This window comes from Neospora caninum, chromosome XI (assembly GCF_000208865.1).
Source record: "Neospora caninum Liverpool complete genome, chromosome XI".
Classification (NCBI taxonomy): domain Eukaryota; phylum Apicomplexa; class Conoidasida; order Eucoccidiorida; family Sarcocystidae; genus Neospora; species Neospora caninum.
In genome coordinates this window covers 421,412-537,106 of record NC_018397.1, presented here as the reverse complement: position 1 = coordinate 537,106, position 115,695 = coordinate 421,412, and the positions used below count along the sequence as shown (strand labels likewise).

The following is a 115,695-nucleotide window of genomic DNA, read 5'->3' as shown; positions in this document are numbered from 1 at the left end:
TGTTTGGCTCAAGCACATACATCATGATGTTTCGTAGTTGAAGTCTTAACTTGCCCTGTGTCCTTATTTGATCAGCGAGGATATTTGCCAATGGATTATACTCTTCTGGTGAGGCAAAATTGAGTAGATGGTAGAGCATCACATCGTGCATCACGTACCGGTCACTTATGTGGGGCCCTGTTGCGCCTGGCGTTCCTGGCTACTGTCTTCGAATGTGCTCCTCACTCTGACTGCCGAGGAGTCGCTTGTGTAGCAAACGCGAGGCCTGGATCTTACGAATCTAGCGGGTAGAACTATATGTGTAGAATGCCTGCGCAAAACAAGTGTGGCTTTTTGGAGGCAACTAGCTCATGCCGTTGATGCCGCTCTTGAGAAACACCGGACTGCACTTTCTTGCGTGCCCACATATGCTATGCTCATAGGGTCAAACTTTGCGGATGTGGACGCACGTAAGTGCTACAGAAAACCAGGGCAGTCACAAAATGAGCGATTATTAGTCCTGATCCCAGTTTCGCGAGGCGGCATCCACCCTTTGAACAGAGCTGTTTGGTGCCCGCAACAACATAGTTACACCTGTATTCACTGCATATCTTCCTCGCCATAAGCGTAGACCACCACTAACTGACTGTGACTGCAGAAATACACCAAAAACGCGGAGTGACCCGAGCGAGAGCAGTTCTCGCAACCAGGGATCACCCTATCGGCAGTTTCAGAAGGGCTACACATATATATGAAGGCTACAGATGCGCATTCACACTCTTGTAGCCGCAGAAGTTCAGCGTGCACGTTATTAAAATGCGGCGCGGCAAGAGGGTCACCAGTGCTACTGCTGCGGCAGCGTCACCCTACTGAACAGCATTGATACGCCATGATCACGGGGTCATTACTATGTTGGTCTGTCTCCTCAGCTACAGAACTAAGCGGATCTTCTGGTAAGAGCAATAGCCAATGCGGTCTCCGCTGCTGGTGCGAGCAATCAGCTGGCAACGTAACTCTTGTGCCTTAGCTGTTTGTGTCGTGGAGCAGGCCAAGACACTGGTCTGGGCACGGGGTTTCTTGAGAGGGGCATCCTGGTACGTTTGCGTGGAAACCATTGCGGAGGCGGCTGATGTCCTCACACAACTTTAACTTCTCGCATGTTGAGAGCGGCCACAAGCTGTACCAGGTGTTCACCCACCTCGAATTACGAAACCGCGGCTTCTTCTCGAAGTACCTGATAGTCTTCTGTGAACTGCAATTCAGATTATGCGTTTGATGGCTTCAAGTTCGTGAGGAAAGCGGACTTACCCACTGAGATCTTTTTCCGACTCGGTCGAATCTGGGTCACATTTAACGCTCTTAGGAGACTAGGATACCATGGACGTAAGAAGAGAAGGCGGGACCCGGGAGCTGGAAGACGCAATTGCTATCGTGGTACCCTTGGTGGCACCGATCTGTCGTCTTAAAAGTGCTTTTTGACAGTGGCGTTTGCAGTATCCTACATGTTTCACGTTCAGCTCGTGACACTCCTGCAAAAGGCAGAAGCATTACGAACACCAATAAGCGACTACCATCTGTGGCGTTACAATCGGGTGTGCAGCGCTGGTGGCCGAGAGCGACGGGACGTTTACTGCTCTAACTGATGTTTCAGACAAGAGAGACAAAGGTACGTTCGAGACTTGTATATGGTGTCCCAAGTCTTTATCCTGCTGAAGAACAGCCGTAAGAGCATTAAAAACAGGCAGCTTTTCTGGAAACAGAACCTTTTTCTGCCGCTGTCCGAGGTGTGCACGTTTTAGCGACAAGAGTCGCAAACTTGAGGTTTCGTTGCAACAGCGCTGCATTTAACTACAGCATCACAGGAAAGGCAGGTCCAAGCAGCTGAGCTATATCATGCCTAACCTTAATGACTCATGTTCGTTAAAGCTACCAAGTCCGTGCACCACCGCCTTTTTTGTCGGCTTTTCATATGCAGAAGCGCCCCCTGCATCCTCATCCGCTAGCGGAGGAGGCGGAGCGCAGGGCAGGTAAAACAAGAGGAGAGCCAGCACACAGATGAAGTCAAGAGAATTCATTGTCTTGAGTGAAGAAGCTGATGTTTCGCCGCTCGCGCCAAATGTCGGCACATAGTTTTCTGCGGCCGTCCAAAGATTCATTCCGTCTCATCAAAAGTTAGGGCCACCGCCCAGAAGCTTTTTCAAGGATGGTGTCACCCAAGACAAGAGTTCCCTTACATCATCAATGATATCTGAGACCAAGAAACGCAGACGAATACCGCATCTATTTGTGCTGAAAATCCCGTTATTCGTGGAGCATTTATCGCGACATATCCATCGGTTTCCAACCCAAAAGCACGCGGAGGACCTGCCCAGATGAAACACTCGCCAGTGCAACTAGTTCGTTTGCTCGAAATGCGAGAAGTTTGTCTGCTCGGCCAGTTGCGAAACCACAAAAATGTGCGCTCCCAGTGTCCACAAGATTGCGCTCCGAAAATGCTAACCTGGATAAGAATTCAAACACGGAAAAAACTTTTCAGCCAGTCGCATCACGATTTTGCTTTGTTTTGTGATTAACGTTTGCGTGTCTCGCTAGGGGAGCAGCATTAAGAGCAGCCCGTGTCATGAAGTGAAGGAAAAGACCCTTACGTGTCTTCATCTTCCCGTATTTTGCTGGGAGTGGAGTAAAACGTGACTTGTAGTAACATCATGAACTAACGCTGGAGCTTTCTGTGCTGTCGCGCGAGTCCGATGGCATTGTTTTCAACCGGTTGTTACGAAGCGAGTTTGCTCTGAAAGGCACGACGTGGTTGCCAGTGCCACTTGGTAGATCTCAATGACTACAACAGACCCAGCAGCAGTGCTGCCAGTCGGTTAAACCCTGGGGAACTTCGAAGCTCAGGATCCGCATTCACCTCAGTCGCAATAATTGCCCGTGACAGTGGCTTCGGCTGTTCGAAAAGAACAGTGTGGATTCACAACACGGCCGCACCCCACCCTACTCGAACATCCCGTACAGTGGCAACAGTGGAAGGCCCAGCGACGGTTGTTGTTTGCTGCGAACTGTAATATTTTCCATGCAGCTGACCGCATGCAGAGATACGTGTGTAGCAGCTTTACTGTTTCCATTTGGAGAACTCCGCTTTTATGTGTTCGCCCTGTCGGACTTTGCAAGTTGGAATGTGTCGCTGTTGCCTGCAAGTTGCTGTCTAGGCGTCACGCCCCATCCTGTAGTCGCCAGTATTGTGACCGTGCCGGCAGCTAAACAGTACATCCGGGTGCTGCTTATTTCGATCGCATACCACTTCTAGCTCACCTTGCCAAGCAACCGCGACACTGAACTTCAAAACGAACCAGCAGCTAATCGATGACAGCTTAGCACTGTACACCCCTTCAGCACTAGGGGTGTACACGCCTCTGCTTCTGAAAGCTGATCTTTACGCAAACGGTACCCTGGCAGTTACATCGACGAGACGGCGATGCCCTTTCAGAGGGAGAAATGCTCTTAGCCTGTTCACACAACCGCACCGTCGCTAACGAGCAGACAGGGCGGATGCACTGGGTCGAGCTCTACCACCACTCTTCTTTACGGCATAACTGAACACTCCAAACAAGATAATGGAAGGAAAAAGCAACGAGATACGGTTGCATCGCACCGCTGGGACACAGACTGTGCTGCACGATTTCTTTTCGTCTGACACGCTGCACATGCACCCAGCCCGACGTCCAGCGTTGACTCGGGTCCCCATCCAGATCGTACATCGTATTTTCTACCGCAACTTCTGAGCTTTTCTTTGCAGCGTTGTTCCGGTGAACGAAGCTTTAAGGGATTTACGAACTGAATGAACAGGGCACACGTTCCAAAGGCGTGGAACTTTTTCCGAATTTCCAACGGTCCCCTCCGAAACTTGAGAGAAAGTGTGTCTCGAACCCGGCCACCATTTCGAGCCTTCTGGAACGGGGCTTGGAACTTCCAGTTAGTTCTTTTGTGTTATTCCCCCCTGCATTTTGGGCCCCAGCCGGCTTTTTGCTTCTGCACGTCTTCATGAGGTCACTAGTACGCTAAGGAGGTTCTCGTTGTAGTGAGGGACTTGCGTTCTACTCAGCGTGTCCCTGATGTAATCTGCGAAACTGTTGCCTTCCCGTCGCCTCCAACATCGTTGGGGCCGCACTCGCCGCTGCACCATGGAGGGTGCCCAAAGTTACGCCAGCTAACTTCTGTGTCGTCTGGTGTATCCTAGGAGACCTGCATTTTCAGCTTTCGTCTTCTAATTTGTACGCTTCTTCGGCCCCCTTCGAGGAGAAGCTGCTTTTCTTTCCGTGCCTGTTTTCCTCTTCTCTGCATTTGAATCCGTGGTGGGTCACCTGCATGCTGATCCGGCTCGCTGGCGTGTCGAGCGCTTTTTTCTTTACAGATTTTCTCTGCACTTTGCGCTGGTCTTCTTCAGAGCTGGCCGTCTGCGGTGTACAGACAGCCCGATGGTGGTCCTTCGTTTCCGCTAATGTTAAAGAAGCCTTTGTCAACATGGCTTCGCCGGCCCCGCTAGTCCGGCCTCGGCGGGCGCAGCAGAGAGAATTACCGGGACTCTTGAAGTTTTTCTTCCTCTGCTTGCCCGTCTGCTTTTCCGCACTTTAAACTGCCCATCCATTTGTTGCATCGGCCCACCTCGTTTTTCCCGGCGCAGTTTCGTTGCACGGTTCCGCTCCTGTCTCCACGGCTTCTCTCGGGCCTGCCATTTCGAGTCTCTCGCTTGCCTTCTCGAGCGCCTGTTTCTCGTGCCGTTCTTCTTTCTTTCCTGTTTCCCGTTTTTCGTCATCTGCGCGTCTTTGTTTCCCCTCTCGCATTACGTAGCCTGTCTCTCCCTCGCTATTGTTCCCTCACCCTCGAGTTTTTTTCCAGTCCCTTTGCCTCCTGTCCCGCTTTCTTGTCGCTTCGGGTCCCTCTCTGCGTCTCACCTTTTCTTTCCGTCGTTTAGTTTGTTGTTTGCTCTGTTGCCTTTCTGTCGTCAGATCTTTTCTTTCTCCCCACCTTAGGACGCATGACTACGGGCGTCTCAGTGAATTTTCACTGCGCTTCACAGGGCCCTCTCTCCGCCCGCCTCTCTTGTGACAGGGAACTCGTTGGAGGCGTCCGCACGAATGTTGAACGACGAGTCCTAGCCTTTTGTAACCGTATTTCTCGTAGTTTTCTGTCTTCTGGATTTTTGTCACCGAAATGCCTTCACATTTGAAGGACCCCAAATGCTGAGTTTCTGCTGCTGCATCAGGGACAGATCATCCGTTCTTTTGTGTTCAACTCTACGAGCTCTCCGTTTTTTGTCTCTTGTCTCTTCGTGACAGTTCTCCTGCCGTCCGTGTGCGCTGTGGATGTTTCGGCAAGAACGCGCTCTGACGCAGTTTCTTGTTCTCCTTGACGCTCTCGTGCGCCTTTGTCCGCGACGATTTCGGCCTTTCCTGATACGTCTGTTGCGATTTCCCCTCTTCTCAGTCGGGTGGAAGGGAAACAAGGAGGGGGGGCGTGATGGGGAGGCATGCCTCGGACCTCCCCCTCCCCCCGGACAACCTCTTCTTTCAAACAGGAAGTGTGTCGGTTTTTTCACAAAACACCCAGTCTATTGTATTCCTGTCTCGGGCATGTGTCATGTGCTGCTCGGCTGTGGAACGTACCATCGACTTGTCTGTGACTCCCATCCTCCCCTCGCACCGGAGTAGCATCCGTCGCCCCATTTCGTCTCCGCGTGTCCGCCTACTTTCTCGTCTTTCATCTGCCTTCATCTCATCCTGATCCACGTCCTCCGCGGTGCTTCTTTCCTGTCTCATTCAATCCCCCTATTCACCTCGCATCTTATTTGCAGGCTCTCTTTGTTTTCAATCTGTGTCCGTCTCTCGTGTCGGCCTATATGTGGTTTCGCGAATCTCGCCGTAGTGCTCTGCCCAAGAGCCCTGCTTCGCCTTCGCCGTCGTGCGTCTGTCGACGTCGACCTTGACTTCTCACCCTCGCCTCTACTCCCTCTTCTCCTTTCTCTTCCCCTTCCTCTTCCTCTCTCTTTCTCTTTCTCTCTCTTTTCCTCGCTTTTTTGTTTCGTCTTCGTCTCCAGCAGTCTCTTTCTTTTTGGGTTTCCCTGTTCTTTTCTCGTTCTCCCGCGGCGTTTTTGGCAAGATGGCGGCGAAGGCTATTCAGTACAACATCAAGGTGGACTTGCACGAGGTGAAGGATTTGTCCTTCCGAGAGGCTGCGGGCGAGAAAGAGATTGTCCCGAATCCGTACATTGAGGTCACAGTGAACGGCGTGACCAAGTCCACCATCCAAAAGACGCAGGTGGTTTCGGCGACGTTCAACACCTCCTTCAACTTTACTGCCTACCTGACACCTGATGAATTCGCGAGGAGCTACGTCGAAGTGGCTGTGCTGCACAAATACATGCTTATCGGCGGCGTCGGCTTGCAAAGTGCGGTGATCGGAAAATATGTCTTTAGTTTCGCCTACATCTACACCAAGAGTCAGCACTGGATCTATCGCCAGTGGGTCACGCTGCGCAACTTGGAACAGCCTCAGGATGAGACGGTAAGACCCGCTCGCCAGTGTGTCGCTCCAAGTGGACGCACATCCCCACCCCATGGTTTGCTTCGCCCCTCTCTGATGCTGCGCGTCGGAGAGCATTCAACCCGGTGTGTTATGCGAAGCCCGTCTCCATGCTTGCTCTCCTTCCCTTCCGTGTCCCTTTTCCCCGCTCTGTCTCATCTCTCTGTCTCGTCTCTCTGTCTCCCTCCATCTCTGCGAAAGTGCTCCGCCTTCGCCTCGCGCGTCCATTTGGGCGTGTCGCCTCCGTCTCCGTTTCCCCCTCCGACAGGGACTCCTCCTCATCACAGTTGGCGTCTTCGGACCCGGCGACGCCATGCCCGTCGTCGACGAGACTGTGTGCGTTATCAACGAGGGCGAAAGAACGAGCACAGATGTCAACGTCAAGTTGACCCATTACAGTCTTTCAGTCAACATCTACAAAGGACAAGATATCCCTAGCGTCCAAGGACAGTTCTCCACTGTTCTTGAACCATACGTCAAGGTACAGGCCAACGGGACCAAAAAGCTACAACTTTACACGTATATGGATATGCGAATACACACATGCGGATGTGTCTATATAAATATACGTATATATCATATATATGTATATGTGTATAGCTTCATTTGCCTATATGGAATATGATGGTGTAAAGCCGGAAGAACGGGGCACCTACACGGTTCGGTTTGTGGCTGTATCGACGAGCCTCTTCCCGATCTGCATACGCGTTTGCTAAGGAGAGAGGCTGCGGTCCGTTAGATACGGTTCTTCGCAAACGTGCACATGAACTGGGCTGGCCCGAACTGCAGATGGGCACGTCTTAGAATCCAATCGCGGGGGAGCGGGACAAGAGGAATCGCGAGACCTGGGCATCCCTTTCCATATACATATATATGTATATGTATCTGCATGTATTTCATACCTAAATGCGTATGTATATGCTTGTCTGAGCGGATTGATCCAGCTGTCCCTGCATGCTGTGTGTGGGGTGTGTAGAGTTGTCTGAAGACCGGACGTCGAAGTACTTGTGTAGGTCCGGTGGCCCACGCTGCTTTTGCCAGGCTCCTTCCCCATTTTCGTGTCAGGTGAAGCACGGCGGAGCGGAGCTTCAGACGCGGCCTCTCCCGGATTCGAATCCCGACTGGCTCGCCTCCATTTCTATCCCTGCATGCGTTCCCTGCTTCGATGGCAACGTCCTCGTGGAGCTGTGGAACGGCCAAGCGTCGGCGACAGCCGCCGGGACGCTCATGGGGACGGTCGTTCTCGATTATTTCCAGCTGATCAAGAACGACTTGCCCCCGCGGTGGTTCAATTTCTACTGGAGACCGCCTGCCGACGGTAACTGCGAGTTGGCCGCGAAGCCAGGAGCAAAAACGGCCGAGAGACGCGGAAAGTCGAGAGAAAGAGCGCGTGCAACGTTGCCTGTCTGGTGGATGCCCCATTTGCCACTGCGATGCGGAGTTGTCAGGGTCTGGACACCTGAAGAAAACGCGGGGGCGAACATGCTTGTGGTTCGTGGACAAAATCCGTGTCTTTCAGCCCTAAGATTGTCCTTCAAACCAAATGCGCCGTGTGTCCTGTCTGGAGTCGGATCCGGACGCTTCGGGTTGCATTCTCGAGACTTCAGAAAGCGCCTGCATGCAGTTGTCTCTTGCTCGGCTGCCGCCCTAGGCGTCCCTTAGTTTCTTGTTTCCAGCCTTTCCAGGCGTTTCGTTTGTTTTTCACATTTGCGCAGGCCTCCTGGGAGCGGTGACGGATATGATGGCGAGCGCGGAACTGCGAGAACCCGTCGCGTACGGGGGGAGAATCTTGTTGAGCGCGTCGGCGGCCAAAGTGCAAACGCCACTTCCTCTCGGTGTTCGTTCGGCACGGCCCATCCCCGAACCCGTTACTCAGGTACGGAATACATGCACAATTCCATTGCCCTTTCTCCATGCAGAGAAGAAGAGTGTACCCCATTTGCCGAACAGGAGAGTCTATATATATATATATATGTGGAGGTGCTCATGTCGATACCTACGCGACTGGAGGTGATATCCGTATATATCTGTATATGCCTATATATGTCTATATCTGTATATCTATGTCTATGTGAATTGTGTCCTTGATGGAGATGTGAGGACACGTGTTGAGGCGAAAAGTGTTATTTGTTTTCCTTTTGTGTTTTCAGGAGTGTGTGTGGTGGCTGGACTTGTACGAAATGACAAGCGCCTCAGGGTACACGTCCCAGCTAATGATTGAGATCGCCTTTGGTCCTCATTTGATCAAGACTGCTCCTCTCGATGCGAATGCCCTGGGGACTTACGTGATTGGAGACACTTTCGGACGGCTGCCTGAGATGAAAATCTACGCTCCAGGTGAGACGCCGAGCCGGAAGCGAAAGACAGACAGGCTGTGTGGACCCTGCGAGAAGCGCGAAAGAGAGGAAGGCGCGACCGCGGTCGGCGGAGATCGAGGAACACGTGCAGGAAGATTGCACTTGGCTTCAACGCTTCCTCTCCGTACTGACACAAGACATCCTTCCATGCGGCAGTGTTCGTGTCTCTGCGCCTCTTCACGAGAGTATGTCCTCTGTCGCCGCGTTGCCTCTCCCCCCCACTCCCTTTTCCTCCGTTGCACTTGCGCACCTCGCCGTGCCTTGTTTCCCCCACCAAACCCTAACCGTCGCTAAAAAATAGCGCCCCCGTGTTTGTGGCCTTCTCTGCTGCTGCATCTGTTTGTCTTTTTCAGTGGACGAGGTCCAGGTTTGGGACGTGATGATGTACGTGTGTTCGCCACCGCCGACGAGCGTGGCGACAGGGATCGCCGACATCTCGAACTGGTTCACGGGGTGGGGCGGCCCCATGGCAGCTCCTAGCGCGTCTGAGCCTGTGGAGGTTCCGTGGACGCGCATCGCGTGGGTCCGCATCCCCTACGATTCGAAGCAGTTCCAAAACGGGAAACCGCAGTGGTACAGCCTGCGCTCCCTCGATGGATCCGGCACCGAAATGTTTTCTGTCCTGCTCGGCATGGAAATGTTCCCCCTCAAAGCTGGAAAGCAACGCTCACCCCGCCTCGAGTACAAGCTAGGCAGGTATTCAAAAAGCCAAGCCAACCCGCCAACCACCAGAAGACACACCATCCACAAATGCGTATTTGTAAACCTGTGTGTACCTACCGGTCGATCTGTATCTCAAGTGTAACCTATCTACATGTCTATCTCTGCCTGTCGACCTTTCTATCTGTTTTCTTATACATTTTGCGTTAGATGTATATAGTAGAGCATGTATATCTAATGATAAAAGACAGATAAGTGTGTGTGTTCAGATAGGTGCGTCTTGAGCGTTTTCGCGTTATTTATGATACAAAGTTGTATGACGCATAGAGGGGGAGCAAGGCAATGCGGCAAGAAAGGGTACAGAAAATCTGCAGAGAAGACTGGATTTTTTGTCTTCCGTCCTCTCTTCCTCGGCGCGTCTTTCCAGGTTCTACTTCCGCGCACTCATCTACGAGGGCCTGCATCTTCCAGCGGTCGGCTACAACAGTTTCCCGGATCCCTACATCCAGGTGAGGTTGCGTCCTGCGAGGTATCTTTCGCAAACTGGAAACGCCTGCTGTCCTGCGTTTCCGCTTCCATGGAAAGGCTCTTTGGAGGATGCCGGGCGATGTACACGTAGTCGCAAGGACGCAGAAAAGCGGTCGGCGCCGACAGAGACGGCTGCTTCTCGTGTTTGGTTCGCTCTTCGGGGCCTATTCGACCCCCCGAAAGCTCGCAAACGTGAAGAAAATCGCCTCGGTCCTCCTGTGGCCGCTTTGTGGCTGAGGCAGGAACGCAAGCAGCTGCCTCTCGCTTGTCTCAGGGCCGATGCGATAGATGTTTGAAGGCGACCCGTGAGGAAAAACGTATCCAAGGGGCCTCGACGTGATGCGCGTAAAGCAGAGACTGCATGCCAAGCACACCAGCAGTTTTAGGGGTTTCCAGGAAATCGCTTTGGAAGGGGGTAGCGTTCAACATTTGTATTATCTTTGCTTATCTTAGCGCGTTGTCTGAGCGGTTTTGGCTTCCAAAATCTCAAATTATCTGCCGAGATATCGTAGAGAAGGAATTCATAATCCTTGACGCGATCAAGTTTTTGCTCCGCATCTTCAGAGCACGCGAGAGAAAGAGACAGAAGCATCAACGAAAGTTTTTTGTACAAGCTTTTTCTGGGGAGTATATACTACGAGGTGGACAGAGGGGGCAGCCCCGCCGCCTCGAGATCAGGGCAGCTTCGCAGTCGCACTCCGCGGTTTCTAGCCCCGAAACCCCTGGATCCGCAACAACCCTGCTGGGGGGAAAAAGGAAGCACGAGAGGCTCTTTTCTCAGTCGACGGGGAAAATACGGCGATAAAAAACTGTCCGTACAGCGTAGAGCCGGTGTTGGCGCACAAAAAAGATGTGTGCATGCGTGGAGAGGCGGCTTTTTGGGGGGCAATCTGCAGCAGAGCTTGGGCGCTTTCTTGGGCCTCTGTGTGGCGTTGTTTCGAAGGAAAAAAAATGGGGAAGATAGGAGAAAGACTCCGACAGACGTGAAGTTGGTGTGCTGGCATCGCGTGTTCGTGGTTGTGCGGCCATGAACAGAGAGGATTGTGGTCTTTCTTTCATAAGGAACAACTTATCTTTCGGGGGGAACAAAGGCGAGGCGGGCATGCCGTCGGCAACTGCGTTTCCGCTTAGGTTGAACTCGCCAGCAAAACGCTACGGACCTCAACCATTCGGCAGACACTCAACCCGTCCTACTACGAAGCGTACGAGATCGAAATTCGCCTCCCAGAAAACATCAGTCTTGCCCCAGATATCAACGTAAGTTCCTGGGCCCGCTCCCAAATCAAAGGGTGCAAGCGCCTTTGCCAAGCAAAACTGTACTTCTCTATATTTATTCATGTACACAGGTATGCTTATTTATATAAATCCGCACTGGTGTATACATTTATATAATTGATATATATATATATATATATATTGTATGCCTTTGTATGTTATGTCTGTGGAGGGGCCGCTAGAGATGTAGGGATGCTTTTCCGCTACCGCATTCCCGAAGCCCCGAATGAGCATGACATCGCGAACGTCTGACTTTTCTTTTGCCTATGACAAACCTGAGGATTTCAGTGTTGTTGTTTGGTGTCTTTGTGTCTAGGTTGAGGTCATCTCCGAATCGAATTCAATCCTCTCTTCAGACGTCGTCCTCGGTTCCGTGCAGTAGGTTCCGTGCCGTAGGGTTCGCACACGTTGGATCGCCTGTGAACGCACATGCACATGTTCCTCCGTATCCGTATATCGAGCTATCCATCTCCAGGTCTCTCTCTCTCTCTCTATATATATATATATATATATATGCAGATATGTTTCTATGTGTGTGCCTCTATGCATGTATATATATGAAGAGTATGATGCTAAAAATCGTTTACAGGCGGTGAGATTTTTGACGTGGTCTCTGACTCGCTGCATGCGGCTCGCACTGTGCATGCGTCGATTCTCTTGGGTTTCCACGCCTGCACCCATCGGTATATCTTATTGGATCATTTTACGGTCGACGTCTCGTGCAAAAGGCGCTTATTCACCACTTGCGAGACACGCGTTCAAGCGGTTTTTTGTCCGCGCGCGCCGTTTTTGGTCTTTCCTTTTCCAGATAAAGGCGTCCCTTTGTGTGCGGCTGTTGCCGATCGAGACCAGTTCGACTCGGTCAAGAGAATTTCTCGGTTTTTCGCAACCGCGCGTTGTGTCTGCCTGTGCGTCGGCAGATACCCCATTCAAAAAGTTCCGAAAGAGTGGAAGAAAGCGCCTGTGTGGCTGCCGCTCCACTCGAAAGCGTACCCGCGGTGCAAGGCGCGCGTGCTTGTCGCCTTTGAGCTGGTCCCTGCTGAGAAGGCAGAGGACGACACTTACCCGTTCTTTGACGATATCCGGCCGTCGACCAAGGAAGGAAACATTCGTCTTTTCCTCGTCGGCGTCCGTCTCTTCAAGCCTCTGACACAGCCTTTTGTGACGGTGAGAAAAGAAAGGCGGGGCGGAAACAGAAGGGCGGGGCCAGAACAGAAGGGAGGCGAGAACAGAGGGGCGGGAATGGAAAACAGGGGGGACGGCGACTGCACATCGAAACAGAGACAGTGGCGTGCCGGCGCCGAAAACGCCTCGCGATCTGCAAGACAGATCGCCCAGCACTTTTTAGATCGCTGCACTCCGGGTACGAGACAGCCAGCGCGAAACGCGCTTTAAGAGGCATAAAACCGGAAAACGCCGAGACTGGTGGGGATTGAGGAGATACACACGCCAAGTGGTTGTCTATCGATAGATCCGAGGTGCGATAGGCTAGTATGTTGAATGAAACAAGGTAGAAGCATGTCATGCCACCGGCATGAATAGGCATTCATATATACTATATAGATATATATTCTCATTTGTAGAAGTGTATGGATATCTCTAGGTAGCGTTTCAACAAGTATATCTGGCTGATGTTGTCGATATATACAGAGTGAGGTTTCCTGAAGCGTATGACGTATGACTGTGTATTCGTCTCGTACGTACACGTGCACGCGCATGCTTGGCTAATAAAGCTTGGTAGCGGCCTTCTGCAGTGGAGAAGAGAGGTGCACTTTCGAAAGGCGGAGCGACAAATCGTCTGCCGATATTCTCCATTTTTCCCTTGTGGACTCACAGCCTCACAATCTCACCGCGTCTCTTTATTTCCGTACCCGTATTTGTAGAGGTGTGCATAAGTCTGTTCTACCGCATGCATCTAAATACAGACGGATGCAGAGCCCAATTCAGTTCCTGGCGCGCAGATGGAGATACGAGGGAGACTACGGAAACGTGGGGCCAGCTCGAGAGGTCGAAGGACGGCGATGGTGGTTTCTGGCTCCTCGGCGGGATACTGTGTTGAACGCGGCGGAGATCCGAGGAAAGCCAAACGGCCCACGCCTCCATCCTACTGATATACCGGTTCTTTTCTGGGCGATCCACGTTTTTTTGAGCCTTAGTCTCTTCTCTTCGCCCCTTTCCGCGCTCCACGTGGTGCCGTTCTCTCTTTTCTGTCTTTCCGTCCCTTTCTCCGTGCATGCAACAGGTCTGTTTTGGCCGCGATGTCGAGGACACGGCGCAGCCGCTCTGGTCTCAGCAGTCGTCTGCTCCCCGCACGGGCGAAGGCGGAAACTGGAACTTCTTGGAGGAGTTCACGGTGTCGGTGTCGTTGCCGAAGCGCATGCAGCACCACTCGTTTCTGGAAGTGAAGATCCAAGACAGGACGCAGGGAATTGGCGGCGAGTCCATGGTAGACGTCGGGATGGCGTACATCACGCTCAACCCACTTCTCCCTTGGTTGGAAGCTCGCGAGCGCACGGAGGTAAGCAGCCGTTGCGACTCACGTCTTTTCGCTCGCTGCGAAAAAGCCCGAAGTCTGGAGAACTGGATTGTCGCCGAAACCTGAAGCGCACATCGGCCAGCAAATTGAAAACCAAGGGAACAAATGAAGAATGAAATGAAGGCATGGGAGGGGATTGGAAGAAGAGGCGCGTCGGCCGCATCGGCTTCTTGCCCAGAGACACATTTCTGTATCATCTCTGTATCCGTCGAGGTCCATGTCGATGCGTGCATCTTTAGTGCCACTGCGGAACCTAGGACTCAAAGACCGTATATCCGTTCAAGTACCCGTACCGTATGCATATCTGTATATAGGTATACATGTATACATACATGTATATGTATATATATATATATATATGTAGGCAGCAGGTAGGTGTTTGGGTACGTAGACATATGGATATATGCAGATGCAGCAAACTCCGGATATGTTTTAGTAAATCGGGCCACCAATAGAGACGTCGGGAGGTGACCGCGTAGGAAGCTCCGCACGTGTGGATGGGCTACTCGACTGCCCGCGACGTGCATGCAAACCCAAGCAGCATTTCGCGTCGCGTAGTCCGATGTGTACGTCGACGCACATAGACACGGGGACATTTTCCTGTTTGAAGCCTTCCCTGTGTGTCTGCCACTGTGCATGCAGTGCCTGGAAACCTTCCGCCTTCAGATGCTCGAGGAGGTCCTCATTGAGGACGCAGAAAACGCCCGAGTACGTCGCCCCGTTGCTGTTCCCTCGTCCGACGTCGCGCGCGTGTTTTCCATGTCCTTCAGATTTGTGTGTGCGAAAACGAACAGAAGGGAGAAACCTATGTTTGTCGTGCTCTGTTTGCTTGCAGCGCTCAGCAGACGGGGGCTCGGCTCTGCGCACCGCGGGTGGTTCCTTTGACGAGGACACCACGAAAAAGAAAGAGATGCTTGCTGCGGTAAGGCCTTCACTTTGCGTCTTTCCGTCGACCAAAGTTCTTCTCTGCCTCGATGTCTGTTTTCTCTTCTCTTCTTCGGTTCGTTCCGGCGTTCGCGTGTCCGTTTGGCGCCTTCTGCACCAGTCGACCGATCTTCTTCCTCACTAGCTTTTTTCTCTGCGTTTAGACCACAAACGTTCCCCCCACCGGAATTGCGATTTCTTCGCGTCTCCCTCGCGCCGAATCTGCCTCCCGCTGCCTCTCGCCTTCGTCTTGTGCAGGAGAGAACGCGGAAACTGGCGATTCCGTACAACGATCCCGACATGGCAAACATGAAGATCGAAGAACCGGACGACTACGTCTCCTTCCAGGTAGCTCCGCGGATGCAGACTTCGCGACTCTCCCGCGACGCAGTGAGCAAAGACGAGCGAGGACGCGCACCAGGAAACTCGCCCGCGGGGTTCGGCGGGCCAGAGACGCCCGCGCCCCCCTCTGAGGGCGATGGGACTCCGCCGCCTGGAGAGGCACCTGACGCCAGTAAACTCGGAGACAGTGCAACAGGGGACAGGCCGGACGACGCTGCAGGCCTTCCGGGTCCCCCTCTTGGTGCGCACGGTGGCAACAGGCGAGACGCCCTCATTGCGAGTCCATTCGAAGAATCTTACGGATTCACTCCCGATCAACTGAACTTCGTGCTGACAAATGTGAGAAACGAGAAGGGACGAAAGGGATGAGACCAGAAACCACAGACGGGGACGGAGCAGACAGGAAGAGCGAGAGACGGAGAACCTGTGGGGCAGAGGATCCAGACGGAGACACGCAACGGGAGGGAAGGAAACAGGTGTTTCGACAGGAAATAGCAGATTCGAGGATACAATGTGTGGAAACCGGCGAACGTGCCCCTGGCTCTTTTTTTCCCGGCGACCTTCGTGGGAGACGTTTGGTGCCGAGAAGCGGGAAAAAGAAAGAGGAGACAGTAGGTCTGTGCAGCCCTGCAGGAAGGGTCGACAAGTGGAAGAGCAGCAGAGACAGTTTCGATTGCGAGGGAAAAAGGGAAAACACTTCCTCTTTTCGCATCCTGAATCTCGGCCCAGCACGTGCGCACACACGGCATCGGTGTACAGTCCTCGTGACAGACTCTGAGCCGCGACGCCTTCCCGTCTTTGCATACACCAAACAAAACGTGTGGTGTACAGAGTCGTCTGTTTCATGTCCTGCGCTGGATGGTTCCTGTTCTTCGACCCTAGAAGCCAGTTATCTTCATTCCGGAGCGCATGCAGAGTCTTGCCAGTCTCTGTCAAAGGTTCGTTTTCTCAGATGGACGAAGACGAGGTCGAGGAGATGACGCGGGACGAAGTGCCGTACGAACTGGAGGCGGATTTCACGGTCGACGACCTTCCCTATCTCCGAACGCCGATTTTTCGAGTGAGCGACATGTGCGCGCGCGGTCGTTATCCCGTGTATTTCTTCTCTGTTCACCGATGTGGAATGTGGAATAACTTTGATGCCTTAGGAAACTGAAATTCAATACGGTTAGCTGTTTTAAGCAGTTCAGGGGGGTGACTCCTGTTCTTCCTCCTTGTTTCTTTCTCGTCTGTGCCTCTCAGGCTCACTGAAGAATCTCCTTTCGCGCTGCCGATATGAATATCTGTATTCGCACGTAGCAGTATATATATGCATCCCCGTGGACACTTTGCATATCCATGTTTGCTGCAGAGCGTCCAAGCACGAGGAAAAGTATAGAGAAACCGTCTCAACTTTTCCGCGCTCAAGGCAGTGTTGTGTGACTTCTCGGGTCTCACGGGGATGCAGTGTGTCGATCTTTTCCCCCCCGGTTGCCTCTCTTCCTCTCGTTTTGAAGGAGCGGCGGAACTTTGCTGCACGGGATCTAGCAGGTTTCCTCGCTGGTTTTGCTGACGTGGCCGACTTCTGTCGCTCCCGGACTCCTCACGTGTCTCCTCTTGGCTCTCGCGTTCGACTGTTGTGCACAGCCCACTGATGCAGGAGTCCCAGAGACTGTGGGGTACCTCAAGTACGTCTGCCGGGTTTTTCAGTCGACAGACGAAGACGAAGAAGCCGAAATGGATGCTGTTTGCAAGAATCTGATCGAAACATACAACTGTGAGTTCGCCGCCGAAACGCTCCATGCCTACAGAGACACGCAGAAGCGGAGATGCGCAGAAACCCACGGGAAGCGCTATGTTTCAAAATCAATGCGCCCCATGTACCTCTCTACAAAATCTCTTTCGTCTGTTGGAGCTAGATACGCGCGTATCTGTGATATGGAGGCGCGTTGATACGTGATATATATATATATATATATATATGCATATGCGTATATATATATATATATATATATATATATGGCTAGATAGATAGAGACAGATAGATAGAAAGATAGATAGCTAGATAGATAGACATATACATAGCTGTATTTCTGGAGCTCGGTGGGTGATGTTTCACCTGCGATTTGTTGGTTTTTGCGGTTGGTGTCCGTTCGTCTGCGTGAGGGTATGTTTCTTTTCGCTGGTCCGGGGCATGCCCTATTTGTGTTCCCTGCTTCGTTCAGCGACGAGAGACTTGGTTGTCAGAGCCTACGTCCTGGCGGCGCGTGGTCTCGTCCCCCCGTCGGGCGCTTCAGACATCCAGACCTACGTGTGGATTCAAGACAGCGAGAACGCCACAACCTTGCCAGGAGGGCTCTCTTACAATATTCGCGACACCGGCTACACGAAGAAACAAGGCTTCAAACCCGAATTCAATCGATGCTACACTCTCGCCTGCTCTTTGCCAGAGAACTCGATTGTACAGGCAAGATCCCTTCCCCCGCACAGCTCACCGTCTCTCAGCACGCCGAGATAAGCTCATATTTGCATCGGTGGACATACACCTGGGCACGCAGAAGCACGCACACAGATGTATTCCTATTCGTAGCTATACTTATGTGAATTCTACTTCTAGACCTATATAGGTATGCGTATATATATATATATATGAATAGGCCGTTTTGTTTTACCGGGCTTGAGGCCGTCATTTTTGTTCTTAGGTGAAGATCACTCTCTCTGTCTCCTGTACATCCTTTGTAGATTGCCGTCATGAATATGGGGCGTCTCACCGATGAGTGCATTGGCCGGACGCACTTGGACGTTGAGGATCGATTTTTCAACAGAAAGGTGGAGCAGATGGTCATTGAGGAGTCGACGCCCATTGAGTTGAGGTACTCCGCGTAGAACAAAGCAGGAGAGGCTCATCGGTAGAGCGGGGGCGAGTCTCGTTTTTTTGTCGCCACAGGCCGAGACACACAACAGCGAAAGAAATGAAGAGCGGAAACCGGGGGGGGGGGGGGGGGAAAGGGGCCTACAGTGGAAACAGACGCAAGTCTGGGGGCAGGAAAACCCAGATACCTCACGTATCGGCCTCACGCTGGAGCGTACACTGAAGACGGGCAATCAGAGTATGAGGCAGAGTCCCAGGTAGACGCGGGTTTGGGTCTCTAAGGGCTGTCCCCAGGTGGGCGGGGGCGATGGAAGCCGCTCGCCGTTTTTACTGCAGGGCAAGCACAGAACAGATACACCGTGAAATTGGGAACAGATAGATGCCCGTGCGTCCAATTACATAATATATTTATATATAATGTATATATAATATACAGTATATCTAATATATAATATATATGTATATAGAATATTTATGTATGCTCCACGTGCTGTGTGTTGTTAGACTGGAGGGAAACGCTCGGTCAATTGACGCGTTTGGGCGTCCGCGTTTCCCCGGTTAGCCGCCCTCTGGCAACTGAGCACCTTCTGGTCTGATTGTCTGTTATAGGACTCTGAAAAACGAAGGAAGCACAGTATCCCACGGCACGCTGCGAGGATTCTTCGAAATCATGCGTGCCGAATACGCCCAGCTCCACCCGCCGTACACCCTGGCGAGTGCGGAAGCTGATGAATATCAACTTAGGGTAAGACGAAAGAGGGGAAACGATCAGAGAGAAGAGAGGAAAAGGAAAAGAAAACGACGTTAAGGCGATGTCCATCGAGGCAATTCGAGGCCTGTGTGGTATTTCTCTCGGGGCCTCCCCATGTTCATAGCAGGCTTTCGTGGCGATATGGTGTGCCGGGACGATGGACGATCGATTTTTAGCGGCGGAAACGGTAGTTGACGCGGCGGCCTCCAAAAAAAGACTCCACAGGGAGTGAACCGGACGTGTGTGTAGAGGCACCCGCGCGTTTCCAAGTTGGGTTGATCTGTTCTCGCTTTTGCTGGGTGTTGCCTTGTTTCCTGCGCTCCCGCCTTCTCAGGTTGTCATTTGGCGTGTGAAGGCGGTGCCTCTCGACGACAATTCGTCGATTTCCTTGTTTGTCCGCTCAATCTATCAACTCGAAGAGTCCTCGGAGATTATCAAGGACACGGACACACACTACAACAGCACAGATGGGACTGCGGTGTACAACTGGCGAATGGTGTTTGACGTCTTGATTCCAGCGCAAATTCCCGTGCTGAAGCTCCAGATTTGGAACTATGCCCTCCTGTCGTCCACAGAGCCAATTGGCGAGGCAAACTTTGACTTGACAGCCGACTTCTTCAGAGCCAGAAAGCGCCAACAACACTACAGGGTTCCCAGGTACAGCAAGCGATCGATGGGGCCTCACAGAGACACCGCCTGCGGCAGCAGCGGCTCGTATGCATTCAAGCACAATGTGACCACTTCCGTCCGTCCCCCGGCGCAGACAAATATGTACTATATATATAAGTATATACGTATATATCTGAAAACATATGTGCATGCGCCATGTTGACACTGTGCAGCAGAAGTTTGGTAAGAGGAATCAATTTGTGTGACTGGTCTGGAGCAAATGCCCTTAACAGACACACTCGCTTTGGTAGCGTTTTGTGAGTGGTTTTCGAAGACCCTTACGTTTCTGCTGTAACTTTTTCGGTGTGGATTATGCGCTTCAGAATGTGGGTGCGTTGTTCCCACCCAGCCCACAAAGGCAAGTTGCGGGGATCGATTGAGATTGAAGCCTCCATCCTCCCCCGAGAAGAAGCGGAATATACACCTGTGGGCAATGGGAGAGACGAGCCTAATCGGGATCCATTCTTGCCGGCTGTGACGACCAACCGAACCTACATCGACTGGCAGCAAATTGAAGAGACTGTTGGAGCCGCCAGCAGTGCCATTATGAGTGGCCTGAAATGGACGGGTGTCTGGATGACCGTAGCGGGGGTCATCGCGCTAGTTATCTTTGTCATGTTTCTCCTTAAATAAGAGACGACACACGCATGCAGCAGTTCGAAAGGCGAAGGGATTGCATGTATGAAGCGTCACTGTTTTTTGCTAGCGGATACGACACAAACTTTGAAGTCAGCATATATGCAGATAGCACTGGCTCCTGAAAAATGGAAATAACAAAGCTTGGGGCAACAGGTTGCTCCAGCTGTGTACTCAGGCTACAATGTCACTAGGCTGTGTAGCAAGCAGGTGAAAGCGAAGGGTGGAAAAGCGAAGGACGAGGGCGATTAACTCGCTTTTTGTCACTGTGAAACGAAAGGCAACGCTAGGTGAAAGGTTGGAGGAGCACGGCAAAAGAGAGGCAAGTCGAGCAGAAATCGAGACCGGCGTTTCACCAGATCCAAGTTCTAGTGTGCTTTTCATGGCCGGCATGCTAAGAGCACTTTACCAAGGAAGTGAATAGAAGGATTCATCGTGCCGCTCCTGAGTTGCTTGACGGTGTGTCACGATAATAAGTATCCGAAACAGTGCCGGCGTGGATCAAGGAAACTCTGTGTCCGTACCAGTTTTTGGAAGAGGAACTGATCCAGAGAGCCCGGGGGTGTTTCAGAAAGCCTCTGAGTGGTGCTTGGTAAGGCGTCGGTAGTGTCCTACCGCGAGTCTCACGGCGGCGCGGGATCCCCTCGCCGATGTGTTTTAGGTTTTACAGTTGCAGCGTATGCAACGCTCATCACAGAACTTTTTTCTGTGGCGGTGGACCGAGTGGTTGGCACAAAAGTTTTGTCACGGGGAGGCCGCCGGATTGGCCGTTTTCCTCTGTCGGTTTCTAAGCCACCTCTTTTCATGCTTGTGACAGTGCTATCCCGCCTTCCCAACAGGCCAAATTACTGGAAGAAAACCAACTTTTTCTCTGTGTACAATGCACATGACCTGCAGTGGAGAGAAAGGAGACACCGCATTCTGCTTTTTCACGTGTTCATTCCATGTGATCAGAGTTTTTTAGTCGGCTCCGCGTCATTGGTGAGCGCATACAGTGCTGGAGTCCCCTCAGAAGAACACTCAGCCTTCTCATTGCCTTTTTGTCAAAGCGCCGTACCGTGCAACTGTTCTGACTGTCGGGAAAAGGCGAAAGCCCTACGTTATTCCACTGCGTAGCTGCCGTTTTCCTGCGGTTACAAACGCTTTTTACGGGGAGATTCCCGTTTTCCGTGTCAAGCACTTCATTCGCACCGTCAAGTCTCAGATGCGTCAACTACCTTTCCCTTCCACGCACGCCCCATTTATATCGTGGGTGTCGCTGCTTCCCGCGTGGTTTAAGGAAAGAAGAACGGCGATTTCCTGGTTGCCTTCGTCAATCCTTGCTGACGCAAGAGTCGACACGCGAACTGACGGTTCAGGGAAGTGTAGGATAGACAGCCAGATGGATAAACCTGAACTGAGGGAAAAGAACTAGTTTTTCGAATGAGGATAGGTTCACAGACTCGCACTTTTGCACACCGCTGGAGCAATCCATTTAGGAACAGGCGAGAAAGATGCCTGAAGTCCGTCACAGTATAGTTCCATATTTGAATCCATACAGAGGGACGTGTTTCACGAACGAGAAATTTTGTAGACCGGGAACCAACACGCGTAACAAGGCAGTGAATTCACATGTATGTCAATGCACTTGAAACATGTTTCGAGATGCGCATACCTGATGCATAATATAGAGACACGGGGAAGGCAGCTGGGTGCACAAGCAAACCAAGAGGCGAGCGTCGGATCAGCCATCGTTTTCACTTCCCGTTGGGGATGGTAAGTTATCCTCTCAATGTAGTTCTTTGATGATAAAGATAGAGCGGCGAAATACTCCACTAACACAACTCGTACGTAGACAGCTATACATTCGGTAATCTTATTCGAGTCGTCTGGAGTTGCCGGGCGATCTGTGAGACCGGGCTGACAATAAGTAGGAACCCCTGGGGCAATTCGACACCATGTTACTTTGCATATTTCCCCTGCCAAACAAAGAGGCGACGCTTCAACTGGTGCCTGTCCTCAGGTGGACACGCGCCCCTTTCATCAATATCCGGGTTGCCTAGTGTCATCTCTGCAGCAGGTCAATCCTGATCTCGGAAATCAGGACTGGGGAAAAGAATTTATGTCACCTCAAGTACTTGCCTCCAGAATAGATCTCGCCTGACAGGAGCCCCGGAAGTCAAAAACACACATGTGATCGAGGAAGAGGAGGATCGATTATTTTTATGGAAAGACTTTTCACACAAGCACGCACACGAAGAAAGCACGAGGGCGGAGTCCAGGGTCTTTTTCCATAGAAGCACTATATGTTGACTTGTACGTTCCTCAGGGACTCATCCCCTCTTCGTTTTTTGCTTTAAGAATTTTATATCCCTTTTTTGGCACACGACTCCCCAGCAAGCACGCAGTTTGGCAAACGAATAACTGCCCTACTCCGGCTGGTGCGTCCTGCCACACCGACACGGACCTGTAAGCACGTCCATTACGATGGAATCTGTCCCAGATCCCGCAGCCCTATCTGCAGTTGTGAATACACATCGATACTATACAATTATACGCTAGAGCATAAATTTGCAACTGTGTCTCACTCTGTGCACACACATGGACACTGTCTTACAACATGACAAGCGCTTGTATAAGTAAACAGACATAACGTGTTGAGTCAGCACTCAACTTTCTGGACGAAACCCGCCGCACACAAGGTGAGAGCAGCCTTGGAACTGGAGGACGGCCGCGGCGACAACCCTATATGTACGCCAACGTTTCCACGGCAGGACACACCCAGCTTCACCTCTTCGTCCCCTGGAAACGCCTTAACATTGAAATAATGTGATATTTTGTTACGCGTCTCGTCATCGCCTACACGTACACGGTCGTGTCACAGAGGTGCTGAAAGAAGCAGCGGTCTCTAAATCCGCTCTTCACAAACCGAACTAGAACCATTTGCTATCTGAGAACCAGCTTCTTTCCCGGCTAAGCGCAGGCCACCAAGAGCACATATTGCACTCCTTCCATCCCCCAGTAAAATTCCACACACATACACGTTGACCATGTTTCTGGTGGAGACTCAGTGACGTGCACCGAGAGCCCCTTCATGGCGCAGATTCCTCCGACCTCGCTCTTTGGAAGCGCCGGCAAAGCCTTGGCTGTACCTAAGAACGATTTATGCAAACCTGAGCACTATAGGTAGTGTACATGGCAATAGCCGTCTCCGAAAACACACGGGGGGAAAAGGCTTGTGAATGCATCGTACCCGCTGCAAATCGTGTGGCGCGCCCTCGCCTCTTGCCCATTTCCAATGCTCCCCCGAAGCCGTCATACTAGGGCCAGTTGCGCAACACTGTATAGCCGTACTGCTTAGCCGTCCCCGTCGCTTGCGGTAGCCTGGCAACGAGGGCATCATACGGGCGCATCTCTACCCACGCCTGTCTACGGTTACAGGCATATGCAGCTATGCAGCAGTGTTGAAAGCAGGCTAAAATGCTTCTTTTTCTCGTGCCTCGCTCCTGCTCCTTTAGCACCACTCGAACTCCTGGCGGGGGACCGTCGGAAGCTTGCCTTGTAGATCACTCGGAACAGGATCATCCGGGCATTTGAACTGGTGGAGCTGGACAGCCAAGAACCTGGCTTCGTCCAGTCCAAACTTGGCGACTGGGAACCCGACAGTTTTGGCTTTGCCGTTCTCTTTCCAGCATGTTCTGACGAGATTTCTATGGGGGTCAAACCAGACGCCTCTCGCTTTCGGGTACTTATTGAACTGAGCAGGCGTTGGATTGAAGACCAGCCCTTCCTTGACTTGGGGCTCTGGAATCATATGGTGAACCCGAAATTGACGTCTCTGGAAAAGGGTTCCTTTTCCGGGAGCAGGCCTCGAGCTCGCGCCAAGCTGGCCTTCTTTCCAAGAATTCGGGAGTGAGTCTTTTAAGGCCGTTCCGCTGGGGTCACTTACCCCAGACAGACACTGGGTACCCTCTTTATGACCCAGAGCCTTTGCAGCCCGCTGTCGCACGAGTTCAGTTCCTTTCGGGTCGCGAGCCTCACGAACCGACAGACTCGCATTTTTACCATTTCCACGTAGAGACGAGGTGCGTGCCCTCTTGCTCTGAACGCCGTCATTCTGAAACTCCGCCGATTGACGTGCCCGCTTCCCCTGCCGAACCTCGCCAATTCCGTTTCTTGGTTCTCCCCCAGTTTTGCCACGCAACCTATTCGGCTCCTTGAAAGACGAAGCCTGTGCGCCTGGACGGAGACACGAAAGATCTGAAGACGACTCCGAAGAAATCGGTTGTCTCCTCGCGGTCCGCGAGCAGGCCGGCACATTCTTGAATCCAGTTGGATACGCTGCAGCCAATTTCGTCATACCTTCTTCTGGTCTCCTGTCCTGATGAAGCCCAGTGTGCCTTCTTCTCCCAGAGGCCGAGAAGCACGGGAGCGTATCCGGTTCCAGAAAGTTGAGCGTTCTTCCTGGTGGGGCCGTCGCTGACGCAACGCCCCTGTTGTGGCGCAGAGTAGTGCTGTGCTCATGGGAAGGCAGAGAGTAAACGCTTGACTCCTTTGCCGACGACGGGATCCCCTCGTCCTCGCTTCCGTCTTCTCCTTGACTGAGGGTGTTTGCTTCCCGGATACCGCATTCAGATGAATCTTTCGTTCGCCGCTGTTTCGGCGTTTGCGACCGCCGCGCCCACCCTTTCCAGCTTGCCCACGGTCCGCCGTTGGCTGTCTTTCCGTTTCCACCAGCCAGCGAAGGAGCTTCCGAGTGCAGACTGCCTTTTCCGCTTCCCATCCCATTTGCAGTGGCTAAGTTCCCACCGGAAGCGCCTGATGAGCAGCGAGTGTTGTAGACGTGGCACGTCGCTTTCTCTGTCTTCTTCTGAGGCCGTCCACCAGGTGCGCCTTTCACTTTCCCGGAAGCAGCCGCGCGCTCGGCGTTTTTCTTGTCGAACTCGCCTTCAAGTTGTCTCGCCCACGCCAACGAACCGGGGGGCGAAGTGAGCAGAAGCGTCGACACCCACGAGGGCTGACCTTCGCAGAACTTCGAGCACCCACACACTGTGCATCCGCACGCAAGACACGAAACGTAGCCTCCGTAGCGCGCAGCCTCCTGGCGGTGGAAAGCCATTTTCCGGGCTTCGTACAGCTCTTCTTCGAAGGGACGATGCTCCTCTTCTTCAGCGGGTGTTCGATGCACCGCCTGACGCACGGGAGTCAAGTCCGGCAGTAAGTTGAGCGCCGCCGAACTCGCACCGGCAGAGGCGTCGGCACACTGAACAGCTGAACGCAAGTGCCGTTCGAGTCCGGCTACATCGGCGCTCCAGCGATCGTTACGTGTCCGAGCAGACAAAAGGAAGTGCAGGCCTGGCGGCGAGTGAGGCCGCTCAGTCGGTCTTCCAGGAGGTTGAGCGTGGGCCCCGTCTCGAGGGTAGCGATCGTGAGACCCGAGGGCTGCGGGGCGATCTGGCCCCAGCAGTGCAGAGGCCTCGGAGAATCTGGCGGCGCCGGCAGTCCCTTCCGTCGACCTCAAAACTTTGGGCCCTGCCAGCTTCCGAACGTACCTTAGCAGCAGATTAAAATCTTCACGGGGCAGCTTTTTCAGCCAGGCGGCAATTTCGTCTTCGGATGCCCCTGCCTGTCGTTTGCGGGCTATTTCGCCGACGTACTGCTGGGCTTTCTCCCGAGCCCGCACGAGGCGAAGGGCCGCCTCGTATTCTGCGAGAAGCTTAGAAAAGGTGGTGCGGCCTGCGGAAGGCCGCGGCCGCTGGCTCGCCTCCTCTGGAGCGCCGTCATGCGTCGTTGGTCCAGTCGCCGAGGGAGGGGCAGCGGAGAGAGTGTGCTGGAATCTCTGTCCGTCAGCTTTTGGAACTGTCAGCAGCTGAGACGCCGCTGAGTCGGACTGGCTTAAATCGATGGGGCGTGACGCAGTGGCGTCTTTCGGCGCCGGCGCCGGAGGGAGTGGATACGGTGAGACGCGACGCGACGACGGCGCAACCAGCTGGACCGACGCAGGGATATTTGCAGGCAAGGAGGCAGAAGAGCCTTCGTGATTGGACGTGGGAGAGGAGCTGCAGGAAGACTCCTCAGCTGACTCAGGCGCGGATGAAGGCGGAGAGGAAGAAGGAAGAGACGTGGGTCCAGATGCCACCAGGGAAGCTCCGCGGAGGGGAAGGACCGGCGGAGAGAGTGGCCGGCCGCCGTGCGGTGCTCTTATCGGCGAAGAAACCAGACGCGGGGACGACGTCGACTGCTCTAGAGACCCGGGGAAAGGCGACGCCAGAGAAGGCAGCGCATGCACCTCGCTTCTCTCCGCTCCGCGTCCTTCTCTCAAGTCATCGGGTGAGGGCATACCGCCTTCTTTGCCCGCTACACCTAGTTTCTCCGCGCCTTGACTGCGACCGGTCTGCCATGTATTTTCTGCGGCTTCAAGGTGAAGCAAGGCGCGCTGTGAAGGATCTTCCTCACCGCCTGGCGGGCTCATCGGCACCTCCGTTTCAAATGTGCTCAAATTGGCTTCAGCCTTGATGTCCTCCGCCTCTAAGAGGGACGTTTTGGGGATTTCATCGTCTCGCACGTCAGCTCGCGAGCGAGGCGACCCCTGGTCACTGCTGCCGTCGCTGCTAAGGTCACCGCTGGTACTTGCGGAGCAGTGGGACGCGTGACAAGCTGCTGGGGCAGACGCACTATCGACGCTTTTCAGTGTGACGAGGTCATCAGTTTCTTCGCCACTGATTTCTGAAGGGTGTCCTGGTTCAGGCACCAGTGTGTCGCGGTGCCCGGCAGGCAGCGGTTCCGCTTGCGTCATTTTTTCGTCGTTTTTGTCAAGGGCTTATCTGGGTTAGCCCTTCAAACCTCGAAAAAAGGCCTCTCCTAGATTGGATAGAGGAGAGTTTCGTAACGGAGATGCAGGTAATAATGTTAATGGAGGAGGAGTGTGCCGCCTGGCAGACAGCGGCGCTGTGGAGGGAGGAAGCCGCCGTAAACGAGAACGCACAGACAGTGTGATTTGAAGAGAGAAAGGGTAGAAGACGTAGCTTCACGCGAAGAGTTATTGGACACAGAGGAAGGACGCTGGTGCGTCTCGTCCGCAAATGCCGAGAAATACGGTTCAAAGCCTCTACACGAGAGCGATACACTGCCACGGCAATGGACTATGCCCATATAGACGAGCAAGCGTGTGTGGCAACTGGCCGCACGAAGCCTTTTCGCGAACAGAGGAAAGAGTGGAGAGAAACCGAAGTGAGACACCACATCTCTGCTGCGACGGGACCCAACTTTTGAAAAACATTCGAAAAAGATGCTAGGAACTCTTTTGGTGTCGCTTCCTGATGTATGCGGGGAAGACGCAGCCGCAAGGGATCGCGTGCCTCATGTGTTACGCTCGTATATGCGCTCAATTGTGTGGAGGCGCGCGTGGCTGAAGAGTTGAGCCCCGCCGCCCTGCCAGAGGGAAATCTGGGGGAAATGGGCCAAGGCTGCCCCGAGCACAGAAAAAGGACGCCGTGGCGCACTCGCAACCTTTCTAGATGGCGTTCACGAACGAATCCGAAGGGGAAAAACGCGACTCCCCGTCCACGCCCGCAACGGGGGCGTATGGCGAGGCGAAATGCGCTTCTATGCACGGCTCGGACCCAACAAGCGTGTGCACCTCGGGGCACCGCCAAGGGAGATAAAACGAAAGAGCGGTCACACTCACATAACAGGAGTAAGCGGGAAGAAGGAAAATCTCGTCAGCAGAGACTCGAGATACCACCACACCACACAATTGTAAAAGGCAAACACGCGTCATCGTGGGTTCTCTCGCCCGTCTAACCCCTCGATTGCCGCGCGACGGGCCGACGGAACTCGCGCGTGCTGCGTGAGCGCAGGCGCATGTGGTGTGGTAGCCGTGGCGAGCCTAGACGCGTTCTCGACACACACTCGCTCGCCAAAGCGGCGGCCTTGTGTGTGATCCCTTGTGGGCCGTTTTTTGTTTAGAGCTTGCGGGCCTGGGAGAATCCGTGCAGCGGCCGAAATGCGCTGTGGTCGGATAGGTGCCGGAGAGAACCTCAGGAACAAGATACACCCGCAGAGCTGTCTCTCGTACCGCCAAGCACTTGACTTGGGGCTGCACGCCCGGAACCTTCTTCCGTAAGCCGACTACGAGAGTGTTCACACTGCGTTTTTGGTTCATTTGCATCAAATGTGTGGGGGTTCACCAGTCCTTGAGCGCGCGTCTCGGGCCTTTTTGACTGGATTGTGGAAGGCGCGTGCACCGATAAACGCAGAGGACTTCCTCGACGAGACGGAGGCGTGAAAACCACACGCGAATGACCTTAGAGGCAACGGTTCGAAGGGGGGTTTGTTCCTAGGCAAAGCCGTCGTGACTTAGCGAAGGAAAGAGGCAGTGGAATGTAACTGAACGTCCACAGCAACGGCCTACTCGCGACAACAATGCCAGCGGACTTGTTGGGACTGACACCATTGCAGTTCAACAGGAAAGCCTCTGGCGAGCAGCGGCACACACACGCAGCGTCAGTTCCGTTGCGTCTGCCACAAATCAAAACGCGCGTTCACTTCTTCAGAGGGGCGGGAGCCTCGACTAACGCCATGGTTCCTTTACGCACCGCGTGTCTGTCGGGCAAAATACGGAAGCCTTCTGCAGTCGTTAGTCTGCATTGAATTTTCAGTCGAGGTGGCTATGAATCCAGGAAGCAGCTACGAAGCCCTCCACAAATGGAATCAGAGACGAGCTCCTAAAGGCGAACGGTTCCCAGGGACCCCGGCTCCGGATCGCTAGTGCTCTGGAAACGCGAAAACGCATGTGATGTGGCAGATGGGACGTCCGTTCTTGGTTTCAACTGTACTTCTGGAAGCCATCCACCACAGGCGTCTTTGCCAGTTGTTGGCGACTGTCCACATTCAGAGCGTGTGCGGCGGTTTCCATCATCCAACTCGGATTTACTCTTGCACTTCTGTGAGAATGCCCTACCCCTACTGTGCGTCAGCGGGCCGCAGGCTGCACGACAACGGGATGCAGAGAACTGCGTGTGCCTGTCCATCTGAGTCCAATTGGAACGGGCGCCGAAAACCGGAGCAGAAGACCAGAGACCTCATCCTGGTTCACACACTCCTCCTATTGGCAATAATTTGAAGGCTCCCAGTCGGCAGGTGACACAGTTCGAAAGGGAGGAGCACGGCGGACACTGAGTTGGCCACAACGACCGGCTAAGGTTCCAGCCCTAACCTCCACGACAGGAACTTCTACGGTGCCTGAGGCTGTGCGCTTTCTTACAAGCGCCGGAAGCGGCAGCTAGGCTCCTGCCTCTGCTCCTTCCAACGAATCTTCGTGGGGGTGTACCATCGCGGGCCTCCCCCGGCATCGAGGCCGCAGGCACCGTGAAGCCGCCTAAATCAACTAGATGCGCCTTCTTGCTTGCGAGGTCTGTTGCTCCTATTCAGAAAACCCGTCATAGACAAAGACTTGTAACGCTTTCAGAGTCCTTGCAACGTGGAGCTACGATTCGTTTCACAGCCAGTCTACGCCCCTGGTTCTAATAACGGATCAGACAAACTGCGCGGCACTGTAACCAGTTTGCAAGATGTAGCTTGCTTTTTGCCAGTGGAGCATCTGGAAATCGGAGTGAGATTTCGTTGACTTCACACCGGCATAAGGCGCTGACGACACTGTGGCCCACTCAAAAAGGCTGAGATCCTCCACGCACTTGCTACGGGCTCCCGTAAGCGGGAGACTTTTTGAGGCTGTTATGTTTCCTTCATCGTGAACAACGACCGAGATAGTCGCGAGCAGACTCCTAACCCTGTTGCCGCCGTAGACCCCCGAGCCACGCAGATTCCTTTATGGACGAGTTCGGACCAGGACCTGCTCATGTTTTAGCAGAGTAAGAGACGGCTGTGGCCTCTGTGTACGCTTTTCCCCGCAAATGCTTTACGAGCAACCCGGTCACATCCTTTTTTTTCATTTGGAGGAGTCAAATGTCTCGCCACGCTGCCTGCGCTGGGGGAATTCTGCCTGCCGCTGGACCCCCGGAACGCGGCCTTGCGGCGGAAGTGACAAGTTACCGGCAGAGCCTGCCGAAGGCAGTGCGCACAGGAAAAGCTCCTTTTCAGGAGTTCCTGCGCGTTTTGTGCCACGAGAACGGGCGCGTAACCCCAAAAATTGTCCTTCTTCCAGAACATTCCGCGGCCTGCTGGGCGAGCCGGCAATTTAAGCTGCGGCGCGAGTGCGCTGGCAAGGCTGCCTCTCGTCCCAGCAAACTTTGCTGTGGTGCTCCAAGCTGTCGCGAAGAAAGTGGAAAAGACACGGAAAGAGATAACTGAGGATGCAGAGCCCGTTTTGCTACGACTCCTGCGGAATAGCGAAGTTTTGGTCTGCATGTGAAAGGGGGTCACGGCTCGTTAGCGTGTGCGTGTGTGCCTGCATGCACACGGCGTGCCGGTGTCTTGCACCGTTACATCTGTGTTGCGTTTGAGAAACGCGTTTTAGATCGTGTATTTTTTCTCCTTGCCACGGTTCTTTTACCAGCCCCCCGTCCCGAAATGGGAGTGTGGAGAAGAGTGGCAGCGGACGCCTTCTGTAACCCGAGTCCGACACACGGCTCTCGCCGTTCTAGGTTGGTAGGATTATCACGCCGCTTCTTCCAGCGAGATTTCACAGTTCTGCTGTGCTCTTCATGGCCATCACGATTAGATTCGCAGAGCCGACGAATGACGCGTTTTCTGAGCGTCGACTGCGTCTTCTCGCGTTCCGTTGGTCCACGCTTACCCGAAAATGGATGTGTCAGACACTCCGAACAGGCGAGAGTCCTCGTCTTCTCGGGCTTCCCGGCCAGCACCCAAGTCGCTGCCCCGCAGCAAGCGAGAGCCAGCGGATACCGAAGACGAGGCTGTAGCTTCACCGACCTCCACAGTTTCTTTCTACTCCGTGGAAGATGACTCGCCAGCAGGGGACGGAGGACCGTCCGATGCATCCCCCGTGCGTCACGCGCCTCCCTTGGTCCTTGAAGCAGACCCCGTCGACAGGGCGCCATCCTCTCTTTCGTTGACCTCAAGGCGCTTCCACAGTTCCCAGTCTGTTTCTGTCTCCTCTCTCACTGTTTCTGCTCCCTCTCACCAGGGGGATGCCCGGGTCGAAGTTCCCTCGCATGCAGCGCGGGAGGCCCCCGGACGGCAACGCACATCCGCTCCTTCCTCTACAGCCCCGACGCCACATCCTCTCGCTTCTTCGGCATCTTCTTCCTCTGTCTCCTCTCGTTCGTCTTCTCGCTTGCGTCAAACGGTCTCTGTTTATCGAGAGGATCAGGCGTGTGGGGAGTTACCGGACAGCTCGACGGCTGCTGGCTCTCCGCGCAGTGTCTCTGGAGCCGACGGGTCCGCTACGGAAGGTCGAAATGCGACGCGAAAAGGAAGAGGAGTCCAGCCTTCGGGTTCTGGAACCGCGAAGAGCAGCGATCTGCCGCCTTCGTCTCCGCTCTCTTCTGCCCATTCTGCGGCTCCTTCCGGTCCCCGGCCCAGCCTACCTCGAGTTGGAGGCCTCAGCGATCTCATCCGGCAGGCGCCCGACCTCCTTCGCAAGAGCCGCGAGCGCCGCCTCTCGGAGTCTCCATGCCCTGGCCCGTCAGGAAGTGAGACAGAGGACGAGAGACATGCACAGGAGAAAATCCGACGCTCCAACGAGCGCGTGCATCGCGCACGAACCCGAGGGCCCCGATTGCGCGCTTCCTTGCGGTCGGGCGCCTCTCAAACGGTCGATGGGCAAAGCGAGGGGAGAACGGGCCGAGATCGTCCCGCTCAGCGTACGTCGCCAGCGCAGTTCGCTGTCAAGCGAGAAGCAGAAACGCTGAAGCGGAGTGGACGGCGGTCTCCAGGTGCTTTCCGAGTCTCGGAGGACGGAGCGATTGTCATTTCGTCTTCCGATTCGTCGCCACGGTCTCTAACTCCTCAAAAGCCCGTCAAGCTGGACATCTACACGGGCGGCCTCGCCAGTCGAAAAAAAGGCAAAAACCGAGAAGCTCCGAACTCGGAAAATGCAATACCCAAAAGCAAAGCCGACTCCTTTCTTGTTCTCTCCGATGGCGAAGACGAATGCCAATCCGCTTCTCACTTCTCTTCCTCACGCTCCTGTTCGTCATCTTGCTCTTCTTCCTCTTCTTCCCCTTCCTCTTCATCCCATTCTTCTTCCTCTTCCTCTTCTTTCTTCTCCTCTTCTTCCTCTTCTTCGTTTCCCTCTTCTTCCTCTTCTTCTTCCTCTTCCTCCTCCTCTTTATCCTCTCCTTCCCCTTCCTCTTCTTCGTTTCCCTCTTCATCCCATTCTTCTTCCTCTTCCTCTTCTTTCTTCTCCTCTTCTTCCTCTTCTTCGTTTCCCTCTTCTTCCTCTTCTTCTTCCTCTTCCTCTTCCTCCTCCTCTTTATCCTCTTCTTCCCCTTCCTCTTCTTCCTCTTCTTCGTTTCCCTCTTCTCACTGCCTGGAACGCCCCGTGGCCGACGGAGGCTGCCGAGAAGCGTCCGGTTTCAGGCCTGCGCAAGGCTTCGCCGAACGTGGCCTCTCCAAGACCAGGCGGCGAAAGAGAAGAAATGCGTCTACGCCCTCGCAAGAGAGAAGAAGCGCAGCGAGCGAAGACGAAGCGACGCCTTGGCGACAGACCCGCGGCACCGCTGAGGAAAGCCCCGATGGCCGTCGAAGGCTCAGCGCTCGCGTTCGTGAGCTGCCGTTCTACGGAACAGCCGGGAAAATCACCAGAGTCGACCTTCGCGACTTCCTCAACCACAAACAGCTCTCGTGGACCCCCGGAAGTAACTGCAACGTGGTCACAGGTGAGCAGCACATGCGTCGCTGTCTCCCTCATTAGACGCGTCGCCGTTCTCTGGAACCGTTCACCGCCGACAGACGGCGACGCTAAGGTCTTTGCAGGCGAACAGACGCGTCGAGTCCCGGGAACAAACATTTGCGTGGGAGAGGAGAATGTGCAGACGGCTGCTGTCTGAGGCACCTTCTTCGCGTTCGGGGGGACAAGGCCCATTTAGCAGACGCTCCCGAGTTGGTGTGACGAACGTCAAGAGCGTATCTAAAACAAAGGAAGATATCGCCCAGTCTCAGTCTTTGCCGTTTTCGATGCTGAGAGATGCGCAGCCGACGTGTTTTCCATGGTCCATCTCCAGAGAACAGACCTTTTCGCGCCTTTAACAGAGGCCTGTTAAACGCCCCGTCGCGCGTCCGTCTCGCGGTTGTCATTCAGTGCGATACGCTCGAGGTCGCACTCTTCAATGTTTTGCAGTGGATCTTTCGGGGGTCGCGCACAGTCGACAGGCCGCGAACATCTCAACGCGCGGTCCCGCGGTGTCCGAGCTTCCAGGACACCCGTTTGTTCTGTAGACTGTCTGTACACCTCAAGCGCGTGGTCTGCGCAAGCCGTTGTTTCCAAGTGACATCGGTTCACCGCATGGCTCTTTTCTGTCCTGTGCTTTTCGTCTTGAGTGTTTGTGTTCTCCGTCGCTTCCTCTCTTCCGTCTTCTCCCCCACAGGGCATGCTTTTTTGACTCTGTTTTTCTCGCGCGATTCAGGCATGAACGGGAGTGGGAAGTCCGCGTTGGCCCGGGCGATCCTCTTCTGCTGTGGAGCCGAGAGCTCCGGGGCGAGTGCGTCGTCGAGCGGGGGCGAGCGCGTGAAGCTCTTTGAGTTCATTCGCCAGTACTGGGCAGAAGACGGGCCGCGAATGGCGGAAGTGAAAGTGACCTTCTCGAACTTCAGAGCCGACCCCGACCGCCGTCCGCCCGAGAGTTTTGGAGCCGGGCCCGAAGAAGCCTCCGCGTCTCACGATCTCTGCTCCGTTCTCAAAATGAAACGCGAACTTCTCCGAAACGCAGACTCCCCACAAGTGTGTACAGACACCCGGCAGAGGCGAGAGACCCGCTGGGGCACCCGGATTGGGGGCCGCGCATGCGTCCAGAGTTGCGTTTCCATTTTCACACAGAATCGACGAAAACGTCGCCAGGGCACTCTCTCCTGTCCCGCGCTTTCTGTTTGTTTTCCTTGCCCCGTTCTCCAAGTGTCTTCCCCCGCTCCCTGCGCCGATCAACCTCCCACCTGTGTGCCTCACTCGCTGGACCGCTTGACTCGGGCAGAAGTGGGATGGCACATTTCCAGCAAGGCAGAGAGTCTGGAACATCCACAAAACCGCGCCCCGCGACTCTTCGTCAGCGAGACGGGGATCGCCAGCAAATGGTCAAGACGCTTCCTTTTTTGCCTCTCTAGTTTCCCTCCGCTGCCAGTGCGCCGCGTCGCGTCTCCTTCGCCACTCGTTTCGCGCTTTGCTGTTTTCCGCTGTCGGCTGCCTCGCAGGACTCGCGTGAGTCTCCAGAGTCGGCGGCGCATGCACCAGCCTCCTCTGGGGACGGGTCACGCACGTACCAGGCGGAGATTTGGGGCCCGACGCTGACCATTATTCGGCGCGTCTGGAAGAAGCAGGTTGTTTCCTCCCGCGGGGCGAGGGACGAGGGCGGCGAGAAGTGGGCTACGGACCGCTCGGAGTTCTTCCTCAGCGCAGGCCGCGGCGGCACGGTGACGGGGATGCAGCCGGTGAAGAAGGAGAAAGTCCAGCAAATCTTGAGGTGCTTTGGCCTCGACTTCGCCAATCCGGCCGTCTTCCTTACGCAGGACAGAAGCAAAACGCTGCTCGTATCGGCCAAAGAACAGGAACTCTACGACTTCTTCACAGAAGTCACAGGTGCGCCAAAAGAGAGGAAAGGTGATAGAGAGAAACGCCGCAACGACAGGGGACTCCAAGCACCAGAAAAACACCATGTGGACATCGAGGTGTTCGTCTCTCAGATCTCCGAGACGCATGTGCGTCTATACAGATGTGCATGTGTTTGTGTGTACTTTTTACGTGGATATACTTGGAAATACCCGGATGTGTGTGTAAATCTGTCTCTCAGTTGGGTTCTCTTTTCGTGCTGCATGCGTATCTACTTTCGCCTCGCGATTCTCAGGACTGGAAGAGGCGTGTGTGGAGCTTCGAGCGCTCGCGGCGAAGCTGTACGAGACGGAGACAGAGCTGACCAAGTACACGAGCAGCCTCGGGCCGGTTCTGGACCAAGTGACGGTGTGGCGGAAGGCGCAGGAAGAAGTGAAGTTGCTGCGGAACCAGGAAGCGTCGCTGGACCGGCTCGCGCAGCTCCTGCCTCTGCTGGAGCTGCGCGAACGCCGCGAAGAGGCCGAACGCGCGCGGAAGACTTCGGAGACTCTCGACCGGGAAGTGGAGGAAGAACGCGCGAAAGAGCGCGCCGCCACGGAGCACTGCGCAGCCCTCGGAGGCCGCCGGACGGTGGAGCAGAAGCGGCTGCAGCAGGAAGAGCTGGAGAGAGTGGCCGAAGACCTGCGCACGCTCCAGCGAGAACAACGCGACCTCCGCCAAGAAGCGAAGCGCCTCGAGCGCGAGAAGCTGAGCAAAGAAAAGGCGAAGAAACACGAAGAAGAACTCCAGGCGCAAGTCGAACAGCGGCTCAAGACCGCAGAAGAAGTGAGACTCGTGGGCGTGGGGCAGTGATGGGAGGGAAACAAAACGACAAGATGACGGGGAGGATCGCGACGTGCAGGTGAAGAGAAAAGAGCCACGCCGCGTCTCGCGCGTTGATTTCCCGGTTCTCCTTCACTTATTGATTAGGTCAACACGCGCAGCGGTGTCCCACAAGGTTTGCTTCGTTCCTGTCTCGCTTCGGTTGTTTGTTGTCAAGGAGTCGCGCGTTCCCCGTTCGCTGGGTGTGTGCTCGCGAGATTCGAGACTTGGGCGTCGCCCCGAGACGATTCTCCGTTTGGACGTGTTCGCTCGTCGTTTCTGAGCCCTTCTTCGTTTTCCATCCGGGGATTTCTCTCTCTTCTTTCAGACGCATGCGGCGCGCCGTGCGCAGTTCGCCGCCGCTGACGCGAAAGACTCTTCCGCGGATTTCACTAGACACCTCGCCCTCGTCGAAGATCGCCGGAAGCAACTGGAGGAAGCCGTCGAGGCCCGTGCGGCCCTTCGCGCGAGTAGGGCGAAAACGCGAGAGGCGCTCCGAGGTGCACAGTCCAGATGAAACCTCCGGCTACACAAACCCACGCACCTTTTCGTCGCCATCTCTACGCATTATTATATATCTATATCTGTATATATGTATATATATATATATGTAGATGGGTAGGAGTGTCGCTTTGTGTTTCTGTGCATCTCTCTACGTGCATTGTATCCACAGTGCACCCAGTCCTCTGTTCGACGATGCGTATAACGGTATATCTGTGCATCTGTCCTTTTGTTTACAAGTTTGCATGTGTACTTGAAGATATGCAGAAATGTAAATGCGTCGATCTTGAGGTCTTTCTGGGATTCGAGCACAGGTTGTCTCGGGTCTGCGGCGGGAGAGCGTCGCGGTTCGCGGGGTATTGCATGCCTGGCGACTTTGACTCTCTTCAATGGTAGAGCACGGTCTCTGCTGCGGCGTTTCGTCTGCAGCGCTGGCCGAGGTACAACGTGTGCTCGAGCGTCAGCTGTCCAGTCGCGCGGAGGTGGAAGTGATGGTCGTGAGGCAGGAGGACCGTTGCCGTCTCGCGCAGGACTCTCTGCGCCAAGCCGAGGACGACCTCGAAGACGGTCGACGCCAGCGGCGCGTCGGGCGCGAGCAGCGCCGCGTGCACCTTCAGCAGCGGAAGGCCTTGTGGCAGCGCAGGAAAGCCGCACGGGAAGAAGCGAAGAAGCGAGACACAGAGGCGTCTCGCCGGGTCGCTTCTCGAGACGTTCAAAACGCGAACAAGGCCGCGTCCAACCTGGACGGCGAGCTCGCGCCGTCGTGCCCGGTGGGGTGGCGAAACGACCTGTACACTCCGCCGTCTTTTTCTTCGCATGCGTCGAGCGCCGCACCTTTCCAACTCGACGCTCTCCACAGGGATCTTGCGGCGCTCGTCCGGAGCAAAGCGCTCGATACGCTGCCCGTCGGCCCTGTTGGCGAGTTTCTCTTTGTTCTTCGTGAGGCGTGCGAGGCGGCGGAGGCCCCGCCGCAGGCGATCGCGGCTCTGGTGGAGCGGCATCTGCGGGCGCAGGTTTTCAGTTGGATCGTTGGGACAAAGCGCGACCAGCAAGTCCTTTTCAATTTTTTCCGGACTCGCAACCTCCCGAGAATTCCGCGAATCGTTGTCGTCAACGCCGACGCGCCGCCGTATGCAGACCGCCTCCTGCGTGCCCCCAGCGGCGCGGTGTTCACAGTCTACAAGGCGCTCTGTGCGCCTCCACGTGGAGACTCTGAGGCCGCGGACGCGAGTTCCACCGCTTCCTTCTCGCCGTCCCTCCGATTCGTGAACTGTCGCTTCGCCCCCAAAGGGACATTCGGAAACGGGACAGAGCCGCCGTGTGGCGCCCTGGCGACAGAGAAGACAGCTCGCCTGCCGCAACAACTTCTCCGCTTTCTCGTCGACGCGTGTCGCATTGAGAGCACGGCGCTGGTGCCTTCGCACCGGCACCTCGTCGCGCTTCTTCTCGATCCTTCCAGCAAGTCGGACGAGGCGCTCGCCACTCGAGACCGGCTGTACAGTCGCGCGGAGCAAACCCACTTCAAAGAGGGTTACGACTGGAGCGGCGGGCGGCATCTGAAGCGATCTTTCGCAGGGTCCGAGTCGATGCCGGAGAGCGCCCTCGGGCACGCGGGCCGGCCGGGGGGGCCAGCGAGTCGCTTCGTGCGGCTCGTGGGAGACGGTGTCTCCTTCGGCGGGGCGAGGCGCCCGCGGGGCGAGCGTCAGAAGCGCAGCAGAGAGAAGACCGACGAGGACGAAGCCGCGGAAGAAGACCAGGCCGAGGAGGAAGAAATGCGGCAACTCGCCAGAGAAGACGAGGAACTGAAGCACCAGGAGGCGGCGGCCGAGCGCGCAGAGGAAGAGGCTGTTCGAGACGCAGGACGGAAACTGGAAGAGGCAAAGGCGGAACTGCAGCGGCGAAAGGCCGAAGCCGACGCGCTGGACAACGCCGAGGAAATCCAGAGTCTCCGTGCGAAAAAACAAGTAAAAGAACAACGACACGCGACCAAAGTGAAGAAGCTCCGCGACCCACACAACCACAAGACTGCACGGGTGGAAAAGGACTCCAGACCGACACTTGACTCTCCGAGGTTCTATCGAGAGCCCCACTCCACAGATACACATATATACAGAGATATACATATGTAAATATATTTATGTAAACATATATATATATATATACATATATATATTTATCTAGACATATTTGGATACAGGTTTCCGTGTTTATGCACAGGCTCGTTTGTAGCGCACGTGCGTTGATGCGAGAAAGACTTGCATAATTATCTATATATATATATTAGGTAGCTATAGATCCAGAGGCACCTTTAACGGCGCACATGTACACGGGCAGACATATACGAATATACATATATAGCATAGATATATGTATATGTTGATGCATGCTGCTTAGGCATGTAGATATCTGTACCGCAGACGGCCTATCCTGGTGCTGCTCGTTGGGTTGTCGGCCTGTAGGTGTCTTCACGAATCAAATCTGTATATATATGTATAGATAGAGAGATGTTTGTCCCTGTTTAGTGCATATATATATATATATATACAGGTGGGGATGTTTGTGTTTGTGTGTCAAGGTTTTGGTTGCGGAGGAAGTGCGTCTCGGGCAGGCTGTTTCGGCGGCTCGGGAGGCGATGGAGGGCGCGGAGGAGGAGTTGCGCGAACTGCGCGAGATCCGCGAACAGCTTCGTCGGGCTGCAGCGAGTGCCTCGCTGGCTGCTGAGGAGGAGGTCGAGAGCCGCTTCTCTGCGTTGAGACTGACAGTCGAGGAGAAGAAGAAACGCGTCAAACGGCTCGACGCAGAAGCGGAAAGCCTCCAGGCGCAAGCCCAAGAACTGTATCGCCGCGTCGAAGAGAAGGAGGAAGAAATCGCGGCGCTGGAACAAAGACAAAAACAACTCGAAAAGGTACAGATCCGGACACAGGGTTCACGCGCCTGAAGCCATACACGCATACATTGAAATATCTGTATACAAGAGCATACTGTGAAGGAATGATGCCTATCCTAATGTCCTATATATATGCATGTTTGTGTGCAAAGTGTATCTTTTTTTGAATATAAAGGGAAATACCCCCGTAGATATAAAGGCTGCATGCACACGTGGCTGTGGGGTGTGCGTCCCGGGCGACTCGAGCGCGTGGTGTCTCGATTTCCGTGCATGTCTCTGGTTCTGTTGTTCTTTTTCTCCTTTGCATGCGCCATGCATGCGTGGCTGTTTCGCGTTTTTGCGGATCGCGTTGTCTCCAGAAGCGGCGGAACTTGCAGGCTGCGCGCGAGGAAGGGGAAAAGCGACTCGCGGCGCAGACACAGGCGAGAGAGGAGAAGGAAAATCAGGCGAAGGCCGCGAGGAAGGAGGCTGCGGACCTCCAAGTTCGACTTGAGGTTCGTTTCGTTCAAACACGGCGCAAAATGACGAACCCTTTCTTGCCTTTTTGCGGAACCCCAGCCGCATCGGAAACACATGCACACCCGAAACACATGCACACACAGACATTTTCGTCCCGGCAAACGGGCGATTATAGTTTTGGATCTGTTTTCACTCACGGATTTCCTGTTCCACACGGGCTTCGCTCTACGACAGCCCCCGGGAAACCGATGGCGAAGCATGCACAAAGACATACCTCCATGAACAAAATATATGTATCTGCACGTAGATGCATATCTGTGTCCATATATATTGAGAGATGCGCGGATGCAGATGTGTAGCAGTGGCGACATATATCTATATATAGCTATGTGCACATGCGTACATCTATTTATTTGTATACATATTTCTGTATATATCTATTTATTTCCGATTTTCTCTTTTCTCCTGTTAGGCTTTTCTTCGAGAGCACTTTGAAGGGAAGGAAATTCCGAGTTCCCTCCCTGACGGCGACTCACGCCAGTGTGCAGCCGAAGCGGAGAACCTGCGTAAAGAAATCTTCTCCAAGAGGAACAGAATGAAGTTTGATCCGAACGTGAGATGCGAGCAAAGGACGTGTCTTGATCTCTTGTCCCATTTCGGTATTTTGGGTGTTTGTGTATGGCGTGGATTCTCGCACGTGTCGTTTCTGTAAATTCTAGCCTGGCCGCCGTTGTTCTTCGTCACACCGCTTTTGGCATGTTCTCTGCACTGCGCGAGAGCGCGTTTATTGGAGCAGTTTCTCTCTCCCTCTCTGGAAAGAAAGACGTGGGCTGTTCTGTGTTAGTGCCGTCTGCCTGCGCTTCGCCTCTTCCCTATCTCAAGACAAATAAAGAAGGGACACAGCTCCACTCCAGTGGGAGCTCTGGGAAAGTGTAACTTTGCCGCTGATGGTCTCAGCTTACGCCTTCTTTTTGCTTCGTTCCTATGCATACACACGTATATATAGATCTATTCTTCTAAGGTATATCCGCGTACGGAGAGATGCATGGTTATATGTATTTTAGATCTGTGAAGGTATGGATGCATGCCTGTTCATCGATGTCTGTGACTCTCTCGCGTCATGACGCGGTTGTCGATTTCGGTGTTTCCTTTGATTCGCCACTCTTTCATCTTTCGTTTGGTGTTCGTTTGCCTTAGGCTTTGTTGTTCCTGTTTGGAGGTTTTCTCCTCCAAGTGCCCGTCCTTCTCTCTCGTCCCCGTGACTCGTTTCCGCACTTTCTGTGGCCTTCGCACGCGTTGGTTTCTTCTCTCCCTTTTCCCGCTTTTTCTCCTTCCCCCTGCAGATCGTTGACGACAAACTGAAGGAAGCACAGCTCGCGTATGAAATGAAAGTCTCCCAGATGAGAGGCGCAAAGGAGACGTTCGAAGTGTGCAGGCGGCGGCTGGTTATTCGCAGAGACAAATACACGGCCGGCCTGAACGCCATCACTTCGGAGGTATCTTGTCTCAGACTTCTTCTCCATCAGTCAATTCACGAAAGGCACAAGACGCAACCACATCATCCACCGCGTTGCACGTATACTCATGCATGCATCTAACTCTTGAAAGGGCGGATATAGAGAGAGGTCTACTGAGGTGGTTCCTCAGAAGCCTGCAGATTTAGGTATAGCCGCGCAGCGGTAGGAGATCATCCTGGAGTATGCATGCATTTCAAGCCTCTATGTTCGTCTCGACCCCTCGTAGACCTAGATGCAAGCGGGCGCTCTTGTCCGAAGCGTCTTCTTGTTCCTTTGCCTCCCTGTTCGCGTTTTCCGCAAAACCCCGTTCGGTTCTTCCGCCGACGCGTCCCGTTTGGGCCTTGATTCGATGGCCAAGTTGCTGCGTTTCTCGCCTTGTTCCTCGTTTTTTCTGGTTTCTTTGGTGCTTGCAACACGCGTTCACTCGAATGTTTCGCTCCGTTCGCCCGCCCGTTTTCTTGCAGCTCGCCGCCTCCTTTGAGGCGCACCTCTCGGGAATCATTCGGCGGTCTGCGCGCATGGTGGTCAATCACCAGACTCGCTCCGTGCGACTGGAGACGACCGACGAGTCGCAAAGTGCGCACGCGCAAACAAAGGTGGGTTTGGCAGAGAACTCTGCAGTCTTCTTTCGACCTTTGCCTGGAGAGCGAAGCTCCAGTCGGTGTGGAACGTTGCTGCCGCGGAAAAGCGAAAAAAACAGAATGGGTTTGCTCAAAACCTCCCCCTCGATCGAGAACTTTTTTTCCACGGGTCTCCACGCATGCGAATGCCCCCCGTGGAGCCTCACAGAAAACCCACCACCACACCCAAGAGAACCCCGTGGAGAAAGCGAAATATGCATCCACACTCAAACAGATATATACACAGACGGACATACACCAGGCATATACTCCTGCACCGTGGAGTCGCATATATACGTATATATATGTATATATACATATATATATATACATATATACATATATATATATATATATACATATATATATATATATATACATTTGCATGTGTGCATGCATGCATACTCTGAGGCAGACTCCCGACTTGTTCACCGCTCCGTTGCATGTGTTTAACAATTAGCCACGCGGAATGACTCACCAGTGTCGCATGGTATGTGAGTCTTTTAAATCCAAATTCAATTCTCGGTGCCCTTGCGGAATGACAGGATGTGAACCGATGGTTTTTTCTGGTTCCAAAAGAGAAGCGCTACCTAACTCTACCGCACACTCCAAACATGCTGCTAAAGGAACTGGACTCCGAATCTCCTGTACACACGTTGGTCTGAAATGCATCGTCGTCCTCAGAGGCGTTCCTCTCTGTCTGTTTCTGAAGACGGTGTATGCTTCCTGACCCCGGTATGTATATCGGTGGAGAGGAGCGTCTGACGAAGAACGAGCGGTTCTCTGCTCCCTTGCAGTTTTTCGCCTGTGTGGCTGTGCGAACGCAGGCTTTCGCTTTGTCTTGCTTTTCTGGCGCTGTATTCAGACTCTCTCTGGAGGCGAAAAATCCGCCGTGCAACTCGCTTTTCTCATCGCCCTGGCAAAGAGAAGCGTCAGCCCGATCCACATCTTCGACGAAGTAGACGTGTTTATGGATGAAGGAAGTCGACTTAAAAAGTACGTTTTCGCGAGTCGTTCTGTTTTCCCTGTTTCTCCTGTGGCGGTGGATTCTCCTTTTACGTGCGTGCCGCTTCGCACCCGAGACGGGGATGTCTCTCTGTCTCTCTCCTTCACCAGGCGCATGCAAAAACATACTTTTTTGTCCAACTGTGCTTTTCGTTTTCTCTAGTCTCGACCTCCTGCTCCAGTTCGGCCTCCAGTGTAAACCCGACAAGCAGATCTTCTTGATTACGCCGCACAATGAAATTTGTCAGTTCATTCGCGGTGAGTTTTTGTCGGTCTGGGGGTCCGTTTCTGCGTCGTCCTCGTCGGGTCGCTCTTCGCTCTTTCGCAGCTCCTCTTCCTCTCTCGGTCTTCTCTGCAATGACCTTCCTTTTTCGCCTCCCCCCCGGTTCCTCCTCTCACGGCTGCTCGTTTCCGATCCTTCGTCTTGTTCCGCCTGCCTCGATCCTCTGCCCTCAGGCGTTTGCTCTTTCTCGTTCTTCGATTCGCGTGCGCTTTTCCTCCCCGTTCCCGTCTTGGGGCCTCACGAGACGTGTGGAGTATTGTGTGCCTTGTGCCGTTCTCCTTGCTCGGTTCTTCGCTGCGTGTCCTCCCTGAAAAACGCCCTTCTGAAGGTGGCGTCTTCCACTCTCTGCGTTCTTTTCCCTTCCGTGTGTGCGATCCACGCCGCCGTCATTCCTCCGGTTCCTGTGCCCCTGTTTTTTCTCTTTTCTTTTTCCGTTTCCCCAGAAAACTACGACGAGAAGGACGTCTGTGTACAGACCGTCTCGAAGGTCGCCTCCGCATGAGGAAACCGCGACACGCCTCCTCTTTTTCCTCGTCTCTCCTCTGATTCGTTTCTTGTGTTTCCTTCTCGTTCCCCCAGTCTTCCCTTCGCTTTTGCCTTTTCTGAGAAATCGTGTCCATTGCCTCAGAGGGAAGAGCCTGCTTGAAGATTGTCACAGTGTCTTAATGCACCCGTCTCTTCGATTCGGCGACACGGGACACGAAGGGCGGCGAATATCAAACGCATCACTCTTGTCAAGATGAAGAAACACACGCACCATATGAGCAGAGAGATATAGCCAGCTCTCACAGATGTTTCGGTTGCTTTTGGCTCACGAGTGTTTTTTCTCGATCGCTCTCGCCAACAACGCAGCTCACCTCTTCCCACCGCTGTTTATGCCGTTAGACCCCGTTTTTCCGGACTCTCGCACGTAACTGAAGTGAAAAGGAATTTCTGAAACGAACCAGAGGGCGCACGGCCCGCAGGCACTCCCCCTTCGCGTTTGTGGTACGCAGAGAGAGTCAGGCTCGTACGAATCTTAAAACAGGACTTGCAGATCCGGCTGACGACTCATTTCACTCACGTTTCTGTTCTTGTGCCCTAACCCGTTTTCCTCACGGCCTTCCACTTGGAACAGCCAGCCCAACGCAGTTGGCCCGTGAGAAGAAGCAGTGCCGAGTTTCTCCAAGCGCAGTCTCGTTCTTGTTCGGGAGAGGAAACCGGCGCGCAAAGAGGCGAGGGGACACCCTCTCGCCGGCTCCGCTGTGAAGGCAGAGAGAGTGATGAGGTTTTGCGCCGCGCTGGTCCAGACGCACGCTCCGCTTGTCAAGTTTGCGTCGCCTGTGCGTGTGGGATTCGGATTCTACGAGTTCCCTGGTGGTTCTGGGAAAAGAGAGATCGCGCTATTTCTTCGGAAGGCAACACGGACCCTCGGTGTACCCGCGCCGCGTCCTCTGTGTGTGTCCGTGGGAAACCCAAGGTCACGCCATACGCGGGCACGTGAACGTTTTCCTGGGAAACTGTCTCTGTCGTCGTTGCTGCGTGCGACACGAGCAAGGCGCTTCTCTTTAGCCAAGGTACACAGAAATCCGTTCTCGCGATGACAGACGAGATACACCGACGTGCGACACTCTCCTTCGTTCCTCCTGGAACAGCCTCTCTGCATCCGAACCTCGCAAAGAACCGAGAGGGTACGGCGCTTTCTGCCGCGCGTACAAACAACAGAGTGAAATCAAGTCTCTCATACGGAGAGCGCCCGGCTGGGAGGCTCGTAGGCTACTCAACGGTGTTTTCTTCGGACGGTCTTCCGCCCATCCTCCACAGACGCTTCTGGGAAGTTTCAGACCTATTATTTTTGCACATGACAGGGAACAAACGAAACGGAACGAGCTCAAGAGAGAGCGTGTCTCGAGTTTCTCGGACGCCGTGTCGGGGCACAACCGAAGGCTCAGCGTCTTGTATATGCACCCGCGTTTCCGCGTCCCTCCGGACGTCGGCACGCGAAGGCCGGGAGTCTCTAGTTTCTGTTCCAGCTTTCGCCATTCTTTCTCTCACGCCCGCGCGCGTTCTCTTCTCGACCGTCCCGCCCACGCCTCCACAGCCCCATTTCTCTTGCGGGGACGCCAGCACACACGCTTCCCCCCCTCGGCGTCACCCGGGGTCCCCCGTGTTTGGATTTCCTGGTCTCGGCTGTTTTGCGTCGCCGTCAGTGTTCCCTGTAGAGCCCCGTTTCCATTTCGCTGGGGGCGTACACGTAGCTGTCGCTGCAGCCGGTGGTGACTTCGAGTTGCCCAGCGACTTCTTCGCTTTCTTCCCGCGCGCCTTCCTCTTCTTCCCCCCGTCGCACCCGCTCCTCGCGCTTCCGCTCCATCTCTGCCCGCCGAGCTGCGACGCTCGGAACCTGGCCCCCTTCTCTGTACGGCCATTTGAGCAGCACGCCGTAGAGATCGCGCAGCTTCTCGAGCTCGTAGGGCTCGTAGGGGAACTGCGGGTGGTCCATCTTCAACACCGACGGAAAGTGAGGTTGCGGGACGTTGTCTGCTTTCTTCACCATTTGGATTCTCCGCTCTGCGTCTGGGTCTGACGCGAGGTCCGTGCTCGCGCGCTCCGAGGCAGGCGAAACGCCCGAAACTGCCGCTGTGTTCTGGTTCGTCAGCTTGGTCATCAGCCAGTGGACTTCGAGGTCGGTCGCCATCAACTCGCGAACTTTCGGGTTCTTCAAAACCGCTGGCGGCGGCGGGGCGTACGCGAGGCGAAACCCGGCTTCGCCGTCCAAACAGAGATTCTGGTCAACCAGCCAGCTCGCCCAGGCCTTCAAAACCACAGCGGAAAAGGCCGGTTTGCCCAGGATGCGGCACTCCTGCGTTTTGAAAGTCCCTGGGTGCATGCACAAAAAAGTCGACCGACAGCAGACTCGCGCGCAGTTAGACGGAGGGAGAGACGAGGCGCGCGAGAGACGAGGCGCACGCAAACGCGAAGGGAAAGCGTAGCGAACCGCTTCGTGGGGGAGGGGAGGACGAGAAGAGAAGGAGAGACGCAGAAGGAGACAGGGACGATGAGCCCCTGGGACGGGGGACGCGCAGGACCGCCGCGAGAGGAATCCGATCGGGAACTCGTTAGGTATAGGGACGACGCGTCAAGGAGGAGAGTGCGGGAAACAGGGGGAGCGAAAAAAAAGCTCGCGTAGGGAGAAAAAAGGAACTCAGCGGAAGAGTAGGCGGAGACACTTACCGAAGCGTTTCAGGAGGAGATTTTGCAAGTGGGTCCGGGTCATGGCAACAATCATCTCTTGGTGAACTGCAGACCGGAACCTGCCGGAGGACGCCGCAGGAGAGGGAAGAGATGAAGAGACAGAGGGGGCTGCCGCCGATTCCACCTTTGCAGAGGCAGAAGAAGAAGCAAAGGAACGACAACGCGGTTTGACGCACGGCAGACACCAGCAAGCTGGACGCGACGGTGCGCATACACCGCCCGTCCCCTGTGAAGGAAGGCCGGTCCAAGAACTCCCTTGAGGAGCGACTGGGAGAGGCACATGCTGTCGCTTGCGCTTCCCTTGCTGCTGGACATGCATCTGTTCAACACGAACAACAGGAGCCTTGTTCGGTGGACACAAAATCACAGGCTCGCGCCGCCAGCAGGCAGGAACAGAAGACGGCGCCTCGCCGCGGAGGCTTTCTCCGTGCAACGGAGTGCATCCGGGTCCAGAAACGCGCAGAGAGGAAGAGGTGGATGGCGGAGAAGAGGATTTAAGCGAAGAAAGGGAACAGAGAGAGCCGGAGGTCGTGCCGGTCTTGTCCATTTTTTTGGAGGCGGCTGCTCCTCCTGGAGCGCTTGCATTGCGCATGCAGCCGATCTTGGAACAGTGGACTGGAAGAGAAAGAGAAAAGGTGGAAAGCGGCCGGGCACAATTTGGAGAAGAGGAAAGGAAGGTGGTACCACGAGAGGCATCCCGCAGGGCCTTCCGCCCCCCTGCGTCCACTACTCTCGCCGCCATGCTCCGGGCGTTCTGTGCGTCAACATGCTCGAGAGGAGCTAAGCAGCTGGAACGGCGGAATGCACCTTTCGAAAAAGACGACAAAGAGAACCGCGTAACTCTCTTTGCTTTCGCCGAAAAAAATGGATGATCGCGTCAGCCACAGTGCGTCACGCCATGCATTATATAAAAAGACAGGGGGCCTCGTCACGACTCTCGGCGTTTACACGCGGGACCCGGCGGGTCTGTCGTGTTTCCAGAAAACACCACTGCAACACACATGTGGAAGGCTTTCGAGATCAGACAGAGAATCCCTCGTTTTGCTCCAGGCGAAAGCGAAACGGGCATCCGGTTTCATGTGGCTGGCATGCATGCCCACCTCTCTGCATGCTTTCACCGCTTTTGCATGGGATCGCAAGTCGTGGATTGCCACGGCTCTCGCAGGTCTTTTCAACAGTTCTCGCAACATTCACTCCTCATTCGCGTGGTACTTGTTTCTCGCAGTGGGTGCCAAGGCTCTAAGCCTGAACTGCACGCGAGGACGCGGAGGGCTGAGGCGCCGGGTGGGTTCGCGCAGGCTACACAAAGTTGCCGTGGCTAGGCTGTTCAGCGGACACGTCGCTACTTTTGGCGACTAAGAAGGGAGATGAAAAGCTGTGGATCTCCCCATTGAAAGTCTAGAACAAATGCGGAAGATCAGGGTCTCTGGAAGAGAAAAGGTAGCCGTGGCGCCGACTGCCTCTGTGACAAGCTGGGCACAGGGCGCGAACTGAGTCTGACCGGTTCCTCGCAAACCTTCGGAGAAGCTGGGCAAGACACACAACGGACGGATTTCACATTCGCCTATCATAGACACACGCTCGTTCGTTTCCATTCCATGCATATATGTTCGTAGAAACCGAACTTCGCAAAGGTCGTCGCTGCTTTGCCGGGGGTTTCGATGAGTCCGCTTCTCGGAAAGAGGCAGAATCCGTCCGCCCGCCATCCAGCGGGACCGGCTAAAGAAACGCTCCTCGCTGCCTCCTATGTCGAGAATCCGTGTGCAGTTCAGAGTATGGAGCGGAAAACGTTCACACTGCAGGCCTCAGCCTGTTTTCCTACAGTCCGGTTTCACCTAGTTCAGTGGAGAGACTCTTTCGGGAAAGCTTTCAGAGTGTGGTGGAATACGAGGGAATCGAGCTTTCCAACGGCTAGCAGTGAGGCTGCAAGTCGCATTAACAACTGAGAATGGTTTGTGGAACCTCCAGCAGAGACAGGAGAAAACAATTCTAGGCGGTATGGCGAGAGAGAGGGATTCGGCTCCTGTCGAGATCCCAATCGTATCGCCCGCATGCGCTTAAACTACTGACCATTCCGTGATTATGTTTTTCTTGTTCCTGCTCGAAGGTGCGCTGGACAGTTTGGATAGATGTTCAGCCGGCAGTCTGCACTTCGTCCAGGCCTGCACTCCAAACCCATGTGGGTTTCGAGTGTTCCTTTGATGAAAAGAACCACCTTTTGTGCTACTGAGAAGAGCCAGAAAGTTTTGCAATTTGGAAAATCTTGTCTCCCGCCGCCGTTCGTGCTGCAGAATCAAAGTGTCTTCTCAGTTTCGTAGCAGAGCCCGTGTCGCAGGAAAGCTCTCAGCCTCCTCTTCACCGGAAAGAATACAAGGTCGTTTGGTTTCCGCGGGTCGGATTGCCAGTCTGTGCTCGCACCCCTCCCCACTGCCTCCTGGTTTCAGAGTAAACACTATAAAGTGGGATTTCTAGGTTTATACAAAGTACCTTTTCTAAACATAAAAGGCAAATGTGATGCCCCTGTGGTTACACCAACTATGAAACATCGCCTGACCCCTTGTCACTGGCCACAGAGTTCTCTAGCACCCATGCTCTCCTGTCAGCTGTCCAGAGAGGCATTCCTCGTTTGTTTTCCGACGGGGCGGCGCAGGGGGAGGTACCACAAACATTCTACGAGCTAGTGCACGTGGCTTTTTCCTAACGAGCAACACCTATGCCTTTTCAAAAGGTAAATTATTTTTTGTGCCCTCATCAACAGAGACAAACTATGATCTTTCTCGTTATCAGCGCTCGTGTCACGCGTTTTTGGTTCTCCTATCTTCTTGCTATCCTTCGTTTTCGTCACTGCATTCAGATGGGCGAGACGAAGGACGACTCACGTGTGCGAGCCCGGATCTTCTTTTTCATCGCGAGCGTACGCTCGTTCCTTTCCTGGACCGTTGCTTAAGAACAGTATCTCCTCGACGTGTGTTGCGCTAGTACGCATACTAGGAGCAAACATTTGAGGATTCAGCGACCGTTAGAGATTCAAAAGAGGAATGAACCGTGCCTGGTTACTCGGTCCTTGACGGCGGTGTCCGTGTTAGACACGAGGCAAGAAGCGTCAGCAAGCATGCTGGGGAGAGACGGTAAGGACGATGAACGGGTGAAACAGGTGTGCACACAAATAGAGAGTGACCGTGTACGCTCATTTCCGGAATCAGGGAAGTCAGCTGTAAAAAGAGCTGCGTAGAGTGGCTCGTCACCTGCGCTGCATTTTTTAGCGGGAGCCTTCCTTCGGAGAAGAACGTCTAACTGAAACGCCTCCAACTTTCTGTGCACAGAGGATGACGCCGCTTCTTTTCACTCGAACACTCCGGATGAGCGTCGCTCGTTGAGGAGGGTGTCTTCACAGCGCCGGAGTGGAAAGGGCGCGAGGCTGCACTGTCATGACGAGACGAACCCAGAAAAAAGCCATCCAATGGCGAGAGATAAAACTCTCCACTTTGTTTTCGCTCGTTGGTTATTCTCTCAAAGAGAAAAAACTTCTTTATGCCACGCCTAGGCTTCTTCTGTGACGCATGCAGCGCCCCCCAGGTGTCTGTGGAAATTCGGCTGGTGGAGGGGCAGCTCGATGCACGCGCGTACTCGCGTTCGCCAGCAGTTTTCCGAAGAAGAAAAGGTGAATCGAGCTTTGCTTAGGTTTCAGTGCCGTCTAGGCTCTTCCGCTTTTTTTCTCCTTCTCCTCGACCCCTGGACGTCTCTAAAACCATGTGACTGCTACCGGGCTGCGCCCTTCCAGAGACTGGCAGGTCGCCCCTGCTGCTGGTTCGTGCGCCTGGCTTTTTTATGGCCTTTCTTGCCCTGTTGAAGCTGGTCAGCCCTTTCCTCTTCTTCTTTTCCCGCGTGTGGACACACACGGAAACGGTCTCGCCGGAGGCTGACCCGCTGTCCAGTCCGATGCCTGTTGTTCCCCGTCCCTCTTATTGTCTCGGAGCAACACACGGGGTTTTCACGGGGTTTCACGGTCTCTTCTGTTTCTGTTTCGTTCCCTACTTTCGTCTCCACCTTCCTTGTTCTTGCTGCCTTACACCGCGCCCTTCTAGTTGTTCCATACCTGGGTGATGCGCGTGAGCGAGCGGCGACACACGGCCGCGTGCGCAAAAACAAACAGTTTCTCGAAGAGGTTTTCAGGCGGGTTTTCGTTTCCAGTTACCTGTCCGGCAGGTCCCCTGCAACTTCCATGGGTACTTCGTGGGGCTTGAAGCCAACAGGCTCTCTCACAGTTACCCAGACGCAACGCTGCGGTGTATGTACACTCTAACCAGTGTCCCTCTCCGGCTGTTGGGCCTAATCTGAGGTGTATGTACTCTCCAGCGAAGGATCCCCGAAGTGACAAGCAGACTCCTTCGGGTGTACTTCTCTTTTTTGCCCTCCTCGTGTCGCTTTTTCCCGTTCTACTGCATTCCGCCGGACTTTCCCGATCTTCCTTTTTATCCTTTTCCCTTTCTGGATTCTTGTCAAATTTGTCCCCTTCGCTGCCTCTTCGGCGACGCTGCCTGCAACTGCGAGAGTTGCTTTCCAATTTCTCCGGTTTCGTGCCCTTACCTGCTTCCGCTCGCTCTTCGAGCCGCTCTCTTCTACGTCTCCCCAGTCTATTTTCTGCGTACGGCCCTTTTTCTTTTGGTGCTCTCGATCTGCATCCACCCGTAGCGTCCGCCCTTCCGTAGCTTCCTGTTCTTCGACAGAATGGCGTCGCCAGGCATGTCCCAGTCGGGGGGTCTGTCCGCTCACTCCATTTACCCGAGCACAAGTTTCTCCTCCCAGGGCAGTCCCTTTTTCCCCTCTACAGACCGCGGAGGCAGGATGACTCTAGAAGAAATCAAACGCGAGTTCGCAAAGCACAAACTCGAGTGTCCAGACACCATGTGGAGGGAACCGCAGCCGGAGCAGGTGAGACCTCGCAGTCGATCCCCACCTGTCCACGCTTTCACCTTCAACTTCCCTTTGATGTGCGCCTCATTTTCTGTCCCGTTCCTGCTTTCTGCGGTGCCTCGCTCTGCATCGCGCCCTCTGCTTTCCATTAGGCGTCCGTCTGTCTGTGAAGACACATCTCCTGTGTGGGATTCGTTCTCCGGTCTCGCGCGCAGGCTCGAGCGGACCCAGTGGACCCGAGATTTGTATCGACTCTATTTCGTGCTTCCAACCCCTCGAGGCCTCAACGGTCTCTCCTCTTCCATTCGCTGGCTGCAGCGGTGTATGTACACATGTCCGTGTTTTTTTCTCTTTCGCTCGGATGCTCCCCGCAGGTCCAGGGCCTCTACTCCTTTGCCATTGAGAGCATCTTCAGCTTGACAGTAAACGACGTGCGCATCGAGGAGGTCACAGGCGACGTCCGTAGCTGCTTGCCTTCCATCGACAGGTTCGTTGCATGCAGCCTCCTGGAAAATCGAAAACGCTGCAAAAACAAGACTGGTGCACAACGCGAGAAACCCTCTGTGCTTCCGTTATCCGTCTTTCCCCGTCTCCGCTCCTCTGCGGGTCTTCTCCGCACCTTTGGGGCTGTCTTCGCCGCATTTTTGCGCTCGCCTCTTCTCTCCGGAGTTCTTTGGCTCCCCCTCTCCTTCTCTCTTCAGCTTGCAGTTCCTGTCCCAGGATGGGCGGTTGCATGCAAAGGCGATCGGGAATCTCCGCTTCTTTCGCCTCTGCCAGCGACTCAACAGGTGCGCCGCCTTGACCGTCGCGAGGCTACCAAAGAGGCCGAACACGCGGTCAATCGACCCCGTGCATTTCCTTTTCGCTAACATTGGCGCGACGCGAAGGCCAAGGGTCTCCTCGTATGGTGGATGGCACGCGAGGCCGTCCACAGAGCCAGTGGAGGAAAAGGAAGGAAACTGGAGGTTTCTTCTTCCAGAGTAAATTCCCTTCTGTCATCGTCTTCTCTCTCCTTCCGCTTTCTCCTCGTTTCTTCCCAGCTTCTTGGTTGCCCGTTCCTGTCCTCCGTTTCTCTCCTCTTGTCCTTTTTCTTGCTGCTTGCTCTCTCCGCTCTGTATCTTTCTCCCCTCTGCGTATGCTTTTCTCTCTCGCGTCTCCCTGCCTGTCTCTCTTCGCCTTCTTCCTCTCCTCGTGCCTTCCGTATCTTGTCTTTCTCTCGTCTCCTCTTCTCTTTCTGGCTTTCTGCAGGGTGTTGGGACTGCCGGATTTCACTCGCGAGACATTCGCTTCTCCGAGCGCGGCCGCGGTACTGCGTTTCGCGAGTTCAGTTTGCACTTTTCTTCGCCTGAAAGAAACCCTCTGGAAACAGTTCGAGGGGCAAATCCAGCAGCGCGCAGCTCTCCAGCAGAGTCTTCAGAAAATCAGCCAAGACGTAAGTCTTCGTCTTGTCTTGTCTTTTTGTCTCTCTCTCCCCGTTCGGCTGTTCCTTTTTTACACGTCACGCCTCTCCGGCAGCGGAAGCACCCGTCCACTCCAGAGACCGAGAGGAGGTTGGAACTATCGTCCACGTGAGAGACGTTTGTCTCCTTTTCTGTCTCCTTTTCTGCCTCAAGGCGCAGCTCGTGGACCAAGAGCTCCTGCGCTTCCGGGCAGAGCGACAGACGCAGCATCCAGTTGCGCAGCGACAGAAACAGAGACGCGACGAACTCGAGTCCGGTAAAGCGCATGCAGAGATTTCTTTCTCTCCTTTGCATCGCTCCTGTGGTGGAGGTTCGCGGGGGCGCGCCTCTCAAAGCCCTGTCCTCTTTTCCGTGCTATCTTCTCGATCGTTTGTCGTGTGTCTTCTCTCTCTCTCTCGGTTTCGTGTCCTTCTCTGTCCTGTCGATTTTTTTTCGCCCCTTCAAGAGTCCGTTTTTCTTCTCCCTTGCCGTGTGGCCTTCCGGATTGTTTCTTCTCGCTCCGCAACGCGCGTTCCTCAAGAGGCTCTTTCTGTTCTCTCTCTTCTTTCTTTTCCTTCTTTTGCCGCAGTTCTCTCACTTCTCTCTCTTCTCTTTAGTCTCTCGCTTACCCCTCTTCTCTCTCTTCCTTCTCTTGCCGCGAGTGTCTCTCTCCGCTTGCTCTTTTCGCTGCGGTTTCGCTTTCTTCGACATCTCGTGCTCCATCCTCCGCGGGGTTGTCTTGCGCGCTCGTGACTCCTGTCCGGGGGTCTGCTGGATTGCTCTCGACACTGGCTTGGGGTTTTCCTTCTTTTGCCTGTCGAATGAACAATCTAAAACAATCTACTTCTCCGCTCTACCAGTCTCCAAAGTAATAAGGGGCATAATATGTTTATATATATGGATATGTATATCTATGGGTCTATATGTATTTGTAACTATGCATGTACATATATATTTATGTATATTACTGCATTTCTTTGTTTTTTCTGTGCAGAGTTGCGGCAGCGACACAGCGACCTCGGGGCACTCATGGAACAGTTCGCCGAGCGCCAGGCAATTCATGGCAGGTGAGGAGAGACGCGCCGTCGAAGCCTGAGGAAGACGCCGCATGCAGGCGCCCCAAAGGCGGGCACTGAAACGAAGAAGACAAGGCGCGGTGAAGAGCGAAGAAGTCCCGTGTTCGAAAGAGCGAAAGAGGAAGCAAGGCGGAGACACAAGCTGGCGCCTCTAGACACTCGAAGGGAGACTGCCAAGAAGGACGAAGGAAAAAAGCGAGGAGAGACGGGCGGAGGTGAAAAGGCGGCTGAGGCGAGGAAAAGAGTTGAGGGGAGTTCCAGAAGAGCCAGAAAAAGAGGAACGGATTGAGGCACGCGAATCGCGTGAGCGCGGGTTTTCCTCTTTCACAGGTTTGTTTTTTTAAAATCGAAAGATCTGGTGATCTCCCCTCTCACGCGCCTACGTCCCCCGTCTAAGGACACCTTTCGCGTTTTTCTCTCCACCCTTTTGCTTGGCCCCCGCCTCGTAACCGCTTGCTCTCTCCACGTGTGTGACGCGCGGTCTCTCGCTTCTTTCGCCTCCGCGGATGCCCGAGGCCTTTCTTCTGTCCCACCTGTCTCTTTGCTTCCGCGTTTCCTTTTCGTGCGGTTCCGTTTAGACTTGAACTGGAGCTCGGCGACCTCGTCTTGGAACTGATGAATCTGAAGCAGGAGCGCGAGGAGCTGCACGACCAAGTGGTCCACTCCCCCGAGAAGGTGAGCGGGCGCGAAGAAAGGATGGAGAAATGAACTAAAGAACGGAAAGAAAGGGAAGACAGGAAGACATGGCGGAGTTCCAGGTTGCGGCGCTTCGTCACTCTTTTCTCCGTTTTTTTGCAGCTGATGGAAAGACGGGGTGAGCTGCGGCTACAGCAGAAGCACCTGGATCAGCAGCTGCAGCAACTGGAGAGCCTGGCAACCAGCCAGCAGAAACTCCTCCTCGCTTTCGCCAAGGCTCTGAAGAAGGCGAAAAAGGCCATGGAAATCCTAAACTCCCATCGAGACAAAATCCTCGCTGTACGAACCCCTCACACAGAGACCCGCAAAACCCCCCACACACCTTCGCACCTCATCTTTGAAAAGATCTTTATATCCATATAAATACATCGATATATATATATATATATATATATGCATGTGACGGCGAGAGACTTCTGCACTGGGGATCCTATACGTGCGTGGACCCATTTCTGGAATGAAACTTACAAGCCTAAGTATACACACATCTTTATCTCTCTGCCTCTCTATCCTGCATATATATCTGCAGATGAATATACATATATATATATATATATATATGTATATGTGTACGTAAATCCCTACGAATCGTGTACAGATGCAAGCTTCGGTGTATCCTCGGATGCCCACACACATGGGGGTGGAGGTGCGTGCGTGTGGATCGAGATTTGCGCGTTTCTTCGTTTTCTTTCCGTTCAGCCGCACCTCGGATTTCGAAGCGACATGCGGATGCGAGAGAAACTGTTTCGGGAAATCGGCGAACAGAAGGAGCAGCTGAGCCGGGCTGTGCAGGAACTGCAGGTGGAACGCGAGAAGCTAAGCCGGCAGCTGGACGAACAGGAGAGAAGAAAAGAAGAAGAAGAAATGGAGCTGCGTGGGAACCTGTCGCGAAGAAAACAAGAAACAGAAGACCGAAAAAAAGCTCTCGTCAATCAACAAGTAAACCAACTGCATCGCACCTACATACATGCATGTATATATATATATATATATATATATGTATATGTATGTAAAGGTGCACTTGTACGTACAGATATATGTATATTTGGTATTTCTGTTTAGATCTATCCGTGCTGTCTCTGTGTCGCTCTTGTTATCGACGCAGTTCTCCGTCTGCTTCTGGATGTATCTGCGATGCAATGCAGCTGCAAGTCTCTCCTCTCGGTAGATCATTTGTGCCGAGTCCTCAGAAAGTTCTACTCAATCGCTGCTGTCTGCATCCCTATTCCACCTGCTTTCTCGTCAGCCCCGTCTCCGTGTCTCTCTTCTGTCTTATGCCTGAACATCCATCATCTGTGGGCACCTCCTTTCAGGCCTACAAATCTATGCATTTATATGCATATGCAAATGTATATACTTGCTACTACGTGGATGTATGCACACGTATGGAAATGGATCCTTATATGTATGCGTATTCGCTACAGGAGATGACGACAGCCTTCCTGAGAGAGGCAGAGAGACTGGAAGAGCGCCTGGCGGAGCAAAAGGAGCGACACAAACTTCTCGTAGAGGCAGTCGAAGAAGAAATCCAAAAAGTGTATTCTGCATTCCTTACTTACGTCTCGCAGATGCAATTCATCCGGTAAATCGGCACGCATGCGTGGACATGCATTCTTCATGCATATGCATATTGTACCCGTCCATATAGCTACATATGTTTTTTGCATACCGATACATGTATGCATTTTGTGTACACATAAACAAGTTTGTCAGCACATCAACCGATTATTTAACACAAGTTTCTCTTCCTGTGTATCGCCCCATCGCGGTCCACACCTTTTGTTTGTCTCTCCAGGGGTCTACGAAATCGTTTTAGTCCTTTCCTTGCTTCCGTGTACGCCGCTCTCCGTCCTGCGCCTCCGTCCCGTCGGTGGTTTGCTTCCTCCGTAGCTCCGAGACTTTCCTGCTTCTATCGTTCCATCGTCTCGCTCGCTTTTTTCCTGCGCTTTCCTGTCTCTGTGTTTCGCCCTACGTGAAGGTCTCCGCTCCTCTGTCTTCCCTCTCTGGTTTTCGTCTTGTGTTTGGTTTTCCCTTTGTCTTTTTTTAGCCACTTTTTGTCTTTTTTCGCGCCGATGTTGTTTTCGCAGAAGTCAGATGCCTCTGTCTCTCGATCTCTCCCAGAGTGCGTCGTTCCTCGTGGACCACCACGCAGAGAAGCTGCAAACCTTTTCGCCGGCAGCCTCTCGCGATCGAGAAGAGAACCCCGATGACTTCCTCGCTTCGCTTTTGAGCAACTCTTCTGACGATTCCCTCTCCGCTCCTTCGGCGCTCCGCGAAGAGGAGAAAGAGAACCAGGCACAGCCTCGACAACCCGAGGGCGACCGCGGCAGAAGAGATTTTCGCACCCTTGACTCTCCAGAGAAGACAAAGCGACTGAGTTTTCTGGAGGAAGAGACGGAGACCGACGTGAGAATGGAGGATTTGGAGCCGGAGCACGAAGGGCGCCTCCGTACCTCGCCCCGGCCCGCAGAATCCAGATAATTCTCGTGGAGAGCGCGAGACGATTTGGGGGAGTCAGGACACTCCGACTGATGCCTTTTCTCGTGTGTGAAGAGTCGGCGCATTGGCAAGCGACGCCACCCGACCCCGCGGGAGGCTCGGAACTGCATGTGTTGGATGCGACTTCTCTTACCGAAAGAGCAGACGCTGCAAGTGGACCTATCGAGTGAGGTGCGTGCCTGCTGCGAGGAGAGAGAAATCCAAGCCACAACTTTTGTGCGAGATGAAGGCAGTCGCTAGACACAGAGAGAGATAGAGAGTTTGGAGCGATGTGCGCTGCCGCACACCCTGCAAGATGTTGATCAAGGAGGGAAAAGAGGGACGGTTTTTCGGGGTTTTGGAGACTCTCGATTGCTGCGCAAGACATCTCGAGACGGGGTTTCCGACAAGAGGCGCCGTTTCTCAGACCTCAAGCGCTTTCCTCTTGTCGGGAGTTGGATAGAGCCGAATCGACTAGTATCTCGAACTCGCTTCCCCGTAGACAGTGTACATATTTCGCGTGAGAGGGAGAAAAAGGTTTTCTTCTCTGAAGAGTTGGTATGTTAATTTTTTTAAAAAAAAGATGCTGTCGCCAGTCGGAGAGCTTCCACGATGAGCGGTTTTTTCACTTCTGATGAGGCGAAAAGAGCCAAAACACGGGGCGTGTGGCCTTTCTTCTCAAACCAGTTGCTGATCTCTCGCCCCGGGGAACCGGAAACTGCGGCGAGTCGACAGTGTGTGCTTCCGCGTTCTGAGTTCTCGTTTTCGATTGCCAAAAAATACTAAGAACAATTACAGAGACGGTTTTCGGAGAGGACAGAAACAACGGACTGTTCTCACGAATCCACACGGGACGTTCGTTTCGGCTCCACTTCCATGGCGGAGAAACGAAGCACAAAACGATATCTAACGTATGCAGCGGTATATATATATATATATATATGCTATCATACGTATGATATATATATATATATATATATATATGTTGTATATCTTTATGTATAGTCAGTAAGGTCTGGAAAGATGGTTTTCTAGTTCACGCGAAACCCTTGTATCTTCTTCTTTTTCGCTCCTTTTTCCTGTTCTGGTGTGGGTGGAGAGGCAAACCAGAGAGAGATTCTGCGCCGGGAAAAGAAAGGGAGGCAAGAGAAGGGATAGATTTCTTTGAATCTTTTCCTCGCAAGTGTCCTCGTCTTGCTCCCCTCCGAGGCGGTGGCTTTGTTTGTACACGAGGCCTGTCGGCTACGAAGCGAGAAGTCGAGAGACGAAGACTTTAGAGAGAGGAAGAGAAAACAATCCGGGATGAGAGAGGAAGAGAACTAGGCAAAGAGAGAACCACAGAAATAGAGAACTGGACGAATTCAGGAAGAGGGGAGGACGAGAGAAACGAGAGAAGACACGGGAGGTAGCGGGCGGCATGCGAGACAGGGACGAGGAGAAAAGTGGAGGGAGAGAAACAAACCGAGACAGCTGCGTTTGTAGAAGAGACAGAAGGACGAGAAAGGTTTTTGTTGTGTCTGAAAGTGAAGGCAGAGCCTCTGGTGTCGATACACTGGACGAGAAAAGAGTCTTTGGCAGCTGGCGAGCACATGCAGACAGCGTGGAGGGTGCGAGAGCCTCCTCTCTCGTCGTCCGAGAAAAGCGGGGTTTCCTTCTTCGCAAGAAAGGGAAAAGACGCCACTGACACAACGAAGAGAAGGAAGGAGTGCGACTGTCAAACTCTGTAAAGTTTGGCGGGAAACGGGGAGGAAAGGCTGTTGAGCACATCTTCTGTGCAGCTTTTCTCTCTGCGAAACAAAACGCGTCACAGACTTGCAGGACTTCGTGTCGCCTGGCGGGTATCCCGCTGTGCGATTTCCGAGGTCACCTGTCCTTTTCTTCCATCCCTTTTTCGTTTGTTCCTGCTTTCTTCTCGCGCTCGAAAAACTCTCGGAGCCAAGACACAAGTGTACATACACCTAAACGCTGCGCGCTGTTGCTCCGCAAGGATAAAACGCGCGCATTCCGTTGATGAATCTCGCAGATCGGCGAGCACCTTCTGTCTCGTCCTGACTCTCTTCCGTTTGTATCCTTCTTTCTGAGTTGTATTTGTCTCTCCTTGCCGAGCTAGCCGGCGAGCTTTCGGCGTTCAGCGGCGTCTCTGTTCTCGCTGCTGCTCGGTTGTCGCCTCTCCGCAGGATCCCTGTACACACCGGCGTCGAATTTCCCATTTTTCGCCTCTTTGAATCGCTTCAAACCCGCAAGCGCGACGTGTCCCCACCATCGCGCGGCTTGGGTAAATCCCCTTTTCAAGTTCGGCCTTCTGGACATGGTTCAGGCCGGCATCCTTCCTCACTCCGACGTCTCACGCCTGGCTTCTGTCTCCTGAGAAACTCGGACGCTCAGGGGAAGCCACCTACCAACAACAGAGGCGAAGAAACAGGAGCAGAGAAGCGATCGGACTCGAGAAACACAGGAACGGGACGCATGCGGACGGAGAGGGAGCGACGCGAGAAACGACGCAAAGGGCTAGAGAAACGAGACAAGGGGGCGAGAGATCCAGAGGAGGCGACGATGTCTGTGGAAAGACGATGGCGTGGGACTGTTTCGCGTCCTCTCCTTCCCCTCTCTGTTCAACAGCAACGCCCGTGTACCCTTCTGTCTCCTGTTCGCCGTTCCTCTCAGGTGCCTGGCCGCTGCAGCTCCGAGCTTAACTGTGTCTCCAGCCTCTCGTCTGGCCTCTGTGAGGCGAGGCGGCGTCAAAATGTAACAGATCCCCCCCAATGTCTCTGATGCATGCGTCCGAATCTCGGGCGAGATATACAGTGAATTCATCCTCTCATCTCCCCGTCGTTCCCTCTCCTTTGACGTCACAGTCTCCTCTCTTCGTTCAACTCTTGAGGCTTCCTCGTTCCCCCGCGTCTTCCTCCCACCGCCACATGTATTCATAACCCCATACGCAGTCGAAATATATATATGTATATATATGAATGCCTGGATGTGACCAGAAACGTGTAAGGTCTCTTCACCTGGCTACACGTTTTCCTTTCCTCTTCGGGCTCTCCCGCCGTCTCCTCGTCCCCCTTCCTCTCTTGCTTCTCTCGTAACCCACTCTCGCTCTTCTCCCTTTTTCTTTCCTCTTCTGTTGTCAAAATGTTTCAGTCGCGAATGTCTTTGCCGTCGTTGATTCGCGGCTTTCGAGCTGCGCAGCAAGAGGGGACGGAGGACGAGTACCTGTCCCTCTGTTTGCAGCAGATCAAGGAAGAGTTGACGCCGACCCCCGGGGCTTCTTCGCAGTCTCTCTCTTCTCTCCTCGGTCGCTCGCCGAGCGCCAGCGCCCGCAGCTCAGCCCTTTTGAAGCTCACCTACTTGCAGATGCTAGGCTTCGACATCGGCTTCGCCACCTTCTCCGTCGTGGAGGGGATGAGTGTTCAGTCCTTCTCGCTCAAACGCCCCGCGTACGCCGCGTGCGCCCTCGCCTTTGCCCTGCCGCTCGCGTCCCGCGCGAAGGCGGAAGGCGAGCACGACGCCGAGAACGGAAGAGACAGAAAAAACCTCGCCGAGGAAAAACAGCAACAGCAACAAGCGCTTTCCCTACTGACCACCAATCTGTTCAAGAAGGATTTCACCAGCAAGGAAACGCACGAAACCAGTGAGCGGTGGAGTTGGGCGAGACGTGACAGGCGAAGAGCAGGAACAGACTGAAGCGACAGGAAAAGGCCGAGTGTCTCCTTTTGGGCGTTTCCCTTCTTTATGATGCTGTCCAGTTCAGCGCCACTCTCTTCCTCTGTCTCCGTCCTCGTCTGCTCCTCGGTGGGGTTCCTCATGTTTTGTTCTGCCCAGACGCGCGTGCGGTCGCTGCGTCTCTCTCTGGTGTTGTGTCTTTCTCGGTCTCTGAGTCTCTGCCTGTCTCTTCGTGTGTGTGTGGGTTTCTGTCCAGGCCTTGCGCTGTCCACGCTGGCAGTCATGTCGACTCCTGAAATAGCAGCGGCGCTGTTGCCCGACGTATTGCTTCTGCTGTCTTCCTCTCGGCCAGTGCTGCGCAAGAAAGCGTCTGTGTGCGCCACGCGATTTCTCATTCAAGTCCCCTCGCTCCTGCCGTCCTCGTTCCCCAAGTTGGTACGCCTTCTGGACAACACTACCAAGGCGCTTCTCTCCACGGTTCAGTCTACGCGGCAAGGCGACTCACGGGGGAACCAAACGCCAAGACTCAAAAAGCGACCTTCGAAAACGTGCATAGCTATTTCTATAACTTTCTAGATCCACATGTGCATCTGTCCGTCTCTATACATGTGGAAGAATGTGCTGCTTCCGTGTCGATGTGCTCCGTGTCTTGTGTATCTTGGACGTTTGACTCTAGGTCAGGGAGAGGGTAGGAATCGGCTTTTTGATACTTTTCGCCGTAGATGACCGCAGGCTGTACACACTGGCAAGTGCGCCCTTCCTCTCTCCCCCTATTCTCTCTCTCTTCTCTTTCAGCGTCAGCAGTTGATGGCGGAGGAGGAGACGCCAGTGGTGAGTTGTTTGTGTTCGGCGCTTCTGCAACTGGTCGCGGAGAAGCCTCAGCAGTATCTTTCTTTGGCGCCTCCGCTCTTCCACTTGCTCTGTAACAGCACGAGCAACTGGCTGTCTCTGAAGCTGTTGAAGATCTTTGCGCAGCTTTGTCCTTTCGAGCCACGCCTGCCGCTCAAGCTCCTTCGCCCTCTCCTCACGCTGCTCCAGCAGAGTCGCGCAAAGAGCGTGGAAGTGGAAATTTTGCGTCTCGGCTTGCTCCATTTCCCCCTAGAGGGGCCGGCTGCGAGAGCGCGCGGTCGAGCAACGGCGCTCGCGCCTTTCCTCGCAGGTGCGGAAGACTCCCGAGAAGCGCCTGGAGAAGAGGGACGAGAAGAGAACGGCGAAGGCGAGAGCGAGCTCGACGCGTTTCTCCGCAGCTGCCTCAGCCGCACGCACGCCCTCCTGGCCAGTGCCGATCGAAATCTCCGCTGCGTCGGCGTCGACATCCTCGCCGCTCTCTTTGCCCGCAAAAGAGACTTGGCCGGAGACGTCGCCGCATGCATCCCAGACTTCCACAAATTCGTCCTCCAGGTGAGAGACGCGCTCCTTCCACCTGCACAGAAAAAGGCAGAAAGGAAGAAGAGAATGGAAGGAGAGAAATGGAAGAAGAGGAAAGGAAGAAGGGAAATATGGAAGAAGAGGAAAGGAAGAAGGGAAATATGGAAGAAGAGGAAAGGAAGAAGGGAAATATGGAAGAAGAGGAAAGGAAGAAGAGAAATGGAAGGAGAGGAAAGGAAGAAGAGAAATGGAAGAAGAGGAAAGGAACAAGAGAAATGGGACAAGAGGAAAGGAAGAAGAATGGGGAGGGCAGGCACAAAGTGGAGAGAAAGGTCTGCCCATCGTTACTAGGCAGTTGGGCTGGCAGTCCTTTTTGGTTTTTTTTGGCTCACTGGAACGAGTCTTCTCGGTGTGTTCGTTTTGAGAGTTTAGCGTCTGTTTTTTTGTGTTTTGTGTGCTCGACGTGGTTTGGCTGCCGTCCGTTTCAGGCTGCGGAGGAGTGCGACCCTACCCTTAGGTCTCGCGGGATTGACTTGTTGACGAAGACGGCGACGCCTGCCTCTTTTCCGCGGATCACGGAGCAACTCGTCTCCGCGGCAGCGGCGCACGAGGCGCAGACTCAGGGGCGAGTCCACTCGCGCGGCGACAAAGCCGGGAAAGACGCAGAGCGCGGCCACGCCTTCTCCCCCGCAGTCGCAGGATCCCTCAGGGCGAGCTTCCTCCTCCCGCTCCTAAAAATGGGCGCCGAGTGAGGAAAGGCGAGAGGGAGAAGAAGACAAAGCGGAGACGGAGAAGACAAAGCGGAGAGGGTGAAGAAGACAAAGCGGAGAGGGAAAGCAGAGGGAGAACTAGGAAACGGAGAGGAAAGAGAATAAAGAGGAGCGGGTTGCGAACACAAACAATAGACAAGTGGAGAAGAGAGAAAGATAGAAGAAACAGAGGAGAATCAGAGACGAACAGACGAGCGAGGCAGTTCAGAAGCCGACGGGGGGAGGAAGAGACGACTGTGGGTTGGCGAGGAGCAAAGCGGAGAATGGAACTCTGACTCACTTCAGCCCATGCATGTGTCGGAGCCTACATACATGTGTGTCTATACCTATATATGTATGTGTATATGATGTGTATTTTCATTCGTTTTTCGGGCATCTGAGGTTTTGTGAAGTTCCATTCATGCATCGTTTGTATGCAGGAATCACTACGCACTCATCGAGGACTTTGAGTGGTATTTGGCGCTCTTGGCGAGCCTCGCTGTGGACGGCGGCAGTGAAGCCGTCGACGCATGCAGAGACGGGGCAGAGGAGGAGGACAAAGACGCATCCGTCGCGGGCCTCGTGGCCGAACAACTCGTTGACATCACCGTGCGCGTGCCGGCCGTGCGGTGAGAGAAAGAAACGAAACCGAGAACTCACAGGCGAGGCAGAGCTTGAAAAGGCAAAAGGGGGAGCACAGTCTCGAAGAAAAGGAACAGAACGCGAAAGAATAACAGGAAGAGGCATAGAAAGGCCTAGGATACTGGAAAATATGGCTCCAGTTGTGAGATACAGACAATCAAGTTCTTTATGAGTGCTGTACACCACCACCCCACTGGACTGTGTACAGCAATCATAACGACCTTGGTTGTCCAGTGCGCGAACGCCTCGACTGTCTCACTCTCTGTCTCTCCCGCTGTGTCGCCGCAGAGATCCTTTCGCGTCGTGTTCTCGCCTTCTACACGTGCTCACTCTCCTTGCCTCGAGAGGTCTTGCCGCGCTTTGCGCTTCTTCCGCGAGGCTCGGCGCTCTCAACGACGCGTTGCGCGGGGATCAGATCAGCTGTTCTGACCCTTTGGTGTCCCACTGCATGCGCGCGCGCCTGTTGCTTCGTTTCAATTCGCTTTTTCCTCGCAGGCCGTGCGCGGCGCTTCTCGCCTCGCTGATTTGCGACTCGGCAGTCGCGCCCTCGTCGGCGAGTCGAGAGACGCTGCGGAGAATTCATCGGTCTCACCAGCAGCAGGCAGGCGTCCTGCGCGAACCAGGCGAAGACGCTGAGACGGAGAAAGAGAAAGAAACTTCCTCTCCCGTCGCCCCCGTCGTCGTTCGCGCCGCCGCGTGGATTGTCGGTGAGTGCGGGGGGGATTCCTCGCAGAAGGAGAGCATATCTGCATGCAGACCTGCTTAGCCAAGACCTCCAAGAACTCGACTTTTCAAGAGATCGCGGGGTTTATCAGGGGAGAGACAAATGTGCAAATCCATAGAGCAGGTGGAACGGCGGTCGCCCTTGGCATCGGGTCGGTTGTTTTTTCTGGGGGGATCGCTCCGCTTTTTTCTTGCTTTTTCTCCGGGTGGTGTAGCCTCTTTCGTCTCCGCATTCGACTTGTTCTGTCTTTTTGTTTGCTTCGTTTGTATCCTTTTCCTGCTTTTTTCGCCTTCCTGTTCCCCTTCTGTCTCTATGCCCCTTCTCCCTTTTCGGTGTGCGGTTCCCAGGAGAATATTTCGAGTGCCTGGACAGCCAGCATGCGGACGAGAACGCGGAGCCGCGTGACGGGGAAGGCTCGGTGTCTTTCTACTTTGACGCCTGCCGCTCTCTGATTCGCCTCGTAAGGCGTTTTTGTCTTTTGCTCGCGTTTTTGGGAACCCGCAGCGTCTCTTTTTCCCTCTCTCTCCTGCACGTCGCACCCTCTCTCTGTTCTCCCTTCTCGCCACCCCTGGTCCTCCTCTCGCGCTCCTTTCCTCCCGCTTTCTTTCCTCTCCCGCTCTGTCTCTCCACTTCTCTTCTCCGTTTTCTCCCCTGCATTGTCGCCTCCTTCGTCTTCCCGTTGCCGTCTTGGTCTCTCAGTCCTTGCCTTGTGTCTCCGTTTCGCATTACTGTCTCCTCACTCACCTCTCGGTTTTTCGCTTTTCTTCGCAGGCCCGCAGTCTGCTCCTGCCGTCGCCGGTTCAGCAAGTCGTCCTGGCCGCAGCAATGAAAGTTTTTCTCGGCGCATGCAACGCGAGCTCGAACCGCTTCGCAGCGACCCCCGAAAAACGGTCGTTCTCTGCGCAGGGCGAGGGAGTTCGCGGGGCGGGTCTCCGAGAGCTGCAGGAAGCCATGCTCGCGATGCTCGATAGGTGCAAAGCGGCCGCCGAGGGCGAGAACGGGAGCTCTCCGTCGAGCAGTGTCGAGGTACGATTCTCCCCTCTCCTGCTGCGGGGGTTCGCACAAAACAGCAACAATTTCTCTGGAGAAAAACAAGCAGACAAACGATCTCGAGTCCCGACTGAAACGACACCATCTGCTTTAGAGGAAACGCGGTATTCTGGAGTCAAGCGTCAAACACACACAAAAAGACTGCAGGACACTTTGACATAGAACACTATAGAGTACATATATATATATATATATATATTTATATATGTATATGTGTACGTGCACGAGTACGAATCTCTGTTGCGAAAGCGATGGCGGATGCTTTCTCGTGGGCTCGGCGATTTTCAGGTTTATGATCGGGTGCGGTTAGCCGAGCAACTCGTGCGCTTCTTCGGGCCAGGAGACAAAGAGACACTGAAGGGCGAGACCCCTCTGCGCCTGTGGGGTTTGGAGCAAGGAACGCTCCTTCCCGTGCTCCCCGGAGCGCAGCAGCAGGTAACTGGGAACCCTCAAGCGAAAACGCATCTGCATCTCCGCGCGCAACATTCAAAATATATATATATATATATAAATATATATATATATATATACATATACGCATATATGTGTATATATGTGTATTCGTAGCACGTGATGGGTTGTGACAACGTCTCTCTCGGGCGCTCGATCGCTCTCGTGAGGTCCACAGATATCTGAGGATGTGCCTAGGAATACATGTCTACACCAATACATAATTCAGTATGCTCGTACACACGCATTCAGTCCTGCATACGCATATATGTGCATATATGTATATCTGTGGATTTCTGGAATAGTGCAGGAGGGCGTTTGCGTGTGCGGTGCCTGCCTTCTAGGTTCCATTGGATGCCAGTCTGGACCTCTCGACTCCTTTCTTTGACTATCGGCGGCTGCAGTCGCAGCCGTCGCCGCAGTCGGGGTCGGCGGTGTCTCCGGGGGCCGTGCACGGCGTGTGGGAGCAGAAGGGCGGGGACGGGTCTCTGGGGCTTCCGCAGTCGCCGCCGGAGGCCGGAGCTGTCTCTGTGTCCTCCGTGGAGGCCTCGTTGCTGGCTTCCGGCTCGCCCCAAAAAGGAGACACCCAGGGCGCAGGTGTGGGGTGGGCGAGAGGCGCAGGGGCCCCGTCTGGGGCGAAGAAGCGGTTCGAAGTGATTCGCAGCGCGATCGCTCCTGGGCAGTCTCCGCAGGCTTCCAGCTGTGGGGCGTCTTCTTCAGAGCGGCCTGGGGGGGCTGTCTCGCCTTGCCTCAATGGCGTGTCTCTGTCTCCGGTGTCTTCGTCGCCTCTCCCCACAGCTCTCGGGAGTGGAGGAGCCGGAGAGAGACTGAGTGAGAAGGACCGGAGGAGCGGCAAGTGTCTGCCTCCAGCGGAAAGCGCGCAGGAAGCGGGCGTCCCGTTTCCGGTGTCTATGCAACTCCAGCTCAAGAGCAGGCTGTGGCGGAGCTGCGGAAGAGACGACGCCCTTCGCGTCTTCTGCTGCGTAGGCGAGGCGCTCGGCCCGACAGCGCCCGACGCGCCGCCGGCCCTCTCCGTCGGTCTCTGCTGCGAGAAAGCTGAAAACGCGGGCGCCGACATCTCCGAAGTCGGACTCGCCTTCGATGAAGCAGCCGCGCTCCGATTGCCGAATTTGGTCCCTCTGGCGGCGGAGCTGAAGAAAAGAAGCAACCGAGGAGTGGTAAAGGTGAGAGAGGAGAACACGAGCGAGAGAGACACCGATCAGAGCGCTGGCGAGTGCGGCGGAGAGAGAGGGCGAAAGAGAGAATTCGCGGCAGAGAGAGGCAAAGCGGAAGAGAGGGAAAAGCGAGAGTGGACTCTTAGGATCGGCTGACGGGAAGAAGCGGAAGAGCGGAGGGAGACAGAGGTTGGGGGGAACGGCGGCGCAGAGTTCGTGACAGAGAGGGGGAGATGAAGAGGGAGGGAAAATGGGAGATGGGAAACGGAGGGAGACGAGGCTCGTCTCCTTGTTCGTCGAGTTGCTTCGCCGTGTCTCCACTTGCGCTTCCGCCCGTTTGTCTCCGTTGCTTGTGTGCGTTGTGCAGCCTGCAAGTTTCTCATCTCCCCTCTGTTGCACGTCAACTGCCGAGCTGAGCGACTGGCGCCTGGAGGGCAAGATCCTCTACACTGCGGCGGGCAGTGTCCCTTCGGGGGACTTCTCCCTGCTGGACGGAGACACTGGCCCGCTCGGAGGCCCGGCCCCACAACGGGTGCAACAGCGGGAGACTCCCTTCGCCATCGAAATTCCTGCAACCGTCGGGCTGCTTCCTCTCCAGATGACGGAGGACGAGCTCGCTTCGTTTTTCGCGGTAAGCAGAAGAGAGAGAAACACCGAGAGAGAGGCCTGGAAGCGCCGCCAAAGACACTCCGAGAGACAGCAGTGCCGCCAGGGCGACTAAAATGGATATTGCTGTGTCTGGAACTACATGCGTATGGAGTCGCACAGGAAGGGGAAGAGGCGACAGCGAAGCAAGCACGGTTGTTGTTTTCTATTCAGTCCGCTTTTTTTCTGTGTATATACAGCTAACGCGCCTATGTCTACGGACATCGATATACACGTTCAGGCAGGTGTAGATGTATGTCCATGTTTAGGTCGGGGAAGGTATTTCCCATGTGGCCTGTGCCAATGGGGTGAAAGGCCTGTGGTGTTTTCGGGTGAGTTGGGTGCTTCGCCATTTTCCTTTCTTGTTTCTGTGCTTTGTGTTGTCCCAGCAAACAGGAGGAATTGTAACTGCACAGCATAGTGACCGCGTGGAGGTTCAGCCGAGAGCGCCGAGTCCCGCTTCGGGATGTACAGACACCTGGTGCATCTCCCTGAGGGGATGCAAACCTACGTCGCCGCTCGCAGTTCTACAGTACTTGCGAGTCGTGGCCTGCACAGCGAATTTGTTTCTGCTTCCGCAGCAGCCCCTGCCATCGCCTTCTTGTTCGTCTGGAGTGCTGAAGTGTCTGCTCATTGCGCGGTTGTACAACCCCGATACTGCACTCCAGCTCCACATGCATCAGGAGAAAATGGAAGGCGAGGCAGCCGCAGGCCTCGCAGCGCCTCCGAACCCTCCCGAAGAGCTGAGCGGTCACCACGTTGTCCTGGCCTTTGTCGCGTGTTCATGTGGGGGCGACAGTGCGGGAGAGAAAGACAGACCATCGGAGGAAGCAAAAGAAGTTCTCCACTTTCGGGTCAATGCCCGGAGCGCGAGCGCTGCATGCAGCGAGGCGGTTTGCCGGTGGATTTGCAACCTGCTCGAGGAAACGGTTTCCGGGCGTTTGCATGTGTTCACTGAGTAGACACAAGAGAGTCAGCTACAGAGGACAGGTCTCTGCGCAGCATCAATTTATGTACACATATAGGCATATGTGCGTAGGGGAGGATCAAACGGGAGCGGATGCGAGGGAGGCAGAACGGGAAGGAGAGGGGGAGACGAGACACGCCAAGAACTAGACGGCTCTGAAGACTTGGGATGAAACGAAAGGGAACATGGTTGCCAAGGAAGTCAGGGAGCGGAAAGGAGAGAGGAACGGGGAGGGTCGAAGGGAACAGAGGGTTTAGGAGACCCAGGAGGAAAGGAGAACCGGGAAGCCGCGATGGGACAGTCAGAGAGCGGACGGATTTTGCGACGAGTGCAGAAGAAAGGAAAAGTGATTGGAAGACGAGTTCACTGTTTGTTGAAGACCATTTAAAGGCAGAGAAAGAGGAGCATGAACCTGAGCAGAGAGTGATGGGAACGGGGACTGTTGGTGTTGTGTGTTTGTGCGTGTGCCCGTTTGTCGACTCATCCACGGCAGTTTCCGACAAAAAGACACGGCCCAGGGGGAAACAGCCTTTTTGTCCTAAAAAGAGAAGCTCTTGTAGTTCAGGCACCGCAGCCATGGCGAAGCTGTCATGTGTCTTTCAATGTATACGCAAGCCGAGGGCATCCATTTCCTGTGCTAGCGGACTGTCCCGGCTCATCGGAAGACTGCTATTAAGGTGTTTTCTTTCCTCCTGCGGAGTCGAGAGCTAACTCGCGATTTAACTGTCATAAAATCCGCTACCTCTGCTTTCGGATACCGAAGGCTTTCAGCCCCAGAAGTCGCACACCTTTTCGTTTTTCCAGCTCAGAGCTCGGGCGGGCGTGTCCACTCACGGAAAAATCGAAAGTGCTGCCCAGCTGCAGGTGCTTGTGGAACCTGCGGAGCACGTTCACTAGGTTAAAGTGGGCGAAGCAACATTTCCACGTCAAATGCCTCAGAATTTCCTAGGTAGAACCTCCAGAGGATATGGGATACACCTGAGGAGCAAGGCGCCCAAAACGGGTGATTTCCTGGCCGCACCCCGCGAAGGGTAGACCGCACGGAGTCGTAGTCTCCGTTGTTGGAAGGCTTTTCTTGGTTAGGTAGCAAGTGCTCTTCCGCCCTTCTTCTGTGTCGTTTTCCTGATGGCTGCCTTCGCCCCCCAAAATCTCACTGGTCTGGCTGGTGGTGAATGGGGCGGTACATGCTAAACCACCCGGGCCACCACAGAGGAGAAAACCAGAGATGGTTCAGAAACATTGTCAGGCAAAAGAGCCCGCGAAAAAGTGGGAAACAAGGGGGGATGTATCTCGCATCCTCGGATGCTTGATAGGAGAAACACAATGACGCTGCCTGGGAAGTGTGCGTCCAGGCGCGAACCGAGCAAACCTCCGCAGCACACTGACACGAATGGCGGATACGCCTATAACCTTCTCCTGTTTCTGCGTAGCGGCTTCTTTTTGTGGAGAAGCAGAGAGATGGTAAGCGTCACAAAAGCCTAGCAGGATTAGAGTGTCAGTTTTTTCCCAGCCGCGAGCCCCGGTGGACATCTGCAATTCCGTAGTCAGCAAGCAGTCCGCCTGTTTTAGGAAACACCCGGCGGTAGTCCACGGTGGGAGGCGTGCAGAGAATTCCTAAGAATACCAGAGGAATAGGAACATCACCATCCACAATGCAGGAGCGGCGCTTTTCTTCTTCCATTCTGAAACCCATGCTACCTTATTCGTTTTTTTCTAATTCACGCCCGGACGGCTGCATGCGCTGTGGCGACAAACCGCAAAACCCTCTAAAGCAGGTATTTGGTTGCACAGCTTACCCGTGTTTCCGTGGAAGAAGTCTCCATGTTCCAGAGCCTTTTATCAGGCCACATGACATGGATAAGCCAAGGGCAGAAGGCGTTTGAAGAAAAAGAAATGACAAAGGCCATTTACTGTTCGGCAGCAAACAGTAGTCCCACGAACAACGAGAGCATTTACTACATGAATGAAGAGTGCCGTGACCCGGGATCGAACCAGGGACCTTCAGATCTTCAGTCTGACGCTCTCCCAACTGAGCTATCACGGCTAAGAGGCCGTGGCGCCTATCCGCCATTCCTCTATTTCGTCTGAAAGCAGAAAGATCGAAGCGTCCTCATGCCTAGTTCTCGGCCGTAGCCACCCTCTGAAGCAACGTCTTTCCGTAGCCCTCGAAGGAATGAGATGTGGAACTCAGCCGAACACTGCATACTCCGAAGGTTGACACGGTCGCGGGTGACGCCGGTGTGCGATACGGGCGCTGCAGAATGTTTTTGAGTTCGCTGAATCCAGCGAACCTTGCTGATCACACGCATGGCCTCCTCCGTGTTCGGTCGCAGTTGGGCACACAAAGTCCATTCTGCTGGCGCTCGTCGGATGTCTCCTTAGAAGGAGCCAAGTCACAGGTAGACGCAGTTGTGTTACGCTTCTACCTGGCAGGCGCCGCAGAGAAGCCTGGGACACGTTCGTTGTACAGCGGAGGTATTATGGGCTTCCACACGAAAAGGTTACCTTCTGTTTCGCAAAGGGATACTGACGCTCTGTGTCCTGACACATGTGTTTCGATGACCGCTCGCTCTGCCAAAACGATTAAAGCTACACTCTTGCAGAAGGCAAAGCGTTATGGATGCGCAAACTGACAAATACTAAGACTAAACGCCCCATGGCGACTGTGGCAATCTCACAGTAGTTGTCGTGCATTCTTTTGTGGCTTCAACGCAGAAAGGCGTAATCTCAGACCACACAGGTACCCAGAAACCGCGTGCACATTCTGAGGGCTGTTTGAGGTTGCTTGCTACGGTGTGTCGTGCTGCCGCCGCCATGATGGAGCAGTCGAACACGAATTGTACGCAAGTATCTTATCAAGCAAGATTGAGAGTCATTTGCCTGCATAGTGAACTAATCGGCGTAAAAGGATACTTCTAGCGCTCCTGCAATGCGGCACCCAGACTCTCCACAAATGAGCATGGAAGTCGGAAGTCAGTGACTGCTGTATGGAGTCGTCAACAAATGTAACTTCATTAAGGTGTTTTGACGGTAAAGGTAGATTTGAAAATTAATCCGGCAGGCCCCTTCGCATGAGAACGTACCCTCCACGAAAATCATTGGCAGTGCCGACCAGTTCACACACCGACATGCTCACGCTGCCGTCCTGTCTTCCGCCCCATTTGGAGCGACGTGGGCAAAATGTAGACGCACGTATCTCACGAGAAACAAAAGCGAGAAAGGAAAGCTTCATCTAAACAAATTAGCTCAAAGCGAGAAGCGTGGAAAACATCAATATTACGGCAAGAATCCACCGTCCTCTGGTCGACTTCCGTGAACTGCCAGTTGACGGTTCGGATTCGTCAACATTTTGACCTGGTTCACCAGGAGTTTGACCTGGTTCATTTGGAGTTTGACCTGGTTCATTTGGAGTTTGACCTGGTTCACCAGGATGCGTACCGTCAGCTTGCTCACCCGGCGCTGAAGGTGGTATAGAAGAGACAGTTATCATAATTTTACATTCGTTGGAAAGTCTGGAGTCTCCAGATCCATTATTTGTAGTTGGAGCACACTTGTAGCAAAGGTAGGTGTCGGAGCTGGGAATCGTCGATAGTGAGAATGTGTAGGCTGCCACATCTCCTGCACGAAAAACCGGTGTTGCACCGTCCGGTGAAGTAGCCGACTTTCCTTCTACCAGAGAAGCAGCCAATTTGAGATCCGATAGACTCACTTCACTGCTACACTCATGTCCCCTGAAAGCATTTTCGAAGTTGGTTGGCAACAATCCTGCGTCAGCGCCGCACCGAAATGTGACCTCCTTGGAGTTGGAATTGAGTTGGACAGACACGTGCCTGCCATTTGTGCACTCCTCTAAAGAAAATTTAGACACACGGAAATATAGAAACGGCTGATACTGTTCGCTTTAAAAAATTCAGACACACAGACATAGAGAACGACGGGTAGTGTTCGTTTAACGCACGTAACAGCCTCTCAAAGAAAGGAGACTGCGCGCCTTCGAGGGGAACATCGGAGGGCAGCTATAGACGGCAGTGAGATTGAACGGCTATGTATGACGTCATCGAGGAACCAGGGAAAGACCTGAGTACTTGAGAGAAGATTTCGTGTTGATTAGGATACCAAAAAGAAACCATATGTACGTCTGGTGACAACAGAGGAATTACAAAGGAGTGTGACAGCGGAGTCGTGAGGGTGTCGTGAGCGACTGTTTTGGAGGCTCTTCAAGGAATCTGAAGACTTTAAGAACCCTTCTGTTGGACTCCATACTGCTGGCATGTCTACTAAAGCATCAACAAGATGCAGATGCGCACCCTCCAAAACTGCGCAAGGACACCCCCCTTCACCCTTTCAACTCTACAAACAGCCTCCCTGGCGGCAGATTGCTGAGTCTAGTGAGGCACAAGAAGTCCAGCGACGGCCATGGAGTTGTTACAGACGGCTCACCTTCTTTTGCTGCAGTGGTGGCTGCCTGTGAACCGTGCACTGCCACTTGAAATGTGCAAGTTACTTCTGTCCTCTCCTCTTGACCAGACTCGATGTTTCCGCCTCTCTGCTTCGTCCCCTGACGACACTGGAAATATAGGGTCTTCGATTCTTTGGGATTGACACTCAATGTGAGGATATAGCCGTCTGTTTTTTGTCGGGACGGTGTGAGTACTTCCCCGTCGACTTCGTGCCACACCCCTATTTTGGTCAAATCTGCCCTTGCGGTACATGCGGCGTTTTGGCAGAACTGGTGCGAATTCGGTTCTGGAACCAAAGTTGAACTGTCCGGGCACTGCAGTTCGACTTGACTTCCTTGTTTTTCGAGCGACACGGCAGCAAACTTGTTACTTCCTGTGCAGGAAATCGGACCTGATGCTACCGCCGCGCAGCCTGTCAGGCATGCCAGGCCAACGAGGATTGACGCGCTGAGTTTGTATCGCAGGCCTTTCGAGACCTCGAAGCCCCCCAACTTCGGGCCTTGCATTTTAGGAAAGGAAAAATCACAAGCTTGATCAAGAGGTGACGTTGGGGTCAGAGTTATAATCTGCACTGGCCTCGAGAACCGAAGTCATGCCTTGCCCTCAGCTGCGCCCAGCATCAAGTTCACCAGACAGAGAGTCTAAAATCCAAGTGACTTCAAAGGGTGCGCTTACGAGACAACATACAACGGAAGCGGCGCCTTGTGCTGAAAAAGAAAGCTAGAGATGGTCAACATGGGTAAAGGTTTGCTGCCTGCCAGTGGCATGCAACAGTCAACGGCATACCTCCTGCTAACTTGCGAGTAGAAATCTCGTCGATTCACTGTGCAAACTCGATGCCGCACTGGCGAGTCGAGCACCAAAGACCCACAATTTGCGGGGCGCGGGTGATGGGTTGGAGGTCTCGGGTGAGCATGCCCATTTCGAATGAGTAAGTGGTAATACTACGGGAAAAGAGGAGTTTGCATTAAAAACGACAGCCAAGAGGGGAAAACCGAAACAAGTTAGGTAGCCTACGAGCCTGCCGTAGTCAACAGAAAACCGCAAAACCCGATTTTTGTTGAAGGCGTCCATCGGCCGATGTTAACCAGTGTCCTGGATCTCACCTCTTATCTCTGGAGGGTTGCTCCCAGTCGGTCTGTTGCCATATTAGGGGGTCAAAATTGGAGAAGCGAACGAGAATGGCCACAGTGTGCGGCACGGGAGAGTCGAGGATGCCCATACTGTTGGGCTGTCGTCCGTAGAAGACCCTGGATGGTATTTTCTAGCATACTATCCGTTGTCAAAAGTAATATTATCCAAAGCCGGTGGTTTGCTAGTATGTATGTCCCCAAATGCCAATGCAATATCAATAACGATTTCCGCTGTCTGTAGAACTCCACAGGGAAAATGTATGTCTTGCCGTGCTGCACAGCACCGACGGATCGCCCTTGCTGTCTGAGAGACTGACTGCCTAATCCAAGTTCGTGGTGTCACATAGTCACATATGAGGAAAGATAAGAAAACTGATGGATCAGCACAAACGTGCATCATGTCCCTTTATCCCAGCTCCAGCGTAGGGATGGCAAGCCTCGAAGAGTGGGCGCTTGCCATGGACTTTAGCACATCGCAGGTAGAGTTCCCCATGACCGTGAATGCCTGTGAGGAAACAGGGAAGTCCGACATGCAGCGGAGTAGCCAGAGAAACAAAAGAGGACTGTAGGTCTCTGACTTGGCAGACAGGCATGTCGACCTTGCATGAAGGGCGTGGCAGCAGTGGCAAGACTTTAAACTCACGGCCTTCGCCGGACCGTTCGGTCCTCCGTCCTTACTGTCATTTGAAATCCAGCATGTACATTCCAGTGCTGAGATATTGGCTGTGCTTTCTCACTGCGCCTGTTCACCGGCTTTCAGCTTCTGTAGCAAACTGTGACGCCAAAAGCGTTCCACCGGACTGTGACCTGGCAAGTATTTTGTGGTTTTCCTCACAAGATGCCTCAGTAGCAAACATATTCCTAGTGGTCCAGAAGAGCTGTGCACGCAAAGGATCCACTACCGTTCGTATTAGCCGCCCAGAAGACCAGCGATCTACTGTGAAACGGGTGAAGGTTTGCTTGTTCCTCTAACATGAACACAACAGCACGTGAGTGTGCTAATACAAAATCTGGAGAGATGCTTTCTCCCGCGTTCCCGCGGGGACGTTCTGACAAATGTTTTGCATTTTTTCGCGTGCCAGGGGTGAGACCTTGCAACATTTGTGTTTGGAATTCGTCTATAACACCAGAAGTTGTCTCTACATCAAGTCCTTGCTAAACTGACGCAGTTCCGATAACGTGTAACGTAGCCACATGTCATCCACCAGTTTCTTCACTTTTCCGCATCTTGCTTGTCCCGAGCGTCCATCACTGCGGCCCTCCGCACCTGTGGCAGCGTTTCTCGTCGGTTCCTGAGAACGAAGTCTAGGCCTCTGAACAGGTCACTGCGAAACACGTTCTCTGTTGACCGGTAAAACGTGGGCAGATACACCCGCCGTCTTTTCCGGGGGCCGTGCTCGTCGGCGACAGCCGGTGTCTCGTGCGCATCCTTATTGCTCGGCTGCTGTTTCTCTTCCGCTTCCTCCTGCGCCTTGTGGTAAAACGGCCCGCAGGAAGGCCCGGCCTGAGAAGGATCCGACTCGTACTCGAAAGCCTGAAGGATCATCTCGAACTTGTCAATGTCAAACACGTACTTTGCTTCCTCCGTAGTTCCTGCGCACAACACGCATTCGAATGCTACACACTGATCCGCACTCCTGCTGCGTACTATCCCAATGGAGCGGCGCCGTCTGCTCGCAAAGATGCATATTAGCCAATCAGAAAACCGGCAAAAACGGACAGCAGAGAAGAGCAGAAATAGGACAGCAAACAAACACTTGTGGATTCCGACGTTCCCGCTTGCTAGCGACTTCTCCCACAGCGAAACCCCCTACCGACGGAAAATCATATGAGCTGAAGGCTCACCCCGCCGGCTGTGCGCAGACTGCACAGCCTAAGCTGGAATGAGAAAGACAACCAATCTTCATCCGGAAACACCATTCTCCTCGTTCCTGTGTCGCAGCGAGAATTCCCTTTTCCCACAGCCGAAGCACGCACTGAGCTCACTTGCCACAACAAATGCGAAGACTCACGCCACACTAATACCAACTAAGAACATATTTATATTGTGTACGACGCATAGAAGACGCAATTGATGACTGTTGATGCATTTTGACACACGGCCAGCCTCATACCTTCTTCATACTCCTCCCAGAGGGACAGGATTTCCTCGCCTACAGGCAGCACCGGTGGAGTCACTTCCCCGCCGGAAGTCTGCTCGTTTGTGGCTGTTCTTCTACACCGGTCACAAGAAAGAAAAGGAGAATCTGCAGAGGCAGGGAGAGGCTGTACGATTTTCTGCAGCGCCTCGCGTTCGCGCTGTCTCTTCGCTTCAGCCGACACACCACAGTGCGGTGTAATGTCGCCGGCGAGAGCCTCGGCGAGGTCGTGGACGAGGGCCATCTTGATGCATCTGCCGGCAACGAACGAGCGGAACCCGAGACAGCACATGCCTCGAAACCGATGGCACAACACAGTCCGATGTCCTGTCTCTCCGTTCGCCCCCGTGTTCTTCCATTTCTCCCCTGTCCCCTTTGTTTCCGGATCTGTCCGCTCCCTGCCGCTCTCTCTACCTCTCGCTGTGTCATCGTCTCTGTTTTGCCCGGCTTCTCTTCCTCCGGCGCTCCCCTCACCCTTACTCTTCCTTTTCCCCTTCGCGAGCTCTTGCGCATATCAGAGGCGCCTATGCAAGAGCGTTTGGGGCGAGTCGTAGGTGTTGCCACGTGAGACTTGCTGCTCACTTGTTTCTGTCTAACTTGTTTTCGCGAATCAACTTGGCAGACTGCGGATCGGTCCCAAGCAGGAAGGCGCAAATTCCCGCTCGAAACGAGTGCTCGGCAACGCTCTCCGGTTCGCGCACTTCGCAGAGCTTCCATCCTGTCCTTTTCAGTTTCTTCAACTTCCCGACAATGAGCAGAAAATTCAACAACGAGCAGTAGCAAGTCCCCTCGCTGCCGGCTCCGCCCGCGGATGCCTCGGAGAGAGGAGGTGAAGGGGAGGCAGAAGAGGCCGGCATCGTGCCTTCTGGAGAGACGTCCAGAGAGAGAATGAGACGAGGAGGGGAAAAGAGGAGCCGAGGTAGAAGGTGGGAACTCGCAGAGAGAGGGAAGGCGCCCCAGAAAGATGCAGGCGAGGGCAGGCGGCAGCGAGACTGAGGCGAGGGAAGGCGGCAGCGAGACTGAGGCGAGGGAAGGCGGCAGCGAGACTGAGGCGAGGGAAGGCGGCAGCGAGACTGAGGCGAGGGCTGCCGGTGGCTGTCAATCGTGTGGAGGGAAAGGGCGACTTCTGCGAGGAGGGAGCGACAGACAGGAAAGCGGGGCAACGCGAGGACGTGCCAAGAGAGAAGGCCAGGCGGACCGAACCCGGTGCACACACAGACACCTACGAGTAGACCCGAGAACGAGAAGACTCCGAGACGCGAAGGAAAGGGGCCTCTCGACTGTATTTTTATTCAAGATTCTTGAGAGACAAACCTCACGCTTCTGGGCAGCTGCGAAACTCCAGATTTCATCGATGTCGCTCCCGTCCTCCCGGTGTCTGTGTGGAATCACAACATGAAACACCCGTGTCGTCTCCCCCCGCCGTCCTTGGGTTCTTCGGTGCTTCCATTTTGAGTTCCAGAACACCACACCATAGGGACATCCAACGAGCCGACAAGTCCCTGTCTGTGCGCCCCGTGTCGTCAGCAAGGGGAAACGCCTTCTGCGCTCCCCTCGCAAAAAAGACAAGCAGCCGAGGAAACCCACACTGAATAGGATCCCCGCAAAAACCGACCTGGACCCGTGTTTTCGCTGTCGACAAAGCAGAGCTGCACATCATAGCCTCCGATGTCGTCGAATCTGGGAAAACGTGACTCTTCTGCCCGCCAGTGTTTCTGCGCTCTGGCGAGAGACTGCCACTCGTGGGCGCGCATGCACTTTACCTACGGCTTTTCTTGTCTCCAGAGCGTTGCTTCGCCCCGGAGAAATGACGAAAAATCTTGGAGCACCGCCTTCCTGTGAAAGCGAAACTTCCCTCGCGCGAACAGAGCGTCCTTTCTTTCCTTTCTCGCGGAACCGAAGTTTGCGTCCTGAACTTTAGCGCCAGGCTGGCATCCAGCAGGGGGGGCGTCGAGAGTCTAAAAAGGGGATTTGCAATCTCGCTGCTTTTTGAGAGAATGTCTTTTCCAACACGGTGTTTCGGCAACGTGAGGGAAGAACGAGGAAAGCGCACAAAGTCGCATTAGCGCTGAGCACGAATCGCCAGCGTGTGCTGCGAGGGCCACCGGGTCAGGAACGACTGTCTTTGGCATATCGGCACCGCCCTGTGAAAGTTGTGGTACTTGCTGCTACGTGACCCGTACCGGCGTCAAGTGAGTCGGAAAAGACGTGGAATCTGTGGTGATGTCTCTCTCGACGCGGGTGTGGAACTTGCGACTCTCTTGCTGTTCATCCGAGAAAGCGAAAACTGCCGAGTTGCGTGCACAGCTCCCGTCTCTGTGCGGTGTATGAGTACGCATGTTGGGTTTGTCTAGTCGCTCGTTTTTCGCAGCTCGAGGCTCGGAGCGTTCAAGCAGTTTGCATCGTTGACGCTCTGGAAACACGTTCCGCTCTCTGATCTTTCTTGTTCATCGAAGCCGAGCGTTTGTAGCGGAGGTTCGATTTACAAAACCTTGCGCGCTGAGGTTCTCGTTCGCAGCCGCGCAAAGTCGCCGCCGTGTCCACCGAAAGAACGCACACGTCAGCTACTGTGAGGCGAGGAAAACGATTTCCCTGAGAAAAATTTCCACTTGGGACAGCATACGACACAACCTTTTCTCAAGCTAGAGGTGGCGACAACGGACAGAGAAGTCTATACCTCGGGAGAAAAGGGTGCAGTGGCGGATGTCGCTACTTGGTCTGTGCAGGTTCTCCTGGTCTCAGAGTCGAGACTGGTCTGTTTTGCGACTCAAATTTCCCAGCCCAGTGGTCCCCCTTGCTTCTCGAGGCGGCTATCGGCAGATCTCTTGGCCCATTTAAAATTCATTTGCTGCAAAATGTGGCCCGGCGTTTTTCCGCGTGGTCTCCGAATTCCGTTCTGCACTGGTTTTGCCCTCGTGTCTCGCCGCCGCTGTCCTCTCGCATGGTAAAGGCGGCATTTCCCCCCTGTCCAACGGCTAGGGAAGAAAGGGGAATCGCGCGTCATTCCTCCTTTTAAAAACGTTGTTGGCAAAGGGGAACACGGGCGCTATTTCGCCGCTGCGAGGGGGGCCGAAGCCACTCCGGAATGTGGCACACGGTCCGGGTGTACATACAGTCGGCGGCGCTGAAAATGCAGCCCCGTGTGGAGGCGCGTGCGCATATCCCTTCCTCTGCGTAGACACATTCAACTGTAGATTGTCGCGGACGCTTTGTCCACTTCTTCTGTCGCCAAGACACTTCTGAACCCATTGACTCCTCCTCTGCTCTTCATTTCCCGCTCGGTCCTTCTCGCTCTCTGCTTGAGCGCCTTTTCCCTTTTCCCTTTCTCGGCGATCTTTTGAGAGAGGCCCCATGGAGGCTGACACGCCGCCTCTTCTCGGGGCCGCTTCGCAGTGCCTCGAAGATTCCGGTTCCCCTCCAGGATCGTCTCCCCTTTGGGGTGTATCGAGTGCCCATATGGCGCTTGCTGTCCCGGCTGGCTTCCCGTCTTCCTCATATTCGCCTTCTGGCTCAACTTCCCCTTCTCCATTTTCCTCTTCGTCACACCCTCTCTCCCTGTCTTCCTCCTCTCCTACCCCTCTCTCCAGCACCAGTTCGTCCGCTCTCGCCGCTCCTCTTGGCTCGTCGCGACATTCTTCCTCTTCCATGACCTCGCCAAGTTCTTCTCTGCATCCCCTTTCTTCCTCTTCGTTATCTCCTTTCTCTCCTATCTCTCCCTCCCCTTTTTCTTTCTTTTCCCTCCCCCCCACTGCTCCGTCTCTCTCTCTCTCTCGCTTTCCTCCCGTCTCATTTTTTAGAGACCCTCTCTCCGAATTTCCGCCCTCCTCGGCGACTCTACCTTCGTTTTCTTGCTCTCCCGCCAGCGCATTTCCCGTGTGTGCAGCGGCCACCGCAGAGCCTTGGACGCGATCTGGAGAGACGCAAGAAGGCCGAGGCGAGCGCAATCGCTTTGCCGCCGGTGTGCTCCCCTCTGGCGCCTCGCGGCGGCGCGTGAGGGAGGCTGAGAGTTCCCGCGAGCCTTCTCTCTCCACTGGCTTCATGGAGGAAAGGAACATGGAGAACCTAAATGGGGTAGCGAGAGAGGAAGACGACCCGGACGACGCCTCGCATGCAGGCCACGAGTGCCCCATCTGCCTTGAAAAATTCGAATGCGAGGAAATGCACAGGCCGAAAGTCCTCACATGCGGTCAGTCGGAGCTGTCTTTCCTGCTCCCAACACTGAGACATCGATAGGTGCCGAATTTCATAGTTACACAACTTTTGATACTACCCTGTTTGGATATCGATAGACGGATATAGTAGCAGACATGAGATAGTGCAATGCGAAATATTTTGAAGGTACAGATCTGCGTTTCTAAAAAGAAATAGGCGCCTTCGCTTCCGCACTTGTTTAGTTACGCCCACACACGCACACCCTTCGTTCTCGCCTCCCACATACCCACGCTCTACGTATTGTTATGAAATAATGTAAATTTGTGTATATAGATGTCTGTAGAACTATAGGTCTGTAAATGTATCTGTACGGAGGTCTGGACCCAAGTCTGCAAGCATGGTTATCGTTCCGCGTTTTTGTGCGTGTTCTCAGGGCATTCCATGTGTTTCTCGTGTATTCTTCAAATCCTGTCGAACGGAGACAGCTCGGCGATCACCGAGCTTCACCAGCGGATCGTCGCTTATTCGTCGTCTTCCTCGTTCGCGTTTTCTGCACTCGGGGACCATCAGGATGAGGGGCGTGGAGGGCGCCAAGGCCTCACACGAGACGAAGAAGCCTACGCATGCATGAGAAACGCCGCACACTGCTCCTTCTTTCAGTGTCCCTTGTGCCGCCGGCAGTCGCGAATCGCAGCAGACAACCTCGCCCTCCTTCCCTCAGGTGACGAGGTAAGTCCTTCGGGCAGCAGCGGTGTCATGCAGTCGCAAGCGTCTCCCCTGGAACAGAAGCGTATTTATTTATATACATATATATATTTATATATATATATATATATATGAAGGATTCTGGGCGCGTACACACACAGGTATACTTATGTCTATATGTATACGTTTCGATCTCCCCGTGTCTGAGTGTATGTGTGGATTTGTGTGCGCCCGGCTTCGTGTCGGGTCTCCCTACCGCGAGTCTATTCCTGATGTAGGTGTCCTTTGTCGACTCGCCACTTAGCTTTCTGCAGTCTTCGTTCGTGAATCTGCTGCCTTCTCGCTTGGTTTCACAAGGCTCAGCACGCACGAAAGTCGCGGCGAGACGCGCAAGACAAGAAGAAAGAGACCGCGGATTCGATGGGCAGTGACCAGGCGTCAGACGAAGCCGAGAAGAGCTGGATCGCACGGGAGAGATGCCGGCGCAGGGCGAAGCGACCGCTCTGGGAGGATGCGCAAGGAGACAATGGAGACTTGAAGACGTAAGAAGAGAAACTCGTAAACAGAAAACGTGAAGCCGCCGGCAGAGAAGAAGGAAAGAAGGGAAGAGAAACGACAGGCGTTAGAGGGACAGTTCGCAAAGAGAAGGCGTTTCGAAGCGGAGAATCGCCTGCACACCACACAAAAAGAGCGAGAGAAACGGTGCTCCGAGACGAGAAATAATCTCAGGAAACACACTGAGCAACACACATAGGGGCCACCGCCATGCCCGAGGACCACAGAGAAGAGAGGCACAGTGGCCGTCTCTTTGCTAGCTTCCTTCGCCTTTTTTTATCCTTTTTGTCCGTTTCCCAACTCAGGTCATGCAGGAGACACCCGAGCCAGGCGATCATCGCGTACTGCCGTAGGTCGTGTTGAAGCTCCAGTGTCGCCTCGGGCCCTGTCTCTTAATCGCTTCCTCTCCTGCGGATCCTTCCCCTCTCGGTCTCATTCTTCTTCGGCGTCCGCCGCCCTTTTTGCTCGGTCGGCTATGTTCTCCCACCTACCTGGCTTCGTCTGTTTTACCTCCAGTGCGGTTTCCAAAACTCGTCCTCGCCGCGTTACGCGTTCGATCTCTTCTCCCGCTTTCTCACTTCTCTTTTCGCTTCTTTTCTTCTGCTCGTTTTGTCTCGCCTTTGAGCAGGACCGTGTGCGAGTCTCGTCTGCGCACTGTGCGTCGCGGGCGAGGACTCGCCTCACTATCTTCATCCTCGGACTTCTCTCGGAGGCGCAGCGACCGCAGTCGCAGAGAGTTGCCAGGTCATTCTGGCGCAGCTGGAAGGCCTCGCCGACGACCTTCGCTCGAACGCCCAGATGCGCCTCCGTGCAGAGCAGGTATTCCGGTGACCCCGACCTTTTCTGTCTGCATGCGCATGCACTCGGGATCCCAGCCATCCATACATATGTGTCTGTAAATGAATATCCGTTTAAATATATATATATATATGTATATATATATATATATCAAGGCGAGGCACCGTGGCGAATATGTCTATGGTGGAAGGCGAAAGAAGAAAAGACGCGTGAGAGTGGAATCGAAGCAGAAACGAAGAGGAGAGCAAGAGCGCCGCTGCTCGATTGAACGCAGTGTTGACTTCCTGAGACAGCTGGACTGGCCGGCCGTTTCATCTCTGTCGTGTCTTTGCTTTTCCAGATGCTCGAGGACGGCTATCGACGTGCGTTCCAGCGAGGCGTGCAGCGCGTGGAGGAGCTACGGTGTCACCTAGAGATCTACGTCACTTGCGCGGCAGTGAGTTATTCGCGTCTTTCCCTTCGCTGACGTGTCTCGGCTTTGCCTCTTTGTTTCTCTCTGAAGGATGTCCCTCTTGGCTCGATTGTGCGCATGCATCTTCGGGTTTTTCTCCCGTATTTCCCCGCTAGTCTCATTCTTTCACGGTCTAGCCGTCGCTCTGTCCCTTCCTCTCTATGCTCGCGCCCCAGGGGCGTTCGTCTGCCGTCTTCTCATTTCGGAGTCTTAACACACGGTCTCCCCTCTCGCTGTGTAGGAACAGTGTGCATCTTCCAGAGACAGGTTTTTCTGTCCGCTCGGTTTCGCGCGTTGTTCGCGGGCTTTCCGCCCGCTCTAGGCCGCGTGGCCAGTTTTTCGTTGCCTACTTTGCTCTTACTCCTTCACGAGGGAGTCTGGAAACCTCCCGACGGGAAGACAGTCCCCAAATCGAAAAAAATCGCTTCTGTCCTTTCTCTTCAGTCTTGCCTCGCCGACGCCTTGAGTGAAGCTCGCGCGCAAAGCTTAGAGATGCACAGACGCCGAGGTGAAGAAGAAGAGAGACTTCTTCGCGTCGCCTCCACTGCCGCCGCTAGCCTCAAGACACACGTCAACCGCCTCGTCTCTGCTTCCCCTTCCTCCCGTTCATCTCCTTCCTCTTCGTCTTCCTCTGGCGTTTCCTCGGTCTTCACGGGGGGACAGGAGACCAGGGGAGACGAGACCGCGCGGCTGTCCCTTGACGGGCGGTCCTCAGCAAGAGCCGCTTCACCACTGGTCGGTCGTCCTGCGAAACGCGCGCATGCGGGGTCACTTCCCGCCCCGTCTTCTTTGTCTTCCTTTTCTTCCCGCTCCGGTCCTCTTTCCGAAACGTTTGCAGAAGGGAGGGAGAACGTCTCAGAGGAGCGCCTTCGTGTCTTCGCTGCGCTGTTGCCGGCGCTTCGCTATGCGGACGCGACGCGGCGGTTCGTGGAGCAGGCGAGCTCAGAAGAAAGCGCGAGAGAGGTCGAGCGCGCAGGCGAAATCGAAGCCCGCTGCGCCGCCCTTCTCCGGACGAGGTTAGAGTCGCTCAATCACGTTGGCGGCGGACTCGCTGTTCTCTGGAAGACTCCGCGCGGCCATGCTCCGGCTCAGAAGGAGACAGAGGGAGAAGGAGATGCTCGGGAGAGAGCGGGGGCGAGAACAGAGCCGGCAGCAGGGGAGGGCCGAGGAGACGAGAATAGAGGCTCTGACGAAGAGAAAAGGAGAAAGCGAGAGAGAGGCGAAAGGAGAGAAGAAATGGACGGCGTGGACGTCGACGGGCACGAGCCTGCCAAGAGCGGGAGAAGAAGGCAACGGGGCGACAGGGAAGAAAAGGAAACGCACGCATCGATGGAGGCCAACATGCCGGAGAGGGACAGGGTGCAGAGTGAGGACGAGCACGAGACTGGGGGAAAGAGAAAAAGTGAAAATGAGAAAAACAATTTCTTTTGTCGCGTCCCCTACGATGTGTGTCTACAAGGCGGTCTGACCCTTCCCCTCATGGAACTCGTCTACCGAGAATACCCTCGGTGTCCTCATGCGGAAGCCGTTTCTGACCGCTCGCGTGTCTCTTCTGTGCCTCCGCCCTCGTTCGTTACACCGCACTCTCGCGCCTCCGTCTCGACGTCTTCTGCCTCTTCGCCTCTGTTTTGTTCCGCTCCGGCCGGCTCTTCCGCTTCCTGTCCTGAGGCAGGTGCCTCACCTTCTTCGCCCGCGTTCCCCCCTTCAAATGGCTCCTCTCGTCTGCCTTCGTTTCCTTCGCCTCTCCCGCGCGCTCCACCGTCCTCATCGGTTCCTTCTGCGTCGTCCTTGTCTTCGGACCCGTCCTCTTCTTTTTCTTCCTTATCGTTTCCGTCTGCGTCATCCACCGATGCGTCTTCGTCCTCTTCTTCGGGTTCTCTGTCTCTCTCCTCTTCTTTCTCTTCGTCGTTGGCTTCGCCTTCTCTGTGACTGCGTCGTTCCCGTTGGGTCCCTCTCTTTTTCGCCATCTTGCCTCGCCGCCAGGTCGCCGCGTTTCTTCCACGTGTGTCTGCGCGCCTCGCGGCCTCTGTCCAGGGCAGGGGGTTTCCGTCGTCTCCGAGTCGACTCCCTAGAAGCGGGCGAAGGAGACAACCTGCGGAAGAGACACAGCAAGAGACGCACGGGCACGTGAAGAGGGTGACAGCGCGTCGGGACAAAGACGGGGCGAATCAGATATAAGCGAACACACGCGATAAACCTGGCGAGGGACACCCTCGTCGCACAAAGAGGGAGGAGGCAGAGAAGAGGGAAGGAAGAGAGAGAAGAGCAAGGAGAGAACGAGAAGGAAGACGGAGACAGTCACTTCACCCGCGTCTTCGGTTCACCACACAGCCTTAAGCCTCGGAAGGAGAAGCAGCGTTTGTCCGGACCACCCCGCCGATTCTCAGAACTGAACCGCCTTTCTGGCTCTTCTCGTCGCAACTCGTCAGTCGGGCGGCGACTCAAACCACAGATGAGCGTCTACGATGCCTGTCAAAAAGTCCGATCTGCCTTTTTTCAGCAGTCGAAAAAAGGGAATGTGACGCATGCCGCGTTCTCTCTCTTTTTGTGAGTGCATGACCTCCTGCTTTTTGTTTGCGTGTTCACAAAACTGTGGGCGTCTGCACTCGGCCTGAGGCACTTTGCGTGTTCTAGGTCACATCGATTCTGGTGGTTTGGACACTGAAAAACACAGATTCTCACTGTTTGGTGAATGGAGTGTTGGGCACAAATCATTTTTTCACTCTTAAAAAGAACTTTCGGCGTTGTTTCGATATTCCCTCCCCATAGTTGGGGCCGTTTCTCTCCGAACCGAGAAAAACTCGGCGTCGCCCGCTCACCTTCCCGCTGAAACACCAAGAGACCAGCAGAGGCATCTAAAGAAGTCGGTATAAATGCATAAACATGCAAGTGAGTATCAAGGCCTGTTTGGATGCAGGTGTAGAGATAGAAAATGGTAGTTGGTTTATATGGTTATCGGCTAAAGGACTGCCTGCACGGTTGACTCTGTCCGTGACGGAAATCCCCATCTTCTATTCTGACACACCATATTATACAGCACCAGGCATGCTCTTACATAATTCTTTCGACGCACATTTTTGCTGTTTCGATATCTCTAGTTCTCGTGCGGAACCCCGCCAGACAGGCTTTGCTGGGTTAGCTACACTTCTCCGTTCCCGTCCCTGTCAATGACGACGGGGCTAGTCTATGGCTAGCAGACCCCCCAAGGAAGCCCCCGCCAGTGAAAGACGGATAAACGGAGAGAGAGAAAGAGAGGGAGATCACGGGAGAGAAAGAGAGAGAGATCAAGGGAGAGCGCAGCGGCCACCGAGGTGTTTGAGAGACAAGAGCCGGCAGTGGCAGCGAAGCGCCGAAAAGGACGCCAAACTGGATATGCGTTTCACGGTGCTTCCTTTGTCCCTGCAAAAAGAGCCGTCCCGACCGCAAGCGGCTGAGAGGCGCAAAAGAGACAGCAACGTTCTCCTGGCAACCCACAAAAACGCTCGGTCTCGAGGGCCGTCGGCTTCTCTTCACGCAACGCGAACCGAAGCTCAAGACGCCGCCACGCACAGAACGACAAAAAGAAGGCAAGACAACACACAGACAGCGAGTGGTTTTCGGAGTTCGCACCCCCAAGAAAACCGGTGACAGGACGCAACAGAGTCACGCCTCTCGAGCGCTCCACCCCGTGTTCCACGCAAAAAAACAGGAAAGAGACGGATCTGAGAAGCTGCAAAGAGAGGCTTCTCGGCATAAAAAGATGGAAAAACTCGGAAACGGAATACTGCTTTTGGCGTGGCACCGCTTCATGCATCCCGGCCTGCATTCCACATACAGCCATTCACTTACACGCACCGCCCGCGATGGCGAATCCCGTTCATTCACACAGAACAGAAACACAGTGTGAGCCGTCGTGACAAAAAAAAGCCAGAGCTGCCTTGTGAAGGCTGACGCCAAAAACGAAAAGACACATGCGCAAAAAGGACTTTGATTCACAGCCGAGAAACTCTCGTAATACACGAAGCCGCGAGTGCGCGGCACCGAACCGACAGATCTGCTTCATTCAGTGAGACAGTGGGGAGACAGCTGGGAGACGGGAGACAGGAGAACGATGAACGATCAGAGAGAGGAGAGACACGGAGAAGAGAGAGGCACAAAGAGGAAACTGAACTCCAGCGTTTCGCGTCGCAACACAGCCATGAAAAGGAAGAGAGAGGACCGAAACCACTGACTTTCCATCCATGGACCGTCCAGCCTCCCAACACCCTCTCTCTCAAGCTGCAACGCCGAGAAAATGGATGCAGTCTCTTCTCGCGCCTTCTCCCCGGCCTGTATCTTTTCCTGCGACTCTGCCCCCCGTGGCAAGTTCCGCCTCGCGGAAACGGCTCGCCTACGCGCCTTCCGGCCGTCTCTCTCAGGCCTGTAAAAGAAACAAGGCCCTACCAAATGGGGATGCAGGATCCTTTCCGCGGACGCACCTGAACATGTCCCCCTGTCGGTGCATCTGTAGCTACAAATCCGGCAAACGACCTGCCTTGTTGATCTCTCTTTCATCTTTCTCATCTCCTTGATCTTCCTCATCGCCTTCTTGATCTTCCGCATCTCCTGTTTCTTCACCTTCCTCGCATCCGTCTGCTTGATCTCCCTCATATCCTGCTTCGTCTCCGTCACATCCTTCTTGGTTCCCCGCATCTCATGCTTGATCTCCCTCATATCCTGCTTCGTCTCCGTCACATCCTTCTTGGTTCCCCGCATCTCATGCTTGATCTCCCTCATATCCTGCTTCGTCTCCGTCACATCCTTCTTGGTTCCCCGCATCTCATGCTTGATCTCCCTCATATCCTGCTTCGTCTCCGTCACATCCTTCTTGGTTCCCCGCATCTCATGCTTGATCTCCCTCATATCCTGCTTCGTCTCCGTCACATCCTTCTTGGTTCCCCGCATCTCATGCTTGATCTCCCTCATATCCTGCTTCGTCTCCGTCACATCCTTCTTGGTTCCCCGCATCTCATGTTTGATCTCCCTCATATCCTGCTTCGTCTCCGTCACATCCTTCTTGGTTCCCCGCATCTCATGCTTGATCTCCCTCATATCCTGCTTCGTCTCCGTCACATCCTTCTTGGTTCCCCGCATCTCATGCTTGATCTCCCTCATATCCTGCTTCGTCTCCGTCACATCCTTCTTGGTTCCCCGCATCTCATGCTTATTCTTTCTCTTCTTAATCTTACTCATCTCGCTCTACTTGACGTAGGTTTGTTGTCCAATGCCTCCGAAGCAGATCACCTCACTGACAGCCCACAGCTCCTTCATCCGCTCCTCGTCGTTGGCCGCCGGGTGGACCCAGCTGGGGCCTCCGTCCGCGTAGAAGGCCCCGGGGAGAAGGACACTGTCGTCGGCCAGGCAGAGAAGCAGCTGCGTGGCGGCGCCATCAGTTGCCGTCTTCATCACAGTTTGCGCGAGGAAGGACTCGACGAAGAACCGGTGGAAAGGACGGTCTTGAACCATGTGTCTCGTCAGTTTCGTGCTCACGCTTCCAGGGTGCACGGCGTAGACACCCACAGTCCCCTCGGGCAGCGGCTCAGACCGACACACTGCAGAGTCTCCGGTTTTTGCGTTTCGCGAACTCGCGACGCAGCAGCTTGCGCTCTCCTCTCCCGCTTTCTCCGCACGCTTCTCGGAGCCGTCGCCACTGCCTTCTTCTCCCTTCTCTTCTTTCTCTTCCTCGGGCTGCGTCGCGGCCTCGCCGCGCTCTGCAATCAGGCGGCGTTGTAGCTCCTTCGTGAACCAAATGTTTGCGAGTTTCGAGTTCCCGTACGCCTTCCGCTTGTCGTACGAGAGAGGCGAGACGGGTGGACAGCCCTGGAGCGCCTCGAGGGGCTTTCCGAGAGCGTCTGCGGCCACGGAGGCGCCGTCCGGGGTGCACGAGGCGTCGAGAGCCCGGAAGTTCTTCGCATGCCACACGTGGGCACAGGAAGCGACGTTGATGATGCGCCCCAGCCGCCGAGGCGCGAAGACTGAAGCCGTCGAGGCCTGGGGAGAATCTGCTTGCGCAGCGCGTTTGATCGCAGGCAGGAGGAGGAGCGTGAGAAGGAAGTGTCCCAAGTGGTTGGTCACAAATTGCTTCTCGAAGCCTCCGCATTCGTCGACGACAGTCAGCTCTGAGATCATCATCACACCTGCGTTGTTCACGAGGATGTCAATCGAGTTCTGGAACGTGTGAAGGGCGAAGGCCGCGAAAGAGCGGACGGAGGGAAACGCACACAGGTCCAAGAACGCGACGGAGATCTTCCCTGGATGCTCAGACATCGTCCACGAGACCTGGAGAGCTGCGACCTCCGCCTGCACGCGCTCCGCGAGGCGTTTGCCGTCGTCAACATTGCGGCAGCCAATCAGGACGTGCGCGCCCCAGAGAGCGAGGCGGCGGGCTGTCTCGCTGCCGATTCCAGAACCCCCTCCAGTGACTACGACCTGTCTCCCCGCGAGGGGAAGGAAAGGTTGTCGGGGATGCGATTTGGGAAGCGGAGGAAACGCGGAGGCGACGACCGCGCGAGTGGAGAAGGAGGCCGCGAACTTCCTGAAGGAGGAGAATGTCCGGGGCGCGGCGCCGCCCGGCGCCGAGGGCCCGGGAGGCGAGGGGACGACCGCGGTCGACGAGAGGAAGGGACAGAGGAGACAGGTCTTGAGGGCGGTGGGGCACAGAAAGCGACAGAAGCCGGCCGACGAAGGAGGTTTGGCGGGAAGTCGGAAACCGGCTGCGAGGCGTCGGAGCAGGCGAAACCAAACGAAGAGGAGAAGCGCGAAAAAGACGGCATGTGTGAAGCCGGCAAGACACGGGCACAGCTGCAGGCGCGGGGGGAGGAGAAGTTTCGAGGCGGAGGCGAAGAGGATCTGGAGGGGTGCGTAGGCCGCGAGGAGATACGCCGGCAGGTAGGCGAAGAAGGCGACGGCGGTCAGGGCGAATGTCCCGGTGCACTCGGGGAGGACCGCGAGCGCGTCCAGCAGGAAGCGGGGCGCCGCGGAGGAGGAGCGAGAGAAGGGAGGCGCAGTGCCGAAAAGGAGAGGATGGAGAAGGAAGAGAGCGATGGAAGCGAGGTAGACGATCGTGGCGTGGAGGACCGGCTCTGTGAAGCACAGGGAGAGGTACGGGAAACGCGAAGTCGGGTCTCTGTACACGCCGTCGCGGGCAAAAAAACCGCGCGTGTGGTAACAGAGGAAAGGCAGCAACGCGTTTCCCATCTGGGCGACAGAGACGACGTGAGCGAAGGGAGCGTGAGAAGTGGGAGGAGCGAGAGCCCCCGCGAGGACAGAGGGAAAGGCACGACGGCGGAGTGCAGCGAAAAGAGAGAACAGAGCGTGAGGGAAACAAGAAAGACGGGAGAGAGGCGAGCGAGACGAGAGAGGAAACAGGAAGAGATAGAAGAGACTGGGGTGAGGAAGGGGACAGCGGCCTGCACACGGGCGACACACACAGACACAAAGGCGGGTTCAGCCGCACGGGGAAGGACAGTGGAGACGAGAGAGAGAAAGAGAATAATCAAGTTCGGAGACAAAAATGCCGGAGCGGGGCGTTGACTCAAATCTGGCTGTGTTCTTGTGCCAGATGAAAATGGACGTTGAACGCCGGGGGCATTGCACACCCAGTCACCCTAGAGGATACCAACTGTGTCTTGTTCACGTTCTGTTCTTTTTCTTGGGTCGAATATAAGGCGAATCTCTCGCAGAGAGGAAGGCGTCCAGGCGCATGTGTGCGTTTTTGTGGGAGCGCTGTTGGAGGAAAAGGCCGGGCGACGAAAAGGGGGGAGAGGTGGAGCACCACGGGGGAGGGGATGAGACCGCCTGAGGCGAGTGCGGAAACTGCTGCGGCGGTCGCAATCGAGCGCGGCGCAACAAGGGGGGTTTTCTTTTAATGCGACGGGCCAACTTTGCGTGACTAGCTCGCCGGCACCCAGAAGGATCTTTGCGCGAGACTTCCCAGGGAAACATCGATCTTGTGCAGAGTTCCGGCCCCGCTTCTGTGTGCCTTTGTGTTTTCCTAACTTGGCGAGAGTCGGAACCTGTACCCCTGTGGCGACAGAGCTGGAGACTTGGTTCTGCGCGTGTAATTCGACACAGGCGCTTTCTTGGGGGGTGCGCGCAAGGAAAAGGAATGCACAGCACACAACGCGCTCCCGAAGCGTGACCTTCGTGCCGGCTTCCTTCGCGGGCGAGGTGTACGAATACCTCGCGCGTTTCCGAGTCCCCCGTGTTTTCAGCGAAGCCGAGAGGCGCACAGGCGCGAGACGTTGATTTTTTTCTTTTCTTGAAGCACCTGAAAAGTAGAGAGCCACAGAGGGACTTTTTTCGCGTGGCCTTCTACAGTGTATGTACACCACCAATGGAGCCAGTCACTCTTGCCATCGTGAAGACACTGCTCCCTGACTCGCTTCGTTTGTCTCTCTTTTCTCCCCTTTCGCTCGGCTCCTGAGAGCCCTGCATGCCCTTCTCGAGCTGAGAGAGAAGACGCGGGAGGATGCCGCGGGCAGCTTCAGAAGCCGGAGCGAAAGTACGTCGACTAGGTCTACATTTCTCGGCCGTCTCTCCTTCCCTCCGTCACTCGCGCGCCACGACTCCCAGCTCCTCCCCGTCTCCCCCTACCTTTGTTCTCGCCCAGCCTCGCTCAAGGCTCCTCAGCTAAGCCGGACGATTCCTCTTGTCGTTTTCCATCTCTCTCCGGCGCCCCGAGAGCCCGCGCAGCCCCCAGGCGGGAGGGAAGGCGAGAGAACGCCTGCCGAGAAAAAGATTCCTTCTTCCTCTCTCTGTGCGTGCTTCGGGGTTCGGGAGTTTTGTGGCGAAAAACTTGAACCTCGGGTCACTCCTTCGTCGCGGCTCCTGGTTCGTCTTCTCCGGAAAACAGTCTGCGTGGTTGGCCTCTCAACCTCGTCGGTCGGCGGAGTGTCTCTCTCTTTCGACTTCGCCTGTCTCCTAAGTCTCCAGTCGTTCTTTGTCCACGCGGTCGCGAACAAGCCGCGTACAGCCTGCACGCAATTGAGAGAGCTTCAGCCGTGTCGAGGTGGGTTGCGGACGACTGGGAGGCTTTGCCGACTCGCGCTTTTCTTTGGAACTTCTTGGAGACACCTCGCTCGGCAGTCTCTGTCAACCCTGTCTCTCGGATTTCTCTTTCGTATTTCTCTATCGTGTTTCTCTTGTTTCGTAATTCTCTCGTTCGTATTTTTGTCGCCATTTCTGTCTCTGCCGCTTGCCGCGGTGAGTCTTTTTGTCTCCAGAGAATCTCTTGATCGCTTGGCGAAGGTGCGCGTTCCTCTCGTTTTCTTCTCTCTCAGCTGGAGACCGGCTCCCTCCAGCACGTTCTCCCTGGCCTCTTCATCTCTCTGCCGCATTGGTCTCGTTTTCCGTTTTCCCGGTCTCCGTCTCTCTTCTTCGTCGCGTCGGACTCGGCCGCCTCCGTGGTCTTCTGAGGGCGACGCAGAAAAGGAGGCAGACGGCGAGGACGGGACGTGCCAGAAAAAAAAGCAAACACTTTTTCGGCATTTTCTGCTGCGTTGCTGCCTTGTCCGATGAGGCGTTCCTCGATCTCCGCTGGGACTCCGAAGGACGGTGGAAGAAAGTCTTCTCTTGTCTCTGCCTCTGACCTCGCGTCGTCGTCTTCTCCTTTTTCGTCTTCATCCTCGAACGCGGCCGCAGAGAGCCCCCCTCCTCGTCCCGGTGAAGACGCTTCTTCACCGTTCCGGGCACCTCTCCGCGAGGCTTCCGCGTCTTCCTCTCCGGTATCTCTCGGGGGCGGCAGCGGCAGCGGTTCGGGTGTATGTACACCGGAGCGCGGTGACAAGGCCGGTACGGCGGGTGGGACCCAGAGCCGGCGGCGAGGCAGGAAAGCGTTGCAGCCAGTCAAAGAGGGAGATCCGTCTCCTGGACTTGAGTTGCCTTGTTCGTCCGGGGCACGTTCTTGTCAAGAAGATGAGGGGACCGCCCGCAGGCAGAACCAGTCGTCTTTTGTGAGTTCTCCCTCTTCTGGGCCCGTAGGATCTCCCTCTTCAGTCGCCGCCGACGCGTTTCTTCCGACAGGGGTGAGCAGTCACAGTCGCAGCAGGCGCGCGAGCTTTGGGGACTCTCTCTCCCCTCTTCTTCCCGCGTCCCCCTCGGCTTCCTCCGGTCCAAGCTCGTGGCATTCACGTGCCGAAAGTGTCTCCTCGACTGTCGGGCCCGCTGCGACCGCGGTCGTGGAGCCCCAGGCGCCCGGAGGCGACGCGCCGATGCCCGCGGAGAAGGGGCCGAAGGGCAGGAAGCGACTGAGTGAGGAGGGGAGAGACACCGACGGTCTCTCTCGAGGCGCGTGGAGAGGAAAAGAGCCGAGGACGGAGGAGAGGAAGGAGGTTGGTCATTTCGGAGAAGAGGAGAGCAGCCGAAACGGGTCGCGGCGAAGAGGGAGCGTGGGTGAGCGCGGGCCTCTCGCGCCCGTGTTGAAAGGAGAGAGAGAAGGGACACGGCCAGAAATGGACAAGATGGCGGAGGGGAGCGGCAGGTGGACAGGTCGCGTCCGAGGGATGTTGGGCCGATCTCGGCAACGCGTCGAAGAACCACGGTGGGACGAAGAAGACGAAAGTGAGTCCGAACACCTCCCCTCACCTACGCCAGCCGCAGGCGGCCCCTCGAGGGCGGGAGAAGAGGCGGAACAGGAGCCGGAGCGCTGCAGAGAAGAGAAGCGGAGACGCCGGGACGAGCAGGGCGAGGACGGCGGCGGTGCGGCAGAGGCTCATGCCGGCGAGACGAGGCCCGCAGAGGGCGAGGGAGACACCGAGATGGTCCTCGAGGAATCCCCAGACGGGGAAACGACGCAGGGGCCGCCGGCGGACGCGACTCGAGAGGACGCGCGGGAGGAGCTTCGGTCCTTCGAACACGACGCGGGCCAGGACGGCGAGGAGACAGAGAGAACGAAGGAGAGCAGGAAGCGCGACAGCTCTTTGGAAGACAAGCAGGAGGAAGGCAAGAAGAAAGGGAAGAAGAAGGACGGCCGAAAGAAGAAGGTTTTCCCTTTTCTCAAGAGGCGAGAAGAGAACGAAGAGAGTGAAGAGCGGCGGGGAGAGCAGGAAATCGAGGAGGCTGAGGCCGACGGAGAGAAGAAAATGGAGAACCACGCGGCATCTCCGGATCTTTCAGCCCCGGACCGCGAGGAAGACGGCGACGCGCCCGACAGAGAGGACGCGAGGGCGCTGGCGGACTCGGCCGAAGAAGCATCCGAGGGTCGCGAGGAGAAGAGGCGGCGAGTGAGCGAGGCGCAGGAGCTGCGCACGGGCGGAGAGGCCGAGGCAGACGCGCGAGGAGAGAGCGAGCGGGGGGCAAGCGACCGGGAAGGCGGAAGCCGCGAGACGGAGACACTCGAGGGCGAGGAGCAAGGAAAGGACAGAGGCGGCCCGGATGCGAGCGAGGCACCGCGAGAAGAGAGCGCGACGCAGGCGGGTCGGAGTCTCCGCGAAGGAGGCCCCGACGAACAGAGCGAGCGCGCGAAAGACGAGAAAGGTGAGCGTCGAGGACTGAGGAGCGACGGCGGGAGAGGTTCGCTCGGGCCCAAGACAGCGCGCGGAGACGACGACGGCGCGCAGCACGGCGCGCGGCGAACGGAAGGAGCCGCGGCGGAACGCGCCCCCGTGGCTTCCAGTTCTGCAGGGGCGAGCGAGATGCTGGTCGAGGGAGCCGGCGAAGGTTCCGTCGCGGGTGAACCGGCAGAGGCAAGCGGCGATCGAAGCGGCAGTTCGGCCAGTGACGCCGTCGGCGTTGAAGGGGCCGAGCGCGAATCTTCGCTAACCGACAAATCTGCGGTCGCCCATGGAGACGAGGACGCGCGGGAGCGTGCGTGGGGAGGCGCCTCGGAGGGCGACGAGAGCAGCGGACAGACTCGCGGCAAAGCGAGGTCGGGAGAGAAGCGCGAGGCGTCGCAGGGAGCGGGCGTCGAGAGCGACCGCCGGAAAAGAGAGAAAGAACACCACGACGGCGGCACTGGCGTGCTCGGAACGCGCTCGAAGACACCGTCGGAGTCGCGACCCGCGGGCGGACTGCCCGAGGACTCTGAAGACAGTCTGTCGGCGTCGTTCGAGGCGGCATCTTCCGCGGTTCCGGCCGCGCCTTGTTTGGCCGCGGGAGATGGCCCTTCTCTCCCATCGACGGGCGCGAGCTCTGCGGGGTCGGGGCAAGGCGCGGGCGCCCTGGGGACGGTGGCGACTCGGAGCTCCTCGCGCATCGCCGCTAAGGCGATGCACCTTTTCGAAGAGGGGTATCGGCGGCGGAAGGACGATGGAGTCGACTGCACGCGAGAAGAAAAGGAAGCGAACCCAGAGGAGAGGAAAGAGAAGGCAGACGAAAAGGAAGAGAAGAAAGAAGAGAAGAGCGAGGATGTGAAAGGACTGGGGCAGCCGTCCACGGCAGCCGATTCTGGGCTGTTTTCGAGACGACAGAAAGGGACAGACTCCGGGAGGGGACTGGCCAAAAGTCGTCGCGGGTTGGCCTCATCGGTCTCCGAAGACGCGCCGCTGCCTTCGAGTGACCACGTGCTCACCGAGGCGGGCGGCGCTTCTCTGGCGAAGCAGGCAAGGCCTGGCGTGGGCCGGCCAAAGCGCGGGGCCTTCGCGAGGACCGCGGCGGAGAGAGCCAGCGCGAGCAAGGCCGCGGCGCCCGAAAAAGAAGATTCGGGTGTACATACACCGCAGGAATCCAGCGACGAGGGTCGGACCGGAGAGGGTGCGCAGGAGGCCGCACCGCCACAAGCGCCGGTGGGATCGAGTGACGCCGCCGAGGCAGAGAAGCGCTGCGCGCTGTCGGCCTCCGAGGATCGCTCAGACTCGTCTGGCGCCAACGCGAAGGCGCAGGTGTCCCCAACCCAGGGTGCGGTCTCTCCGTCCCGGCGCAACTCCGGCCCTGGCTTCCCGGTCGCCGACCCAGCCCCGTCAACGGTTTCCGCGTCCCTGTCTTCGTCTGCTCAGCGCGAGGCCGCGCCTGCGCGACGATCCGTTCGGCAACAGCAGCGGCAGGCGGCTCTCGCCGTGGCTCTGTCGGCGGGCGACTGCACTGAGGCTCTGGAGGACCAACCGCGTCCACGCAAGGAGGCCCAGGGCCCTCTGAAGGACGTTCCCGGGGTCGGTGGACCGGCGTTCTCGGCGCCTTCGGCGACAGCGAACGAGAAAGCGGCGCTCAGTTCGGAGGTTCCGTCGCCTGCGTCTTCCGCGAGCGATGTGTCAGCGGGGACTGGAGACGCGGGGAAGCGTGGCGGGCGCGGCGGGTCAGGCTCTGGAGCCTCCGGGACCGCGGAGACTCGCCGGTCGAGCCTGTTGGGCCTCGGGAGCATCGCCAACTCGCCGTACTGGAGCAGGCCGAGTACGCACAGCCGTGGCGGTATGGCCGCGCGAGGCGTCGCTTCGGGGTCTCCAGCTGTCTCCAGACTGGGCGACGGGAGCTCTCTGAAGGCCGAGAAGGACCGGGACGTGGAGACGCGTCCCAAGCCTGCAGGATCGTCGGCCTCGCTCGCTTCGCGGACCCGCTGGCGGGCGGAGAAGACCGGCTCTTTGGACGCGTCTGGCGACGTGGGCGCGGAGCAGCCTGTCTCCCGTCGCGGGCCTTGTGGAGCCTCGGCCGCGCTGGAGAGCGGCGAGGAGCTCCAGCGGGAACCGGGCAACGGGGTGTCGGCGAAGTCTGTCGCGTCTCGGCGCGAAGAGAAGGGAAGGCGCGAGGAAGAAGGAAGGGAGAAGAGCGCGAAGAAAAGCGGGCTTGGGGTCGGCTCGGGGGCCCGGAGCGGGTCGGCGCGGCTGCGGTCGAGGCTGTTTGGGCGGGGCGAAATCGAGGGAGAGAAGACCGACGCGGAGACCGAGAAGGACGAGGAAGGCGGGCTGGGAAAGAAGCGAAGAGAGTTTCTGCCGACGCGGGGCAGCCAGTCCGTGGAGCGAAGCCGCCGGGCTGCCGAGGCGATGGCGGCGGTCGCTGCAGGCGCCGCGGCCGCAGCGCGCGAGCGGAAGCGCCGAGGCAGCGTGGATGCCAGCGAAGATCGAGAAGAGGGCGAAGAGCGAGATATTAGCTTCTTCCGGCACGAAGGCGCCTCGTCGCCGGAGAGTGGCCAGGGATCTGCCGCTCTCCTGGGCTTCAGCAGCACGAGCATCAGTCGAGACACATCGCCCGAGAAAGACGAGGCCGCGCGGCCCCGGAGACTCTCCGCGCCGTCGCTGCACAGAGACGAAGAAAAAGCCCGCGGGGAGGCGCGAGAGACGCGAGCTGTGACGAGGGCCCGACGCGGAGATGGGGCGAGAGAGGACGGAAAACCGTCAGGCGAGGAGTCCGAAAAGCGAGAGGGAGAAGAGAGGCCCGAGAGAACGCGAGAACCTGAGGAAACAGAGAGAGACGAGAAAGGGGAGAAAGACGAGAAGGAGTTGGAGGGGAGAAGAAGGAGACACGTTAGAGGAAGGGAGGAAGACTGGACGAGGTCGGGTCCTCTGGGGATGGGCGGCCGTTGGCGGACGCGGGGGGCTTCGCTGCTTTCTTCTTCGCTGTCCAGACACCGGAGAGGGTCGCGCGTGGCCGAGGGGGAGGAGCAGGAAGAGAGTGGAGAGAACAGAGAGAAGGAGCGCGACGAGCGGAAGGAGACGACGGAGAGAGAAGAGGCCGCGAGAAGCGAGGCAGCGGGAGAGAAAGAGGAGGCAGCCGGCAGACGCGAAGAGCCGCCTTCGCCACAGGCTGCGATGGAGACACGGTCGAATCGGAAGCCTCCGTTTGTGAAGAGACAGTCGCGCAGTCTCGCGGAAACTTCTGTCTCATGGCTTGGGGAGGAAGACGGCGGGAAGAAGGCGAAGACCGCGGGGCCTTTCCTCTCTCCTTCGCACGGTCTGCGCGTTTCTCTTCGGAAGCTTCAGCACGAGGCTAGTCGGGAGTCGTGGCGGCCCGAGAAGGAGAAAAAGGGAGAGAAACCCGATTCGGCTCTCGCAAAAGCGCCATCGGCTGCGCGCCGCAGTTCCCGAGACGGGGAGGACGCAGACCCCCCAGCTGCGCCGGAGACGCAGGAGGCGCGAGCGAAAGAAGCGAAGAAAGAAGAAAGTGAAGAGAAAGAAGCGGCCGCGGAAGCGAAGGGTGCGGCGAGCGCCGAGAGCTCGACGGAGAGAGGAGAGAGAGGCGAGGGTGATGCACATGCAAACAGTGGGGACTGCGAGACGCAGAGCCAAGACGAGGGTGAGAAACCCGAAGAGAAGGCGAGCGAAGACAAGGGAACAACTGAAAAAGAGAATGCAGCCGACGGGGTTCTGAGGCGAACGGGAACCCGGCACGCGGCTGCACGCCACGGCACCCCGAAAAGCGAAGAAGGCGAACCCGGGGGAGCGAAAAAAGAAGGGAAACCTGTCGCAGAAGAAGGCGCGGGAGAGGTGACCGCTTTCAAGGCTGTCATCGCCAAGCTAGTCGCATTCAACGAGGCCGACAAAGGTAAGGAGGCGCCAGACCCCAGGAGCCTCCCGCTCCCTCGCGAACTGTGTCGAGTCTCTCTTCAACCATCCCTCCTAGCCCAACTCCACACACATATGCATACGCGTACTCATATATATATATATATATATACATATGTATATATGTGTGTATGTGTATATGTACATATGTATGTATATATATATATATATATATGTGTGTGTCTGCGTATGTAAGTTCGTTGCATATCAATATATATATATATATATATATATAGATATGCCTGAGACGCAACGTGCAGGTCTGCACGTGTGTATGTGCATGCGCAGCTCTCATGTGTTTCCGATTTCTTTGCTCAGTTCGCTACCCCCAGTGGTACACGGGCCCAGTCGGCGCCTTCGAGCCTCGCCACAACCAGCTCTGTTGGTGGCGCTTTCGCATGCAAGCAAAGTACCAGCCGGGTCGAGTCGTGATGGACTTCGACGAGGAGATTCGATGTGGTGAGCCGTCTGCGTTTTTCGCGGTTCCACAGACGGAAGTCAGCCGCGCGCGAGGGGCGCCGCTCGTCGCCAGTTCCGTCCCCCCTTCTGTCCCCTCTTCACGCGCTGTGTCCTGTCTCCCTGTCTCTTTCGCTTGGGTCCTCTCCCTTTCTCGCGTTCCCTCCCCCTCTCTCTCGTCCTCTCTCTCTCCCGCCGTCTCCTTCTCTGTCGTGCCGTCTCGTTCTCCCTGTTTGTCTCTCTCTTGTTCTCTGTCTCGCTCGGTGCACGTGGGTATGTCTGTGTTTTCCGGTCAACTGTAGGGGAAAACCGTGTTGCATCTCCGAATCGCATCCCACCATTTCACAGGTTTCTTTGCATAGAGGCGTCTCTGCGAGATTCGGTGACGAATCGACAGTTGTCGTTGTGTCCCCACGGATATATGGAGGAGTGAGTGCCCGTATATTTGCACGTGCTCACGTGCATAGATCTGTGTAAGCATCTGTAGGCTGGTCTCTCCAAACGCGCACACATGCGTTCATAAAGCCGCCTCGTGGGCTTCCGCGCGGGCGTTCTCTCTTTCCTTTTCAGGGCGCCTGACGGAGGCCGTGAAGCAGCAGTTGTTTATGACTTGCGTGCGCCGCCCGCATGGAACCGGCTCCGGTCAGCACCTCGTTTGTCGCAGCAACACGGACGAGACCGGAGCGCCTTCAGAGCCTCCCCACATTGGCGACTTTGTGATTGTCCAGAACCTCGAGGACCTAAAGTTCTCGGTCTGCAACTGGAAGGTGACCAAGCCGCTGGTGAGACTCGAACATGAGCCCGCTCGGAATCGCCTCTAAACACAACTCAGTCTGCGGCGCTGTCTCCAGTCGCACGCCGATGCAGTCCGATCCTCGAGCCTGCGGGGGTTTCTGTGGCGAACAGGCGACGTGTCTCTTCTTTTTCGGCGGTCTTCAGTCCGCTGGCGTGGTCTTCTCTCGAGGCGCTGCGCGTCGCTGAGGGCCTCAGCGTCTCGTCTCTCCACTGGTTGTCTCTCCGGAACAGGCCTGGCCGTCGCCGAGTGCGTTGTCGAAACTTGCAACTACTGTGTTCTGGCTACGAGTCGCCGTTTTCTTCTGCGTCTCGCGCCTCCGCGAGGGTCTCCAGATCTTTTCTGCTTCCCCTCATTTCTTTCAGTGCGCGTGTTGCCCGTGGGTGCTTGCAGCCGTTCCCAGCCGGCGAGTTGCAAGTCCGCCTCGAGCGGGCGAGCGGCAGCGCGCTCGGGGTGCTCAACTCCTTGACCCGCGCGAAGAAATTCCTTCAAATCCGAGAAAAATACAGCGGTAAGAAACCGCCAGTGCTCTGCCGCCTCACGCTCCCTTCTCGACCCTATATGCCCTACCATCCTTCTCTCGCCCTCGGAAAAAATACACGCAACGACGCTCATGTAGACGCAAATATGCATCTCTCTCTATCTACATATATACATACATATATATGTATCTGTTTGCATAGATACACACGCATCTATAGTGATCTGACTACATATGTGTGTGTGTATGTATGTATATCTATCTATATATATTTACTAGTTTGCGTGTGTGTTGCCGTATGTATGAATGTGTTGGTGTCCGTGTGTGTGTCTTTTACCCGTAATTGGGGAGATCCGGCTTATCAACGGGTTTTCCTTTGGCTTTTGCGTTCTCGGTTTTCGTAGGTTTGCAGTTCGGATCTGTCGAATCGCTCGAGAAGCAGTTGCTCGACATTCTTGCCCGCGAACACCTCAAGCCGACCCTCGAGATTGTCGCCCATCTCCAGCAGGTAAATATGCATATATACATACATGCATATATTTACATATGCAGTTGTGGGCATTAAATCGTTGCTCTATGCATATGGCTGACGAGAGGAGCAGAGAGACCAGGAGCTTCAAAGAGTGTCGGGTTTTCGTGTATCCGCTGGTCGCGGGGGAGTGGTACAGCACGTCGAAGCGTCGCACAGTGTTTTGTTGGAGGGGTGGATATGGGTTCCTGCGTGGAGGTATGTGCACTCGCTGTGTTCGTCTCCGGGTGGATAAACACAGTTTAAATGTGGTGTGTTTAATCTGGGCACTTAGGTTGTGAACGTTTGGTTTTTCACGTGGTTCCATATGTATGTAGGTCGACGTCGGCCATGTCCTGCAAACCTACACGTCGATGCCTCCCGGTAAGGCGTTCTTGTCTCACCCAAAAAGAAGAACTCGTACATTTGTCTCTTTGAAAAAAAACGAATAGGAAGAGAAACGAGGACGCCGACGGAAAGCAACGAGGAAGGAAAAGGCACATGTTTGTCTCTGCTCTGTTGTTACCTCCTTCTGCCTCTCTCTTTCCTCTGCCGACTACTCCCCGTGCTTCCCCATTTCTCCCCGTCTCCCAGTCAGACTCTCTCTGTCTCTCCTGCATGTCTTCCTGTCTCTAAGTCCTTGTGCCTGTGTCTCGTCACCGCTGTCGGGTTCATCACACGTCACCATTTTCTGTCTTCCTCGTCAGGTCGCTCTCTCCCAGTTCCCCTTTTGCCCTTCCTCTCTCTGTCTTTCTTCGTTTTCTTCTCTCTCTTGATCTTGGTTTTTTCTCGCTGTCGCGCTTTTCAGGCTGGGACTGGACGGCGTACCAGAAGGAGCACGACCGCTTGGTCGCCCAGCGGAAGAAGGGGAAAGTAGACGTGTCGGCTGCATGCGACGACGAGTCGGTCTCCGAGACGAGCAGCAGCTGGAGTCTCGGGCGTCTGTTGCATCCGGCTTCGCCGCAGCCTCTCTCCGGTGCGGGCTCGGCGTCTCCGTTCTCTGCATGCACGTCTCGCAGCTCGGCCCCGCACAAGGCCACGCCGTCGCGGGACGACCTCTCGACGGGGTTGTTTGCGGTGTCTCGAGACGAGAGTGCGGCGGGTGCATCGCCGTCCTCTTCGCTTCTCCCTTCTCTCTGCGAGTCTCCGGGCCCTCGCCGCGTGGTCTACGCGAACATTCCTCCCCACATCGCTGCGGCGCGGGCGGGCGTCGGGCTTGGCAGCCGCGGGACCAGTCAGTCGTTCCAGGCGATTCCGGTGCTATCCTCTCTCACCAAGTCGCTCGCGTCTTCTTCGCTCCTGGACGACGACTCTCTCTCGCTCCTCGCCGACCTCCCCCCGAGCCACCCGCTGTTCCTCAACTTGATTCACCAAGGCAAGGAGGCGCAGGGGGCGGCGTCCGGCGACGACGTCGTCGGCTTGCTGCCGGGGTTCAGCGGCCAGTGGGTCCACATGCTGAATCAGTTGATTCTGAAAAGAGACGCGCTCCTCCATCTCCTGCAGCCAGTTCCTCTCGACCTCCTCCACAACCCCACGCGCGTCTTTGGTCCGCTCCCTGCGCTTCTCCCGCCCGAAGTGGTTTTACAAGTCGCTCTCGCCGCGGGCGACGCATGCGCCGCGTGCCACGTTTTAACGGCGAATCTCTATCTCGCGCGTCTCGCCGACAACGTGGCCATTCGCACCTTGGATCCTGCACAGAAGCGCGTCCGCGTGCTGCCTTCCCACAGCCGACGGGGCGAGGGCGACTGCCGGGCGACGCTCGCGGAGAGCCTCCGGAGCGCGCGACAGCTGGACGCGAAGAAGCGGACGGAGGAGAAACGCGCGAAAGAAAAAGATTTCGTGAAACTTCCGGGACGGCCCAAAAAACGGAAGCGCGATCCCAACGAGCCGCCGAGAAAACGCGGAAGACCTCCAAGTATGCAGAGGAGGGACAGCGAGGGAGAAAGAGAAGGACAGCGAGAGCAGCAGATGAGACAGAGGGAACTCGACGTAGCGGGTGCACGGGAAAAAGGAAAACGGGAAAACAGAGAGAAGGGAGAAAGAGGGGAAAGGAAAAAGACGAGCACGAAACGGCAGGGGGGGGGGGGGGGGATGCGCTCGAGATTTGCGAGGGTTCTGTCCACGCACGTCGCGCTTTGCCTGTGTTTCGACTTTCCCTTCAGATCGGCTTCGCTTCGCTTCCAGCAACGCCTCTTCGTCCACTCGCGAGACGTCTTCCGGTCCTTCTCTGTCATCCTCGGCACCCAAGTCTTCTTCTTCGTCTTCTTCCTCCTCTTCTTCCTCTTCGGCTGCTTCGCTGCGTCGCTCGCTGTTGCTGCCTGCCTCGGCCTCTTCGCCGTTTTCTTCTTCGCCAGAGAGCGGCGCGCCGCCGGTCGCCTACGAGATGGGTCACTCGATAACCTTCTCCGTCGGCCTCACGTACGGCCGGCTGTTCCTGCCTTCGCTCAAGGCGCAGCTGCCTTCGAAGATAAGCCGAAGGTGTGGGGGCGGGAGCGCGGCCGACGAGCGGCGCAGCGAAGATGAGGCCTCTGAGGCCGAGGTGCTCGAGGCGCTGGACCGCCGGACGCGCGCAAAGCGCCTGTTTGATCGGCAAATTGCATGCGCCCCGTGGATTGGATGCTGTCCAAGACAAAGCGCCGAACTCGCGGCCGCTCTCTTGGTCGGAAAGGCCAAGACAGGCACCGCTCCTGCTCGTTCGCCGTCTTTTCTTCCTTCATCCTCGCTCTCGTGTGGCGAGAAGGGCGATGCCGAAAAGAAGGAAGAGACTGTCGTGGAGGGGGAGCGTCGACGGGGGACAGGAGGGGAGACAGGCCTCGATGGGGGAAGCGCAGCTGCAGCGGCAAGCCCGCGAGGCGGCGCGGCGACAGCGGCGCCGCCTCGTGGAGGCTTCGCGAGTCGCGCTGCTCCGACTTTCGAGGCGGTGAGAGCCGAGAACGACGCACTGAGAGAAAGAGACGAGGGAAAGGAACGCGAAGCGGAGCAAGAGGAGGAGGTGAATGCCAAGGCTGCGACAGAAGACGCGAGCGCGCACCAGGCTCCTTCAGACTCCGAAGGCACGCCTGTTGCTTCTCCCGAGATGCCTGCCTCGTCGCTGATCGACGAGGAACGGGGAGAGGAGGTCGGGAACGGAGGCCAGGACGGCGAGCGCAGCCGAAGAGAGAAGGAGGGTGATAAAAGACGAAGGAAAGACGCAGTGAAGATCCGGAAAAAGCAGATGACACTTCTGTCCTGCTGGGGCGCAGTGGAGAAGAAGCGCGTGGACGCGAGCGAAAAAGGCAGTGGTTTGAACACAGATTCAAAGAGAGTCCAGGATGTCGCCGAGCCGCGTGCATGTGAGGCCAAGGATGAGAAGGGGCTGTCAGCGCACCCTCGTGCACGTTTCGAAGCCTGCGAGCGCTCGCCGAGAGAGAGGGACGACATCTGGCGAGGGGAGCAGAGCCGGGCGCGAGGCGACACCTGTCTGTCTGAAGACGGCAACCCCCAGAGCGAAGACCAAGGGGAGGCAGCACGGACAGAGGAAGGAGACAGCGGCGATGAGGCGACAGGCAGGCAACCGGGCGTCGGGAAGCGTGGAGACTCGGGAGAAGACTCCGGAGAAAACGCGAGGAGAGAGGAAGACGAGCACGCGCCGCTGCGGAGTTCGTCGAATCCGATTTTCTTCTCGCCGTTGAGTGCCTGTTCGCGAGGCGACTTCGAGCAGTCCGAGGAGGCGCTGTTGCCGGCGTGTGGGGTCGATGCGGCGGAGCGACCCGAGACGCGAAATTGCGAGCAAAAAGACAATGCAGAGAAAGGCGAGGGCGACTGGCGAGAGGGCGAGTTCCTCGGGGACCTCGAGAACTTTCCAGAACGAGCGAAGCGTCCTCGGGAAGCGGGGAAAGACGGCAGCCCGCGCGAAGGCAAGGTGCATCGGCTCGCCTGCGGATCGTTGGGCGGCCCCGACACTGGAAAGGAAGACGCCAGGCTTTTCCCCGAGACTGCATGCGGCGGGAAGAACACTCGCGCCTCCGAGGCGTCTCTAGGGGGTGAAGAGCGAGACGCGGACCGCGACGCAGAGAAACCCGAGGTCGCCTGCTTCTCGTCTTCTCCGCTCTGTCGGGCAGCATTTGATGCTTTCAGCGAGGGCGAGTCGGAGCTTCAGGCGGCGATGCGCTTGAGTGTGAGTGAATTCGAGGAGGAAGGCGATCCGAGGCAGGAAGAGAGCGAGAGGCCGGGAGAGGCCCGGGCGCTACTGACATGCCCATGTGCGGGCGAGGCAGAGAGGTCTCCCGAGTCACCGCGCGCAGACGAGCTGGCCTCGGCGCGCTCAAGTGGATCTGCGTCTGTACCGGGACGACATTCCGGCTCTCCGGAGAAGCGGCCGGCGCTTGGTGGCGTGGCCAAGAGAGGCAGAGAAGAGCGGGAAGCGGGGAGCGCGACGGGAGGTGGGCAAGGCGGCTCTGCCACGGAGAAGAGGGGAGCGCAGGGGCATCCGGCGTCTTTGGCGGGCGCGACCGACCGGGGGAAACCCACAGAGACGGAGAGAGGGAGAACGGAAGAGCGCCGCGGAGAGACGAGTGCGCGCGAAGGCGATGCCCGATTCGCCTGGCGAGACGCAGGGCGACGCAGAGAGGCGCGCCGAGAACCTGACAGAGACCACGAGAGACAGAAAGACGCTGGGGACGACCCTGGAGCCCCATTCCCCTTCTGTCATCCCGGGCCTTACGAAAGCGTCAACCTCAGTCTCCTTTGTCTCCACACGAGCTGCGACGACGAGGACTTCCTCCTCAGAGTTGCCCTTGAAAAGGTGGGGATCGCCCTCCATCGGAATCTTCCGCCATCGCTGTCGTTGTCTTTTTTCTTCATCCTTTTGTTGGTTTCTCTCCTCCCTGGTTGTCGCGCTTTGTTTCCTCTGTGATTGTCTCTTTTCTCTCGCTTTGTCTCTCGCTGTTTTCTGCTTGTCTTTCTTTCTCTTCCCTTTGTTTCTTTCTGTGGGTGTGCCTCTCTCTGTGCTGCGTTGTCGGCGAGTCCGTGTGGTCCCTCCTGGCTGTGTCTGTCGCCCACGCGGTTCCGGGTGTTTCTCTTTTCGGTCCGTAGGTTTCCTCCACTTCTCCGCCGCTTGACGAGTTGGAGCGATGCTTCACGACACACGGCGAGCGCTTTGATCTTCACTGGTTGGATCGACGTCTCGGCAACACGCAGACACTCCAGAAGCTGCAGCCTGAACTTGTCCGTCTCCTCACTGCGTATCGAACTCGGATGGCGATTGCTTCGCACCTCTCTTCCCTCTCTTCCTCGTCTTTTTCATCTTCGTCTTGTTCCGCTGCAGAATCTGGCACTTGTCCGTCGCCGTGGAAGCCTTCGCCGCGCGTGCTCGCGTCGTTCACTGCTTCCTGTTCTCGGTGTCCGTCGGGACGGCGCGTGACGGAGAAGGACGTGCGAGCGCTGAAGGCGAGGCAGGAGGCGGGGGCGGTGCTCCTCCGGCAGGCGCTGCGACTCTTTGCGAGCGAGAAGGCGAGGCTAGCGAAGCTTCGCGAGAGATGTCGGTCGCTGGGACAGCACGAGAAAGAGAACCAGGAGACGGGGAACGCGTTGTCCGGCTGGTTGCCTCCGCTGGCAGCGCTGCGTGAGGAAGGGAAGCGAAGCGACGAGTCGACGCTTCTTTCGCGAAACCAGTCGAGCTACGATTGGCAGGTCGAAGCCCTCGCGGGGCTTCCGACGCGGTCGCTCGAGGCCGAGACCCAGCAAGAAAAAGACGAGCGCGAAAGGAAAACCGAAAAGGAAAAAGAACTCCCCCTCGAATTCGAGGCTCTGTTCCACACGCTGTGCCTTCTGGCTAAACAAAAGGCGACCAGTTCCCCGTCTGCGCGCTCTTCGCTGTCTTCTGCCTCGGGGGCGTCTCTCGCCTACGGCGCCCAGAGCGGCCGAGAAGGCGGAAGAGAGAGCGACGGGGACGGCGAGAGAGACGGCGAGCGCGGTGCGAAAGAAGACGAGGGGAGTGTCGGGCAGCGGGACGCGGGAGACACCAAGTGCGGCGGCGATTCGGATCAAAGCCAGGGCAAGGAAGCAGTGAAAAGCGAGGCAGCGAGCGAAGAGAGACGCATGCGGCAAGCGCTCGTGCTGGAGGAGCTGAAGGAGATCGAGGAGTGGAAACAGGTTTTCCTGGAGCTCGTGAACATGCAGCCAGGAACCCCGAAGAATCCGCATGTTCTCCGAGTGCCGGAGAATGGGGCGGGGTCTGCGCGGCTGTCGGCCTCCTAAAACGTTTCGAGAGTCCAGTCGCGTCTTCTTGGTCCTGGTCGCGGGCCTCTCCAGCGAGGCTTGTCGCGCACGTGCCAGTGTCTTTGAAGTGTTGATTTTTTCCAGTGCAAAAACGCCGAACGGCTAGCGGACCTTGACGCAACAGCCTCTTGGGTGATTTTAGCACCACTTTTTTCGCGCTTCGAGACGATGCGTGTGTGTATGTGCGGCGTCCAGAACACGCGGACGTCTCTAGCTTTCGTTTTTCTCATCTTGTCATTTTCCGTCGCCCAGCAGCAGGCGGAGACAACGCGAGGGCCCCAGGTCCGTCGGGGCGGGGAGACCGGCTCTCGCCCGTTTGCGAGATCTCCGAGACTGGACAGTGCGGCGAAGGCAAATGCGGGCGTCGGGGGTTTTCGCGCCCTTTCTCTCGCTAACGTCAATGCATGCGTTTTTCGTAGCCGGGTCCTCTTTTCGGGAAGGTTGAAGCACTGAGGGCGAGAAACCCACCGCAGAGAAGGCCTTTCACTCTGGGCAAAAGACGTCGAGCCTTTCCGCTGTCTTTCGGGGAGTGTTTGCCTCCCCTGTGGGCGTTTGTTTGCATCCCCACTTTTCCGCAGTCGACTTGTGCAAGTGATTTCCACTTGTTTTTATTCACCCTTTTTCGCGCCTCGGTTACACTCACAGGGGCCAGTGCTTTTTTCGCAGTTTCCTTGGCACACTCTTTTCTCTCGAGGGCAACGTTTGGCTCCGAATACGCGATGGCCTCACAGGCGACCAGCTCTTTGATTTTTGGCTGTTTCTGCTCGGCTCTCGTCCACAGACGCAATCGCCGACATCTCTCGCGCTGCTCTCCAGAACTGAGATATGAGAGACAGTCAGAGAGATATAGATGGAGAGACAAGGAGAGAGATATAGATGGAGAGACAAGGAGAACGATATAGATGGAGAGAGACAAGGAGAAAGATATAGGTGGAGAGAGACAAGGAGAGAGATATAGACAGAGAGATATAGACAGAGAGACAAGGAGAGAGATATAGATGGAGAGAGACAGTCAGAGAGATATAGATGGAGAGAGACAAGGAGAGAGATATAGATGGAGAGAGACAAGGAGAGAGATATAGATGGAGAGAGACAAGGAGAGAGATATAGACAGAGAGACAAGGAGAGACATATAGACAGAGAGAGACAAGGAGAGAGATATAGAGAGACAAGGAGAGAGATATAGATAGAGAGACAAGGAGAGAGATTTAGACAGAGAGAGACAGTCAGAGAGATATAGATGGAGGGACAAGGAGAGAGGTATAGGTGGAGAGAGACAGTCAGAGAGATATAGATGGAGAGACAAGGAGAGAGATATAGACAGAGATAGACAGTCAGAGAGATATAGATGGAGAGACAAGAAGAGAGATTCAGACAGAGAGAGACAGTCAGAGAGATATAGATGGAGGGACAAGGAGAGAGGTATAGGTGGAGAGAGACAGTCAGAGAGATATAGATGGAGAGACAAGGAGAGAGATATAGATGGAGAGACAAGGAGAGAGATATAGACAGAGAGAGACAGTCAGAGAGATATAGATGGAGAGACAAGGAGAAAGATATAGACAGAGAGAGACCCGCTGCCAGAGCGGGCAGCGGGCACCGTCTTATTTACGAGGAGAGAAACACAGATAGGTTTTTGCGTTGGGTGTATTTATATATATACGTATATTACGTATCCAATGGTAGATTAGTTATCTCAGTAGATTCCGTATATCCACGGATGTCCAAGTAGGGGGTAGAGACCAAGTGAGTCGTGGAGTGTTCAGAAGACCAGTAGAATTGTATATTCGTTGCTGTCAAGCGCGCAGGCTTGCGTTTTTGCCACGGGAGATAAAGAGTCGAACTCGACAATGGCGTCGAGTTTGTGAGCGTTTTTTTGCATGCGCATCGTCGCTTTCTCGGGAGAGTCCGCAAAGGCCCTCAAGCTGACCCCAGGTGTTTCACAAGAGGATCGAAAAAAAAACCAACTGGGGACGGACGAACACGATTCAGTTTGATCGTATAAGCCAAGGAGACACATTTTCAGGAACATGGAGTTGCTTGGAGGCGAGAAACAAAAGACGAAAGCGCTTTTGAGAGGAGCGAGAGATCTGAGACGTCTGGGAAGCCTCGGGAACCTCCAATCTTTGAAAGAAGAAAGCGGAGAACGGAAGAATCGAGTCTCAGAGCACCGTTGTTTTTATCAGATACACGACGACAAGAATCGAGAGGAGGGCGACAGCAGTCACAATGCCGGAGACAGTGAGGAAGATGTCGTGACTCGAGGCCTTGCCGTCCTCGAATCCGTTTTCCAAGTTCATCCCAAAGAGGCCTGGAGGGAAAAGGAACGGCCGACAACACACGGGAAACAAGCAAAGAGAGGCGATTGAAGGAAGGGAGAAGGGAAAGCGAACAAGACAGAAAGAAGGAAAGAGGCAAGGACACCATAGACGGCGACGGGGAAACGCGATGGAGTGCAGAAAGAGACAAACGACGAAAAGACACACGAGAGCACGTCACGAAACAAATGAGAAAGCAAAACGTGAGGGGAGCAAAAGAGGCAAAAAAAGCGAAGAAAAACGACAGACTATTCGCGCGAGGAAAGAGATGCCTCGCGAGATTCTTCTTGCAACGCACCGGAAATGCAGGTGCCGATGGCCAGGCCCGCTGCGACGACGGCAGCCGCCAGTTCCCACCGGATGAGGCGATTGCGCATGAGGGCGAGACGGAGGGAGATGAGTCTTTCCGTGTTTTCAATGCCTTCCTTCAAATGCCGAACGCGAACCTTGAACTGTGACCAGACAGCAAACAGAACGAGTTTCTCCGAACATATCTCTACCATGAAAGGCAAATACACATAGAGTTGCTAAGATCGCTCCAAGAGATAAGACAAAATGTAAATGTAGTGAAACACACACAAACGGAGGCAGAGATGGCGGCCGCAATCGACAGGAACGAGAAGAGACAAATCGAGATTTCGACACAACACAAAAGAGAGGACACGGAGACACATTTCGCACCGAAAAAAAGGTGAGACAGCCCTCTCTGTGATACCTCTAGCTGATTTTCATGTCGAGAGACGAACGGCAACGCACCCCGAAACAACCAAAACAGGCAAGCATCTCATAATACGCACATATCGATAAAAAACGCTGTGCACGTGCGCCTCGCTGCCGAAATGTCTCTCCGTGCTCCTCTCTCAATCCCAGCATGGCTTCGTGTCTACTCTCTATCTGTCTATCTGCATCTCTATCTGCATCTTTATCTGCATCTCTAACTGTCTCCACCTCGCTCTCTCATTCGTTGTCTCTTGAGGCGGATCGATCCCTGTCTGAGGTATCTCTTTATGCATGCAGAGAAAATTCCCGAGAGGTGTGGAACAAGCGGCCAAGGGTGGGGTTTACCTGATCCATTTCCTGGTCAAAGTATTCGAGGAGAATCTCCAAATCGGGGTTTACTTGGTCCTATAGAGGCACAAGCAAAAACCACTGCGAGCCGTTCACTTTCAAAGACGGGCGTCTACCGCATAACTCGCTCTCTCCCATATCCTAAATCTTTCTCTTTCTCTCATCTCTTCCTCTCTTTCATCTTTCTCTCATCGTTCTCTTCTCTTGCTCTCCTTCTCTCATCTTTCTCTCCTTCTCTGATCTCTCTCCGGTTCTCTGGCCGCTGCATAAATCCAATTTTGAGGAATCACGCGTTTCGGTGGCGCCGCAACGCGACTTCGGAGAAACAGAGAGACACAGCGAGAGACGGAGAGACGCCCTGATAGCGCGAGACGCACACAGACAGAGGGAGAGAGAGAGACGCAAGCAGAAGCTCAGCAGAGACAGAGAGAGACAGAGAGAGACACAGAGAGACAGAGAGAGACAGAGAGAGAAGGACAGAAGGACAGAGTTTCGGCACACACAAGAAAAAAGCAATCCCTTGGAGAATGCCCCGGAAAGGGTAGCGAAAAAGGTGCATTCCCGTGCGGGGGATAACCCCCCTCGGTGGCGGTTTCGACGGCTTCGCCAGACGTGGCCGCCGCCACGCGAAACACAAGAGAAAAGCGGAGAAGACATCCTCACCTCAGGAAGAGCGACAGACATCGAGAACCCTCATCCACACCAAACGGAGAGCAAGACAGAGACAGAGAAAAACGAACGCCGCGGTAACACGGGAGAGACACGAGACGGCGACGTTTCTGTGCCAGGAAACTCACTCGGTTCGGGTCGTCGCCGTACAAATCCGGATTTTCATGCAAATTTGTCAGTTCCATTCTGTGGAGATCCGCGCTGTTGAGCAACAGCTCGTCGAAGGCCTTGTCGAAGGCGTTGACGCGATCCTGCAAACAGGCGAAAACGGAACTTTCTAAAAAGTAAAAGAAACCGGCGAAGACTTCCAAACTCCAAATCGCAATCGCACAGGTGCTTGTTTCTACCGCCACTATAAGCATATATATATATATATATATATATATATAAGAATACACAAATGCATATATACGTATACACACATATGCGTATATACGCGTGTACATGTGCAGGTGCAATTTTATGTGCTTCGAATCCGTTTTTTTGATGCGTTTGTAAAAGAGGGAGACTCCATGTGGGAGTCGCGGGAAAAGGAGGCTGCCTCCAAATCAGGGGAAAAGGAGGTCGCAAAACGGCCGCCAAAGCGTGCTTAAATTCTTCCGATTTTCTTTTAATAGATACATATATATACACATGTATATATATATATATATACATGTATATATATATATATATACATGTATATATATATATATATACATGTATATATAGAGAGATATATACTTAAATATTTATATATTTAGTGACTCGCACCTGATAGAAGGCGACAGGCTCCTTGAGCGAGTGGAGGCCCTCCATCAGAATGGAAGAAATTTCCGTGTTCTTCGCGGTCTTCTGGCGTGTGTCGGCGAACTTTCGCTCCAAGTAGAGAATGTCTAATCAGGCAAAATACCAGCACAACGCGCTGAGCGTCCACACGGTCTCTGAAGCGAACTTGGTCATACACACGCCTCTGATACCGGCATACCCAAACAGATCCGCCAAGACAGACAATCCATATATATATATATATATATACATATACATACGTAGTTATATATGTATAATTATGTCGGTATAGGCATATGTGTTTGCCGGCGCGTGTGGATGTGGATGCACGTGGACTGCTGTATCTGCATCTGTACGCGGAGATGTCTGACCATACACATGGGTTTCCATTCACAAATATATATACATATTTTACATATATGGATCTCCGCACTACGCACATCTCCCGGAATGGACACGCAGACAGAGACGCAGAGGGACACTGAAACCGAGAACGTCAAGGAGGTTCAACTGAACGTGGCGGGACGGTTCGTCTCAAGGAAATCGAACAGCTGTAAATGCATAGGTGTATATGCCTACCGCACGTGCAGCGAGATTGGCGAAGACGTACCCGAATTGAGTTGTTGAAACGCGGCGAAGAATATGCACTCGAGAGCGGCGAATTCGAAAGGCAACGACTGCGGCGTGCTGCCGGTCTGTCCGTTCGAGTCCGGACGATCCCCCCTCGTTCTCCTTCTCCGAGGGTGTGCGTGCTTGGAGCCCGAGCTGTCTCTGCGTCGCCTTGTGCCCGCCTCGCCCTTCCGACGGCGGCTCCACACGGAGGTAGTCGGCGAGACGTAGCCAGGCAAATCGCCTGTCTCCGAGGAGTCGCTGCTTCCCGCGAGGTCTTCGCCTCCGGGCGACCGGCCCTCGGGCGCGTCGGGCTCCTCGCGAGCCTCGAGGGCCGTCGGACGGAGAGGCGAAGAGGCCTTCCGGCGTGCGGTGGCCTGTCTTGCTTCCCGGAGTCGCGGGTTGCGAGGCGCCGCAGGCAGACGCTGTTGACGGCGTTCGCGCTCGTCTCTTGACTCGTCTGCAGCCTGTTCGGTTGCCTGTTCCTGGAGTCGCCCTCTGTCTCCCGGGCTGCGCTCGACGTCTCCGCCCCAGTCCGCGGCGTCCCCGTCTCTTGGGCGGCCTCCGTTTTCGCTTTTGCCCAGCCCCGGAGAGAGCGAAGCGGGCGAGGAAACACTCGGGCCGGTCTCTTCGCGTTTGCGCAGCAGCCGCTTCTCCTCCAGAGTCCCGTAGAAATGCGACAGTTTCGACAACTGAGAGATGAGGCGGTCCGGCTCCAGTTCGTCGCTCATGACCACGTATACGCAGTTCCACATCACGAAGCAGGTGACGGGAGGGAGACAAACGAGAATGACATGGCGGCGAACTTCGATCGAAGGAATGGGGTACCCATCAGTGAAGGCCTGTCTGCAGTCGCGGTACGTGAGCCGCCCAGTGGTGCTCACCGCCGGACTGCGGTGGTTCAGCGGACAGCAAGGAGTCGTCCGGAGGCGACGAACTCGCTCGTCGCGCGCGCTGCATGCCCAGCTGTCTCTGCATGCAGCCGCCGTCGCGCAGTAGCAGAAATGCCTCGAACAAAAAACAGGATCTGAGCTGTGGGCACAAACCTCTCCACAGACTCGAGGGCCTCGTCTTCGACACTCCTCCGGTCCTCGTCGAGGATGGCCCCGGCAGCCACACGGCTTTCGGCCGCCTCTCCCACAGCACGGCTCGTCTCGCCTTTTCTTGCCTTCTCTTCCCGCCTCCTCGCCTGCACGTGCATGCGGTTCCTCGCCTCGCCGCCGAGGCGAGGAACAGCCCTCGCAGACCCCAGACGTCGCGCGTCGAGGGGAAGATCGCGGCGACGCCCGTGAACTGGGCGTCTCGTCTCCACTGGAGATATCTGAGAAGGTGGAGCCTTCACTGGTGTCGCTTTCGTTGGAAAACGGCGAGGACGGCTGCGAGGACCAGGACTCGCGCCTGCTTTGCCTCGCGGACTCCGCGGCTCCCCGGACACCCCCCGCCGCACCTGTCTCCAGACCGAGAGGCGGGTTTCCGCCTTCGCCGCGGTCGTCTCTCTCGGCTTCTCGGGCGCGTCGCGCCGCCCGGGCTTTCGCGCGCCGTCTTCGGCGGCGTCTCCGAGCCTCTCTTTGTTTCTCGCGTTCTCGCCGTGCCTCCCTCTGAATCCGCTCGTCCTCTGCACACTGGTCGTGGATCCGGCGAAGCACTTCCGCCACTTGGAGCTCGAGGATTTTGTGCGAACCTCGCTGAATCTGAATGAGGACGTGGGACCGCAGAGCCGGCCGCACTCGCTCCACGTGGAGAGGAGGAAGCGGCGTCCTCGCCGGCAATGCGTCCGCGGCATCGGCGACAGTGAGGAGAGTCGAGGCGACGCCTGACGCGTCATCGCTTTCCCACGCGCGCGCGCGAAGCCGAGGCCGAGCAAAGAGCGAGGCGAGCGCACGCCCCAACCACCCTCGCTGCGAGGACGTCGCCTCCTTGGCGGGCGGCGTCGGCTGAGCCGAGAAAAAAGGCAAGTCAAAAAAACGCCCCTTTGCTGTGCTGGTCCGCGCGGGGGGTTTGTCGGAGGCCTGTGCCTCGAGGGCCCTCGACGCGAAGGTCGGAGAAGCCAGCGAGGAAAGCGAAGGCGTGAGGGAGCTCCTGGAGACCGCCGCCGTCTCGGGGAAGTCGCAAAGTCCGGAAGAACGAGGAGAGTCCACCGGGCCGGCAGACTCCCGCGGCGCAACGTTTCGTGACTCTGTGAGAACCGAGAGAAATGGCTTGGGCTCCTTCCTCGCCTCGTGTTCGACACCCACATCGCCCTCTGCGTCCGCTCGTCCCTCCGCTTCTCTCTCCCCGCTTTGCACGTCTCTTCTCTCAAGGCCCTCAGCTGTCCCTCGCTCTGGCGCACACAGCGCGCCGCTGCGTTCCCCGTCCTCCCCTCTGCGGCCTTCGCCAAACGCCCCTCCTTCTGTTCCCCGCCGCGCGCGGCAGTCCCGCTGATCCTCTGCGGCGGCCTCGCCTCGACCCCCACGGAGGCGCTCACGGTCCTTGTCTCGCTCTCCGCGCGTTTCTCCGCGCACACCGCGGTGCCCCGAGACCCGCTCTGCCTCGGACGCAGACGGCGACGTCTCCGCTCCACCAGCCCCGTGCCTTCTCAGCCGGAAGAACGGAAACCGCGTGGCCTCGACCCAGAACGACCGACTGTCTGTGTTCCAGGGATGCCGGCCTCTCTGTCTCCTCGGGGAGTCCCCGGGAGACGAGTCCTCCCACGGCGCGTGCTGGACAAACGCGAGCGGGTCTTCGACAGCAAAGTCGGCGCAGCCGGAGCTCGGTTTTGGAGAGGAGTCTGACGCGTCCTCTCTCTTCTTTCCCCGCGCCTCGGAAGCGAAGGACACTCCCCGCGTTTTCCCCTCATCGGAGCTCCGGTGGGCTGCAAAAGCGGCGCCACGCCCGTCGTCCCCGTCCCCTCGCCTTCTTCCAAACGTCTCTCTCCTCTGTCTCCTCGCAGTCTCGCCCGCCGCATCCCTTTCATCCTTCTCCAAAGACGCTTTTCGGCGGTAGGAGAGCCAGCGAGAAGCTCGGCGAGAAAAAAGGCCCTTGCGCCATCGTTGCGATTGGCGAGCGTCTCCGAAGCTCGCGTCTGGGCGGCGCCTACCTGGGTCCAGCCCCACATCCCACAGAAGGAACTGATCGCCTGTCTCTTCGCCAGAGCGCGCGAGCGAGGCGTCGGAGCTCTCGCCGTCGCGCCCCCGGGGCCTTCCGCCGGCTCTGTCTCCCCGCGTCCGACCCGCGAGTCCAGGCGCGATCTCCATCTCTCTGGAGCCTCCGACCGTCTCGCCTTCTTCGTGTCGGGGCTTTCTTTCCCGCCCTAGTTCACCTTCGGGCCGCTGTGACGCACGAGACCGCGAAGAGCAGAGCGAGTGCGCGTCAGCCTCGCGGGGGTGTTCGCCGGTTCCCTTGCGCCTTCGCGGCACGTGGCGCCTCCCTCGCTCTTCGTCGCGCTCCTCAAAGATGTCGTTCATCGCCTCGTTGTAATACTGACTGCCGCGCCCCAGCTTCGACTGCCACGCGCATGCAGCCCCCGGACGGTCCTCCATGGAGTGTCCGTGCGCAAACAACGCATTTCTCTCGTTTGTCTGGTTCCGTGGCCTCTCGTCTCCCCACGCGCCTTCTCGTCTTTCTTCTCTCTTCTCTGGAAGAGCATGCGATTGGAAGTTCTTTTGACCTTCAACGGACGACGGGGCGTCTGCACTCCGTCTCTGTCCGTGGCCAGGTGGAGGATTCGTGCAGAAGGGCGCGTCGGAACCTTCGCCCGTTTCGTTGTCTCTCTCTTCCCTCGCCTCGTTGCGCCCCGGTCCA

At 55.5% G+C, this 115,695-nt stretch overlaps 12 protein-coding genes and 1 non-coding gene across 13 annotated transcripts in view; 6 read left to right on the top strand and 7 right to left on the bottom strand.

The window, feature by feature from the left end:
- Positions 1–6,135: 6,135 nt before the first annotated feature.
- On the top strand, positions 6,136–20,084 carry NCLIV_053770 (putative C2 domain-containing protein; the record flags this gene model as incomplete). Its single annotated transcript, XM_003884929.1, has 21 exons — positions 6,136–6,540; positions 6,827–7,039; positions 7,624–7,876; positions 8,274–8,434; positions 8,709–8,895; positions 9,269–9,611; positions 10,003–10,084; positions 11,235–11,360; positions 11,695–11,756; positions 12,299–12,545; positions 13,621–13,896; positions 14,557–14,622; positions 14,750–14,836; positions 15,097–15,519; positions 16,133–16,240; positions 16,807–16,936; positions 17,385–17,620; positions 17,902–18,032; positions 18,641–18,776; positions 19,117–19,439; positions 19,775–20,084. The coding sequence occupies 21 exons, from the start codon at positions 6,136–6,138 to the stop codon at positions 20,082–20,084; spliced, it is 4,305 nt and encodes a 1,434-aa protein (XP_003884978.1).
- Positions 20,085–23,580: 3,496 nt separating this feature from the next.
- On the bottom strand, positions 23,581–26,862 carry NCLIV_053760 (uncharacterized protein; the record flags this gene model as incomplete). Its single annotated transcript, XM_003884928.1, has 1 exon — positions 23,581–26,862. One exon carries the CDS (start codon positions 26,860–26,862, stop codon positions 23,581–23,583), a length of 3,282 nt encoding a protein of 1,093 aa, XP_003884977.1.
- A 3,966-nt stretch (positions 26,863–30,828) lies between these two features.
- On the top strand, positions 30,829–43,384 carry NCLIV_053750 (Smc ABC ATpase, related; the record flags this gene model as incomplete). Its single annotated transcript, XM_003884927.1, has 13 exons — positions 30,829–32,869; positions 33,617–33,930; positions 34,395–34,779; positions 35,045–35,574; positions 35,939–36,080; positions 36,541–38,075; positions 38,720–39,016; positions 39,358–39,492; positions 40,801–40,953; positions 41,439–41,570; positions 42,460–42,590; positions 42,763–42,857; positions 43,326–43,384. 13 exons carry the CDS (start codon positions 30,829–30,831, stop codon positions 43,382–43,384), a joined length of 5,949 nt encoding a protein of 1,982 aa, XP_003884976.1.
- Positions 43,385–45,067: 1,683 nt separating this feature from the next.
- On the bottom strand, positions 45,068–46,660 carry NCLIV_053740 (conserved hypothetical protein; the record flags this gene model as incomplete). Its single annotated transcript, XM_003884926.1, has 2 exons — positions 45,068–45,738; positions 46,093–46,660. 2 exons carry the CDS (start codon positions 46,658–46,660, stop codon positions 45,068–45,070), a joined length of 1,239 nt encoding a protein of 412 aa, XP_003884975.1.
- A 4,181-nt stretch (positions 46,661–50,841) lies between these two features.
- Positions 50,842–56,719, top strand: NCLIV_053730 (putative nuf2 family domain-containing protein; the record flags this gene model as incomplete). Its single annotated transcript, XM_003884925.1, has 11 exons — positions 50,842–51,045; positions 51,402–51,514; positions 51,729–51,815; positions 52,276–52,459; positions 52,641–52,743; positions 53,461–53,533; positions 54,121–54,217; positions 54,341–54,517; positions 54,938–55,177; positions 55,663–55,820; positions 56,326–56,719. 11 exons carry the CDS (start codon positions 50,842–50,844, stop codon positions 56,717–56,719), a joined length of 1,830 nt encoding a protein of 609 aa, XP_003884974.1.
- A 3,144-nt stretch (positions 56,720–59,863) lies between these two features.
- On the top strand, positions 59,864–68,144 carry NCLIV_053720 (putative adaptin; the record flags this gene model as incomplete). Its single annotated transcript, XM_003884924.1, has 12 exons — positions 59,864–60,347; positions 60,636–60,814; positions 61,175–61,780; positions 62,236–62,495; positions 62,937–63,125; positions 63,634–63,845; positions 64,210–64,322; positions 64,634–64,888; positions 65,201–65,347; positions 65,707–66,546; positions 66,905–67,168; positions 67,572–68,144. The coding sequence occupies 12 exons, from the start codon at positions 59,864–59,866 to the stop codon at positions 68,142–68,144; spliced, it is 4,122 nt and encodes a 1,373-aa protein (XP_003884973.1).
- A 1,976-nt stretch (positions 68,145–70,120) lies between these two features.
- On the bottom strand, positions 70,121–70,193 carry NCLIV_t130003. Its single transcript has one exon. It is a non-coding gene; the product is annotated as a tRNA-Phe (tRNA).
- Positions 70,194–72,485: 2,292 nt separating this feature from the next.
- Positions 72,486–73,115, bottom strand: NCLIV_053710 (SRS domain-containing protein; the record flags this gene model as incomplete). Its single annotated transcript, XM_003884923.1, has 1 exon — positions 72,486–73,115. One exon carries the CDS (start codon positions 73,113–73,115, stop codon positions 72,486–72,488), a length of 630 nt encoding a protein of 209 aa, XP_003884972.1.
- Positions 73,116–74,955: 1,840 nt separating this feature from the next.
- Positions 74,956–76,737, bottom strand: NCLIV_053700 (HD domain-containing protein, related; the record flags this gene model as incomplete). Its single annotated transcript, XM_003884922.1, has 3 exons — positions 74,956–75,335; positions 75,857–76,134; positions 76,463–76,737. 3 exons carry the CDS (start codon positions 76,735–76,737, stop codon positions 74,956–74,958), a joined length of 933 nt encoding a protein of 310 aa, XP_003884971.1.
- A 3,181-nt stretch (positions 76,738–79,918) lies between these two features.
- NCLIV_053690 (conserved hypothetical protein) lies at positions 79,919–84,470 on the top strand (the record flags this gene model as incomplete). Its single annotated transcript, XM_003884921.1, has 7 exons — positions 79,919–80,066; positions 80,466–80,761; positions 81,101–81,279; positions 81,598–81,641; positions 81,921–82,111; positions 82,431–82,526; positions 82,986–84,470. 7 exons carry the CDS (start codon positions 79,919–79,921, stop codon positions 84,468–84,470), a joined length of 2,439 nt encoding a protein of 812 aa, XP_003884970.1.
- A 3,288-nt stretch (positions 84,471–87,758) lies between these two features.
- Positions 87,759–89,756, bottom strand: NCLIV_053680 (hypothetical protein; the record flags this gene model as incomplete). The annotated part of the gene is made up of 1 exon (XM_003884920.1): positions 87,759–89,756. The coding sequence occupies one exon, from the start codon at positions 89,754–89,756 to the stop codon at positions 87,759–87,761; it is 1,998 nt and encodes a 665-aa protein (XP_003884969.1).
- A 2,318-nt stretch (positions 89,757–92,074) lies between these two features.
- On the top strand, positions 92,075–106,462 carry NCLIV_053670 (putative AT hook motif-containing protein; the record flags this gene model as incomplete). Its single annotated transcript, XM_003884919.1, has 9 exons — positions 92,075–97,967; positions 98,306–98,446; positions 99,014–99,225; positions 99,630–99,747; positions 100,122–100,225; positions 100,564–100,609; positions 101,034–102,140; positions 102,388–105,008; positions 105,299–106,462. 9 exons carry the CDS (start codon positions 92,075–92,077, stop codon positions 106,460–106,462), a joined length of 11,406 nt encoding a protein of 3,801 aa, XP_003884968.1.
- Positions 106,463–108,645: 2,183 nt separating this feature from the next.
- The window catches only part of NCLIV_053660 (CorA-like Mg2+ transporter domain-containing protein, related), a gene marked incomplete at both ends in the record, with an annotated part of 8,729 nt that continues 1,679 nt past the window's right edge, over positions 108,646–115,695 (bottom strand). The window contains 6 exons of the mRNA XM_003884918.1: positions 108,646–108,794; positions 109,100–109,253; positions 109,867–109,926; positions 110,667–110,789; positions 111,292–111,413; positions 111,917–115,695. The exon at positions 111,917–115,695 is cut by the window's right edge and continues 61 nt beyond it. Coding sequence (XP_003884967.1) covers positions 108,646–108,794; positions 109,100–109,253; positions 109,867–109,926; positions 110,667–110,789; positions 111,292–111,413; positions 111,917–115,695 — 4,387 coding nt within the window. The remainder of the gene's footprint in view (positions 108,795–109,099; positions 109,254–109,866; positions 109,927–110,666; positions 110,790–111,291; positions 111,414–111,916) is intronic.